Raw genomic sequence first — 144,179 nt, 5'->3', positions numbered from 1 at the left:
CCATGCCCCAGCATCACTTGCCTCTCTGTCACTTCCTCCTCAGCCAGTTCTTAAAGCCTGTTCTATGCCTAGGGTTTGAAGCCCATGCCACATCTCACTGAGAAACCAGAGCCAAGTGCGGACCATGCAACTTCCCATCCCACGAGCTCCATCTTGCTCTGTGTCTCCCCTGCTTTCCCCTTTATCATCAAAACTGCTGACTCTTAGGAGAAGCCTAGGTCTTATATACCCCATAGTAAAATCAGGGGTCATCACCCCACAATGTTAGTGTTTTAACACAAATAGAAAGGCACTATTTCCTGTGCTATCTAATGGGAATGTGAGTGGAGAATGGATAGAGATGTCGTGGGAGACACAATGGAATTTCTTCAACGGGAGCCTCTACCTTCTTCCTTGTGAGGCTACCACATATGCCCCAGACATGGACATCCCACCTACTTCATAGGTGAGAGACTTGTAGTAAGGGTCTTACAGTGGACTTTCCATGATGGATGTCATATGATCATGTGATACATGACCGTGTCTGAAGACAAGGGAGACAGGTATAGTGACAAACTGACCAATCCCCAGCATACATATTACCTGTCACCTCAAACACATTTTTATTGCTTTTGCTATGAGTTTGGGAGCCTACTTGGAACATTGCTGCTATGTACAAAGTAAATGAAAATAAAGTAAATATGTCTTCTTATTCTCAACAATTGCCTCCCTTACTTCCTGATAACAATATATGGGTATCTTTTCTTCTTTTTGAAGGAAGACGTAATAACCTCAAGAAGAAATGACAAATCAAAATTTATTAATGTCGTAATACCATCTGGGCATTTATGCATGCACAAAGAATGTTTCACTTTTTGATGGTTTTCACTGAAATTCAGCATCTTATGGAATTCCTGACTTCTTATTGTGTGCTAGATGTCATAGAGATCTTACTTGGTTTTGTCCCTCAATTGTCTCCAAGAAATTGACACAATCACTGGTCCCATTATTCTGAGTGATCAAAACAGTTTGTTGAAGGTCTGAGGATCACCTGCTCTTCTTGGTGTGTTGGGAGTCTTGGCTATATAGCATAACCATTCATGTAATTGTTACCACAAGATAGAACCAAAAGTTTTATAGTTACATAGTCAAAACTTCTTTTCTTACACTCCAATAAAGCTGGCTTTTCAAAGGGATTGGGAGGGAAATTTTTTATGTCATTTTTTTAAATTTTATTTTTCCCATCTTTTTAAAACTTTAGAATGTTTACTTTTTATCTAGCTGCACAAATAAAGGTTTTAAGTGTCATTAATTGTGTTATTTATCCATGGGGCCCTCTGTAACTACTTTGAAATATGACATTGAATGACATACCTCCAAGTAAAGGAATCAAAAATAAGCACAAACAGACCACAACCCCAAATTAATCTCTCCAATCTCATAAGCTAATTCCTTTGAACAAGTATTATGATGGCAGACCATTTCCTGTGAGTGGCTGTGGAGCAGAAGAAGAAGGGAAGGTCTTTAAAGAGGAAGTTCAGAGGTTAGAACATGTTGCATTCAATGTGCAGAGTCCTTGAGGTTACTTGTTACCTTAAAAAAGAAGAGGTTAATACTATGATCCTAGAACTCAGCAGGACAAAGTAGGGCTGGAGAGAGAGGATGTGGGTTGTGTAAGCTTGGAGGTTAAGACACACTAGATTTCACCTCATAAAGCTGTCATTTTTCTGCTTAGAACCTTTCCATTGTGTTTCACTGATATATAGATAAAGCATACAATCTCTCCCATTGACTTTCAAATCAGATACCATCTGTCTCAGAGTTCGGCTGTAAAGATGACCTGATTGGCACACAGGGAAGTGGTTTCTAAATGTGTATATCCCCACCACACCACCCTCACGGCCTTGTACTCAGGCGAGGAACCTGTTTTCTCGACAGAAGATACTGGAAGTGCTCTGGGAACTTTCCCATCACATTCACAACCTTTTACACAGGTACTTAGGAAACTTTGGATGAAATCGCTTATGCTGAACCAGGGAGGACTTGCTTTTGAGAATGGCATTGTCAAGAGTCTGTTTACCGATAATCATCTATCTGACTGCCATTGAAGCCAGGCTATGCTATTTTTCTTAATGTGCACAAGGGTTCTTTGATTGAATTTAACACTTGCATAAGGACTTTGGGATCGTGAAGTATATACATACTTAACCTCTGCTTCAGTCTGATATTTGAAGATATTTGACACAATACATTATTATCAGGTCCTCTGGGAAATGGTTGCTCTGCCTTTCTGTTTTTCTCTGTGGCAGTGAAATTCCCATAAACCAGTCCATTGTGTCTGCTACTACATTCCAGTGTGTAATGGGGAGGCTCACAGCATCTGAACACTGTGGTAGAAAACAGCTGCACACCATCCCCAATGGTTATGTGATGAGGACCTCAGAGAGCAACAACTTTTGCCCCCTTCATCAGAAGTGACTGTGTATGCTCATGAGAGACTTTTGTTGGCTGGTTGGTATTAGGGATTGTTAGAAGTTTTCCATAGAAAAATAGGAGTGGGGAGGGTCATCAGAGATCTCAAGAGCCCCTATACCTGGCTACATGAAATGACACATGGGATCTCATAGCCTAATAGAGCATGTAATTTGTGGAAGGTTGAGAGATAGGAAACCCTATCTATGCAGCTGCAAGGAAGTAGTTATCCACACTGTGATGAGGGTTTTTGAAGCTATGGCTGCTATGGGGTCTTCGTGGTCCCATAAATAGCTCCTCACACATGCCCTGTAAGGAATCCCAGTAAGCTCATTGGTTCACAAGGTGAGCATTGTCAAAATGGGACTTCAATCTGTCTTTCAGGGGTACCCAGACTGTGGGGACAAGTGCTCATCAGCTTCTCACCCCCAAAGAAAGAATTCATGGAAATATAGCCTGCTCCTTTCTCCTGGAGCAGCTAGCATGATGTGTTATTGTCTGTCTACAGCTAGATGGGTACGGAGAAATGCAGAACTGCCCCAAGTGTGTCTAAAGAAATGAAGAACCTGGGTTTCTATCAGCCATCATGGAAGATGAACTTGGAAGCTCATGGGGTTTTGCAGCGAGGACATTTGGTTATCACATCACAATGACCCAGATGGGAAGGCCATTTTACCACAGGAGATAAGTAAGGAGAATGGAACAGTTATATGGTTAAAAAAAAAAAAAAAAAAAAAAAAAAACAGTTGACAGAACTCATCAGTCCCAAGACAAAGAGAAAGAAAAGAAAGCTGGTATTTATGGGGTGACTGTGGTAGCTTCCCCTTCCTCAGGAGAAGCTGCTTGGAGACCTATCTGGGCTTTATGTTTCCCTTGACACATGAGCACGTTATCTTCGATGTCTCTCGTTTGCTTGTGTGACTTTGAACGGTTCTCTTTCTCTCCCTCCATCATGAGAATATCATGCATCAGCAATGTGAGAAGTATCACTGGTCATAAACTTCCTTGTACTTTAGGATTGAAGAAGCAATGACTACTTAAATGTCCAATGTCCACCATGGAAGTTCTAGCCTTCACTGGTGATTTCTGAAGGTGACAGGTGCTCCGGAGGTACAGGAGGCTGGTGAGCCACACCGTCTGCACAATGGAAAAGTTGAGCGCAGTCTCAGGCCCGTGGTACAGGGCGCCTCCTCGTGCCACGATGGCTCAGATCCCGCAGGTTCTGCATGGGCCACCATCAATACCCCCTCTCGGAGCCAGGAGCTTGTCCTCACTGAGGGGTTTCAAGAGGTGCTTTGATAAATATTATAACAAAATAAGCAATATGGGGAATGGTGACATCTTCAGTGACAGAAAGTAGGTATGTGCAAATAAAAAAAGTGGGGTTCCTAGAAAGAGAGAACTGAGCGAGAGGTTGGCACTTGGGCAGGTACTGAGAAGGCGGAGGCAGAAGCAGAAGGTAGCATGGCCTGAGTTTCTCAGGGGACATGCGGTGCATATGAAAAAGTAAATGCTCAGGAAGGGAGTAGAAGAAAGGAATATCAGGAGAGGTAGGGTAGAGCGAGCCGAATAAGAAATAAGGGAGATGAGAGGATCATGAATGGTAGTTTGGGCTGGAGAAATGGCTTAGTGGTTAAGGCATTTGCTTCCAAAGCCAAAGGATCCTGGTCTGATTCTCTAGGACCCATGTAAGCCAGATTCACAAGGTGGTGCATGCATCTGGAGTTCTTTTTCAGTGGCTGGAGGCCCTGTTGTGCCCATTCTCTCCCTCTTTCTCTGTCTGTCTGTCTCTGTCTCTCTGCCTCTTTCTCCCTCATAAATCAAGTACTCCTTTGTAAGCCATGCAAAAGGCTGAAGCATGGATTGTAAAGAACGAAATAAGCCATCTAAGGGGTAGATTTGATTTATGCCTTAAAGGGGCTATACAGAGTACAAGAACCAACCTACAAACAAATGTTAATCTGTAGTTATGAGGATGTCTCTAACTGGGTAAAATTCCCTTATCTTACACAAGCCACAGCCTGTGAACTTTGGGGATGGTTCTTTTACTTGTCAAGAACACATGGCTAAAATTCATTTTAACCAGACCATGCCCATTTCAGAAGTTTTAGCAGTGTTACTGTATTAGTTAGGGGTTCTCTAGAGGAACAGAATTGATAGAATGAATTGTATTCTAAAGGGGATTTATTTCATTAGCTTATGCAGTCCAAAATAGAAGTGTGTAGGCCTGACAGTCAAAGAACCTGGTAGCTACTGAGTCCATGTGGCTGAGTGCCACAGATGTCCCAATCCAGCACTGAAGGCCTGAAATGTCTTGGAACCACTGGTCTGTGGCCCATGCCAGTCTTCAGTCTGTGCTCATCTCCAGTCCTCACTGGTCTTCAGTTCATACTGGAAGGTAAAGGTGTTCATCACACCCTTGTCCTGGGGTGATGGCGTGAAAACTTTTAAGTCAAAAAATGTTTTTAATACATCTCAACTACCAAACCCTGTCCCTTTGCAGGGAAGTGAAGGCGTGTTTATGATGGTCAGAGTTGTGACATGCGTCTGCTATCAACATCATGAGTGATACCCATACCACACAACATTATTTCAGACACTGGCCTTGTCCAGTGTCCCCTGAGTACTTATTACTTTAAGCCACTGTGCAGCTGAAAAGTTATAAGTTGAAACCTTGTAAGTCAAGGACCACCTGCATCTGATAAAATAGAATATCTAGATTCACATTTAATGATGAATATGTAAAGAATTACTTAAGAACACGAATGCCTATATTCACAATGACCATAACGATAGGGAAATAATTAAGCAGAGTGAAGTGACCATGTTTACATAGGATGAAATTTGCAGCCTGGAATGTCACAGACTCCTTTCTGACTTATGAGCAAAGACCCGCGTGGATCAGCCATGCATGCACATTTCTGCATCCAGATAATTATAGCCAGAAGGGAAGTAAAATGAACTGGTGTATAGATCAGGCTTATAGGATGACGATTCTAGTGTAACTGGCATTTAACAAGAAAAAGGGCGAAAGAAAAAGCTAATGCCAGAGAGTTTGGTGGAAATCCAATCACGTGGGTCATGAAAGGAGGTTACATTTTTATTCTAAACTTAAGAAGCCATTATAAGGTTTCCTGAGGGAGGTTACACTTCTTGAATTTTTCAACTCACTGTTAGATGGAGAAATTAGAGAGAGTGAAGGGGGGTGGGTAAGAGGGGAGAGAAGAGATGTACTGGTAAATGCTCAGTGGTTCCAGGAATAAGATGAAGGGGATGGCTGGATGAAGAACATGTCCATGTTGAGGTGCCAGCTATGAGTCTTTGGATCCTCGGGCCACAGTTATCAGGAGGCATCCAGGCAACTATGGAAAGCAGGGTCTTGAGTGGCCGTGAACGCGACTATACATTACACACCATGGTGACAACTTCAGAGAGCAGTTTTCATTTATTCACTAGGAAATGGGTTTATAAGCAGCTGAGAGCTGGAAGAGGGTCCTAAGGGTATTGGTGGGTTCAAAGGTTGCTACCCAATGCCTAGGGACACTCATTCCAGCATGCTAGGAGGAGAGTTAGGTGATCCACATAGTGACTGGAAGAAAGTTCCAGGCAGAGGGGGCGTGTGAAAGCTGCTGTCCGAAACCATAGAAGGAGTTTCCTAGGCAACTGGCCAAAGGTTACAGGGCTCCAGGTGTACCAGGCTTGGAGAGGGAGTGGTCTCATGTAGCCTAGGGGGTCCTTAGTCATGCCTCACAGCTCAGGCCTGTCTCCTGAAGGCTGCAGCCTGTGCCTGGCAGTGCCTGACAGAGAAGGAGCCAGTGGTGCCTCTCTAGATGCTTTCATCAGTGCTGAGGCAACGTGTGACATCATCATTTTAGGTTACACATGTGTTTATGAGTCTTGGCTCACATTGGAAAGGCCACTGATTAGAACCTGGTTCTAGACTCTTGACAGAGCCACCCAATGTTGCAGAGTGGGTCAGCCTTGACATTTGGCGTGTTAGCTTTAGCTCATTGTTTGAGTGACATTCACTTATTACACTCATAGTTGGCAGATGTTGGGACCATTGATTCAGTCACTAAAGTGAGCAACTCCATGTTCAATTTCAAGAATAAAATGTTGGGGCTGGAGGCATGGCTTAATGGGTAAGGCACTTGCCTGCAAAGCCAAAGGAACCAGGTTCGACTCTCCAGGACCCACGTAAGCCAGATGCTCCAGGGGCACATGCATCTGGAGTTTGTTTGTAGTGACTACAGGCGCTGGTGTGTCCATTCTCTCTGTCTATTTTCTTCTCTGTCTCTCTTCTCTCTTGCCCTCTGCTTGTAAATAAGTAAATAATTTTTTTAAACAATAAAATGTTGGATGAGAGCCTTCAAGGACTAGCACAATTTATATGAAATAAAACATGTAAAATGTATTATAGATATGCATATGTGTATATAGACATCCACATGTATATGGTAAGACATGAAATGAAACTTCTCCCAGACCTGTTCTGAATCTGTTGTGGTAGAGATTGGTTTAGGCAAAGAGAGAGCGACAGCTAGAAAGAGAGCACAGGAAGGAATGTGGTATTTCCTATCACAGTACTTCACTTTGAGCTGAAAAGGTGCAAGAAAGCAGGGGGAATTTTGATGAGTCGCATGATAGCATTCTGGAAATAGCAGGGCACGTGTGACAATAGAATTAAGTCGGCTTATAAGTCCCACACGTGCCACTTTGACTCACTGCCTATGCTGCAGTCAAGAGGAATGCTTCAAAATTGTATTTAAAAATCTCATTATATTTCCTTTCATTTTCATGCATTCTTGTAATGAAATATTACTACCTAATACAGATGCGTGTCAAAATTCAAAAGAAAACATGTAAAAATAATTTCATTCAGAAGAAGTTTTGAGTGAAATTGACTAAGTTAATTTGATAGTTTTGCCCTCATCTTCAGTGAAGAAATTTTTCTTCACTTATTCATTTTTGGGGATACACAGAATACATCATAATTTGATAATATGTACCCCACATTACCCTCTATTTTCCCTCTCATTCCCAAAGTCCTCATTCTTTTCATCACTTACCAATGTCCTTGCCATACGAGAGAGTGGCTCTGTCTCCCCCAGCAACCATTCACTGGCAACAGGGATGATGATGACCACCCAAGACCCCCTTTCATATCAATCTATGAACCTTGAGAAATGCATGGCCCATTGTCCAGTGCAAGTTTGACTGCTTAGCTCCCCCTCAAAAAATGTGGGATTGAGATTCACCCAACATACCAATGCCAGCTTAGGAAGAGGGAGAGAGAGAGAGAACATTTATACACACTACTGTCTCTATTAAACAGGGTCCGCTTTCCAGTCAATAATTTTATTTTCCCATCTATTCTCAAAAGGACCCGCTACCCATAGTTGGCAAAGCAGTGGATTCTAGATGAAGCCTTGGCACTGTGGCCCCTGCTTTCACCTGGCCGTTTGCTGAAACTTACATTTGAAGATCTGTGTGAGACACATCATCCCCTACTCCTCCATGGAAACCAGTCAGAAATGCTGGCTATGTAATCGCCAGAGGTGGTTGCTGAGGGGGGTGGAGGTGCCTGCTGTGTGGGAGGGAAAGTTACAGACGAACGCGTTGTTTGAAAGTATGTAATGTGCCCATCGGCTGCAGCCATGAATAAATCACAGGATAGGGACAGAGGGCAGAAGATTCAGGAGTGCTAGTGTGGGGAAACAAAGTATGAATGCTGCCAAGGGAGCTAGCGTTCTCATTAGTAACTGAAACGTAATAAGCAGTTCACATAAATCTCCTAACATAGAAGGAGCTTTCAAGTGGGAAATCAGTGATTCTCCAGTCCACTCACGCTTGTCTTATGATCTATTAAGTGGTTTATGATACATGATAACTTCTTCTAAGTGTGAAGACCAAGCCAACTATATAAACAGATGACTTCAGGTTTGAATTTAAGATACAATGAAAAGCCCACATTTGAACTCAGGATCAATTTTTAAAATGAATTTGTAAAAGAGCATAAAAAAACATTTTCTATTATCCCTCATGTGTTTCACGATTAGGAGATTTTTAAAAATATAGGCTTCCAAAAAATATAAGGTCAGATAGAAGATGATATTATACAACCATTGTGAACTACCATGATACAATTTCAACATGATTTATGATATACTTTGTTTCACTCTCTTACAGTAAATATATATAATTTACAGGAATATATTATTGGTGTTTTGGATGTTTCTGAGAAAACACAGAAACCTGCTTAAGGGAGATAAAAGGTTACGGAGCTCCTTCAGACCAAAAATAAACACAATGCATCTAGAAGTGAAATTGGAAATGAAACTACTTGTTAAAATATAACCCAGCCAAAGAGATTTTTGTACAGTGTATCATTGTGTGAGACAGAGACTGAGTGGAGGATTTGTTGAGGCATACATCCTCTGGAAAGGCAGAATAGTTTCATCAAAGTCAAGCTCTGTGTGTCCTTCCTTTTCTGTGTCTGGTTTAACCTTTAACCTTCAGGATTAACTATGGGCATCTTGAGGAATCTGCATGATTATAGTAAGGGTGAAACTGAGAGATGATGGTCAGGGTGAGCCACAAGTAGGTTTGAGCTTTTTTTTTTCTTTTTTATTTCTGTGTGTGTGTATGTGTGTGCATGCGTGCCTGTAATGTCTTTTTCAGGAATTCTTTGTTGAAATTCCCAGAAAGAGCTGAGATGGATCTCTTAGATTTTTGCTCCTATCCATTTGATGTTAAGGAAAGCAGTTTGGATGTAATGGGGGCATTTCTCCCCTTGAGTCCAAACCAAAAATAAAGTTGCGACAGCTTATGAAGTTGGTAAAACCATGTAGGTGGGGGGACAAAAAGACCAAACTGAGGAGTTCCAGAGAGATCATGAAACAACATGATAAGAGAATAAATAGCATGCTGCACAGTCCAGGCCAGCTTATTAACGGGAGGACATGGAAGGAGTGTCCGGTCCTGAATGGACTAGGACAACCCCTACCTAACAGGTTAACCAAGAAAGCAAGGTGTTTTCTTCAGTGAGGGGTTGTCCTGTGGACAACACCAGTGAGGACGTACCTCTGAGCTCTTCTTTGTCCTAATGCATGGCTGTGCAAAGTCACTCAGGGATGAGATGTTGTGACCTAGAAAACTGAGTTTCCCTCTCTTACCTTGGGTTCCTCATGAACAGGGTTCCTCACTGCAAGATAAGCTCTTTTCCTGATATCTGTTCACGATTTACCCTGCTGATTTTTTGTTGGGGATTGTGTGAAGGTGGCTCAGAGGACAAAGCACTCAACCTCTAGCACGAATACCTTAATGCAGGCCCCCAGAAGTCATGAACAGTGGGTACCGTAAAGGGGACTTCTTCCCAGAGAGGAGAGAGAGACAGTGCACTCAGGCTAGCTAGGCTGGTGGACACAGTGGCAATCAAGAAAAGACCCCGCCTCAAACAAGGTGGAAGGCCAAGAATGACACACAAAGGTAGCCACTGACCTACACACGTGTCACATGACAGGCAAATGTTGTATCCACACTCACATTCAGGACAAGTAGACATGCAAGCACACTTGTAAAAAAAAAAAAAAAAAAAAAAAAAAAAAAAAACAATACTCTCTGTTCTCCTAAGGAAGGGCATTAACCTGGTCAGTGCTCCATGTTTAGGCTATCATTTTCTGAACTATCCATCACTCTGACTTGCCTGGGAAAGCCTGGAAAATTATAACTGCTGCAATGCCAGATCAATGCAAAGCAGGTAGGAGTTCATCCGTACTGGTTAGATTTACCTCAAGCTTGTAACATCACCTTTTCATTGTTAACAAATAACAAAGGAACAAAGTGTTCGCAGGAAGAATGCCTCTTGGGCTCTCTCCCCTCGGCATGGAAGTTGTTTTCCATACACATCTGTTCTCAAAAGCAACAATCAGGCATTCTATTGTTATTTTTAAATGCCATCATAATTTAGAAAATAATATCCGGCTCTAGAAGGTGTTTATTTAGAAAAAAAAAAAAAGTTAATTTATCTTGACTCTAGTTGCATCCAGTAGAGCTGAAACATAAAGCGAGTGACGAAAACCATATTTTCTTGTGTCTTGTAGCAGTTATGCAGAGGTCAGTAGCACACTCCCCTGAACCGGCTGCCAGATTTTACCCCATTGATACCAGTTTGAGTGATTGTTCAAGCATCACATTCCACCTTGATTTCGAAGACAGTGCCCTGAAGGTGTCTGCGTGCTGGAGGCTCCCCATGCTGAGGGACAAGGGGGACACGATGCAGGGCCAGTGGTCAGGCAGTTACCAGGTGGCATGGGTATGGCTGGACATTACCTTTAAGCAACCTGCCAACTACCGACCGGCCACTATTGTTACCAGCTACAACTTCCTCTTCAAACTGTTTGCCGCTTCCCCTTTCTGAATCAATGCCCCATTTCTTGTAAGTCACCTCTCCACTTCACATACAGCCTGTTTTGGATGGTTACTTTTCTATTAACATCTGTCTCTCTCTCTCTCTCTCTCTCTCTCTTTTTCCTAATGATTTTATAACTTTTTATCCCTATCAGCATTTTTAGCATTTTGTTGTGGGTTCTGAGGGAACATTATTGGATAATGTGATCTCTTTACCATGCACCTTCAAAAATTATCTGCATTTTTGTGTTAATGAACATTAATCTTTTTTTATGGTTGCCTCATGAATATCCTATTCAAAGGATCGTTTACCTTTTCTCTTACAGTATGTAAAATATTGTCTGGTTTCATTCCTTTTCTTCTTGTGCTTCTTAATTATTTTCTTTTTATTTTTTTCTTCATTAAGGAAAGAATGAATTTAACTTCTCCATGTTTTTAGTTTAGTTTGGTTTGCTATGTGACCTGAGGGTCAAATTTGAATTGTTTTTTTAAATTTTGTTTATTTTTATTTATTTATTTGAGAGCGACAGACAGAGAGAAAGAGAGAGAGCAGAGTGGGTGCACCAGGGCCTCCAGCCACTGCAAACGAACTCCAGACGTGTGCGCCCCCTCGTGCATCTGGCTAACATGGGTCCTAGAGAATCGAGCCTTGAATCGGGGTTCTTAGGTTTCACAGGCAAGTGCTTAACTACTAAGCGATCTCTCCAGCCCAAATTTGAATTTTTTTTTTTAAGTAGCTTTACTTTCAAAGTGAGTTTTTGGTCAATGTTTCATTTATTTGCATTATTGAGGCTCCTACAATTATGTATATTTTTATATAACAAGTTCTACTTTTGACATTCCTTCTATTCCAATGATCTATGTCCTCAGTCAAAATTATAGTTTGCTTTATGAGGAAATCACAAATAGTAAGTATTTTTTAGGAGACTGAGCTCAATTAATTTTCACTTATTTTTTCAAATTGTTTAATCACATTTTTTCCAGATAATTAGTGAATATTTTCAAGTTAATTTTTAAAAATAAGTTAATTGAAAATAGCTTGGATGATTGGATTTCATTTATATCTTCTGAACAGAAAATGTATTAAAATTTGGCATATAAACAAACAATCTAAGTTTATTTAACCAGGTGAAAAGATAAAATTAACTTAGGTGTGTCTCCTACAGTAAATTACTGAATACATCCTACTAAATTATCTTGAATGTGTGTTTGTTTATTCTTCCCATCTAAAAAACTTGGATGTAGTCTAACTTCTGTTTTTTTCTTTTTTTAATTTTAATTTTAATTTTAATTTTAATTTTAATTTTTTTTGTATTCTTTTGTACTTTTGCTCCATTTGAAGTTCTGGGAAGGAATCTGTGTCATTCTCCATGCAGACATTTCTTCATGTTCAAATGAATGCCATCAACTATTTCAAGAGAGAGCAAAGGAGAGTTTTACTATGAGGGTGAGGAAATTCAAAAGTCACTTCCCATTTGTTTTCCACAACACTGGTAGGGCTGCGTCAACAGTTCTTAGCAGTCATATGCTCTTTCAAAATTCAAAGTGTGAATGCTTTTGAAATTCTTTCGCTCCTCATGTAAGGAAAATAAAAAGAGACCTTTCCACTTTGTAGAGTCAAGGTCTGGACATTTCTACATGACTGCTGTGGGCCTCCCTTCTCCCACACAATCTGAATATGAGAAACGAGAGAGCTAAATTTAAAAGGTGGACTAGATTACATTCACACTTTAAGACTGTTCAGTTATTTAATATTATTAATAACTTCATAAAATTCTAAATAAAATGCCATGAATTTTTGGTGTTGGGTGTAAGATGGAACTTTTAAACCAGTGGAGGGAAGTTTTGAATGTGGAGAAGAAAACTGGATAGTGCTTGATCCTGTAAAGTTTTTAACACACTCAGAAAATAGCATCGGTATCATTTCCAGAATAAGACATATGGTAGGCTTCCTGTGTGCTAACTGCTTAGATGAACTCCAGATAATACATTGAGATAACATCATCGCCCACTTTTATGAATGAAGACACTGGATAATTGAAATGCTAGTGAGCTTTTTCTGATTTACTAAGCTTTGTAGCAGGTAAGGTGTGCCTACAAATCTTTCCTCAGAGCACAGAGTTCCGAGCATTATTCTATCTTGTTTCCTCTATGGTAGTAAACAAAAATAAGGTGTTAAAAATAGACAGGAGCATATATATCCATGCAACCCATCAGGTAAAACAATTGCATAGTGGCTGTAGTAAGGAAACATGCCTATGAACATACTTTATGATGGAAATAGTGACAAGAGCTAATGAAGTACTTCAATAGATCAGGGAAACAGAGATGAACATTAATCAGAACTTTAAGGTTACATGACTGTAAAGGTAATGGCTTCATTGCCTAAGATGAGGAAGTTGCAACTTCAATCTCTTGACCTTGACTTGCTCTTATGTAAATTTGTACTTACAGTGGGAATTCCAAATCAGAAGTCCCATTGGACAAGGATGGAGGACAGAGACAGAAGTAGATACATCTTAGAACTTTCCACCTCAAGATCAAAAGGTCAAATACACGAATATGCAAAGGTTAGTCCTTCAAGTGCAGCCTTGGAAAGTAAACGATGGAAAGCCAACGACCACATACTTCTGAGCAGCCTGAGGCAAGGAGGAGCTGGACATTGGCTCCGCTGTCTGAGTAGATCCATCCCCTCCTCATGCCAGGGTCTGCTATGGACAGTGATAAAAGGAAGAGTACCCCATCACTCTTGTTGCTTGTATGCAAGCTTGTCTTGGTAGCAAACTGTGTGCGTAGTACTGGATGACTGAATACTTGCCCTTCTTCCTCTCTAGGTAGGGCCTCTTCATCTCAATTCCTAAGTTTGTAGTCAGTGACGCATGTGTCAGTGCGACTGGAGCTAGAAAATGCACCAAAAATGTCTCTTTAATAACTTTCTTCCTGTTGATGCCTTTGAATCAATGTGCTGCATTTTTTGAGTACATAACTCTTTTAAGTATGCATGTATTTGTTTAAGAAAAAGGAACAGCCTCAGGATTGAGTGTAAGTTATTTATATTTCAGTTATATCACTGTCAACACATTAGATATTTTTATATTGTGGATATTTATTTATTTATTTATTCATTTTATTTTAGCAACTATTTTGAGATCTCCGTTCTCTGGTGAGGGAACTTACAAATATCAAGTATTAAAGGGCAACTTTTAGAGGAGGTGAGGTTATCCCATAAGTTATTCATGCTATTTTAAAGTACTGTTTTCTTCTACTATGTGAGAAAGTAGTGCTCCATTCTTCTGGAGGAGATATGCAGAGTTTCTTGAGGGGATCAGGCTATGCAGTGCTCAGAGTTATTCCATTATTGTCTAACACAACAGCACTCAGCTTCTGTCTTGCACTGAGTGACTACATGGTACAAAGCAGCAACTTGCCCATTTTCAGTGCAAAGACTATGGACCAAGGAACCTGTGCCAGCTAATGGCCACCATCCATCCATTTGTCCAATACAAGCCATGAGACACAGAACTGAACAATAACTACTTATTCACCTTTATCAAAGATTGCCACCGATGAGCTTATCAAGCTAAGTCAGCAATGCCTGTGCTTATCAGAAACATACCAGAGAAAATAGGCCTCTGTGCTTACCAGATGGCACAGCCCCCACGTCTCGATCATGGAAAAGAAGGTGCACCTAACGTTGAGCCCCTTGAGGCACCCACTGACCATTAGTGACTATGCCATCAGTGCAGCAGACAAGCGACACCTGAGAAAGTCTCCAGGGCTTGGTTACCTGCCTGCATGACACAGCCCCCTCAGAACTGCCCTCTGCCTGGGTCTTTGTCAAGCCTGTGCTTACAGAGGTGGGTGTCGGGGTTAAGTGAATCACCTGACGAGCTCCAGTGACTGTGCGCGTCTTTGTTGGCCCTCTGCCTTTGTCTTTTGGAAGACCTCTTTCAACCCTGTGACTGCTTGCTCCTGAGTGACTGCTGTTCTGTCACCTGTATGCTCCCATGGGAACTGTTAATGTGACCTCTCCATCATTCACATTAGCAAGGAAGAAATAAGTGGAGCAGGGCCTGTTGGCTCAGCTCTGCAGTTCCTGCTTACCTGAGACACTGACAGAGGTGAGTCACAAGTTACCTTACCTGGGCTGTACTCGGTGAATTCAAGACAGTCTAAGAAACTTAATAAGACATTTTCTTAAACAGAAATAAATAAATACAGGGCTGGGGATATATCTCAATGATAAAGCACTTATCTAGTCAGTACAAGGCCCTGAGTTGTTTGCTCTCTCTCTTTCACATTCATAAACACAAATGATGGACAATTGTCATTATTGCCATTATTAGTAATAATCAGATGGCTATAGTCACAATCAACAAATATAATCAAAGACACTCAGTGACTTATAGTTAACAAAGGTGATGTATTTTGCAAATGTGTTATTCAATAAATTGTGACTCTATGGAAACACATACACCTGTCTATGTTAATAGCTTAGCACACTTGTGACATTACTGTTCTTAGGAGACTTCTCAGCAACAAAGTTTACCCAGCACCATGAAATTCAAAGAGACATAAAAGGAAAGCAGAAAATAGTTGGAAATTATGCAATTTTGCGTCTTTCAAGTACAAACATATAAAATAAGGCAACAAAACAGAAATGAAGAAAATAAAATGTCTTTGTATCAAGGAATAATTTATAAAAGTTAGATATTAGAGATTGAATTAGAACATAGCCAGGCAAGTTGAGCTCTAAAATAAAATGCTGATTGAAAGAAAAAAAATGGTCATGATATGGTAAAAGTTATAAAAGGGGGGCTGGAGAGAGGCCACAGCAGTTACAAGGTGCTTACTTGCTTGCAAAGCCTGACAGCATGGTTCTATTTCCCAGTACCCATGGAAAGCCAGGTTTACAAAACGGCATATACATTTTGAGTTTGTTTGCAGTTGCAAAAAACCTAATGTGCTCATTCTCTCTCTCCTTCTTTCTTTTTATTAGAATTCCATAAAATAAGAAGTTAAAGAAGGAAAAATCAAACAAGCAGATGTTATTTTGTTTTTGGAAAAATACATAAACTATTTAAATAAACCACTGGAATCCGGACTGAGAAGATACATTTTAAATACATAGTGAGCAGTTTACTGGGACAAAAAAAAAAATACTGTTATAAGAAAAATAGGCAGAATGGTATGGACAGTATATTAAGTAGCAGACAGTTCTCACTGGGAGTATTTCTGATATATACTTCAAGATGTAACCAGCCCAATATTGGAGCCAAGAACCCTTAAAGGAAATTACCCTATTAATAAAACCAAAACCAAACCTGAAATTCCCCTTCATTTTAGAGCACTGCTTACTTATAAATCATCTTCATTTGCACAACCCTTATCTCATAGCAATTAATCTGAGGAAATATGCTGAGGAAACTAGGCTCATTAAAAATAATAGGAATTAAATAGTATGGATTCTTTTAGGCCAACGTGTCAAATCACATCACTGGGCTAGTAAGATGCTTTTCCTAAAACTCGGTTTCTAATGAGAAAGTGGCCTATGGTGCGGCAGGTTTGGAAGCTGCTGGTGATCACAGGTCAGGAGGTGACAGGCTTCTCTTTGTTCACGACATGGGTTTTCCTCAAACCATAAATAAAGTTTGGCCTTATTCCCCCATATCTTGACATATCTTTTCTTTCCAATGCAGCCTCCTCCTACTTCATTCTATTAAATAATTAAATTACAACCATGGAAGTAATCAAGGACCAGGCCACCTGTGGAATCTTTTAAATTTTCCAGTCTCTATGTGTCTAGGACATATGCAGATCAACATCTAAACCAAGATAAACCTTCTAGAGTCTCCTAAAATATTTAAATGCAAGTAAACCAAACTGTGGTGATAACTTCTGTATTTTTTAATGCCTCACCCTCCTTTCTCTAAGGCACTTGTATTACTTAATTTTTCTACCACAAACTTATTTTTCATCAACATGCATACTACCTTAACCTTTTTCCAACACATGCTGTGGAACGTACCATAAATATTCCTACTATTTCCTGCTGATTTCAAGGATGGTAAACTCAAGTCCCCTTCCTCTTGAAATGAGATGTTAGGTGTTCAGGGAAGTCTTTGAACCTTAACTCCTGGGTTCATGTCTACTTCTAAACAAAGACTGGGACAAAACAAGACTGAGAAGCATATTTATTAAATTATTATATTTATTGAGGGAAGTAGAATGAAGGGAAGGAAAATGGATATACCCACATAGTATGAAAACCCATGTGGTGGACCTGGAAGAAACCAAACAAAGAGAGAGAGAGAGAGAGTTAGACAGAAAAGAAAAGAAAGTCCAAAGAGCTCCCACCATGTAGAGATGAGGAGGGGATAAAGAGCCCTCATGGGAGGTAGGGATCAGGGGGTTCTCTCTTCATCTCAGACAAGGGGAAACTCATCAAGACTTGGAGGTTTATGAGTGATGAGTGGGCCTCCAAGAGAGCTTGCCCTCCCCTGCTAAACATTATGGTGGTAGGCCCTAGCTTCCAGCTCAGGTGAGTCAGAGAGACAGCTGATTGGTCATGACTTGGGGCTGTCTCAGGAAGATGATGCCATGACACCAAGTATTGTGGGCTAAACTTGACCAACGAGAATGTTAGGATTAAATCCTAGGCATGGCCTCCCTCCCAGGTGGGGCCCAGGTTGTTTGTGGAAAAATATCTAAGGAAGAGGTGAGAAGATATATCATACTTTGATCTCTAGCAAAGTGGATACTTTCAGGGGCCAAGTCTCCCTAGCTGCCTGAGAAAGCTATCTGAACCTCTCTCACTCCCACCATCTTCCCTTTGCCCTTGGGTTTCTGTAGAAATCATATGAGGTTCTCTGAAACTGTCTCTTGTGTCCTACGTATCTGAATTTGAAGCATGCCTTCCATTTACACTCAGTTTTGTTTTAACTTTTAGGTATTTTAAAACCACTGGCCAAGATCTTTCAGTACTCTAGCAGTCTGACAGGTACTGAAGAATCTAGACATTCAAGATTCGGATACCCACGATTCCCTGACACTTAATCTGTTGTGTTTAAGATGAAGTTATCTATATATATCTATATCCCTATCTATCTATCTATCTATCTATCTATCTATATATCTATCTATCTGTATCTTAGTTCACCAAAAATACTTTCCATGTATGTTTAGCAAAGGGGGAAATCATCAAAATTTTCCTTAATAAGAAATTGAGGGATAATACTTTTAAAACCAAATTTAATATATATAGTCCAATTCTCAAATGTATGTGCAAAATTACAATTACAAAGGCCTAACTAGCTTTGAGGCAGGTAAAAAAAGAAAAAAAGAAGGAAGGGGGAAATATCGTGAAGGAGGGTGGAGAGCGGAGCTTGTAGCTATTGTTGTGCTCTGCGGCTTCTCCATGTGTACTAAAGTCACCTGCTTGCCAACTCCAAGTGGAAATTAGTTTAGATTACAATTGGCATTTAGGTTTGGAGACAGAGGGAGAGAAGAAAGTCAGCGGTATGTGAGCGATGAAACTGTAAATTGTAACACACGGAAATCCCAAACCTCAAATGCTTTTGAAGCATGTTGTAAAATCCTGGAAAAACACATTCAGCATGTAACGGTCAAAATAATCCTGGAAGGTTAGTATGTAGACCCAAAGCCTCAGGAACCACGATGGGATTTTTCTGTTATTGTTAGACTAATACTTGAATGCAATTTCTGGCATGGAAGACTATACATGTGTTAAGGAAAAGAAAAAAAAAAGTGCTTCCTTTATTAGTTTTGCTTTTAAGGAAGAACAGAAAGTACTTGGAACTTTTTCTTTCTTTCCTTTTCTTCTCTTTTCTTTTTAAATTTTTTTTGTTCACTTTTATTTATGTATTTGAGAGTGACAGACACAGAAAGAAAGGCAGAGAGAGCAAGAGAAAGAGAGAGAAAGAGAGATATTGGGTGTGCCAGAGCCTCCAGACACTGTAAACAAACTCCCAGATGTGTGTGCCCCCCTGTGCATCAGGCTAACGTGGGTCCTGGGGAATTGAGCCTCAAACCAGGGTCCTTAGGCTTCACAGGCAAGTTCATCTCATTCACCAAAATCAAACTACCAGAAATCACTTCAAGCTTAAAAACCCCGCCCAAGGACCATGAAGGCACTGATTTGATGAATGTCTTCCAGTTAATCACCCATATAGGACTTCTTAAACATTGCTCTGATATCGAGTTCTGTCTCTGTGACTTGATGTTATAAAACCTGGAAGGTATATTTATAGCCCAGTCCACATGGACCTAAACAAAGTACAATTATTCCTTCAAAAACCGACCTCTGCATACAGATTAAAATGGACCACTTCCAAGACTTGTATGGTGAAGTGAACAGGGCCGCCGCTCGCTGCACACTCATTAGAGCCCTCTTGGACTCCGTTTGGGACAGTGCTAATTAGTGACATGTCTGGGTTTAAAAGTTGGACTCATAGCCTGATTCACAACATGGTAGCTGACACCATTGTTATAAAAGTAATTACCGCTATCAGAGATAGGGCTATTTTAAAAGAGGCTGGGAAGTAAAGAACCTTCAAGAAGCAAATGGAAGTCATCTCTTTATTGATGAGGCACATTCCCATGCAGAGAGGAATCTATGTGAGGTTGGCCATCTCTAGAGAGAAACCATTTTATTCTGTCCCATCTAAGGAAAATAAGGAAGCTCTTTAAGTTTGGTTTTCATTGGAAGTGAGGACCAACAGTAAAACTTCATGACTTAATTTTTATTTCCTTTCATAATACTTAAGTGAGCAAAGATTAGATATATCTTATTCCATGTATCCATCTGTCTTAATTAAAAGCAAATTGTTAGTTTTGTAAGTTTATAGATTATATATGGGCTTCTTTTTAACATTTTTTAACTATTGCTGTAGGCTCTTTGTACGTGTTAAAACTATTACCTCAGCCTCTTCATCAGAAAGACTACATTCCAATACTTGCTAAGGAGAACTGAGGCTCCTGTAGATCAAAATAATATCTTAATTTATTTGTACCATCCTCAAGATGTAAAAACATGCAATTTTGACTGGGGATATCTACTGAATAAAATATTTTAACCTAAAACATCTCTTTAGTTCCAAAAGAATTGATCACTTTACTCATAAGCACCATAAATACCAACCCCACAAGTGAACCAGGAGATAAGGTTGTCAATGAAAAGACACTGCAGATGTCTATTTGTTAATGTGGATAGGTGGGAGGCTTGTATTTTTCCAGTAACAGTTCCCCAGCCTTCTTGGGTAGAACCACCCTTCATGCTATAGAGCAATGGATTCACCTTCTTTCTGAATGAATTCCTTCAGCCCACTCAGTGTACTAGAACAGTCTCATATCAACATTCAAGATTCATTTGATTCCTTTTGAGAGTTTCTGGGGTTTGAGTTATTATTATTATTTTTTTCTCCCTAGCACAGCAGAGTAGCGCCATGGTTATAGCCAGCAGAGGGTCAGGAAGGACACAGACGATCACCTGTTCTCAGCCTTCCATGGACGCGGTCTCGAACAGAAAATGCAAAATGAAAGAGGAAAGACAGGTGAAGGTGAGGGGAACAAGAGGGAGAGGAACTAAAGTGAATTCGTGTGGGGGAGGGGGCGTCACACCTGCTGGATGAGCTGGACCTGTGGGCCTGTTGAGCCTGAAGGGGTTTAACATTCAGTTTATATGCTATTCAAATCCAGAAATATCTTCTCTGAATCTCTGCTCTGTAATAACTCTTGTGGAAGTTTCTTATATATGGAGAAGAGCAGACCATGGCTCAGTTTTGCCTCGATTCAAAAGCAGAAACTTTTAACATTTTATTCAGCAAAATGTCTAGCTATGCTTTACTGATAGATATTGAGCGTTTTAAAGTGGCTTACTTATTAGTTACTCTTACAACAGTGATTTGCAAACTTAATATGCATTTCCAATGATTAATATCTATTAAAATATGGAAAATCCTTCACCTCTGAGTCCCAAGTGGTAAGGCCAGTCATGTCCTTCTGTGGTGTAAACACACATGGGTTGCCTATTCTTCAGTAAATAACCTCCTACACAGAAGTGTGTTAACGATCCTAATTTAACTCCATGAGTAAAATATATATGCAAATAAATAAATAAGGCAGTGAAGTAAAGCGGGTTAAATAGGAAGCAGAGTGGCAAGCGGGAGGGGAAGAGGAAAGAAGGGGTACATACAGCTTCTTAATTAGCAGGTCTTGGTCAAGGGCTTGCATTCTGTACTCCAAAATAGCTTTTGGGTGCATGGAGGGAATATTAAGTAGGAAGAACTCAGCACAGCCTGTGAATTTCATTTCATTCCTTACATATATTAACACATATCTGGACTCTCAATCCGGAGCAAATGTTATCTCATGACACCTGCCACTCCTTTCACCTCTTATTTGTGAAAAAAAAAAAAAATGGTGTTGTTGTGTTAAACCAAGACTTTACTAATGCAGTAAGCTCAAATGCCCAGGGAGAGTAAGTGGTGCCCATATTGTCTGTGGGTAAGCAGGCCAGTGTTTCAATGCAGTCACTGACTCCTGGACTGGCCTTGCTATTTAATTTCCAGGATCCACTTCCACACTTTTAAGGACTCCTGAGTGCATTAGAAAGAAGGCAGCTAGCTCCTCCTGTGTAACTATGACTGGTCTGAGAGGTCAACAGACATCCATCTGCTCAGCAACCTCAGACACACTTCCTTGTCTCCAAAGTAACTTGCCTTGCATACTTGTAAATCATAGCATTGGCATATGCCCTCATTTGGTGTGAGAGAAACTGCCAGGAGTGTCTGATCCTCTTTTATTTTTAGCTTTCCATTTTCTTAATCCTGTCCCCCAGGCCTCTGCTCTTTCTGAGAGCTGAAAGAGTTTGGCCTCACTGAATATAGCCATTCGGATTAAATCTCACTCCCCCTTCTTAGCATATGCATGAGTCCCAGGAGGTCTGATGATTCTGTCCACATGGCAGGGAACATTACATCAGTTGCAGATCTAGCCCCTGCTGTTCATAGAGCCTAAAGTCCAAGTTCGTGGGTGTGTTTAGCCATTAAAGGATTTTACAATATGGAACAAAAAGAATGGAAACTCAATTGGCAGCAGAATTTAAGAGCTCTTCACACCACTTGAGCTAAATACCCCCATCTTGCAATAGAAAGCACTGAGTCCCGTTAATTAAAACCTTCACCTTTTCAATCTTAGATGCCATTGAATCCCAGAATATTTCTTTCCCAAAGGAATTAATTTTAATGGCTAGGGAGAAATAAAAGGCAACAAAAATCATGTTATTTCTAAGTTTTCTTTCTAATTAAGTTGTTATAAAGCAAAAAGGTACATTTCAAAATTAAATACTGGCTTTAGGAAAAAGTTTGAAGCATTCTTTCTAAGTTATGAGAACATGAGGTTGATCTGCACTGTATTTTGGGAGCATGGCCTAAATCCATTTCTAAGGCCTGCGGCCTCCAACACACTTTTATTCACTGACAACCTCCTTTCTGTTAGAACTCTCTTATGGGTTTGAAATGTATTCTATGTGCTTAGTGATCCTGAAGCAAACTTCCCTGATCGCCACTTTATGTAAACTATATGAAGTTTGAACCACCAATGAATCAAAATTCAATCCCGTTTTTATAAGTGTCTGGACACTTCCATCATTCATTTCAGTTAGAATCAATCACCTTTCTCAACATTTTGCCTCTATGATTTCCAATCATGTTGCTTTCCACCATGTCCTGGCTGTCACCTCTAGAAATGACCCTCTCATTCAGTTCTTATCTCCATTTCTCACATTTAAGAGTATTTTACAAAACGTATAACTTGTAAAAATTTTATTCATAAAAACAGAAAGTGCAGTCTCAGAAAGTTTTCAAAATGTAAACAAGTTTACCAGGGTTCTTCTTACTTTCATTTGTTGTCACATCACTGCAGCAATTAAGTCAGTCTTTATTAATAGTTTTCACTAAAACATCCACAAAGACATATGAAAAAATATGTAAAATTTAAATATGCCTTCATGCAAATTTGGAATTATGCCCACAGGTCATAAATTTATAACCTGTTTTACAAAACGCCAACATCCCAAAATAGCACATATTGATTCCCTACAGTAATCAATAGTAATATTGGAGGAGAGTAATTGGGTGAAAGTAAGAACAAGGGGCCCATTGTTGAAACCCTGTTGCTTAGACTCCAGCATGCAACAGCAGGTTGTGAAGTTAGTCTGGAAAGCATTGGAAATAAACTTATCAGTGCTTGTGGTGTGTGGAGTGCCATTTCTGAAAAGAGCTCAAGGCACTGCCCACGCAATTCCCATTGTCATCGTCAAAATAATGCCACTCATCCATGTCAGATCAACTCCCCACACATGTGTATCTTTGGAATTGCCTTAGGAACACAGAGGCTTTTCATCCTAATTACCAGAATCAATGTACATTTCAAAACTGTGCTGGAAAATTTTCATTCATCCTGTAACACATAAATGAGAAAGTTCTTAAGCTATGCACCTGTCAGGATTTACTTTGATGATAAAGAGATAAAAAACACAAAAGAATGTTTATATTTCTTTTCTTGTGCTTGATGAAGTAATAACAGTAGTTAGGCACTTATATTTATACTTCTAAAACAGTTCTTTTGATTTTTTTTGTCCAATTCCTTGTTTAATTTTGGACTATATGGAAATATCTGATAGCTTTTCTTTCTCTTTTTTTTTTTATTTTTTTATTTTTAGAGGTAAGATCTTTCTCTAACTCAGGCTGACCTGAAATTCACTATGTAGTCTCAGGGCAGCGTTGAACTCATGGCGATCCTCCTACCTCTTCCTCCTGAGTGTTGGGATTAAAGGTGTGAGGCTTCTGATAGCTATTCTTTAAGGACTCTACATTGAAAGAGTTCTACTTGTGGATGGGCACAATTGAAGCTCAACACAAAAATATTTTAAGACTTAATATACTTAGATAAAGCATCCTTGCCTTAGGACTCAGACAGCGGAAAAGGTGAATTAAAAATTCCTTCATTTTCTGGGCTCTAAGGTGGTTTGCTAAGACACCCCAGGCTTAAAGTGATTGAAATATGAAAATGAGAATGGGTAATCTCTTTCTGAATTTTAAAATCACCATTCATTTGTTCATTTGTACACCAATTTATTTATGAATTCTGTTAGTTATTAATACATTGAGAATTGTTGTGCAGTGGTTAACATGTTTCTATATTCCAGGTGGTTTTCTGGATCCAGTGGATTGTTGCAAACCTGAACAAACCCTTCCCACAAAAGACACAGGGTCATACAATGGCAAGGGGACATTTTGAAAGCTCTGAACATGTCATCTTGGAGAAGATGGCATTTTAACTGGTGACATGCCAAAGACAGTTATAGGCAGAAAGGAGGCAGAACACAATGGGCAAGACTGTAACTGTGGTTAAGGAGCAAGTCTCAGTTTCAGCAGACAGACGATCCACGAGGTGCAGCATTGGAGAAGATGATCACAGCACAAAGCGGCGCAGGGCCAGGCATGTTGGGGTGCATGGAGAGAGAAATGGAGGTAATTCCTGGCACCTGTATTCTTCTTTGTTTCCCCCATTCACTGGTGGCGCCTCACTCCCAACACTCCTTTCTACCTCAGCATGAAGTAGGAAACCAGGACACTGCCCGGCGTGAGCAGCAAGCATGTTCTTCTCCGTAACATTGCCTTCAGCATCATGTTGGCAGCCTGCAACCCACATGTGCACCAAACTGCAAGTATAAGCCATTTGTCTCCGTGAACTAGTTTTCTCCTTTCCTTAGTGACCTTTACTTGAGATCAGTTACAATTCACATGTGCTCTTATACAGATCTGGGCATCAGAACAGCACAAGGCCATTTTGTGAGCATGTACAGTAATAAAAACTGTGTCCTCTAACTTAACTTGTGGGGAGAAGCCCCCACTAATCATATTATGCCCATGCCTAACTGGATGCATATGTGATTACAATCAGAAGTATCACCAGAAGGAAGGTGTTAATAGAGAAAATGTTATATAACCCAAACTATCAGTCAAGCAGAATATCACATCAACTGTACTCCTGGTAATCAGTCTATTCCTGTCCAAGCATCAGGCTACCTCCCGGTGCTGGTAAATATCGAATACACTTTAATTAATCGGCCAATTTCAAGCCTTTACTATCACTTTGATCTTAAAAACAAACAAATTCTTGCTGCTTCATTGCAAGTGCCTTTCTTTAATTCTGTGAGCCAGATGTCGTGACCACGGAAGCCTCCAGGGTAAGTCCATGAGTACCAGGCAGAAAGCAGAAGTCCTGCCATCAAAGCTCTGGAAGGTGCAGGACAGCTGCTTGGCTATCTTGGTCATGGGATTCCAAAGGCTCCTCTCCTATCTAAGTCTGAGTGAAACAGGCGACACTAATAGCTTTTGTGTCTTTGAATCTTAAATGTTAACACCTTTGTACTAGATCACTGAGAAAAATCACTACTTGGGGCCTGGAGAAATGGGTTAGTGATTAAGGCGCTTACCTGTGAAGCCTAAGGACCCAGGTGTGATTCTCCAGTTTGCCAGATAAACACAGTGGCACCGAAATATGGATTTCATTTGCAGTGGCTAGAGGCAGTGGCACACTCATTCTCATTCACACTAAATGACTCTCTCTCTCTCTCAAATAAATAAATAAAATATATTAAAATCACCATTCATCTGAACAATGTAGACAAGCTCCTTTTTCAATTGTTAAGAATTTTCTAAGGGCCACTTGTTTCTTGGATTCTTTGCAACAAAGTCCTCAAACATAACAACTACTCTATCATATTTGTTTTATTGTGAATGTTGTCTCATAGCAATATTTTTGAAATATTTCTTATCTCAACAATACAGTTCACTGCTAACATGATGGAAAATGGTGCAGAAGGCTTTATAAGACACTGATGTGTAAACACAGAAGATTCAGTTTTCTGTCTCACACATCCTTTCTAAGATACCAGTATAATTGTCTTTGCATTTCTTAAAACTACAGTTAGAAAATATTGAAAACGAGAAAATCAATATTATTTATGAAATGTGAATTCTATCAAGTGGAGACATATTAATCTCTTATGGACATAAATTTGTAAATTCACCCCATCAGTTTCAGTTGTAACACGTGAGCCAGTTAAGCAGTTTATTGGTTCCCTCATTAACAAATTAGTTAAACAAATATTTGACGTACTTTCATTTTATACTTAAGAGCCATGATTTTGTGATAAAAATGTTGGCTAATAAAGGAAAGACATATTATTGCTTCCTTTGCATCCTTCTGTCTCCAGGATAGAAACAGAGTAATTGTCCATACACACCATTCTCCCACAGTGCTATGGTACAGTAAAGGTGGCAGACAGATTGTGTGTTTGCACTATTGTAAAAATAGTATGAAATCCAAACAGAATAAGCACAGAAATGAAGGTTATTGTAAAATCACAGGACACCTAATTCAAATCTACCAGGTGATATAATGTGCATCTTTGTCTATATCAAACAGTGAGTCAGCATTTTCATTGTCATTTATTGATAATTGGAATTTTTAGTTAAGTTAAATTTAATTCTCTGCAAAGTTATTGCAAAACTTTTCTAACTAAGTCAAATGGTATGTTCTTTTTTTAATAAAAATATTTATTTATTTCTAAGCAGAGAGAAAAACTGAATGGGCCTCTAGCCACTGCAAACGAACTCCAGGTACTGGGCTACTTAGTGCACCTGGCTTTACATGGGTCCTGCGCAATCTAACCAGTGTCACTCAGCTTCGAAGGAAAATACCTAAACTGCTGAGCCATTTCTCCAGCCTGACTGGTATGTTCTTAAGATGACAAATTCTGTTTGAAATAAAATAACTAAATTCTAAAATGCTAAACGAAGAGAGAATCAGAGAGAGAGAGACAGAAGAAAAAGAAGAAAAGGAAGAAGAAGAAGAAGAAGAAGAAGAAGAAGGAGAAGGAGAAGGAGAAGGAGAAGGAGAAGGAGAAGGAGAACAAACAGAAGGAGAAGGAGAAGAAGAAGAAGGAGGAGGAGGAAGAGGAGAAGAAAAAGAAAGAGGAGGAAGAAGAATAGGAGAAAGAGGAGGCAAGAAAGGAAGAATAGAAGAAACAATGACAGGAAAGAATGAATTGTTGTCCCATCATCCTATTTAATCCTCCTCCTCTTGGGGGCAGTGGTGGAGAAAAGAGGATGTCATGCCAGGAAGTATATTGAATTAGGAAAACAATCCTTTTATCCTTACCCCCTTTATATAATGAGCACCTGAATAATTGCTACCCTTATCTTATTCATTAAAGACAGACAATTTGTCATCTCTGTTTTCTCCACAACTTGCCACTTTGCTGGACCAAGCCCAACTTTCCATATGAGTCTTTTCTTAGATTAGTGATGAGAACATTTAATTACTGAACCATAACTACATTGGCATTGGCTATAGTATTTATAAATGCAGATTAAAATAATTAAATGTTAATTGCCTTATATTCTATTTGAACACTATAGAATACTTGGATTGTTCTCACTGATATGGGATTTTATGACTTAATATTCTAGCAGAATATTTCCTTTGAGTAAGTTTTTAAGGGGGTCATTTCTCTCCTTGTATCACTCAAAATAGCCTCAACAACTCCGTCCTTGAAGCTTCACAACTTTACATATGAACATACATATGCACATACACTGTGAATGCCTTCTTTAAATGCCCAGTTAGTGGCTAATGAAAGAAACAATCCCAAATGTGATGCTTCACATAAAGGAAATAATTGTACCCACAGATTAAAATATATATAATTCATCCTCATTGTCAGATTGAGAAACTTGATGAATTCTTCCCATTTTAATTTACAGGTTAAGATAACTGAAAACCCAACTAAAATATTTTACTTCTACAATAACTAAAATCAAAGTTAGGATTCTCAGTGATGGAAAGAAAAACACAATACATTTGTCTTATGACTACTATGCAACTAACCAAATGTAACAGCAAACTTAAAACATTTTTTTCAACTTGATTTTCAGATATGAACACCTATTTTTCACATCACGTAAATATAATAATATTCTACGCATATGATCCAGAAAAGAGAAAAGGACAAAAATATTTAAATCACCAACAGTTCTACTCAGGGTAAGTTATATCATACAGGAGTGTTTCATACCCATCTATGCATGGTGTTTTTGTTTCCTCTAAACGTTAATTTTGTAATGAATACAGTTTTCCTTTACGCAAAAAAAAAAAAAAAAAGTTAATCTTTAAAATCTGATCTGTGAGAAGCCAGTAGTGGTGGTGCATAAATGCCTTTAATCCCAGCATTCAGGAGGCAGAGGTAGGAGGATCACCATGAGTTTGAGGCCACCTTGAGACTCCACAGTGAATCCCAGGTCAGCCTGGGCTAGAGTGAGACCCTATCTCGAAAAATCAAAAAACAAAACAAAACAAAACAAAAAAAATCGGATCTGTGAGACCTGCACAGACTTTATCATTAAGGTGATTCCAAAATGAATTAAATGATTTGTCCTCATACTTACTTTGCTTGTAAATATCCACCCCTTAGTAATTATTTTTGTAATAATATTTTCTTAGCATTCCAGTTTGTGTTTATATCTATCTTTGAATGGGTTGCTATGTTTTGCTGTGATTTAATCTTCCATGTAAATTTATTTTGTCAAGTCTTGTTCCAAATTAAACATTTTAGTTAATTAAGACAATTCGGAATATTGTCTTGTCAAAAGATTTTGTGCTCCTACCTCCTGCCCAAAAGTCCAACATATGCCCTGCTTTAATGCCTATTATTTCTGACTGTTGAGTTGTCCCTTGAGCTCCTACAGAGGTGGTGAAAACTTACTCCCATGAAGGTCGCTGCCCAAGCACACTTCTGAGCAAATCCACACATACTTTTCTCTTTGAGGTATGTTTGACAATTCCCTTGTGTGTGCAAATGCACTAATGTCTTTAAGAACAACTATGGATACTATAGAAATTGTCCATGAGGCCTTGATATCCTGAGTTAATTGTTTACAGCTTCTGAATTATCACCATCTAGTGAGAGCTTATATCTTACCATAGAGCCAACATAAATTGTTATGTACATACGAAGTTCAGAGAACATCTTTAGTGACAGCACCTATGGAATAAGGTGTGTGTTGTTGACTATACTGATAGTGGCATCTGCAAATTAGCATTATCAAAGGGGAAAATAGTGATGGTGAGCAGACATAGACACAAGAGGTTTTCTCATCCCATGGTCCACACCACAATGCTCGATGGTATTAATGATAGAACCTTCCTGTCTCCTCAGTGGTTGGGTTTGGTTACACGATATAGGCGTGCTCTATTTTATTTTATTTTTAGGGCAGTTTCACTTGGCAGTCCATGCTGGCCTCAGCTTCCTGCCTGAGTCTTGTGCACTCTAAGTTTACAGTGTGCACACCGCTGATCATGGTCTAGTTTTAAGTGCGGGCTCCTACACTAACCAGTTCTGGCCTTCTCTACTGCATTTGGACCCCCAGGTGTTCTTGCCTGAGCTATGGATGTGATCATTTCTCCCGTCAGGGATTCTAAATTAGGCTAGGTCTGAAAAACAAAACAAATTGAGACAGATAGACAAAACCCATAATTAAAACTGAGAAAAAAAAATAATCATATTTGAACCTATTATGTGCCTCTCCTGACAAATAAGAGGAATTGCAAATTTTATAACCTTGACACAACTTTTTAACTTAAAAAAAATATTTGTACAAGTCTCACTGATTTTAGGCAAAAAAGAGGGTAAATAATGAGTAAATGTCATCAGGTGTTCCTCAATGTCCTCTACAATACTGGGTAGCTCTGTATGTAGTTGTTTACTCAGCAGTGACAGGCGCTCTGGTAAGCACTTAGTGAATTTGTAGTTATCATGTATTAAATGAAATGTCCTGATCTACACAGCTGCGTTCTGGGGCAACCTTTGTTAGCCAAATGCATTTTCTGTAAGAAAATGATGCTGGAAGCAAAGTTTAAATAGAACAAAAAATGGTGTGGTAATATATTTCAATATTTTCTCTACATATTTATTTATAATTGAATTAATATGCTACAAAGTTTTACTGTGGTCACAAGGAATGCCCCCGGTGCCTGAATTTTCCAATATCAATGTCCCCAAGTATCAGAAGGGTAATGCCAAAGGTCAAAATAAATTGAAAATAGACCAGGGAAAAAAAAGAAAAAGGCCAAGAGACAAGTCTCCAGTGAGGATCTGCCCAAGGATTCTCCTGATGTGATAAACTGGGAAAGAAAGCCTCAATGATTTGTATGTAGTAGAATTTAAGAGTTCTGGTTGAGGATTGCTAAATGGTTAGCAGTTCTTGCTTTCAAAGTCTATAGGCCAGGTCAATTCCCCAGTACCCATGTAAAGTCAGATGCACAAATTGGCACATGCATCTGGAGTTAATTTTCAATGGCAAGAATAGCTGATGGATGTGCCCATTCTTTCTCTCTCTCTCTCTCCCTCTCTCTCTCTCTCTCTCTCTCTCTCTCTCTCTCTCTCTCTCTCTCTCTTTCTCTGTGTGTGTGTGTGTATGTATGTATTTGTGTGTTGGTTTCTGTGTTCACAAATAAATAGATACAAATATTTAAAAGGAGTTAACTATAGCAATTGATACACATGGCTATCTTTTCTATGACTATCGAACTTGAAAACTGGTAAGCTGTATAGAATGCCAATAAACAACAAAAGATCAAATAGAAGAAATCCTTAGACCAGACAATTCTTTGGAAGTCTCTGAGCCTATTTTAGTGATAAGCAAAGTTGTTTTATTATAAGTCAAAGACATATAAATATATTTTAAGAATGTAACTAAGAAAAGAAAAACAACATGTTGGTTAATAAATCGATTCTTTAAAAACAGGTTTTATTTATTTATTTTCAGAGAGAGAGATGAATGAGTGTATCAGTCCTCCAGCTGCTGCAAGTGAACCTCAGGTGCATGGGTACTGGGACCCGACCTGGCTTGTTGGGCACTGTAGGCACGTGACTTAAATACTAATAACTCCCCATAACTCAATGTTTAAAGATTGAATTTAAAAAAATAATTTTATTTTCTTATTAAGAACATACTTTGTATGAATACATCATGTGTTGGTATCATCTCTCCCCTTCTCCCTGCCCCCATTCCGTTGGGTGTCTTTTTGTTAGATAATCTTAATATGATGAGATTTATTTTACTTTTCATTGTCACTTGACTTTGCTGAGGGAAATGCAGTGATAACCATGCCTCATGCTTGGAGGAGGCTTTCAGTGAGAGTAAAGCCCACCTCAAATCACTCCCTACTATCCTAATTCCTCTCTCCTTGGTGGCTCCATCAGATTCTTGGCATCCTGCTGATGGGTACTTACCTGCTTTCTTACTTCTTGCCTCTTGTCTGTGGCAATCAGTTTGTGAAACATTTCAGTAGATATTCCTCTTCATTTCCACATTTCTCTTGATCTTTGAAGATTCAGCTATTCTCAGTATTATTTGATTTCTATGTGTGGATTTGAGCCTATCACTAATAACCCCTTATGAGCATGGAAATGAAGCTCTACCTTTTACCTTGTTTCGACCTCCCTGTGCTATCTAGTACAAGATTTTCTAAATGCATAAACTCCACAATACTTCTGAAGGATGCCCATACAAGGTAGAAGTCTTCTGGTCTTCTAATACCATCTATCTATCTATCTATCTATCTATCTGTCTGTCTGTCTGTCTGTCTGTCTATCTATCTATCTACTTACCTATAATCTATCATCTATCTCTATACATGTATTTAAATATATATATATATGTATATATATATATATATATATATATATATATATATATATGGCAGAATGTTCCAGAACAAACATGCTTAATGCTTTACTTCTTTGCTTGTTTTCATTCTGGTTACTTCCTGAAAGAATTTGTTTACTCAGCATATGCAAGTTGGTTCTGAGACTAGAGCTTTCCTGGGGCCTTATTTAATTTAATATAATATCATTATAAAATTAAAAATTATGCCAGGTGTGGTGGTGGTGGTGCAGGCTTTAATCTAAGCACTTAGGAAGCAGAAGTAGGGGGATCACTTAGTTTGAGGCCACTCTGAGACTACATAGTGAATTCCAGGTCAGCCTGAGTTAGACTAAGACTCTACCTTGAAAAAAAATTAAAATCTATGAATTATTTTAATTTCAAAAAATGTCCTCACTTTTCAATCTACATGCCAAGTGTGAGTTACGGCAACTGGGAGCAAGCTCAGCTGAAGCCTGTTAGGTATGTGCTTGGAGACAATAGGTATGAATGGTAAACTTGAGACCTATAGGTCCAAATGTGTGGCTTGACTGACATTTTGACAACTGTTCCTGATTTATAATGTAAAAAATATAGTGAATTTTTATATTGCAATCGTGCGTTGAATGTACTTTCCTATTTTGGCTTATGAAGAAATATCTATTAAAATATTTCATAAAAATGAAATTATGAAATTTAGACCAGGGAAATGAATGAATAGAACTACATGGTAAGACCCTATTGCTGAAGACACCACATACTTGGGCTTCAGGTCTCTGAGAAATCAAGACGGAGCTGCCTGGAGACCTCTGCCCTGTTGACTTGTTGTCTAGATGCTGGAAAGACCTAGGCAGCCCGTTGGGGGAGAAAAGTCATCAATAGTCTAAATCGTAAGTAAATATTCTAATAAATAATCTAAATTGTGGACTCTGAAAGAGTAACAGCTGGCTAGACATGCCAAATCTGACAACTGGATCAGTGGTGGAATGTCCCTACAGGAGAATCTGACTGCTCTCTCTTTGGATTATAGGCCTAGGAGGGAATGCATGCTTGTCCTTGAAAACCTAGTAAGCCTGTGGCTGGGGAGGTCATAAGCCCTAGGGGGGAAACTGCTACTGTTGTGTGGCTAAAGGGATATATTATATCCACCAAGATGCCCTGCAAATACTTACACTTATGTCTACATAGCAATGCTGTTCTCACTTTAGGATAGAGAAGCTTCTCTTCAGGTGGTGATGACCACTGGGAAGAATCAAAATTCACTAAAGTGCTGAGCAGAAGTCACAGTGGAGTGTGAATTCCTAAATGAGACATCATTATCACACAATCCCAGGCTCAGGGAACATTGCAGAAGAAATGGTGGAAATAAAGTAAGAGCCAAAGGAAGGAGGGTATTGGCTTGAAATAATAGACACAATGTGGTCACGGGTTTCATCACATTACAGTAACTAATGATACCTAAACAAGACATGCATAATAGTAGAAAAAAATATGACATCAGAATAGAATAGAGACTACTTGGAAAGAAGAAGCGATTCCATGGATGAGGGAACTTGAGAGAAAAAAAGGTTGAGTGTAGTGGGATGGGATTATCACCAAGGTAGTTTACAATTAAATAAAAGCTAAAGTTGATTGACAAACCTAGGAGCCCAGATTAATCACATTGTGACAATCATATCATGAATTGATATCACTTCAGCACTGCACATACTATGAAGAAATTTGATAGCACCCTCCTGCCTCAAGAAGCATAGTACAAATTTATATTATAGTACTAAATAGCAAGTACAACATTTTGAATCAATGAAGAAGAAAATTCAAATAGAACACAAGTAGTTTACAGTTGACTAGATAATGACTTGATTAATACATTAACAACACATTATTTTGCAAGATGTTCATTAATTACTTGCAAAGTGAATATGCTATTGAACACTGATATTCTTAGAGTTGTACATCCACAACAGACATTAAAATGTGATTTAATTTATACCTTGAGCAAAGTTCCTTTGATAGAGAAACAATCTGTATATTAAGGTTATGACAAAACTTTCATCATGTCAAAATCTTTAGAATTATTGTGTAATTTTTTTTAATTAATTATGTATTTATTTGAGAGCGACAGACACAGAGAGAAAGACAGATAGAGGGAGAGAGAGAGAATGGGCGTGCCAGGGCTTCCAGCCTCTGCAAACGAACTCCAGACTCGTGAGCCCCCTTGTGCATCTGGCTAACGTGGGACCTGGGGAACCGAGCCTCGAACCGGGGTCCTTAGGCTTCACAGGCAAGCGCTTAACCGCTAAGCCATCTCTCCAGCCCAATTGTGTAATTTTTAAGGTTAAAATTATTGTCTGAAATATTGGAAAAGCTATCTCAGAAAATTCAATAGCTCCGCAATTTGTGTATCAGTAGTTCATTTCAGTTTCATAAGCTATAGACTTGGGCAATCGGCAATGTGTCAATGATTATTTTCTCCAAAAGTAGGACAGAAGTATCGGAAATGAGACAAGAATAATAAACATGATCAATATTATTATTGGGTATTTTAGTTGAAATTCCCCATTATGGAAGAAAGAAAGCAATTATAAACAACAACAACAAAAAAATCAGAACAGGGTCCAGATGGGTCTGATTAACTTCTGTTCAGTGAGTTACTCTGCCCATAGAGTCTACTAAGTATACTTTAGGGGATCTATTATTCTTTGATAAACAGTAACAAATCTGTGATTGATTGTAATGATTTCAGCAAACTATAGTATGCTTTCTGCAGAATACTGCTAATAGAATTCAAGTTTAACTTATTTTTGTCTATATTCTTAACATACTGCATTTCCTTTTTATTCCTTTTTGGGTGTATCTATACGTATGCATGCACATGTGTGCACTTGTGTACACGTGCGCTCATGTGTACAGGCCAAAAATTGAGGTTGAGATTCTCTTCAATCACTTCTCATCATATGTTGTAAGGCAAGTTTTGTCTTTGAACCTAGAGTTCACTGATTCCATTAGTCAGCAAGCCCAAGGGTTCTCTTGTCTCTGTCTCACATCAAATTCTATTTTTAAATCATTGCATGCATGGTCTATCATATCCTCTTTGTGTACGCAACACTCTGTCATCACTTCAACCTGTCTTCTTACAGATAAGGATGGCTCTTGGATGGCTGGCTCCTCTAGGACTCAGCATACACTGAATTGTCTCATCAGGACCTTTCCCACAAATTTCTATAGACTTGCTTTTCCAGAGGCTTGCTTGCTTATCTACAATCTGGGATAAGTGACTTGCTATTGTCTAACTCACCTGGCCAGGATCAGCTTCCAGGAACGTGAGCTGAGTAGCCCCAGTCTCCTTTAAGAAAAATTGCATGTTTGTTTTGAGACTCTTGCTTTTGCCCTCTGAAATGAAGTCTTAATTTTTAAACAAAACACCAGGTTCTTCACTTTCTATGTAGGCCTTAGAATTATGTATTCAATCCTGGAAATGTTGTTCTTAAAATTTGAATATAATCATATAATGGGAGGGATTATCAGAACCCTAAAATACCATTTCTTACATCATCCTCTTAAAACAGTGAAATACAAAAACACGTGGAATAGGCAAATGATACATTTATGAGGCATATTTAAGACCCTATGAAGAAAATCACCTCCATTTCAAAGTTGTTCATGGACTTTCAATTTCAGGCTGTTACCAGGAAATACTTTCTCTGTGTGTGTGGGGGGGGAGGGGGAGGAGAATCACATTTGATAATAGAAAAGCTTCTTTTTTTCTTCCTCAGTCCACTTTCTATGTGATAATTAAGACCTAGTTCTGTGAGGTATCCATTGTACATAATCAATGAATTTCCCTCTTATGCATGCAGAATGGTACCATTATGCAGTATCCTTGGGAGAATTCAGAAAGTAATCACTCAGATAATTTCTCATTGTACGTTCAATCCAGGAAGTTGGTTAAGGCACTGCGGAAAGTGACTGGGAGAAGAAGACATATCCAAAACCACAAGGTAAATGTTTTTAATGAAGACCCTTCACAGCTGGGGAGTGCGGCTGTCACGGCAGCTGGGATCACCTGCTCTCAGGGCATGCACACTTATTTCATGGGCTTCACAGAGAGGGCACCTCAAGGTGGCCTCCCTCAGAAGCACAGTCCTATTCTGGCTCTTCTTAATGGGACAGTCTGAGTCACCTGCTCCTGGTTATGTTTCAAGAAGAGCTGGAGAATCAAGAGCCTGGTCTGTTGTCTGCTTTAGAAAAGCAGGCACCATGAAGTAGGAAAAGCTGTGTTGTCCAAATCTCTCTTTCATCCCCCCCCCTCCAAATGTACATGATATCATGGATGATGAAGGAAGAATGCAATAACATTAAAAAAAATCAAAATACTAGAGGGACTTGTTGGTGGGAAGAATAATTCAGTGGAAGGAATATGGGAAATGGGGACAAAGAGAGTGATGATAGATGACTATAATCAAAACACAACATGTGCATATACACGCAATATTTATTTAAAAATACCAAAAAAGAATAAAAAGATATTATTTTATTTGATAATACAAATTGATAAGTTTAGAAATAAGTTTTTTTTAATGCACAGTAGTAAAGGAATAACTTTTTATTGTACCACTTCTTTTGCTTTTTCTTTATTTTGTTTATTTTAGAGAGAAAGAGTGAGACAGAGAGAGAGAGAGAATGGGTGCTCCAGGCCTTCCACCACTGCAAACAAACTCTAGACACGTGCTCCCTCTTGTGTATCTAGATTAAGTGAATACTGGGGAATTGAACCTGGGTCCTGAGGCTGCACAGGCAAACGCCTTAACCACTAATTCATCTCTGCAGCCAGCCTTTTTTTTTTTTTTTTTTTTTTTTTTTTTTTGAGATAGAGTCTCTCTCTAGCCCAGGCTGACCTGGAATTCACTATGTAGTCTCAGGCTGATCCTTCTACCTCTACCTCCCAAGTGCTGGGATTAAAGGCATGCATTACCATACATGGCTTAAATATATATATATAAAATTTATTTATTTATTTAAGATGAAATACAGAAATAGGCAGGTAGAGAATGGGTGTGCCAGGGCCTTTAGCTACTCAAACTCCAGATGTGTGTGCCTCCTTTTGCATCTGGCTTATATGGGTCAAACTCCAGATGTGTGTGCCTCCTTGTGCTTCTGGTTTATATGGGTCCTGGGGAGTTGAACCTGGGTCCGTTGGTTTTGCAGGCAAGTGACTTAACCACTAAGCCATCTCTCCAGCCCAAGGAATAACTTTTTAGTATAACACATTTTAACTGAGGATAACCTTACAGGAAACATTAGGCAACAGGCTTGTCACCACCCGGGGTAGGTTGTGGAACTTACATCTGCTGCTCTAGGAAAAAAGATACGATTTCACACCTTATATTTTAGTCTCCAGCCCCTAACAGTGATGTGAATATTAGACACAAAGTGTCAATAAAGGCATCCCACTTGCTGCCAACCCCCACCTCCCTACTTGAACTCAGGCCAGTAGGCTAATGCTGACCCCGCCCACTGCCACCAGAGACCTTCACCCGCCACTGCCCCTCCGAGCATGGACCCAGGCCAGCAGGCTACTGTTTCCCCCTCCCTAGGTTCTCCTACTACAGGGGACCTCCACACCTCCCTGCTTGTCACCTTACCCACAACAGTCCCATATACCCACTCTGCCTTGTCATAGGACCCAGCAGTCCCATCCACCCCCTGGTACAGGGTCCCAAGGACCCTGCTGTCCCACACCTTCAACCTTTAGCATCACAGAACCACCACACATTCCCATCTTCCCCCCTTCTGCAAACCAGCTGCAAACACCAGTCTGCTTTGTCTCATTCCCTACCACCCCAGGTCCCCTCTGGCCACCTGACTACACAATACCATACCAGAACAAGAAGCCTCTTCAGTAGGTCCCTGGGCCCCACCAGAGCATCAGGGGCTCCTTCCTTCTGAGCAGGCAGGCCACATTGCCACCAGAAGCCTAGTGGAAGCAAACATAAAAGGGGTAATCACTGAAGACACTTCAAGGTAGAATACAGCATCCTCTTAAATTAAATAAGACTCCTACACTGTGATGGGCAGACCACAGTGCAAAAGGAATAACATGAAAAATCAAATGCAAGTAAATCCAAAAAGGTTGCCCAGTCCCACAGTGGATGTCTCTAATCAAAACAAAGAAGATACAATAGGATCAGGACCCAAAATAAAGATACACACTATGCAACCCTGACCATAACTTGCAGAAAAGCAACAAAGGGCAGATATTTATATGAATGCTGTCCTTGCTAAATTAGATTAGAAAGATCCAGCAAGGGTTCCAGAGACAGTTAAATGATCTGAGGGAGAGAAGAAAATAAAATGGACCTCAATAACCAGCTGGCTAAGCTCAATGAAGACGTAAAGAAATGCAAGGATGATGGGCTGGAGAGATGGCTTAGCAGTTAAGCACTTGCCTGTGAAGCCTCAGGACAGCAGTTCGAGGCTTGACTCCCCAGGGCCCACGTTAGCCAGATGCACAAGGGGGCACATGTGTCTGGAGTTCGTTTGCAGTGACTGGAAGCTCTGGCGTGCCCATTCTCTCTCTCTCCCTCTGCCTCTTTCTCCTTCTCTCTCTCTCTCTCTCTCTCTCTCTCTCTCTCTCTCTCTCTCTCTCTGTTGCTCTCAAATAAATGAATAAAATATTTAAAAAAAGGAAATGCAAGGATGAATTCTAAGAAGCATTGAGAAAGTCAGAAAATGATGTGAAATGGGAACTCAACAGAGGGATGGAAACTATTAGACTGACCTTAATGTTCTACAGCTTCTCTCTCTCTTTCTCTCTTCTCTCTAACTCTTGTGTATTAGTTATCTTTTTCTTCCTTCTCTTAGTGGGCACTGACCTGTAACTCCCAGTTCTAGCAGGTGGCTATCATCCACAATGAGCTTTTGATCAGAGAGACTTACAAGGTTTCCTAAAAGAAGACAGATTTTTGTCAGAGTACTTGATGACCCACCAAATGTTAGTGGTAAGACCCTACTGCTGAAGACACTATATGCAGTTGACATGTAAAATATAATGACATGGCTGGAAGCTGGAAGAGAGTCAGTCCCCAGACAGTCAGTGTGTCTAGTGCCAGAAGGTGCTACATGGGCGACTGGAGGAAAATGACCAATATCTATCTAAGCAACCCATGGTCTAACCTACTTAGTAGCAAATAACCTGTTGTGAGGCTCACACAAGTCCAATAGTGGTGCACAGCATTGGTGGGAAACCAACTGCTCTTGATTTGTCTAACTGATCCCCTCAGCAGAATAGGAACCATAGCTAGAGCTGGAAAACAAGTCAGAACCATATCCAAACATGAGCCTTCTCTCCATTATCAAGCTACCACCAATTGTGGGCTACAAGAGGGCCCACACATATTAAATTCTCTATAAAAATAAAGGTTATCCCATTTGTCTGGTGCTAACTTTACTGTCTGTTGGAGAATATGCTTTTCTTTTTCAGACAGACACATATCCTAAGGAGAGAACCACCCCATCATACTTCAAAAGGGCCCCAGATGAAACTAAGAGATTTTCTTGGTGAACTGGGTACCAGCACAAGGGGAAAGGAGATGGACAGAGAGAAAAACTCCCACCAAATCAGATATCCAGAGACCCAGAGGCCCCCAAAACCTCACCACTGAAGCAGACCAAAAATGAACCCAACATGGCTCAGGGAAATTTTGCAGAAGAGAGGGCAGAAAGAATGTCAGAGACACATTTTGAGTCAGGATACACAGAGACATTTCTCCTACCCATAACTGTTTGATAACTCCACAATTCATGACCCATATACCTCAACAAAGAGGGCGTAGGACATGGATGAGCCTAACAATGGTATCAACTTGACTGTATCCACTGAGTACAAAACTATTTAATAAAAACTAATTAATTAATTTAAAACAGCAGGAGAAAATACAAAGCTAATTGAACAAGCCCAGAACTCTATAGAAGCTCTCTAGAATAGAGTCAGTCATGTGAAGGAAAGAAACTCAGTGCTGGAAGACAAGACAGGAAAAACAGTTCATGAGTTCAAAAGTTCCCTCTCTCTCTATATATATTCATGAATATTCATATATATATATATATATATATATATATATATATATATATAGAGAGAGAGAGAGAGAGAGAGAGAGAGAGAGAGAGAGAGAGAGAGACACCAAGGAGGGAGAGTGATGGAGCAATCCAACCAGCTTGCCTCAATAGGCAAGAGTAGGGGTTGCCACTAGAGCACATCTACATTCACATAACACAGAGTGCATTTTACACACACACACGCACACACACACACACACACACACACACACACACACACACACACAACAATAAAGACAATAAAAAAGTCCCTTGGACTTTATGTGCAGACTCTGACCAACTTTAAAATTTCCTTGTAAGTTTTGGGACACAGGAAGAAGGAATGTAGAATGTACAATAGCTGCTGTCATGCCAGAAGCTGATTTCTATCCTGAGCTTTCTGAAGACTTTTTCTATTAGGTATGAATAGATCGTAGGTGTTACTATTTTTTTTTTTAATTAAACCCTATTTCCATCCTTACTAGTTTTCCATATTGGTTCACCATGATACTGCATTGAGATATTGTCTCTGGCCGACTCCATTCCTATTTTGGGAGGATGACTTTCTCTGAGTCCAACAGAGGTAGAATAAGGATCACCACCCCTGTACCCTCTTCATCTCTTTGATATTATTTTACTTATTTATTGCATACATGCACTCATGCCTCTTTATATAGTAAAGGTCACTGTGGAATCCTTTCATATTCATGCTCCAGTGGCATTTTCATGAATTTTCTGATAGAATCTAAGACTTGCTCATGGACCTGTTCCTTCAGTGATTCTTCTGGAGTGAATTCAAATAAAATATTTCAGTTCCTGCCTTTTCCAGGATTGGACTCCTCAGCTCACAGGCCCAGATGTCTGTTATCGTGTGATGTTTGTCTTGTGTTTGAATCTTGCCAATCTTTCAAATCTTTCAAGAATATTTTTTTTTCTTTTGAAATAAGCATTTGTAAGTTTTTTTTTTTTCTTTTTTTCTATTAATGCTGGTTTACTTAGGAGTGGTAATTGTACATGATGTTCTCAGAGGATTTTTATTTGTTTGCTTTTGGAGCTACCCTATAATGTTATTTAAATGACTGAAAATAATTTCTCAACATAATGGCCATATTGTTATTTGTAAAATATATTGTGATTGACATGGAGTGCTTAGAGATTAAGGATATAGATTTTGTGTACAATGTATAGCCATACACGGCATATGATCACATAATATCCTTTTACTAAAATGTTAAAAAGATAAGGGGGACTTTGAGTCAGATAGAAAGGAGTATGTGTTGCAGCTGAAGAGTAAAATCAAATGTTTACTCCTATAACACTTGCCTATTGCTCTAAGAGAAAAGGGAATATTTCTTATTTGAAATTGAAATCTTGAGCAAGCATAATACACACATATATCTATCTATATACATATATATGCGTATATATTAATAAATATGTACAGTGCCTTAATGAAATTGATCTGATGTCTTTTCTGTAATCATGAGGATTTACTGTGGATGTTTGTCACACATCCAGACTTCATTCTCCACAAACTCGATAAACCACTGTGCTGGCTTCCATGATTCTAGGGTCATTTTATCAATCCTGAATCTTGCTGCCAGATCCCTGTTCCCTGAAGCCGCTTTGACCCTGTTGGGCCACATTCAATGCTTTCTCATCATCCTCAGACACATTCTCCGCTTCAAATCCATGGCTTGGCTTCATGCTGCACATCAATCTTGGGGGTTATTTGTTGCATGAAACGTGAAGGCACTTAAGAAAATCCATGCAAAGTGAGCACACGAGTGTGCTTGCTCTGAGATCTCCCTCTTTATGGATTCAGATCCAAATCCCCATGTGTGATATGGTTGAGCTCAGATGCCACTGGAGCACACAACAAGGGCCCTCACTCTGAAATATCCCTGTTGTGGATTCAGATATAAACCCCCTGCTTAACATGAATGAGCTCATATGAAGCTGGTGATCAGGATTTTGTGTGCCTGTCTTCTTCTATCTCCGCCCTACATACCCCCCTCTTGCCCCAGGGCAGAGTCTGATCTCCATCAGCTAAGGGTTCTCAACAACAAGCCTTGGATATGCATAGCCTCAGGCCAAGTGTAATTGGGTTTGGCACCCCATGGAGAAGTGACAAATTTTGGGGGGGGGTGGTAGTGTGCTTTTCTTGTCATACTTGCTGATGGAACTTCTATAAACAGATCTGTATTTCTATATGCTAAAATAATTAAAATAAAAAGAAACATGAGCATCTACCACATTAGAAGTGGATAATCCAACACAATTTGCTAGGCACTTGGTCCTTTATTCACTGGAATCTTCCTTAATGGAGAAAATGTGTGAGGCCTTATTCCTTGTGTTTACTCCTGATTTTAAAGTCATAAGAAACAATCTACACCTTATTATTATTATTTTTTTTTGAATCATTGCTAGGGATCTGGCTATGTAATGGCCAACTGAGCAAGGTATGTACTTTAATAACTAAACAAATGGGTCAAAAAATAGTATCATCTAGAATTGCTCAACTTTACAGTTCTGTGTTCTCACAAATTGTTCTGTGTCCTAGATAATCATGACACACAAAAATATGGTATATGAACATAAATTCTCTTAATCTCTTCAGTTTTCTTAGGCAGATGTTGCATTGCTGTGACAAAATACATCTCAGAAACAACTTCTGCATTTATTCTGGGTCATGACTTCAGATATGTTAGTCAATATAGTCCATAGTCAAATGGAACAAAAATTGGAGCGGTGTGGTAGGGCAAAGTAAATCCCCACATGGCAGCCATGGAGAGAGAGAGAGGGAAAGAAGAGAGAGAAAGAAGGAATATGTTCATTCTGCCTCAGCTCCTCTTTTCCTCTCTTAACCATAATTCTTTTAATTGATATTAAAAATAAATTTTGGAAAGAGAGAAGTGGATCAATGGGTACATGTGTTTGCCCCAAAAGCAGAATGTGCTTCATTTGATCCCTGACATCCATGTGAAATGCTGGTGAGGCTACTCACGTCTGCAAAACTAGTCCTTTTGGGATCAGAGACAAGGCGATTGCTGAGGGTTGCTCGTCAGGTGATATGACCAAAAATGCAATTCCTGATTCAGTGAATGACTCTGTATTGAGGAAATAAAGTGGGTGCATATAGAGAACATACTCTGTCCCCAGAATGCACAACATGGAGCAAAGATACCTGCATACATATCCACACACACTCACATGTATGCATACTATGTATATGTGTGTATATATATGTGTATATATATATGGTAAAAAGATAGCATGCTTTAATAAACTCTCAGTTTTCTACAAATGGGCTTATTGGGTGGAGTACCCTGAAAGAGTTCGGGATCTGCTTTGCTGCTGTGGTGACAGTATCCTTCTTTTGGTCCGTTTCTAGTGTTTTTATTCCCTTTGTGGACTTCAGATCTTTTCTTCCATCTCTTTCTGGAATAAGGTCTAGTCTCTTCATTTTGTCTCTTTCCTTTGCCAGCCTTCAAAGAGGAGTCTGACCTAGAAGTCAGACAATCCGTAGCTAACCATTTTACCAGGAAGTCCTCTATGTTCTTTTTAACAGTGTTAACTTGCTCCTCAGCTTTGGGTGGTCCATATTTCAGAGCAGAAATCATAGGTGAACTTCAATTACATGTCCTTGAAATGTTTTTAACACAAACACTCTGGTTTACACAGTTACGATTTGCAGGCCAAATTTGGTTAAGCTAGATCACATACATTTAGAAAAAACTAGGTTTACTTCTGCGTTATCTGTAGCTATTACTTGTAAGTGTATTAAATATAAAACCCAAGAAACAGAATATGATGTCATAAACATATATTCACCAGTCTATAACCGCAGCAATCATTTCTTCTCATGGTGCAGCGTAAAGGTTGCCTTTTTGTTGCTGGGACAAAACACCCGGCCACAAGGCGCTGAGCGGGACAAGCGGCTCATCTCATCTTTCAGTTACAAGCAAAGCTCCATCATGGCAAGAACAGACAGCACGACTTCACTTCCTGTCACATCATCTAGGCAGCAGTAGTCTAAGGACTGAGCTTATAGCTGGACTACTAAACCTCAAGATTGGACTGTAGTGACACATCTCCTCCAGCAAGGAGCCACCTTCACCTCCCAAAGACGCCCATAGTTGGGAATTGAGCATTAGGTTTATCACAATCATGAGTGGCTGTGGGGATATTTTACACTGGAACCACCACAAGCATTTACTACTTTGTAGGGTTGTGCAAGTTGCATGCCATGGAGAACACATTTCACAATTACAATTACGTAAAGGTACTAGTACTTTACACCTGGTGTGGCTCATATAGTAGCCACAGGATCCAGCATTTCGGTGGGAGGATCTCGTTCTTCAGAATTCTAATGTGAGTCAGCTTCACAGTAAGCAACTGAGCAGTAACCGGTGGTGCTACATCCATTGGAACACTGTAGATTTTTTTTTTTCTTTATTAGCTATGTACATGCTCAGTGTGCAAACAGCTATGTTGGTACCATTGCTAGCCTCCTTCCTGTCCTCCCCCTTCCAGAGGGACCCTCCTCGTTTGGGATTATGGGCCATGCATTGTGGGGTTAGCCATCAGTTATGGTGAAGAGGCAATGTCTCTGTGCATGATGTCCCAACGTGTGGCTCTAACAATCTTTCTGCCCCTCTTCTGTAAATTTCCCTGAGCCATGATGGGTCCGTTTTAGGTCTACTTCAGGGCACTGTTGATTTTGAGAATGTTTACATTTCATCACATATAAATGAAAATACAATGGTTAATTTGAACCCATTACTGATTTTGACTACAATTAATCTAGAAACTATTATAGCAAAGCCGTCATTTGTTTGATAAATTCAAATAAAGAAAGAACATTTTTAAATAGTTTAAGCTGTCTCCATCCTATTGTTCAAATTCATAAATTGAACTTAATGGCTCACAGGGCCAATACAGATTTTTATGTACTTATTATATAATACCCTTTTTATTAGTTTAGGGGAATTTCTTGGTGCAGAAAGGTCTTTTGAAACCTAATTTCAAATAATTGCAGACTTCCAGAGAACAAGTGACTCATAGAGTTTGCTTGTCTTGGTTTAGTTTAGACTAATTTGGAATGGTGAGGTACTTGTATAATATTATGATTTTCTAAGATTTTCTACTTCCAATGAGTAATGAAGTTAAAAAGTCTATTTTCAAAACTGAAGACATATATCTAACTTCATTTAAACATCTGCTGGCCAATATGGCATTCCAAGTTTGATTTTGTTGCTTAATGAATTTGTTTTTTTCTCACTTCCACCTGGGTAGATAGAAGATAGATAGATGTCTCAGTCCATCTATGCAATTTTAGTGGTCAAAGGAGGGGAATGTAGTGAGAAGGAGAAACTAAAACCATCCCCATTCACCTGTTTTGATTTCTTTAACTCTCCAGTTACAAATTTTCTCAGGTCACCTATAGGTATATATTAGTAAATATCCAACAAGAACTTGGAAAAGTACTTGATCACCCACATTAAAGGAAAACCTATTAAATCTCACAGGTGCAATGAGAATCATAAACACAACACAGATTTTTCCATAACAGTTATCAAACATTAGTGATCACACAAACCTGATCTTCTTACAAGAAATAATTCAAATCAGCAAGGCTCTCTGAGGCTCTTTGTGTTTCTTTCTTCCTCCCTTTCTCCCTTCCCTCCCTCCTTTCTTTCTGTCTTCTTCCTTCGTTTCTCTCTCTTTCACTCAATCTCTTCTTGTTTTTCTTCTCTTATCCTTTTGTTTTCTTTCTCCTAAAGTTTAAACAATCATTCACATGAGAAGTGATAGTTGACTGCTTGCAAGTAGCAGGGGCCGAGCTCTGTGGCAGCATGGTGTGAGCAGGTGTGCCAGCTAGTCTGGGCTGTCTCTACATTACTGTAAATACCGGAGAGAAAAAGATGCCAAGTATAGAAATGATTGTGAAAATGCAGGAAACTTTGAGTATTTTTTTCTTATCAACAAGGATATATTTGAATGATGGCTATCTACAAAATCTAGTATAGGGCTGGAGAGATGGCTTAGCGGTTAAGCGCTTGCCTGTGAAGCCTAAGGACCCCGGTTCGAGGCTCGGTTCCCCAGGTCCCACGTTAGCCAGATGCACAAGGGGGCGCACGTGTCTGGAGTTCGTTTGCAGAGGCTGGAAGCCCCGGCGCACCCATTCTCTCTCTCTCCCTCTATCTGTCTTTCTCTCTGAGTCTGTTGCTCTCAAATAAAAAAATAAAAAAAATAAAAAAATAAAAAAAATCTAGTATATTAGAATGAAGAGAAGTTCAGTGATTTGTTTGTATAATGATGGAGAAATGTTCATATACTTGCCGTTAAATGGAACTAAAAATTTCTATAACTGTGAGACATACACAATTATTACCCAAAATAGCATTAGTAAACTTTGCTTAAATCCTTAATCTAGGCTAAACTCCTTTTTTTTTTTTTTCTTTCAGAAAAAAGAAATCTCAAAATGGTAGAAAATGAGAGCCTTAGTAGGTTTTCTCCAGAAATCTGCCAAACTAAAGTAACTGTCAGTAATGTCTTATGGTGCTCAGTGGAGCACACTCAGGATTTTCATAACACATGAGGCATGTGTGTTTCTCAGATATTGTAAACACCCAAATGGTTGTGACTGCAGCACACGCAGTCCCCAATCAGAACTTTATTCAACTTTAAGTTAAACCATTTGGTTTGTTTTCACTTTTGATTTGGGTTTTAATCTAACTGGACCACTCCCTTCATTTTATTGCACTGCCCTTAATGTCTGGTATTTTGACCTTCCGACAAACCTCAAAAGTGCCCCAGCAGAGAAGACATGCCAAGACTCTCAATCACTTGCCAGAATGTCATCAGCTTCCCACTGATTTCAGTTCTTGACCATGGATCTCAGAGCAGCCCATAAATACATATATATATATATATATATACATGAATATACTGTTCAAAATGTAATATACCTTTCTTTAAAGTAAAATGCATGAGTCAAGTTTAAAGCACGTGAGGTCTTTGAGTCAGGAAATTAATTTTCTTTTGTTGTATCAAAACCACACACACAAAACTGACAGAGATTTCTTGTGAATTACTAATGGGGTTTAAACCTAACAAGGCTTTATTTGTTCAAGAGTCATATCCCCGGTCTGGTTGCTCAAAAAGCAAATTATCAGAACATGTCCTCTGCAGCTGCTGACAGCCAAGGACACGCATGGCAGTTTCAAGGGGCCTTGAGAGCTCTGGCACAGCTGCAAGCTAGGCTGGCCCAGCGCACTGGGGAAGCCATGGTGGCACCTTGACCCCGTGGTAATTGAGGTTATGAAAAGGCTCTTGTTCTCAGAGCTGGCGGATGGACATCTTTTCCCAGTGGGACCCTGACACAGGGCAATCCCCCCCCACCCGCCCTGAACCACTGAGCTGCCCAGCACCTGGGCCAGGGGCTGCCTGAGGAGGGGTCTCTAAACCAACGCTGAAGAGAGGGTGCTGGAGTGCCCGGCAGACCCATGCTGGCGGTGGTGGGTCCAGCACATCATTTGATGCGTGTTCTTTTAACTCTTCATGCAGAAAAAAATTTAGTGGCAGAATGGAAACCTCCTACTGCTTTCTCACCTGTGCCATGTGGGATGTGGGAACACTTCTTACTGTTTTTTTTTTTTTTTTTTTTTTTGTGGTTGTTGTTGTTTTTTGCCATTCCTGGGACAGCAGGGCATCCCATGCTGGAATCGCCAGAATCTGCTGCAAGAAGAGATCCATGCGACAAGCCCCGCTTAGTGTCAGGCAGGGAGTGATGCAGATCGAGTGTAAGGAATTCCACCACATCGCCTATCACGGCCAGAACCCTTGCCCATGGTTGGAACTAAATTAATAGAAATTACTAGGAATGAAAATTACCAGCAGCTAAGTGTGTCAGAAAGGTCAGAAATGAACTTGTGTGTTTGGCTTTAAGGGTAAGATCAAATGTGCATACAGATAGCATGGATGGGGCTATTTGATTTGATTTTCTGTAAATGAAGACATAGTATTTTTCATGCTACTTTTTACATTTAAAATGGGAATGAGAGGTGGCCAGGAAAATAGCTGAGACTGTGACAACCTTACCTCAAAGCATGAGGACCTGAGTTCAATACCCAGAAGCCATATTAACATATTTTTTGAAAAACTGGGTATGGTATTTTCTTGCTTTTAAACTCATTGCTAGGGAAACAGAGACAGGGGGACCCCAAAGGCTCACCAGACTACCAAACTGTGGGCTGACTCCAGAATGTATGACCCATATACCTCAACAAGGAGGGGCCAGGAGGAGGGGTAGGTCATGGATGAGCCTAATAATGGTACCAACTTGACTGTATTCGCTGAGTACAAAACTAATTAATGAATAATAATAAAAATAATAAAAACATTTTAAAGCAGTGCAAAACCTTTAAAAAAAAGTATCAAAGGATGTGTATGAGAAATTTCACCTGAAATTGTCCTCTGGGCTTAAACATGTACACTCATACCTGCATACGCATGCACAACTACACACAAGAATAACATTAACTGTGTGTGTGTGTGTGTGTGTGTGTGTGTGTGATAAAACTGTGTGAGTGGCTTCTTTATTCACTCACATGACACATGATGCTTCTGTTATGGTGCAGACACAGTGAGCAGGGATGTTCTGACAGCCTGGGGATGACAGAGCTGACCTGCAGAGCTCATTTCCTGTGCACATGCAAGTGTAATGTTGCTCAGGAAAGATCATCTCCTATTTTCCGAAGATCTGCGAAGTTAACGCCATTATTAAAGGATTGAGGGATGAGGGGGGTAAGGAATTATTTTCTAGCTACTTTCTCCATAATATTTTAGTTGTTTATTTGTATTTATTAAATTATTAACTTTTAAGATTTTCTTTCTATATTCTTTAACGCTTGCTTAAAATTATCTTTTTGTGAGCCTTATTAAAGCTATCTTTTGAAAGTATATTCTTTCAAGTGCATGGAAATTTAGTCATTACTTAGATAATGTTTATTACATTTTTTTCTGAATTCATATAATTTATATTTGGTCCTAATTTTAGGGCAGTTTTCTTTAGTTTTAAAATTTGTAACTGAAGGTTTGTGGCTGGAGTCCAGCAGTGAAGTTCTTATCTGGCATATGTGAGGCCCTGCATTGGATTCCCAGTGCTACAAGAAATATGGTCAAGAATTTATAATTCAAGGAGGTTTTTCAAGCTCTCAAATAATAATTTTAGTGCTTTCTTCACTTGTTGCATGTCACCATCCTCTTCTACTAATGACAGTTTCTCTGGGGCCAGGATTTCTTCATGTGATGAAATGGTACAATTTATTCATTATTTGCAATAATTCCATATTAATTTATGTTTTCTTTTTAAAAATATTTTATTTATTTATTTCAGAGGGAGACGATACATATAGATAGAGATAGACAGCTAAATATGGGCATGCCAGGACTTCCAGCCTCTGCAAATGAACTCCAGGCACATGTGACACCATGTAAATCTAGTTTATATGGGTACTGAGGAATCAAACCTGTGCCCTTGGGCTTCCTAGGCAAGCACCTTAACTACAAAGCCATCTCTCCAGCACACAGAATGTTCCTTGAAACTAAATCATCGTGAATCCATTCCCTTAGACTGTTCTCAGATCTCTCAGGAAGCTCTTACACACACACACACACACACACACACACACACACACACACACATATACACACATATATATATATTGCATTGCTAGAACACGTATGTCTTGATCTTTAAGGGGTCATATATCATGCTCATGTGCCTGTATGTGATATGTATATAGCTTAAATTGATGCACATATACAGTTTTCATTTGAGTATGTAAGAGGATAGAGGTGCAAATACTGGAGTGAAAAAGAGAATAGAACTTACCAACAACTTGTAGATGATCATCATTTGCTTCTTTTTCAGATGGATGCAGGTCGTGAGGAGAAAGAATCAGCCCATTGCACCTCACCGTGGCCCCTGATGAAACCATAGAGTAATTTGGGAAATGAGAGTGTTGTTTTCTTGATGGAGCTGGTACCTGCACAAGGGTGAAGGAGATAGACACAGAGAACACCCAACTCCTACCAAACCAGAGATCCAGAGACACAAGACTCCCAAGACCTCATCACTGAAGTAGACCTAAAATGAACCCAACATGGCTCAGGGAAATTCACAGAAGAGGGGGCAGAAAGATTGTTAGAGCCACAAGTTGGGATATTATGCACAGAGACATTGTCTCTTCCTCACAACTGTTGGCTTCTCCCACAATGTGCCACCTATAACCCACAAGGAGGAGGGTCCCTCTGGAGGGGGAAGGGCAGGGAGGAGGCTAATGATGGTACCAACATGGCTGTTTTCACACTGAGTATGTGCATCTCTAATCAAGAAAAAATAAAAAGTAAAAAAGAAACATTCCAGGGCTGGAGAGATGGCTTAGCGGTTAAGCGCTTGCCTGTGAAGCCTAAGGACCCTGGTTCGAGGCTTGGTTCCCCAGGTCCCACGTTAGTCAGATGCACAAGGGGGTGCATCTGGAGTTCGTTTGCAGAGTCTGGAAGCCCTGGCGCGCCCATTCTCTCTCTCTCCCTCTATCTGTCTTTCTCTCTGTGTCTGTCTCTCTCAAATAAATAAATAAAATAAAAATAAAAATAAAAAAAGAAACATTCCAAATACCTTACCATTATTTTACTTGAACATAAAGTCTAAGAATCCTTCCCTTGTTTTATTGGCATTAACCCTGCTAGATGTCCTATTTAAAGTTACTGATAGCAATTACGTATAAAAGATAAAACAGTGGATGAAGTGGCCCAAAAGTATACATACTGCTAACATTTTGTCACCAATAATTGTCCCATTAATATGAGTTTCTCTTCACATGCCGATGACCATGCACCATTGAACAACATAACTTTACCTCATTAAAAACAAAACAAAACAAAACAACAAAAACCACTGTGTTGTTTTCTTCTCCAGTATTTTTGCTTCTGCTGGACAAACAGCAGTAATTAGGTCAAGAGTACGGTAAGTGGACACTACATTAAATATTCATTTTTTTCCTCTATGTAATAACATACAGAGCCTACTGTTATTTTGAGGATCAATATTTATTTTATTTATAAAAATTCCAAGACATCACACTGCACTTTTTTTTTTTTTTTAAAGCTCATTGTGTTGTCTGCTATGCCACAGAAGTAGATAGGTTAGTTGGTCTCAATAAATTCATGGTGTTACTGGAATGCTCTCAAAAACAAGTTGTTTCTACAGACCCATTCATACCATTACTGGGCATCTACCCTAAAACCTTCAAACCAAAAGCCAGAGACATTTGCTCAACCATGTTTGTAGCGGCTCAATTCATAATAGCTAAAAGCTAGAATCAACCCAGATGCCCATCACTAGAAGAATGGATAACAAAGATGTGGTATGTCTACACAATGGAATTCTATACAGCAGTAAGAAAAAACTACATAAAGAAATTTGAGGAAAAATGGTTGAACCTGGAACAGATCATTCTCAGCAAACTTACCCAATCACATAAAAAAAATCAACACATAGTCTCACTCATCTACAACACCTAACCTGAATCTACCCAAGATACCTTACATACCCAGCAAGCACCTCATGGACTAGATAATAAGATGGATGGGAGGGTGGGGAGGGCATCGAAGGGGTGGAAAACAGTAATCTGGACCCAAACGGCAATGGTACCATAAAATTCTACTTCCTAAAAGTCAGAACAAATGGCTGAACCTTCACTAGACCCTTACAGGAAACACCTGAACCACAAGACACTGGATAGGGTAGGATCAAGACTAACCTAAATCTCCTACATCTTCCCACCCTCCCTTTCCCCCTCTCCCCTCTATCTCTCTCCTCTCTAACTCTTGTATATTAGTTATGTTTTTCCTCAGTTTCTTAGTGGACACTGACCTGTAACCCCCACTTCCAGCTTGGGCCTACCATCCACAATGAGCTTTTGATCAGAGAAACCTACAAGGTTTCCCAAAACAATGACAGACTTCTGTCAGAGTACTTGATGACCCACCAAAGGCCAGTGGTAAGACCCTATTGCTGAAGACTCCATATGCAGCTGACACATAAAATGGAATGACATGGCTGGAAGCCAGGAGAGAGTCAGTCCCCAGACAGTCAGCGTGTCTAGTGCCAGAAGGTGCTACATAGGCGACTGGGGGAAATGACCAAGATCTGTCCAAGCAAAGCATTGTTTAACCTAATTAGCAACAAATAACCTGATGTGATGTCCACACAAGTGCAATAGTGGTACACAGCCATGGTGAGGAACCAACTACTCTTGATTTGGCTAACTGATCCACTCAGTGGTACTAGACCCATAGCTGGAGCTGGGAAACAAGTCAGAAACATACCCAAACACAAGCCCACTCTACAATATCAAGCTACCATCAATCACAGGGTATAAGAGAGCCTACACCTATCATACTGTCTATCAAAAAAGTGTTATCTCAATTTTCCGGGTGCTAACTTACTCTCCGTTGGAGAATCTGCTTCTCTTTTCCAGATAGATGCAGATCCTAAGAAGAGAGCTGCCCCAACATACCTCAAAAGGGGCCCAACTGAAACTAAGGACAACTGGCGAAACAAGCAAGGGTGATGTTTTCCTGTGAACTGGATACCAGCACAAGGGGGAAGGAGACCAACACAGAGAAGAATCAATGCCTACCAAATCAGAGAGCCAGAGCCTCAGAGGCCCCCAACACCTCATCACTGAAGCAGACCAAAAATGAACCCAACATGGCTCAGGGAAATTTTGCGGAAGAGGGGGCGGAAAGAATGTCAGAGTCACATGTTGGGTCATGATTTGCAGAGACATTTATCATACCAATAACTGGGGGCTAACTCCACAATGCAAGACCCATTTTCATCAACAAGGAGGGTCCAATGGTAGGGGGTAGATCACAGATGAGCCTAAACAATGGTACCAAACTGCCTGTATTTACTGAAAAGAAAACTAATAAATTAAATTAAAAAAAAAAAAAGTTAAAGCTATCAGCAGCAGCACAGGTCACTTCTCATCTAGCATTAAAAAGATTTTCTTTTAGATAAGTATGTTTACATATTAAAAAAAATAAGTTGTTTCTAAATTGTATAATTAACAAAACAATTTTACTTAGGCAACAAGTGTTGGATGTAAATGTTTCTATTTTTTTTTTTTTCTCTCATAAGTAAAAATGAAAGTGGAGGATCTTCAACTTTCTCAGCCTCTGTGGTCAAATCACTCACCAGGAAACTAATGCCATCTTGCAAAGACCGTCTAGGATAATTCTTCAGACATATTGCCATGTGCAACTGGAACTGTTTCCAACTGCAGCTAGTCCCATTGAAAGTACAGCCTAACAAAATACAGCAGGATTTAAAGGGCAGTTTTTCTGTGCTTGAGTTCGGTGTGGTTTTCTTGAGAAGGGAAAAATGAACATTTTTTTTTTTTTTGAGTTGAGAAAAGCAAAAAACAATGTACAACCTAGCGCCTACTCTAATTTCTGTCACCTTGCATGTGACGTCAGGTGCACATGCTTCTGCATGAAGTTTCTGAACTTTCCTGGCTTACAGGAGATCTAGTGGCAGGTAAACTAGCTATGAGAGACATAGCGGTTCTGTGGTACCTTCATAATAGAACAAGATATTTACATGTGATAGTCTTAAAAGTTAACATATCAATAACTTTTTTGTTTTTAATTCCGTGCGTCCACTTGTACTGATAGTTCTTATCTGACAACTCAGTTTCAGTTTCAGACAGACTGACAATTACATTGTGTCCCATTCTCACCAGGGAAAGTCACATGGCTAAGAAGCCAGGTTACGATGCCAGAAGCTGAAGTGAAACTCAGCCTTGGCCCACAGTGACATGATGACGCTGCTGTGGTGACCCCTTGAGGAGGGCCCATACTGACCCAGTGTTTCCTCATATCTACATCTTGTCCCCATGGGGATATTGGATTAGGGAATGCCACATTTTGTTGATTCTTTTATAAAGCACTATGACTGTTGACAGGCAAGACACCTACCAGATACTACAGGCTAAGGGACCTACTCACACTATTCTCCAATCTTTAAGACGTGACTTACATAAAACTCTTTTGGAAATAATGTCACCACTTGACTCACATTCTCTGTTTGTACATGTCAGTTATCTCCACATTATTGATCCTTGGAAACAACAAATAGAATGCCATCCTATTAACATTTTTATATCCTTTCTGCTTGTATATTATTTTGCTTAGCTGTAACCAAACAGTGGAAGTTGGTGGGTGACTCAGAAGCAGTTTGCAAATGCCATGGTATGTAGAACCAGTGCATTAAGGTTCTAGTTTTACAGCTGAAGATAGACCCCCCACACTTTTCTTTTGACATGTGATAGCTTGTCTATTCTTATCACCCTATTAAGAAAAGCAAGCTGTAATGGCTGTTTTGAATCTTACCCAAGTATCAGCTATTCACAAATTCATTGTTGAGCCTAATTCTGAAACTGCCAAGTGGAATGTTGCTGGGATTATTTCCTGCTTCAACTGTACCATAAAAGCAGCAAGAAACTTGTGCCCTAAATGACAACAATTATTTGAATTTATAACCAGTTGCTTATAGTATTAACTTTCAACTTTTAACAATGCTAAAATTAATTTCTGCTTATTCTGAGTATGATAGTGCTTTCATATAATATAATAGTAATTTCACAATTTTCACTTCTAAAATTAATTTCATGTTTTTTTTTTTTTTCTTTTACAATTGTTTCCCTCTCCTGCACAGAATAAGGGTAGAGAGTTAGAAAGTTAGCCTGGAACCAGGAGAGCACACACCATGTAATAACAAGATGCCTTAAAATGACAAAGAAATTGAAACTTCCAAACAAAAATAGAATTTATTGAATTATTGATCAAGGAAATGTTTTTTTTCCTATTATGCTGATGTTTACTAAAAATGATTTTAAATGAAATAAGCCAACAAGTTGATGAAAAGGTTAGCTAGAATTATTTGTGAACAAAGTTGATTTTTAAGAATCACTTGTTATGTTTGACTATGAGAACAGTATATGTGGACGGACTTTTCTCTATGCTAAAAACTGATAAGTCAGACCTTTAGTGTACAGGGAAGTGAAATATTAATTTCCTGGCAGCTGACTCAAAGGAGAAGATAGTTGTAGCACTTCATAAATTACCCAGGGCTACCTTTTCTCTGGTGTTAAAAGCAGAAGCCATTTCACGTCCAGTATATTTATACAAACATATTAGCCTTGTCTGCATATGTGAAATGATTAAGCTTTACTGTTGCACTGGAGTCAAATGTAACTAAGGCCTACACTTTTTTTATTTTTTCTTTGTGAAAAGCTTCCTTTGAAGGAAGCCATGGGAGTGCCACTGCAGAAAAGCACAGTGTTGGAGAAACAGGAGGAGTAAGTACCCTGGCTTGACCTGGCTGTTGCATTAAAACGTTTCCTTGTTTGGTTTGTGGATGTCACAAGTCTGAAGTTGGCCTTGCAAGGCACTGGCAAGGAGCTCGTGAGGAGGAGTTCCCCTTGGACTCTCTACAGAAGAATCTTTGCTTTGAATTTTTCAGAGTTTTGGAAGCCACTCACGTGTCTCAGTCTTCTGGGCTCCTGTTCTCCATCTTTGAAATCAGAAATGCCCCACCCCGTATTTCTCAAGCCTCCCCTTTCCACTTATGGATTCTTGGGGTTACACTGAATTCAGTTGGATAAGTAAAAGTTAATCATCTTTCTATGTTAAAACTCTTGATTTTATTTATAATCCTAATTTTGAAAATGCCTTGAAGTCTCATACTAGGTTACCCAATCTGTGCACAGGTTCTGGAGATATTAGGGTTCTTGTGAATCCTAAGAATAACAGGGGGTGCTCTGCAGCACCATGGTGACCTTGAAGGTACCACTGAGTTTTAGGAAACATCATGTCAGTTTTGAGTTCCATTTTGGCTAGGAGGATGTGAGCAAGGAGTCTCCAGGGAGATAAAAGGAGGTTCCTGACACTGATGTTGGGTGTCAAAGTAATTGGAATAATGGACTGCCTTGCATCCATGAAGGCAAGCTTGGTAGACCTTGCCTTGTCCCTCCAGTTTCTTGGGGGAGGAACTCCTGCAGAAGTGGTCATGGAAGCCAGCCTGGCCTAGGGCTGGTGTGTAATAAGAAACTTGCTTTCGGTCATGAGTAATCCCTGAGTCTCTGGGAGTCAGAGTGTGAGTCATGAGCACATATTTTCCTAATGTATTTTGAAGTGACAGGGATATAATCTACTACTTATCATGAGTTTAGATTTTATAGAAACTTATAGTTCCATGCATTGATCTTCCACTAATGGCACCTTCTAAAATAATTCCATTTTCTAAAATTAACTCTGATGTTGCTTGTTTTGTTTTTAGCTACTTCAGAAACTTTCTTCTTGAATCTATCATCCCCAATTATTGAGTTTCAGATGCTAGGGCTATTGAGTGGAGACTCGTGAGGAAAATGGAAGCACAGGTCTGCGTTGAGAAGTAAAAGCATGTCTCTTCCTATCCCAATTGCTTTATTTGAGGGGAGGGGAGATGTCTCTGCTGTGAGGTACCCAGAATGAATTGCTCTTCTGTAGCTAGGTAACAAAAGAAACAAAGAACCAGCATGGAATCTTCTGAGATTATTAGAGGCAGAGTTGCCATATAAACCAGTGGTTCCACTCAGAGGTGTATGCCTCAGAGATATGATAACAGACACCACAGAGAGTTGCTTGCGAGTGTTATGCATTGTAGCCAAAAGTCACGACCAACTCAAATATCTTTCCACAAGAAATAGATAATTAATCTAGCTTGCACCTACACAAAAGTGCTATTTATCCATATTAAGGCGCAAAGTTGTGCAAAATCCTGAACCGTGATGAACATCAAAACCTCAAGATAAGTCGGGTGTGGTGGTGCACGCCTTTAATCCCAGCACTCGGGAGGCAGAGGTAGGAGGATTGCTGTGAATTCAAGGCCACCCCGAGACTACATAATGAATTCCAGGTCAGCCTGGGATACAGTGAGACCCTACCTAGAAAACCTTAAAAAGACAAACAAACAAACAAACAAACAAACAAAAAAACTCAAGATGAGTCTTAGGAGCCAGTCACAGGACACATATGCTGATTCAATTCCCATGAGACTTTGAGAAGACAAGAAGTAGATCAGTAGACTTAGACCTGGAAGAGGGATAAGAAGGGTGGTTAGTAAGTGATGAGAATTTTCTAATCTGGGTTATGAAAATGTTCAAAAATTGACTGTGTTCATTGAATGGATGAACTCATCACTATACAAGTTAATATTCCAAGGCTATAATTTATATACAAATTTATAAATCCTGGAAAACTTTAAATGAAAATATTAACATGGGTTTGCTTGAATAATAATATTATATATCTCTTAATTTCTACCCCACAACATTTTTTCAGGGTATACCTTCAAACTTTTTCTATATGCATGTGATTCTTTCTTGGTTATAAAAAATAAATCATTCTTAATTTTTTTGGGGGGTGGATTGAGGTAGAGTCTCACTCTAGTCCAGGCTGACCTGGAATTACACTATGGAGTCTCCAGGTGTCCTCGAACTCATGGCAATCCTCCTACCTCTGCCTCCCAAGTGCTGCTATTAAAGGTGTGCACCACCACACATGGCTTCATTCTTAAAATTTTACTTTCCATATTTGATTGCATTCTGTTCAAGTGCCTCATGCCTCTTATTAAATAAGATCTGATATAGACTGAATCTAACATTTCACTGAAAATAAAGAAAAGCAAGCATGGTTTCTATCAACACAAGTAGTAAAGAGTAGAGGTTATGATTCTACTGCCATGAGCTACGTGAGATCTATGTGGAGTGTGCTCTTGAGAGAAACCTGCACTACCCACCTCTGCTACCTGCGGCAGGTCGGAGTATCTTACACAGTTCTACATGAAGCTCTAGCCTAGATCTGACATTCCAGTATTTATCGAAGAATGTATGCAGACACTTCTTGTGAGGAAATGCAGAGGATTAGGCTTCACAGACATTCTTGGGCAGATTTTCTTGTTTTTCTCTGCTATAGTTAAACAGAAAAGGAGGCTCAGTTAGATGGAGCCAGCACTTGAGTACTGGCTTTCCACACCCTGTGATGTGATGAAAAATGATTTTGGGACTGAGTGTTCCAAGAGTAAGATTTCTCTCATCCGGTGGTTTTGAATATCACTTGAAGATCAAATAAAATTTTGGGCAGATTCCCATGACACTGAGATTTTATATGTTGGAAAAGGGAAAATAATAGTAATTTCACAAAGCTCAACTTATTGTAAACATGATGAATGCATAATTTCCCTGAAGGAAATATTTCATCTCAGATACTGACATTATATTATTACAAAGAACAGTGATCTTTTAATGAATCCTTCATTCTTATGGACAGTTTGCTTCCTGTCGCAAACTATAGAGATATCCTAAGTATACAAAATTATAATTATATTGATATAATCTTAGCATTACATCAATGGACTCTTATGAAAGTTAATTAGTTTTGTAAATACAGAAGTATCTAAAATTAGTCTTAGCTTCTAAAGCTATATTGAGTAATAAGGAAAAAGTAAAATTTTCAGTATCACTCCTGGCAATTTTCAAAATAAGCCACATACATCAATAAGCAGTTGTGGGCTGTCCACAGCATAGCCACACCACGGAGGACATAGAGATAATTAAACTTTATCTCTTGCATTTCAGAGAAGTAGACATGCATAACAAACCCAATAGTGCATGGCTTTCATATACGCAGAAAATACAGTACTAAGTTGCAGGTCATATGAGGTTTTATTTGTTGTTGTTGTTGTAAATTTATTGAACAGATTATTATAGGAACATCCTGTAATTTGGTCCTTGTCTGATTACATTATTCTCTTTTGCCTCTTTTTTCTCTGATGTCATTCCTTAAGATCTATTAGGGAGAAATTCATCTGTCCAAGCACATTTAAGAAGTGAGTGAACTGCTTACCAAGCAGGTATGAGCACCCGAATTTCGATAACCAGAACCCACATGAAGCCAGATGGATGTTGCAACACGAGAGTCTGCCATCCCAGCAAGCCCAAGCCAACAAGACAGGTGGAGACAGAGAAACTGCCTGTTGATAGTGACCAACCGGGACAATGAGAGACCCTGTCTCAAAGGAAGTTAAAGTCAACAGGTGAATGCCTGAGGTTGTCCTCTGATCTCCCCATGTGAGCCATGCTATATGTGTGCCCGCACTCACACACATACATGAACTTGCACGCACACCCCACATGCAAACCAATAAAGTAGACCAAAGCAAGCCATGCTCATTTTGGGGGACCATTTCAGGAGGTCATGTCCCATCCAGCAGTGAAGGCATGCTCCTGAAGCAGCAGACATCACTGTCAGTCAGCCTAAGCTACCACTTTAACATCCTTCACATTTTGGTAATGATGCTGAATGAAGAAGCAATTTCTCCACTGGAGGAAATACTGGTACTAGAGAGTTATGGTTTGTGTGAAAAACTAACAGTATATTAACAAAATATAAATAATTAGTGAAATTGATTTTCTTGACATTTTAAAAGAGGACATTGCAAGTTCACTCATTGTAATAAATAACCTTTACATAAATTCTTTTCCTCATCTTTGTCCATCTTTTCATTGATTCTATTGGTACAGGGCTCAAAAAATCAACACCTTTAATGAACATAGATTTGCTGCTGTTTTCAGAACCCCTGAGGAAATTTTAATTCTTCTGGGAATAGTTAATGGTTTGATAACCAGATGGGGTGGTGCAGGTAGATCCCAGGAAAGTTACATTCATATACAAGCAAGACACACACACAGATTTGACCTGTATAAAATGTGCTTATAAAATCAAGCTGTTACTTTTCTATTTTGTAAGAGTGTTGACTAAATGCCATTCACTCACTCGCCATAAGGAAGGTCAACTGTGTCCAAACATCCTTTGAGTCCCTCACCATCACCACCACAGCTCTTGCTTTGTCTTTTGAAGCAATTTCTTCAAATAGTTCTATCTCAATCCGCAATGACCCCTGACCAGCTAATCTGAAAGATCCATCTTAAGCCAAAACTAACATTCACATCTATTTGGCCCTTTCCCTCCTATCCAAAATTCTTGCCAAAACCTATTGAGTAAGCTGGGGCTTTCCCCTGTTACAAAAGGTAATAAAATACTCTATCTTCTCAACAGGATACTTTTGTGATATTAAGGACCTGATTTTTCAATAAAACTTTTGTTGTTGTTGTTGCTTTAATGCTAGCCCAATGGCAGAGATGCAGAAGCAAGAAAATGTATATTGTAATGAAAAATAATCGTTTAAAAAGTAAGGTTACACTAAGCTGAAAATTAATAATAGAACAATGATAGATCTAGACTTGTACATACACAAAGGGCATTTTAAGAAAACAAATGTCCTTAGGAAATGTAGCCACTGAATGGAAAGAAATGCTACTGACGTGGTAACCATGAGACTTTTGCCCATAATATTTACCTTCGGGAATCTATGTGTTGCCTACTATTAGACAAGGAATTGCTCAAACATTGAGAACACTCATTTAATCCTGACAACAGCCCCGTGAATGTTTTCTAGTACTGTTCTCATCTTACAGGGAGTCACAGAGAGGATGTATAGCTCCAAGTAAAACTTCATCAAGCATTCCACACCTGGCATGGCTTCCCTGCCCTGTAAATATCACTTGCTTAGTTCAGCTACAAAGAACTTAATGCACTTCTAGAGTTTGTCTAAACTTCTAAGCACCCATCCCTTTAAAAGGCCTTTCCAGCTTTACTGACTTGCAATGTGCAATAGCACTAACAGGAGGCTGTAGAGATGGATCAATGGTTAAAGACACTTGCTTTTAAAAATCTAATGCCTAATACTCAATTACCCATGAACAGTTGGATGCAGCAAATGCTGAATTCATCTGGAATTCTTTTTAATTTTTTTGTTATTTTTATTTATTTATTTGAGAGCGACAGACAAAGTGAGAAAGAGGCAGAGAGAGAGAGGGAGAGAGAATGGGCGTGCCAGGGGCTCCAGCCACTGCAAACGAACTCCAGATGTGTGCGCCCCACCCGTTTGTCCATCTGGCTAACGTGGGTCCTGGGGAGTTGAGCCCCCAAGAGGGGTCCTTAGGCTTCACAGGCAGGCACTTAACCACTAAGCCATCTCTCCATCCCATCATCTGGAATTCTTTTACAGCCCCATTCTCTCTCTCTCTCCCTCTCAAATAAATAATTATTTAAACAATCTAGCAGTAATATATAATGGCTGCCCCTTTGTATGTGTATTATCATTACTGGACAATGTTTTCTCCTTTCCACTTGTCTGATATTCAACATTCTAAAAATAAATCATTTAATTTATTGAGATGCTAACTAATATTTCCTATTACTTTAGAATATAGATCCTAAAACATCCGTGAAGCCTCTAGGTCCAGGTTTCATTCCACCATACCCTCACCACCAAATGTGCACGGTAGCCCGTGTGTGTGGGGTTCATTTCCAGTGACTGGGGGCCCTGGCACACCTACTCTCTCTATGTAGCTGCTAACTCCAAGCTCTATGTCTCATAAATAAATAAGTAAAGTAAATAAAGTAAAATCAGGGTGTGCTAGTTCCATTTTCTTCTGAGCAGTTTATCAGTTTCACGAACCAGGTTTCCATGTGTCTGCTTAACTGGCTTGAGGAGGTCAAAGTTGGTCGCAATGGGGCTGGAGAGTTGAAATGAAAGACCCACCCTGGAAGACGAGGCGCTGCAGACCCTGGAGCATCTTCACCTGATTTCCCTCTGCACCTTCTTCCACTCACTATGAAAGCTCATTTGCATATCTCAGTTCCCCAGCATAGCTTCTATCAGAGGACAGTAGCCTCCTCACCCCATCCCAAGGCACTAGTTTTTGAGAACAAATTGATTTTCCTTCCCATCAACTTTGATGCTAAAGTATTGCTCCTGCACAGTGAGCAGATGGACTTTCTTCCTAGGAGAGGAAAAAGAAAATTAAAAAAACCCAGATTTCTCTAGTAAACAATGTTTTTCCTAACTGAAGCTCTCTCTCGGACCTTGATGTGGAGCTGCAGTATGGAGAGCCTTCTCCTTGGGTGGCTACTCTTCCTGAAAAGCCTTTCAATTTAGTTTAATTTGTATTTCTCTCTATAGAAGCCTCTGGTAGCTTATATCTTGTGTTCATGAACTAGACCAAAAAGACTTTAATCACATCTATTTTTTTCTAAGTTTTGTTACTTGGAGCTTTAATATCTGAAAATACTGTTAACCGGCCGTATTGTCCCCTCTCCCCTGACCCTGTTGTGCTTTGAGTTCTCCTCATTGAAACATCGATAATCGCTGTGGAGATATGACATGGCAGTTCTTTTTACCATATTAGAGAATATATGAGAAAAATAGATCTGAGCTTATTTCTACATGAGAGAGCCATGGGCATTATCTACTATGTGGACAATCCAACTCACTTGCTCCACCTTATTTAATCAGTGACTGCGAATGGATCTTGGTGTTCATATATATATACGGTTGTTGTTGTAGGCATCTATTCTTGCCTTGACAAATTAATTTAACTCTAGTATATTTTCTGCCTACTTGAGGTTATGTATGTGTGCACAGGTATATTCTATGTTCATGTGTGGGCAGTTGCCTATTTGTATGAGTGTACATCCATATATGTGTGGATGTGTGCAGAGGCAAGGAGACAGCATTTAGAATGGTCCCTCAGGTATGCTGTAAGTTTTTTCTTGAGACCAGATTCCTCACTGGCCTGAAGTTCACAGATTAGGCTACAGTGGAGGGCAGAGAGCTCCAGAGATTCCCTGGTTTCTGCCCCCTCAGCACTAAGTTCACAGGCACATGCCTCCATGTTTACCTTTAACATGGGAATCTGAACTCAGGACCTAATGTGTATGTAGCAAGAGATTCACCCACTGAACTGTCTTCTCAGCCTTTTGTTGTTAATATTGAAAAAATAGTATATCTTTTATTAAAATAACACCAAATGACCCTGTGTAATGTAATTTATGTTGAGAACATTGTAGCTACAAAACATCAGTTTTAAAATGCTTCCTTCACGACATAATGACTGACATCAGAAATGTCCCTTTGTATACAAAATTCTATGGAAATTAAGTCTTAACTGCAATTCCTTGGCCCCTCTTTCTTCTGACATATCATCATACACTGTACCAAAGATGCAAATGTGGTCTGCCCTGGTCAGATATATTTAAGGAAATTATCTGGCTTCTCTAACAATTGATGCAGTTCAGGGAAAAGAGTCACCCTTAATGAAATTGAGTTGATACATTTTATACCTAATGGTTTATTTCATGGCTGAAATAAAACAGAAAGGATTAAACTAGTTTATGTGAGTTGAAAATTCAGTTTTGGAGAAACTTTCATCCTTGGAGATAGACTAAATGATATCATCCTCAATAGGAGTAAGGGGGGACACCTGAAATGAAGGGCTTTCTAGAGGGTGGGATGAAGCCTAGCCTTATTATTTTTGTTTTTTCTTGTCTCTAGCTTATAACTCCCAGTGCCATAAATCAGCTGCTACCCATAATAAGCTGTTGATCAAAGAGACCTTTAAGATTCCCCAAAACAAGACAGGTTTCTCTCAAAGCACTTGATTACCAACCTGTGGCAAAAGATAACACACTATTTCTGAACACACCAGAAGCTCCTGACACAGAGCATTAAGAGACCTGGCTGGAATCGGGGCTGGCCAGTCTCCACATCGCCAGTCCAGTGCTGGAAATCACCACCTGAGCTCTCCTGGGGAAAAGTGGCCAGCAGCAGTCAGAGCAACCCGAGGTCTAAGCTCTCGGAAGCAAACACCCTGACAGGATGTACTTTGTAATTTCAAATCAGGAATACCCTAGTTCACAGTTTCATCTGCCAGTAGTTGAGTGGCCCATGGAGTCTGCTGGGATTATAGATCCCTTCCCCATTTTGGTAAGTTTTAACATCACAAATATAACTGGGGCTTTTTAAAATATAGTCACAATTGTATGCTGAAATATAATCATTATTTTCATTTTATAGAGTTATCTTATATCACTTTTCTTTGTCAAAATTTAAATCAAGTTACATTTTGACATATTTGTTAACTTATCTATGTTGAGGTATTTACTAGGAAATGTAAAAGTAAATTATCTTAATAAATCTTGGTATATATAACACTGTCTTTGTACATCATGTACATGGAAAACATATGAATCCTCTGGAATTCAAGAATTTCATTCCAAATCAAGTATTGTATCTCAGCTTCCTAGATATGTGAACATTGACTTCATTTCATCCTATTATGCCTTATAATCCCTTCATCTATTACCCTATACAGAAAGCTCCAATGTTGGAGACTTTGCTGAGGTACTTGACGACCTAATGACAAACAGTGACCAGTGACCAATATGCTTACATGTAAACTGTTAAACTAAGGAGTAGTGCTTCATTCACAATACTTGTTTTTCCTTTGTTTTTCTTCTTTTTTATTTTTATTTTTTTGGGGGGGATTTTTGGGATAGGGTCTCACTCTAGCCAAGCTGACCTGGAGTTTACTATGGAGTCTCAGGGTGGCCTCAAACTCAGGGCAATCCTCCTACCTCTGCCACCTGAGCGCTGGGATTAAAGGCGTGCGCCACCACACCTGGCAGTCTTCCCATTTTTATGTTTGACAACTACTGAACCCTTGTTTTAATGTAATGCTTTCTTTTTTTGGTCTTTCCTGCTATTTAAAGGATTATCTGACATTTCATAGGAAAAGCATATGCAAACAGAGAATATCTTGCAAGTAATACTCAGCCACACAATCTTGGGTAAGCTTCTTATACTTCTAAATCCTCAATTTCTGTTTTTTGAAAAAAAAATAGGGATAAAATACCCATTAGTGAAACTTGTAGAACAAATTAGAAAGAGACCTCACATGGTGCCTGCATAGCCTATGTACTTAAATGTTATTAGAGCTAAAATGCTGAGAAACTGATGGCGGCCACACCATCTACCATTCACTGTTGTTTAGTTATGCCAAGTTATTCAAATTAGTATCATTTAGCTCTATCGAAATAAGAGATTTTACATCTATACTAAGCATCTTACTGACTTTCTATATAGAGTTAGGAAACCTTTTTAGGTGTCATTTGACAAAAGAAATATGAGCTTCATTATTGCAGGCAGGTTCACATTGCTGGTTGAAATCACCCAACACAGAGCAGCTTGTGGGAGGGGGGAAGATTTATTTTGGCTTACAGGTTTCAGAGGAAGGTCCACAATGGCAGGGGAAAATGATGGAATGAGCAGAGGGTGGATACCACCCTCTGGCCCACATAAGGTGGACAACAGGAACAGGAGAATGTGCCAAACACTGGCAAGGGGAAACTGACTATAACACCCGTAAGCCTACCCCCAACAATACACTCATACAGGAGGCTTTAATTCACAATTGCCATCAGCTGGGGAACCTAAACTCCAGAACACCTAAGTTTATGTGGGACACCTGAATCAAACCACCACATTCTAACCCTGGCCCCCATAAACTGATATCCATACATGATATAAAGTACAATGAATTCAGTATGACTTTAAGAATCCCATAGTTTTTTTTTTAATTTTATTTATTTATTTATTTATTTGAGAGTGACAGACACAGAGATAAAGACAGATAGAGTGAGAGAGACAGAGAATGGGTGCGCCAGGGCTTCCAGCCTCTGCAAACGAACTCCAGACGTGTGCATCTGGCTAACATGGGACCTGGGGAACTGAGCCTTGAACCGGGGTCCTTAGGCTTTACAGGCAAGCGCTTAACTGCTAAGCCAGCTCTCCAGCCCCCCATAGTTTTTTTTCAATCCTACTGATTTTCAAACATCCATAATCCAAGATCTTTTAAAATATTTACTTATTTATTTATTGAAACACGAGAGAGAAAGAGGGAGAGAGAGAAAGAGAGAGAGAGAGAAAGAGAGAGAGAGAGAGAATGGGTGTGCTAGGGCCCCCAGCCACTGGAAACAAACTCCAGACACATGCACCATCTTGTGATGTTTAATTGCATGAAGAATTCTATCTTGTTCCATAAGATAATGAAGGAAAATACTATTGTACATTCTGAGGCACTAAGCACCCAAACTGTGGCTAGATTCAAAGAATGTATCCCGGTGTCTCCTTGTAATATTTGCCACCCTTTCAACTCAATATGAGGCCCAGATTTTCCACACTCTTCCTCTCGTTCTCCAGTGCTCAAGCAGATCATGTGCTGCCCGAGTGCTGGGGATTGAGGCAAGTGAGCAGTGTACAGAAAGCACCTAGGAAAATCAAGCTCCACTGAGAACAATGTGTAAGGAAGGTACTGAGATCCTGGTATTCTGGGTAGATTCACTCCTTCCATATCACCAGGTTGACACAAGGTCAGAAGGGGTATTACAGGAGGCTGAAAAAAGAGAAATTGAACTGTGATTATCATTATAAGTAGCTTTAACAAATCTTAATCTTCTGCTGGCTAGCTTTTTTTTGTAGGACTAGGAACTAAATTATTACTGTTATATAGTTTAAACTGTATCCACTTGAAAAGACTTTATGAGTTTGGGGAGAAAAAAATGGAAGACTTCTGGAATATTTTTAGTAGCAGATAAAGCCAAATAATTGAACAGCATGTATGTGTGTGTGTGTTTGTGTGTGTGTGTGTGTGTGTGTGTGTGTGTGTGCATAGATAGCAGAAATGGCAAGATGTGTGTACGCTATATATGTGTATATGTATGTACAGGTACACATGTATATGTTTAACATATCTGTAAGTCTTCTAGGCAGGCAGACATTTCAATACCAATTGCAAGTAATACGTTTCTCAAAATATATGGAAAAATACTTCCCAAGTGGAATATTCCATTTAGAGCCGACCTAGGTTGGGAGCTGGACTTTTACAATGGGTGTTACAATGCACCCTACAGGCAAATTGCGCTGCCAGCCTCCCACTGATGCCCATGCCATTCTCTGCCTACAGTTTCCTTCTGATACCTAAGCTGTGCTCTGCCCACAGTTGCTATCCCATGGCACATCCAGACCCACCCCTGGGCAGATGCTCCAACAAAAATAAATGGATGAATAATTTTCAGAGGGAGGGTGTGTACATTGCCTTGACTAATAGCAGCTATGTTAGCATCTTAAAATTTATTCAGGATCCACCTTAGCCTATGTACCTAGACTTCAAATCAGTTGGATCATTGAAGTGACTAGATCTACACTACAAAGATTCCATGAGTATGTTTTTTTTTTTTTTTTTTTTTTCAAGGAAGGGTCTCTTTCTAGCCCAGGCTGATCTCACTATGTACTCTCAAGGTGGTCTCAAACTTACAGTGATCCCCCTACCTCTGCCTCAATGAGTACAGTACTTGAGTTAAAGGCATGCCCTGAGATGCCCAGGTCTACGGATGTTCTTTTATGTTCCCATACTCTAATAGCTATTGTCTCAATCTGAGAAGTGCCCTGGCTCCTCTGAGAATATAGCCTGGGCAGCATGACACCTGGAAGGCTTTAACATCCTAATTGTTCTTGTCATCCTGACACTTAAAAGCATATTTTCAGCAGAAAACAGAGTAATAATGAAATGGAAGAAGTTCTCTTATTAAGCAAGATTTTTGTACCTTTTGCAAAAAGGTATGTATATGCAGGTTGACCACTGGCTGGGATAAAGACCTCAAAAGAAGACGCCTTGAGATGATCTCATTCGGTTTTTGTCACAATATGTACAGACATGTGTGTATTCCAAGAGCCCACATAGCATATTTGCATGCATATGGGTTGTCCTCTAGTGGCAAACAGCATTTGGAAATCGAAACTTGAATTAATGAGCAAAATAAGAGAAGGAAGAGCTATCTCTTCAACTGATCTAGGTATTTCCTGAAGAATATGACATCTAAAATCATTCATATTTTGACTTAAGTAGGATCTTTCATGAGTGCGATTTCCAGTTCCGTTAGGTTGAGTCTCCATACTACACTCAACAATATTGACTGAATAGAAAACATGATTGATTTGTAGGTTTACAATACCTAGTGCATTCCAGGACTTTTAAAACCAGACTTGCAAAACAATCCAAACCTCTACAATACTTCACGGTTATAGGAAATATCCATCAGCATGTTTCTGAAAAGCTATGTGAGTAGGGTCTAAGTGAGAACTTATGATTATCATGATGCCCTAATACGGTTATCCTTCTGAACTAACTCGTGATCTCACTATGCTCTTAGACCCAGAGGAAACAGAGTGACTATGCCCCTATTTTTTGTTTTATAATTTTTTGGCTCACTGAGTACAACTTGTGCAAACTTTCATTATGTGTTCATGCCCCTTCACTCTACCATGCTGTGAGGGAAGAGAGCTCTTTATGTGAGGATGTCATTCAGAATGCAAGAGCCTGGCTTCCCCCTCTCATTAACAATCAACAGAAGGGAATATGTAGGGGATAAGAAAGTTGCTTTTGAAATGCTTGTTTCTCAAACCACCCCGAAAAGGAAATCTCCAATTACAGCACTGTAGTCCACACACAGGACAGTGAAATGTCTCCACTGGCTTTCCTTCCTGTGATCTCATGACTTACCGTGTCCCCGTCACGGCCTCTGGCGGATCCTGCCCCAAGCCTCACAGGCACTGTGCAGCATGTTGCTCCTGACCAAACACACAAGGTGAGCAATGCAATGGATTTCAACTGTTTCTGTTGTTTCCCATCCAAAAGAATAACTTGTGCTAGAATAACTTCATGAAATGAGAGTTCATTGTCAGTCAAGACTAATCTAAAGGTGCAAGGAAAGGAGAAATTTCATAGATACTATTACGGATTTGCTTTCCATTTTAAATAAACAGTCAGTTCCAAATTATAGTTGTTTACTTCTACTTACAAAACCCAGTTTCAGAATATTGAATATCTCAGCTGGGTACATGGCTCCCAATGTAAGAATGCTTACTGCTTAAGCACAAGGGCCTAAGATTTCTGAATTTGATTCCATGCCCCCTACATAAACAGCATTGTATAGCCACACATGTCTATAAACCTAGTCTATAAATGTAGGAGACAGAGAAAGAATTGCCTGGGCTTGCTTGGTTACTGAAAATGCCAGCTCTAGCTTCAGTGAGAGGTTCTGTCTAAATCAAACATCTTGGGGCTGGAGAGATGCCTTAGTGGCTAAGGTGCTTGCCTGAGAAGCCAAAGGACCTTGGTTCAATTTCCAAGGACCCACATAAGCCATATGCACAAGGTGGCACATATATCTGGAGTTTGTTTACAGTGGCTGAAGACCCTGGCATGTCCATTCTCTCTCTTTATCTCTCTGCCTGTCACTTTCTCTCTCTGTGTGTCTAATAAATTAATAAAATAAAATAAAAAAGTGGGTGAACAAGAAATGAAGATACCCAATGTAATCCATTGGCCTCGTGGCACAAGGGTTTCCAAGTCACACACCTCTGACATGGTTACATGCCCCCCAGTATATGTATTCATGGAATATAAAAAATAATGTGATAAAAACTTATAAAGATGCCAGAATCTGAAGATGCTGCTAAGGGCTTATGTAACCCAGTGCTGAACTTGAGATGTCTGAATTGGTTGATTTCCCTGCACTGTCAACAGCAACATAACTCTTGACACACATCTTTATTCACTCCTGACCCATGTTGGTCCTTGGAACCAACCCTCTGCAATCAATGTGTTCTTGAGGAAAAGAGGCACACTGCATCTTCATATAGAATCCAGTGCCCTGGTTGACATAATCCTCCCAGTGAATGCTGCCTTCTTGTAAATGTAAATCAACTAGTCCAAGAAGGAAAGTTGGAAAGTAGTCTGAGTGTTTTCCACAGGTTACATTTGCCCAGCAGATTATCTGTAGCAGCATTAATCACCTTCACTGCCTTTTCATAGTTGTTTGGAAGGAAAGGGAGCAATAAAACCTTTTATTTCCTTGAATACTTATTTTCCTCACCAGTAGTTGCAAGCCTTTTACAATAATATCGAATTGATGATCTCATGTGAGTACAGCAATATTTAACATGTCTATATTACTGTGTTGGCTAAACCTCAGATCATATATCATGTACAGGAAGAACCAATATTTGGAACATCTCATTTACATGTTGAGTGACATCAAATGATTCTCAATTATTTTTGCAGCTCATTTCTGATTGCTGAAATGTTTAAGTATTTAAATGAACATGAATCAGACTTGTGAAATAGTTTCTCATTGCTTGTGTTTTAACCAAAGCATGTTCAGTTACAGGAAAAGAGATGGAGAGAGATGTAATGGGGGGAAAGTACGTTCAGAAAGCCTATTTCAAATGACAGGCCAACCTTTGAGCCAGAACCCTGTATTCAAGTCTCAGTTGGGCTCACCAAGTCAGGTGAAGAGGTGATCCGCAGACGTTACCAAGGCACAGAAACACAAACCATGGATGTGACGTTAAACCATCCATCCCCTGATGAAACATGGTGAAGAATACTCTAAAAAGTTCCTGAAAACCAAGCTTTGTGGCTCATGTGTATCATCCCAGGACTCAGGTGGTAGAGATTAGTCAAGAGAATGAGGCTGCACAGGGAGGTGACGGCCAGTCAGGGCTCACATGAGACCCTGCTGCAAAATACAGCACACACAAAGGTTCCAATATGAGGACAGAATCTGTCATTTCACTTGAAGCACAAAGGAATTTCCAGAACTTACTGTAATGGATCTCCACTTGATAAGGGCAGGCCCATGTTTCTTTCTTTAGACAGTATCCCTGCCCCTCACCACTTTCCCTCACCAGGAGACTCTAAAGCTCACTGGATTTACATAAATGGGGAGTCATGAGATCATTCAATTACGTTAAAGGCTACTGCTAAGGCATACAATTACAATGCTGAATTATTATAGGCAATAACATGTTTCATGAATCCACATGGTTCAATGTATGCCAAGCAGTTAACATTTAAGGAAGACTTTACAACTTGAGTTACGTAAACTTTTTGAGGACACACATTCCTCCCTATGTTTCTAGAAGTTTTCTGAGTACTACAAATTTAGTCTGATTAGTTTTAGTATAATCTATGACAATATTGAGAAAATTGTATTAAAATTCAAATTTAAATTTAAATTATGCCATATCATTAATGGTTTTAGCAGCATGTAAAGATGGCAGATGGTGATGATCTAGTGTTCAAGTCATCAGAAAACAGATACGAGAATGGAACAGGTGTGGCAGCACACAGAGCAAATGCGTCCTGTATGTAAAGACTGTCTGAAGGGGAAAAAGAGAGAAATAGGGAACATTGTATATATTGTTTGTCTATGTGCCCATATATTAACTACATGAATGTTGATAAAACATTTATAGGCCATAATAGTGTAGACAAAAGATCAGTTTTTAGTTAGTTTATTTGGTACATAAATGTAAGGTGGTTATAAATTAAGTATAATGAGTTGCCCTTAGCTTTGTTTAAAATTAAAATGAAGTCATGCCTTGCAAGGCAGAAATTCAGAAACACTTATGAGGAGGGAAGTGAAATAGTGAAAGCAGTTAAGACAGGAAGTGGTGGCTGGGTAAAGAGCCCTTGGCCCGCAGCCCATTTGTCTTACAGCAGCTCTCTCCACTGAAACCTCCATGGAAAGTTGGGAATTAAAGAAAGGGCCTTCTGAATCAAATAATTGAATCTGTCTTAGGAAGGGTACAAGGATTAGTTATTTAATGAAGAGCTACACTCCTTTGTTCTCTCAAATTTGGCTGGTGGCATGGTTGTTTTGCCAGTTAATTGTCCCTACAGAGCACTCAGTCCCTCCTCTGGTAAGTAAAGAAAATTCTATGTGCCTTCTGTTTATCCAAAGGAATAGCAGTTGTATGTTTATTTAATTGGAATGAGCACATCTTCCTGTTTAAAGTAATGGCATTTCAGGTGCACTTACTCACGTCTTGCCAAAGAAAAATGCAAATAGTAAAAAAGAAAAAAAAAAAACATAGAGAGAATTTTGTTCAATTAGAGAAAACCTTCTCCTTTGAAACAAAGTATGCTGGCAACCATGGATCGCTCAGTAGCCCTGGTGGAATGGAGTCCACCTTAGTGTCCGTTTTCCATATTTCTCCCTCTGGATGCTTACGCGAGTGTGAGTAGATGCCCGTGTGCGAACGTAATGAAGAGGGAAGAAAAGCGATGTGAGAGTGACAGGGTGGGGCAGGCAGAAAGCACATGCACGTTAGAGCAAAAGCAAAGACAAGAGGGAGGGAGGAACAGAGTAGATGGAGCCAGGCGGGGTGGGGGGGTACTGTGAGGTAGCAGACACTGGCAGAGATGAAGCCAGAGACGTTGGGAGACATAAGCACACATTCATGCTCACACACACACAGGTATGGGGAAGAGTTACAAGTAGAATTTTGAACATAGCAAAGGCCTAAAGTATGGTTGCAAAATGTAGACATCCCAGCAGTGAACACTCAAAAACTCTTAGGAGCACACCTCCAGCTAGCACAGTGAAGGTTTCGATTATGAACCAAGGTGCTGTAAACACTTGCCACACAAGAAGGAAGCCATGGGACTCATTCTTAGCTACTTACTTCAACTGCACATAGGGACTAACTATTCTGTAATGACATTACCTCCCTCTCCCTTCAATGACAGTCATGAAGGAAGCCTCTATCTCCCTTCTTCTCCATGATTTGACTTCCAGAACTCCACAATTCCCTCATCAAAATGTCCAATACCACTTTCTAGCAGGGCCCTGGATCCAAGCTCAAGGAGCAACTAGATTTCACTGCATGTGAGTATCTGGTGCTGAGCAATCAAGAGGAAGTAGGCACGTGTGTACCTTTCTGGACCGCACTGTCCACACACCCACTTGATTCAGAGGACAGGACAAAATTGGGACAAGCAAGAATGATGGACAGATTGCTATGTAGAGGTTATTTTTACTTTATGAGAAAAATCTCATGAATCTCTAAATGTTAAATTTGAACTTGGATTTCCTTTGGGGATTCCTTTGGGTAAAATGAATGGACAGAGGGCCTGGTCACATAAGGCATAAATTTATAGTATGTACATGTATTGTATGTGACCTTTAATTTCTCCTCTTACCCTACACTGGCAAATGCCTGTGGTGGGGTTTGATCTGAAAGCCTTTAATACAATGAAATCCCAAACGTCACCCCTGACCAGTGAGTTGAAAGTCTTTCAAGTTGAGAAAGGTTTGGCTTATAATGATGCCAACCTGTCTACTGGTTTCTACCCACTCACTGATGAGTGGGAAAAGTCACAAAACAGGTTCACTTTAGTAGCCTGGCATTTGCACTTGAATACATGTACATTTCTTTAAGAACAACTCAGTGACCAATTGAAACCAATCATTTCTTACACTGTGGAAATGAAAAGCTTGACATGAAATAGGAAATTCTATTTAATTTGAACACTGTCTTCTTAATTTAATTTCATAATAGAAGACAGTACTTTAAAACAAAAGACGCCCACACTAAATCAACTCTTTTATTGTTCTGTAAAAGCCACCGTTCTATTGTGGGAAAATAAAAATCACATTACTTCTTAGCAAGTGAGAATCCTAAGGTGGATAAAGAGGGCATTATCTGGATGCCTAATTAATTTCAAAAACTATTATTTAGAAAACTGTTCTCATGTGAGGCCTCACTGTCTCAAGTTGAGAAATCATGGCATTGCAAGATTGGCGATTGTGATAGGAGGGTGGGAATGCCATCAAAGGTAACGTGTATGGCTCCAGAAGTGCAATGCCCAGCTACGTCTGGATCAGCTGCTTCAAAGGGAAAGGAAGCAAAAAGTATCGCGCTGTAGCTCTTCCAAAACACTGACACTGAGAAAGGAATGTTTCAGGTAACTGATTTATCAATTACAGGTTTATGCTGTTTTTGGAATCTAACCTTCCTTAACCGGGCTATTTGTATTTGGAAGTCCTTCGGATTCATTTTATGTTCACTGACCAACTGCAAATATGATAATAAACATGTCTTTGAAATGTGCTTACAGTCACTGGTCGGGAGAAGCCAAGACCCTCTCACAGAAAATACGAGACCAGGTGTCATTTAGCTCTCTCCTTCTCTAATTTGTATGAAATAAGTTGGGTGAGGTAATATGACTTCTATTAAAATATCAATTTCCTAGTGGGCATTATCATCCATTAATATGTCTGTGCCACCCTGACCTGATGAACAATACTGAAGATCCTTGTGACTCCCCTCCTGAAGATGCTGTGTGGTCAGAGTGGACTCTTCTGGTCAATGTAAAACATTGAGCTAGCATTTAGGAGTTGATATGCTATGGGCCTAGAAATCCACATCTCCAGTGAAATCAGCCTCCCAATCTCCCAAACCAGCCATGTGATTCATTAGCATTCAATTCACACTGAGGCCGACATATCAACCTACAATTCCTGATCACTCTGAAAATCATCTCACCTACACTACTCCCTGTGGCATGTTTCTGGTGTCACGTGTTCTGCTGTAACCCCCTGGAGTATTGCAGCCACGATTTGGAGCAAGGCTGAGGCATGAAAACTTACACAAGGGGACATCAACTTGTCTTACATTGCTCTTGTAAAATTCGCAGCATGGAAAGTTCTTCCTATGTTCATAGGTAAAAATTCAGAAAAAAATCCTCATGACTTTTCTGATCATAAGTACTTGGCAAAGATGTCTTTCCATAAATTTAGAAACTATGTAAACATTTCAAAATGTTCCTTAATTGTCCATTCTCTTGAACTGGTACAAGGATTCCTAGATTTTAAAAATATTTTATTTTTATTTATTTACTTGACAGAGAAAGAGGGAGAAGGAGAGAAAGAGAGAGGGAAAGAGAAAGAAAAAGAAAGAGAGTGAGAGGCAGAGAGGGAGAGAAAGAATGAGCGGGTCAGGGCTTCCAATCACTGCAAACAAACTCCAGATGATTGCACTCCCTTGAGCTTATGGCTAATGTGGGTCCTGGGGAATCAAACCTGAGTCCTGTGGGTTTGCAGGCAAAAGTCTTAACCACTAAGCCATCCCTCCATCCCAAGGATTTCTATTTTTAACATTGAACTTGCATTATCTTTCCAAATATTGGATGGGTCACATACTGCCTGAAAAGAAGCAGTGTTTGGTTTTCTTATTCATAATGCCCATCTTCCTCACTAAGTATTATTTATTTATATATGAATGGAACATTACTAAAGAATTCAAATGGTATTAAATTATTGGCTGGCCAGGTCAGATGAACTCATTGGTGCAATTCATAGCATAGTACTTATGGTGTAATCTTCTGCATTCTTGTTGAGTGTGAAGCCCGCTCCACCACAGACCAGTACTCACACTGAGCACGATAAGTCTGGTCAAAAGTTTGCTCAAGAGTTGGATGTTCTAGGTCCTGGTTCAGAGGCTATTTGTTTTTTTTTTTTTTGGTAAAGGTACATTATAATGCTGTTAAATTGCCATCTAAATATTTGTGTTATATGTACAGATTCATGCTGCTGTCAACTCTGCTCAGAGTTACAGCAGGCAGTTAGTTGTTCCTTGTGAAATTGCCAAGAAAAAGTTACTGCTGAGTGTTCAACCCTAAATGAAACATCTCTAACCCCCTAACCTCCACACTCAAATAACATTCATGAAGGATAGGTACAAAAATATAGCTGAGACAGAAGAAAAGGTGTAGCTACTGGTAAGTTTAAGGAGTCAAATTTTATAAATAACTCCTTCCTCCTAGGTGTGAAACTGAACCCAAATCAAAGTCAATCATTGGTTCCCCTCACCTCTGCAAAACAGTGTATGAAAGTGGAAGGTATATTACTTACTATTTGCAAAAAAGAGATCAGTAGTGGTTGGAGAAGAATATCAATTTATCCTCTATCTCTCATCAATTTATCAACAATCTATTTTCTAGATATATACAAATCTATCAACCATATATTATATATGATTTATTTACTTATCATCTATCTCTAGGTAAACATATATGCATCTATCTATATATTAATCTATCTATCTATCTGACTATCTATCTATGTATCTTCTATTTACCTCTCTATCAGCTAGAGAGTCTGTGGTAGAAACTGTGGCAGATACATGTATCCTGATAGCATCGGCTTAGATTGTTTTATATGTGATGAAACAGATCAATTTGTACTCACAACATAAGTGATATAGTTTGGTGTACAAAAAGATGTCTGGACAACTCTATACACGATGGATTCTGTGAAGGTAGGGCAAAGTATGGACCGTGATGAAGATGTGAATGACATTAAGCATGTTATAATGCAACTGCCAAGATCCATTTGTGAGTGATCTGGAACGCTGTGGTATAGCAGGCTAGTCGTGGGTGAATGTCAGAGCTAAAGGCAGTTCAGTTGGTCAAGGATTCTGAAGCTAAGTGGTTGTGTAAATCTTGCTGTGGCCCATTCAGAGGACAGAGTGGTTAGTGTCAGTGGACCAGGGGTAGATTTAGTAGCGGTAGTGGTTTGAGTCAGGTGTCTTCCATAAACGCAGGTGTTCTGAATGCTAGCTGGTGGATATTTGGGAATTAGCGCCTCCTGGAGGCAGTGTAATGTTGGGGGTGGGCTTATGGGTGTTACAGCCAGTGTCCCCTGGCCAGTGTTTGGCACACTCTCCTGTTCTTGTTGTCCACCTTATGGGGGCCAGGGGGTGATGCTCAGACTTTGCACATGCCATCATCAAATTGCCCCTGCCATTGTGGAGCTTCCCCTCAAGTCTCTAAGCCAAAATAAACAGGGTTTTTTTTTTTTTTTTGTTGTTGTTGTTGTTCTTGTTTTGTTTTGTTTTATTTTTTCCCCCCACAAGCTGCTCTTGGTTGGGTGATTTCTACCAGCAAGGCATACCTGACTGCAACAGAAGCCTAAGTCATTTCTCTGCGGTTTCAGTGGAAACATTGTGGTTTCAAGTGTCTTAGACCTAATCCAATGTCTGACATAAGATGTTCTCTGCAAAGGATCATGCAAAAGCAATACTGTTCTACAAAGATTTCAGAAGATAAATATCATGCTGGAAGGTCACATATTTCATAAGATATATTACTCAAGCACATATATTTTATTCACTTGTCCCCAATTGAAGGTGTGTTATTCTCAAGAGTTTTACTTTTGGGCTGGAGAGATGGCTTAGCGGTTAAGCGCTTGCCTGTGAAGCCTAAGGACCCTGGTTCAAGGCTCGGTTCCCCAGGTCCCACGTTAGCCAGATGCACAAGGGGGCGCATGCATCTGGAGTTCGTTTGCAGAGGCTGGAAGCCCTGGCGCGCCCATTCTCTCTCTCTCTTTCCCTTTATCTGTCTTTCTCTCTGTGTCTGTCTCTCTCAAATTAAAAAAAAAAAAAAAAGAGTTTTACTTTTGAAGTGAATATCAATTAATTAAAATATGTCCCAACACTGAACAGAAAATTAAAACCATGTGACTAGAATATTAATGTGGGTGCTACATATTTGATGGTAGTTTTATTTATTCATTCATTTATTTATTTTTATATTTTCTCAGCATGTTTGTTCCATCCTTTGTGAAATCCTGGCAGTTAAAACACAAAATTCTGGAAGGGAAGGATGAGTGGGTACTTTGATATGAGAAGTGCTTTTGAAATGGGTGTTTAAGGTTTCTGAGAAGTTATTTGCAGGAGTAGATTGGATAACATAGTGACATACAACTCCAAAGTGGCTGCAATAGCAGCTTCCTTTCTTGCTTCCAGTGGCAGGGAGGCACTTATGATAATCACTTTACAAGTGGTAAATTCACTCTGTTGGAAGCCCAAGATTGATTTCCACTTCACCCCACCCTGAGCATTTTATATTTATGTCATTATATCATGTCTTTAATATCTTTTAGTTATGATACAAATGAACAAAGGTGATTATTTTTGTGTTCTGAATTGTAACATGAAACCATTTCATTCATACAATTAACATATGATGGTTAGAGAGTCCAAAAAAAAATTAATGTAATGTATATCTTGAAAAAATAGAAATTAACAGACTTAGTCTATCATCAAATGAACTTGACAGTTTTGATGATATTATGTGTAAATGTCTGCCCAGTATGTAATAACCATATATTAAGTATTTGTTGAATAAATAAATGAAGGCTGAAACATATGTGCCCATTAATTAGAGACAATCCCCTACTGCTATAAGAAGAAGCTTGTCTGCAGTAGCAAAAGAAAATTTCTGTTGAAGACCACAGTGTCTATCACTTGTGCTCTCTCTCTCTCTCTGTATCTCTTTTTACTTGATGATTTCGTACTGCCTCCCATGTGTTCAGTGCCTATTTAATATTTGGTGAATATCTTGTGTTTGCGACTTGGCAATGCAAGCCATGTGGCAGTAGTAAAAGACAGACCTAAGGAGCAATTTTGGCAGTAGCATTTTAGAAATTAGGCAAAAGTTTAGTTCTAATTGTAAGGCTCATGAGAACTGTAATCTCTAGAAATAGAAGTCATCCAACATCTGGAAGTGAACAGAGTTTAAAGGGTTTGGGAATGGTGCTATGATTGCCATGTTCTGGTCAACACACCTGCACACACACTCACTATTTAAGCTTACGCCAGATCAGAGGCTCACTCTGTATAACTTCTTTGACATGAATGCTTTGTAAAACATGTATTTTTCCTATAATTTGCCTTGGCTACATACAATATTTTAGCTCCTTAAACAGAGCATACTTTATATCTGTGAGTAAACCCTGAAACCTCTTCTTTGCAGATGGCATAACATTTTTTTTTAACAAAATATGTGCAAAGGATAGCTGTTGGAACCAGTGTTCTCTTTGAGGGCTACTGTCAAAACTGGATACAATGAATCAGAAAGAGTAAAGCAAATATGAATGTGTTAGAGAAGCATTGATCCTACCAGAAATGGAGCCATAAAGAGGTGAGAGGGGTTTTCAGACATGTAGACAACATTCTGTCAGCTGCATTTCCCTGGGCTGGGGAGCTCGAGCCCAGGCGAAGGGTAGAAGCGGAAAGTCAGAGACATCAATAGAACTACTAACAGTCAGGACACACAAGGACACAAAAATTTAGTGGTGTGTCAAAGTGGCATTAAGAAGTTGATACTCAAATGTCAGTGAATGAGGGAGTGGATATACAAGAATGATAAATCAATAGTTTCTCCCTTAATGTATTAACGAAATTTTAAAACTACAGTGGAGAAGAACCTAAGTAGATAATCAACAAATTTGGTCTATTTCTTCATTTGTTAGGCTGCCAATATCCCTGGAAATTGGTAATCATGTACTGATACAGTGCTACCATTTTAACCATTAGTTCTGCAGAACTGTATGTTTGGTTAGGTGTGTATAAAATGTTCGTACCATCAACATTCGTAATTTTTAAATGTGAGAGCTATATAAATATACATAAACAAATAATATAAATGAAGTGAACATGCTCATACAATACTCACACTATTACACAAACACAATGAAATTAGCCATTATAAGGAATTATCTCAGAGGCTGAATTCTCAAGGGAAAGAAAGCAAAAAAAAAAAAAAATTATCTATTGTGTGATATAAAAATGTAATGTTTCTTATCATACATGTAGTATCATACATGTTCATATAGTTGGAATTAATGGTTATTTAATACATTTATGTGGGCATGATAGACCACAACTATTTTTCTAAAATTTCTGAGGATGAGCTGGAGTGATTGCAATAAGTTCAAGGCCAAATGGGCTACATAGTAAGTTCTTGGCTAACCTGAGATGTGGACTGAGACATTATTTCATTAACTATAAACAAAATAAAAGCCTTATCGGAGCTGGAGGGATGGCTTCATGGTAAAGGTGTTTGCCTGCAAAACCAAAGGATCCGGACTTGATTCCCCAGGACCCACCTTAGCCAGATGCACAAGGTGGCGCATGCATCTGGAGTTCGTTTGCAGTAGCTGGAGGCCCTGGTGCACCCATTATCTCACTCTTTCTCTCTCTTTCTCTGTCACATAAATAAATAAAAATATATAGATATATTTTTTCTCAATTTTTATTAACGTTTTCCATGATTATAAAAAATTCCACATGGTAATATCCTCCCTCCCCCCAAAATACATTTTTCTTAAAACAAGGCTTATCGTACAAAGTTAGTTGTGAGTACACTGGTATCCTTGGGGAGCTTGCTCTGACTGGGGAGATATGAAGTTGATGGCATAATGACAAGGACGTCTCCCTTGATTCGGTCCTTATACGATGAGTAGTGACCCTTCAATTTGATCATGTCACTCTCATGTGGTTGGTGGACTTGGCTATATTGATGTTAAGCTGTTGAATATAAGCTTAAAGTGCATTAGGGGAAATTTCTCTTGAGCAATAGAATGAAACAGGAGAGCAGCATTGTACTACAGCTTTCCCCTCTTTCTCAATGTTCATATTTCAAGATAACCTGGTTGTGAGCTACTATTGTACAGATGAGAGTTTACACAAGATGTGGGATAAGTACCAGGTGGCTTTGCTTTAGTGTGACACATATACATACAGTGGATGTGCTTGCATGGATGTGGAATTGGAATTGAAATAAAAATCAAGCCACACTAAGATTCTACCTTCCCTTGCTTAGAAACTACAGGCATGAGAAAGGTTAGTGTAGGGTAATTTGTAAAAGACTCATAAGGAGATAGCAATACAAATAATCTAACATATTTTAATAAAATGAGTTAAAATAGAATTATTTGGATATTAAAAGACTAAGAATTGAGGTTAGAGCAATGTTTCTGTGGTTAAAGGAATTTACTGATAAAGCCTGCTGGCTCAGTTACACATACAAAAAAATGGTACAAGGATTTAGTATTTATTTACAGTATCAAAAGACCCTGACATGACAACCATATAAACAATTTAAAATATAGTTATTTAAATGCTCAAGAAACTTGACAACCTTAAGGCCAGGAAAAGGTGAATTTCAGAGCTGGATATCATTTCCATAGATTTCCAGGTGGAAATGGGGACACGTCTTTGGGTGCCAACATTGTGGAGAGAGTCAAACCAGGCAAGCAGTGTCTGAAGTTTGGCTAAACGACCACCACTGAACTAAGGGCTAGCTCTCGGTGTTAGATATGAGTATACTGGTGATTGGTGAATGTAGGTTCTAACCAGGAAGGCATAAGATGGGGTATAGTTAAAAACATTATGAAAATGACAAAAGTAAAAGATAGTATAAAAGTAAAGAAAAACCTCAAGCAACGTGTGCTCTATAATTATTTAAGAAAGATCATATTGCTCTAAAATCAAGAAATAGAAGCAGCCATAGAGAAAGAAAGAAGTATTAAATCCTAACTAATGTGGGGGACTTTGGAATTATGTTGCTGAAAAGTAGGAACATGTTTTCCGCCAGTTGACTGGAGGGAGCACTCATCCTAGAAGTTACTCCTCAACTGAGAAATAACATGGAGACTTGTGTGCCTTAATATCAGATTCTGGTAGAATTTTACAGGAAGAAATATGGCAATTATGCCAGAATGGCTACAACATATAAGAAGAGTAGATTACATATGCAAATATACTTGATGATAAGATGTGGAATCTCTGTCATGAGATGCTGAAACATAGGGTTTTCAAAACTAGTAATCAAATGCCAACCTTGTATACTGATGTACTTTTCCTCAAATTATATTTTATACTAACTTATGAAGGACTTTCTTAAGAAGCTGTAAAAGTGCAGAAAATAAAGCTAGAACTCAATCTATTTTTTTTAATTCATGTGATAAAATGAGTTATAGATATAGCTACTCACAATGTAAAGTGGTAAACAAGTGATAAATTAGTTATATAATCCAGACATTAAAAATAGGAAAAGTGTCATGGAGAGGTTGTTCAATTAAGGAGTTCTTCATGTGAAATGTTTCATGTGTCTTCTTGAAAATCAGTTGTAAATTTAATGAGAAAGACAGACTTAGATTTTCTAGACACAAAGCTATGCATGTAGGCATCCATCAATGCATGAAAAAAATCAGAATGTGACACAACAATATTAGTTGCCAACTTGGAACATTTTCTATTATTGGTAGTAAGGGACTAGTAAAAGTTCAACCAGCCCGCACACACACATGTATTCAGGATGGACTATTTCCTGTACAAAAGCACTGGGAAGCTCACCTTTGGAAAGGAATTTGGCAACCATATTGGTGAATTCAGAAAATCTGCCAAATTCTGAGAAAGTGGCAAAGATGCAGAAAATGCTCATAGTTACAGTGGAAATGGGAAGATATCTAGGAAAGACATTTTGATTATGGGAGGCTCAAATATAAGCATTTTCAATAAATACTATTGGTTTACATGTGAGACCAAAACAACTCAGAAGCACCCATAACTATCATTGGAATAAATGATGTTATAGTTAATAATCATTGTCAACTTGATAGCATCTAGAGACTTGCCAAGAGTCCAGGTAAGTTTGTGAGAGATTTTATTTTGAGGTAGGGTCTCAACTTGAGCCCATGCTGACCTGGCACTCTCCCTGTAGTCCATAGTGCCTGGAATGTTTGTGAGATATGTTATAGAATAGGTTAATTGAGGTGGGAAGACTGACCTTAAATGTGGATAGAACTGGTCTGAGAACTGGAGTAGGGGAAGAGAATGGAAGCTGAGCGCCAGCATCCATATCTGTTTCCTGATTTGTTGCTGTGTGGCTGGCTGCCTCATGTTCCTGCTTCTCTGAGTTAGTTCCCCACCATGGTGGACTCCATCCTCCAACTGTGAACAAAAGAGACCCCTCCCTTACTCTTGTTCCTATTGCCAGGTATTTTTAAATAGCAATGATAAAAGGAACTAATATATCGAAGGAAGCGGTGCACCATTTAGGGTAAAATGGCTCGGAGAGAATTACCATAATCTGTGGTTGGTATAGCACTTAGCTTAGTTGAAAGGTATGGAGTAGATTTTTCAGGAATGGTACTCTTGTAAGACATGGAAAAAACAGACCATGTGCTAATACAAAAAGACTAGAAAAAATTATAATAACTAGAGTGGAAAGCAGCACACTCTTTTGAGCATTCTTATTGTGAAGTTGTTGTGAAGTTTAGGATAAACTTCAGCTGTGAGAAAGGAGGCCACAGTAAAGACAAGCTCCTGTCCCAGGAAGCAGACCCATGTGCCAGAGGTATATTAAAAACCGTGTACAGCACCATGAGATGTTGGTGTGAAGGGCATATGTGCAGAAAAAGCATTTTATTCTAAGAAATAGAATTTTATCAATTTTCTTCTAAATTCAGGAAGGTAATTAGAGGTATATCTGTTGAAAAAGGGTTACATTCTATTTCTTTTTTTATTTTGTTGTGACTTAACTATTAAATAGTAAAGTTAGAAAATTGCTATTTTCCTGAATTAGCACAAATTTTATTGTGAGGAGGCTTAAAAGTTTTTTTTTTTTTCTTTTCATATGTTATGGTTGTTTTTTTCATAATGACAGGAACTGATTTTCCTTTAAACAGTATGCATTACTTATCATGTAATACAACAAAAATACAATAACAAGTACAATAAGTGTACAATTATTATAGATTTTGTAATTACTTTTAGTAGTGTAGCAATGCAATTTGAACTTAGTTGAAAGGCAGTAAATTCAATGTGCTTTGCTGTGCTGCAAATTTCATTATGAGTAAAGTTGAAACCAATCTTCATCCCAGAGTGACTGTGCCAGGAGTTTCAAATGCACTTGGGAAAAACCTTCTGGAAGATGGAAATCAAACAACTAGGAGGTCCCCTAGCACTTATAGGGATGTGGTATAAAACTATGCTGCCTACAGAATATAACAGTAATGAATTATAACATAACAAGATTGAAATGTAAATGCATGGGAGAGATCATTGTCTTCAGAGACACCTTGGAAATCATTATAACATACTTCTGAGTATGTCTAGTGTTTCTAGAGACAGTTGCATGAGAAGGGAGACCTGGATGAGTGTTGGATTCTCCTTCCACTATCTAGAGACCCACAGAAGAGATGAAGAGGAAGCCATCAGCACATGTAAGCTAGTTTCCCTGGCACATACACGTTTCCTTTTTCAGTGGTCCCTCATTGTTAAAAAAAAAAAAAAAAAATCAATTGATCTCCAAGTTAGGTAGTGTATCCATAAATGAATTAAAAATCCATTTGGAGGATAGAACTATCGTGATTCATTCACGTCTCAGAGTCCCCTCTTTGAACTCTGCTGTATTAAAGACCAAGCCTTCAACAGGTAACTTTATTTTTATTTTTATTTTTTTGAGGCAAGCCCAACAGACTGGCCTTTAAAAAAATTACTGATAACTTCCATAATTGTAAACAATATCCCATGGTAATTCCCTCCCTCACCCACAACTTTCTCCTTTGAAACTCCACTATCCATCATATCCCCAACCCTCTCAATAAGTCTTTTACTGTAATGTCATGATCTTTTCCTCCTATTATAATGGCCTTGTGTAGGTAGTGCCAGGCACTGCGAGGTCATGGAGATCCAGGCCATTTGTGTCTGGAGGAGCATATTGTAACGAGTCCTACCCTTCCTTTGGCTCTTACATTCTTTCTGCTATCTCTTCCATAATGGGCCCTGAGCCACGGAAGGTATGATTGAGATATTTCAGTGCTGAGCACTCCTCTGTCACTTCTTCTCAGCACCATGGTGCCTTCTGAGTCATCCCAATGTCACTGCCATCTGAAAGCAGAAGTTTTTCTAGCCAAAAGTGAGAGTAGCATTAATATATGGGTATGGGCATCAAGAGAAGTGCTTACTGGGCAGTTTGCTGAGCATGGTATATACATTTTGTCAGATAACGGCCGATGTTACACTACTAGGGCTCATGACTACCCCCATTGTAAATTTTCAGTATCAGGGAGGTATTCCCTCCTACAGAGCGGGCTTCCGGTCCAATTAGAGGGCAGTTTGTTTCCACCATAACAGACATGACACTTTTGCACCTGTTGCCTCATTTGGCCTGGCTGGCCAAGTATAAGTATTACAGTGTCCACTGTTGGGCATCTTCACTGCTGATGTCTCTCTCTCTCTCCTATTGAACTGCATGTATAGTGGCTTTCTGTAGTTTTCTGTCAGCTGGTCTACATGGAGGAGGTTATTAGCTCAGTTCCAGCAGGATTTCTCAGTGACCTTGCAGCCCAAGTATGTGGAGTCTTCAGCAATAGGGTCTTACCATCCATTCATGGTGGAAACCAGGGACTCAGCAATGGCCTGTAATGTTTTCGGGGCATCAGGGACCTCCCTGGCCAACAACACACTGGAAGGTATCCCATCCCTGGCACTGAAAATTTTCTAATATCTATGGCTGCTGTGTGTTCCATTGTCCCAAAAAAATAGGTTTCCATATGACTTATTTATATCCTCTTAGATTTCAATTAGTCCTCCCTCAACCTTTCCTTTACTCAGTCTCTTCCCCTGACTTCACATAGGCCTTTTCACACCCATTAACCTGTTCTTCTACTTACATATACACAATACCATCCTATTAAGTTCCCCCTCCTTCCCTTTCCTTTTATATCTCCTTTCTAGCTTACTGGCCTCTGCTACTGAGTTTTCTTGCTACTCACACAGAAGTCCAGTCATTTATAGCTAAGATCCACACATGAGAGAGAACATGTGACATTTGGCTTTTTGGACCTGAGTTACCTCACTTAATACAATCCTTTCATGTGTGTGGGGGGGAGGGGGGCAACATAGAGAGAGAATTAAAACTGGAATGCCAGGGCCTCCAGCTCTTGCAATCGAACTCCAGATGATTGTGCCATCTTGTGCACACATTTGGTCTTGCACATTTATGTCACATTGTGCATCCTGCTTATGTGAGACCTGGAGAGTTGAACCTAACTCCCTAGGCTTCACAGACAAGTGCCTTAACCTCTAAGCCATTCATCCAACCCTCAACAGGTAACACTGGAGGGTAACTAAAGTTCTAAACCATAACACCATATACATGCTTTAATGAAAATAAATGCACCATGCAATACCACAAAAATATGCAATGTTAGGAATATATATATATGTAAAGTAAAAATATATACTTATATTTATAATATATATGTATATAATAAAAGATGCTATATGTGTATCAATTATATATATTACTTATTGATTGATATATTTGTGATTAACTTTTCAGGTTTGTGATAACATTTGTCACTTTAGTATAAAAATCATATTTTCTAAATGAAAAAGTTAAGACACAAAAACTATATAAACCCAAAAGCTAAGAGCTGGAATCAATCTAGATGTCCATTACTACAAGAATGGATAATGAAGATGTGATATATCTACACAATGGAAATCTACGCAGCAGTAAGAAAAAAAAAACAACACAATGAAATTTTAAGACACATGGTTGAACCTGAACCAGATCATTGTCAATGAACTTACCTAATCACAGAAAGATAATTGCTACATAGTCTCACTCATCTACACCAGCTAACCTGAATCTATCCAAGATGCCAACATACTCAGCAATCATCCCGAGGACCAGACAATAGGGTGGATGGGAAGGAAGGGGAGGGCAAGGGAGGGCATGAGGGACACAAATATAGATCCAAACATCAATGGTTCCATGAAATTCTGCATCCATAAGATATTCCAAATGGTTGAACTTTCACCAGGGCCTTAGAGGGAACACCTGATTAACAAGGTACTGGAGAGGGTATGATGAAGAATGACCTTAATCTTCTACAGCTTCTCTCTCTCTCTCTCTCTCTCTCTAACTCTTTTATATTAGTTATCTTTTTCTTCCTTCTCTTAGTGGGCATTGACCTATAGCTCCCAGTTCTAGCAGGTGGCTATCATCCACAGTGAGCTTTTGATCAGAGAGACATACAAGGTTTCCTAAAAGAAGACAGATTTCTGTCAGAGTACTTGATGACCCACCAAAGGTTAGTGGTAAGACCTTACTGGTGAAGACACAATATGTGGTTGACAAGTAACATGGACTGACATGGCTGGAAGCTGGAATAGAGTCAGTCCCCAGATAGTCAGCACATCTAGTGCCAGAAGGTGCTACATGAACAACTGGGGGAAAATGACCAATATTTGTCCAAGCAACTCATGGTCTAACCTACTTAGCAGCAAATAACCTTCCATGATGCTCACACAAGTGCAATAGTGGTGCACAGCCATGGTGGGAAACCAACTGCTCTTGATTTGGCTAACTGATCCACTCAGTGGAATGGGACCCATAGCTGGAGCTGAGAAACAAGTCAGAATGATATTCAAAAATGAGCCTGCTCTCCATTATCAAGCTACCACCAATCATTGGCTACAAGAGGGCCTATACCTACTAAATTCTCTCTAATAAAAATAAGGGTTATCCCATCTGTCTGGTGCTAACTTTACTCTCCATTGGAGAATCTGCTTCTCTTTTACAGATAGATGCAGATCTTGATAACCACCCCATCATACTTCAAAAGGGCCCCAGTTGAAACTAAGAATAAGTGGCAAAACAAGCAAGGGTGCTGTTTTCTCGGTAAACCAGATACCAGCATAAGGGTGAAGGAGATCAACACAGAGAATAATCAACTTCTACCAAATCAGAGATCCAGAGACACAGACACTCCCAAGACCTCATCACTGAAGCAGAGCTAAAATGAACCCAACATGGCTAAAGGAAATTTTGCGGAAGAGGGGGCAGAAAGAATATCAGAGCCACAAGGCAGGTCATGATATGCAGAGACATTTCCTTCTACCCATAACTGAGGGCTAACCCCATAATGCATGACCTCAAAAAAGGAGGGGCCGGGGAGAGGGGGGAGGACATGGAGAGGCTATTAATGGTACCAACTTGACTATTCAATGAGTATAAAACTAATTAATAAAAAATAATTCAATAATTCAATAAACCTAGAAGAAAACTCTGTGATACAATATAGTCTTAACAGTTATACAAATACTGGAGCTGGAAAGTAATTTATAATACAAGTAACAAATGCATGGGATAGATGAATAGCTGTATTAAATTGTTAAGAATAACACAAAGTGGATCAATTGACAATCATGCCTATAACTAAAATACAAATATGTACTTATAGTTAATTACTAAAAGTTCTCATTCATATTGAATGCTACTGAGATTAAACTGTCCACCATTGCTTGGAATTTAGAGTTATCCTTATATATATTTTAAGAAATTTGAGGAATTCCTTATTGAAAATCCAGGAGTAACATGTGCAGGCTATGAACTTGGAAAATTCATCTTTCAATGTGCCTTGGGAAAATATCCCTATGTGGGTGCAAAAGAATTGATACAAAATCATTTGTCTTGGAGCCTTAAAAATAATTAGAATGAAATAATGACAGGGAAATATGGTGCATAGATCCATACAGAGACAGCAACCGATTATAAGTATTGCCACCTAAAAACATGAGGGTTATATTGGTGAAGAAAATTTTAAACATAGGAAATGACAGAATAATTTGGTAGAATAATGCCTATCGATGAGAAAAACTATGAGATAAGAGAATTAGGCAGTATTCAGAGAGTTGAGAAATTTGAGAACTGAAATTCTAATAGTGTTAGAATGCTGTCCTTGGGAAGTTTGTAAGCAATAATCAAAACCTGTTGATACTAGAGAGATTGAGTGTGGCAGGTAAATGAGTAAGTGAGTTCATGGGCCTGGTCCCCATCTGTTGCTTAAGGCCAAACCCAGAGGCCAGTGTGGCTTAGCTTGTGAGACCAGAGACAGGATGTGGGAGTCACTCTGAGGCAGTTAAAGGAATGTCAGTCAGGAAGTTGATCTTGTTGGCTATTACACATGTTCCCTGAGGAGGATGAGACATAATTGGAAAATGATAAACAGCAATGAGTCAGGTCCATTATGTAGCACAATATCTTAATGTTGGCCTGGACATGAATCTAAGGGGGCAATGTGGAAGTAAAAAGCTACTCTAATCATCAATGTTGGTAGAGAAAATGATCAGGTTGGGATGGCAGCCATGTTTCTGGAGAAGTGGTCCATTTTAGAGGCAGAGCCAAGATCATCTAAGGACTAAGGATAGACGCCATTCTGTGGCCAGAACAAGATCTGTGCAATCACTGTACATGGAGAAAAATCAGTTTACATAGCCAGCAAAGACAGGCTGTTACTGCACATGTGCAAAGGGCTTGGAGGGACAAATAACCAACCACAGGTGCCTTAAGCAGGGAAAGGAATGCAGACTTTCAATGTCACGCACATTACTCCTGATGTATTTTGACAGAATGTGTTTTAAAATAGCATGATCATGTAGTGTTCCGTTTTATCTCCACTTATCCATGAAATTCATTTTTCTAATTCTTAATCGGCAAAAGAAAAGCACAGTGACTTGAGTGTTGTTCTTGCTTGAAGGTTCAGAGAGGGAAACCAGAGGTCTGTTTTTGACCCAGGAAATCTGAGGTTATCAAAACTGCTCATGGACTTGCCCCAGTAGGTGTCACGGTTTGCTCAAGGGAAGAGGGAGAGACTGGACACATAAATTACATCACTTTCGGGGTCATCTAACTGTGAGATCACTGAAGGAGTGACTCTTTAAAGAGCAAAGGGAAGCAAGGTTAATCTCAGAGGTACCCAAATATGTGAAGTTGTGCAAATGAAGGGGAAAGAGCAGAGTATGTTGGGAAGAAAGGCCAGTGAACATTAAAGATGTAAGCTCACATAGAAGGGGTCTGCAAGAGGGCCTAGCCTCACACTTACATGGTGACCCATGTCTCATTTAAAGGATGTTTGAAAGTACCAATTTAAAACTCACTCAGGTGAAGTGTGAATGGATTGTGACCTTTTAGAAAATTATGAGACTTAGAACTGGGCCATGAAAATTCTCTCTGTGTATGATTGTGCCATTTTTAACAGATACCTATCTTGTGTTTCTACTTGTAAAATCAGAATAATGAAAATCAGAACAGAATCTTTTGAACTTTAATGATATGAGCTGGTAGAACATAACAATTTTTTTTTAAGATTAAATAAATCTAAGTGAGTAGAGGTTAAATTTTGTCATAGAAAATTGAATTTGTAAAGAATTGGAATAAGCAGGTGGCAGTGTTAAGTGGGTATACTATGATTCATTTCTCTACGAGCTGTCATCTTAGCATTACAAATGTATATTAAAAGAGACGCCATCCACTGAACACAATCAAATGTAAACAAGAAGAAAATTAATATTTCCCACAAAGAGTATCCTTAGAAATATATACATATTATTTATTTGTTTATTGGGGTGGGATTCAAGGTAGCATGTCACTTTAGTGAAGCCTCAAGGTAGCCACAAACTCACTAACTTACAGTGATCCTCCTACCTCTACCTCCTCAGTGCTCATATTAAAGGTGTGCGTCACCATGCCCAGTAAAATAAGTACATATTTACAATGATTCTAACAAGGGCTTATGACCCTGGCCACTCAGGTCTGGCAACCTCCTTCGTTAATTGCACTGCGCATGCTTTAAACACAGAAATGTGTCCTTTATAAAAGTTGGAGCCGGGCGTGCTGGCGCACGCCTTTAATCCCAGCACTCGGGAGGCAGAGGTAGGAGGATTGCCATGAGTTCGAGGCCACCCTGAGATTCCATAGTGAATTCCAGGTCAGCCTGGGCTAGAGTGAGACCCTACCTCAGAAAACCAAAAAAAAAAAAAAAAAAAGTAAAAGTTGGACTGATGGCCAGTCCTAAAATCTCAGCATTCAAGAGCCTAAGGCAGGGGCTGGAGAGATGGCTTAGCGGTTAAGCGCTTGCCTGTGAAGCCTGAGGACCCCGGTTCGAGGCTCAACTCCCCAGGACCCACGTTAGCCAGATGCACAAGGGGGCGCATGCATCTGGAGTTCGTTTGCAGTGGCTGGAGGCTCTGGCGCGCCCATTCTCTCTTTCTCTGTCTATTTGCCTCTCTCTCTCTGTCACTCTCAAATAAATAAATAAAAATAAACAAAACAAAACAAAACAAACAAACAAACAAAAAAAAGAGCCTAAGGCAGAAGTTTTACTCTGAATTCAAGGCTTACTACCCCAGCTGGAGAACTGGAGCTCCATTCGCAGACCGCGTGTAGAAACAAGGATCCAGTGTGGGCTTCTGTAATCCCAGAATAAGGACGCTGGAAGTGAGATGGGAGGCCAGGCCAGGAGCATTTCCAAGAAGCACACGGCGAGCCCAACCAAAGGCAGGGAAGAGCCCTGGGAGAGAACCGTGTCCCCAAAGAGGAAGACAGGCAAAGACCACCCTGAAAGCTGCTGGTGGCCACCATGTTTGCTGTAGCACGTGTGTCTGTATGCATGGATCCACATCCATGACGCCCCCCAGCCACATACACTTGAATGTGCATGCACACACTCTACATGTGATCACATTAGAGTTGGAAGTGCGGGATTTGAATATTTGTATTTTAGAAACTGCAGGGCCATACACAAATCCCGTATACATTGTTTCTTTAAACTTTTCCCTTTAGCAAAAAAAAAAAAAAAAAAAAGTTTTAATTTCCATCAGATCAACATCTACCTATAATATTTTGATATCCGACCACCTAAGGTGTTGATGAAGAGTCATTTACATTTATATATCATTAATTTGATGTACCAGTGGTGGCCATGAACTCTAAGAGGACACGATTCAGACTGGGGTTATTGCTTAAGGGAAGAGTGCAGGCTCAGCATCCTAAGAAACGAGGCTCAGGCTCAGATACTATTAACAGAAACAACAACAGCAAAAGAAAATCAGCGGAAGGTTGTAAAGCAGAGTTCCTAATGTCTTCAAGGGTTTCTCTGAAAGTTCCAAATTTGGCACAGTAGTTACAACTGGCTTCAAAGTCCTTATGTAGAATTACTGTAATTGCATTCTGGATATTGTGACCCTTGAACCAAAAGATTTCAATTTAACATGATTCTATAATTGCTAGCCAAAGGCATACACCTAATGTTGGATGTCACTTGCCTAAGTTGTTTTTTTTTTTTTTTTTTTTTTTTTTTTGACAGACAGGAGAGAGAGATAAAGAGAGAGGAAGAATTAGTGTGCCAGGGCCTTCAGCCACCACAAATGAATGCAAGACAGTTGTGCCCTCTTGTGCACGTGTGTGACATTGTGTGCTTGGTTCACTGTGTGTCTGGCTTACATGGCATGTGGAAATTAAGACATGAGTTCTTAGGCCTCACAGGCAAGCACCTTAACTGATAAGCCCCCACTTATCTGATTTTTAAAATCACATTCATCCTCTGATATAGCATGTCTCATCAATTTAAATATTTGAATAAAATGAAAATAATTATCATAGGAGGAGTCTGGGGTTATTTGAATGAGTAATAAGATGGAAAATAAAGATATCTCCTTGCAGGGATTAAATATGCAAAGTTCTGTAAGCTGTTGACCTTGAATGTACTGGTTCACTTGTTTAAAGAAGAAAATCACCAGTTGCCCTTTATACCAAGTTGTATTTACAATCAGTTTCTTATACTTTCCAAATACAGCAGTGCAGTGAACAATAACCAAGTGTCCCACTAACTTAATTTATGCCCATTATACTCTAACTTTATATTAGAAAGTGACTAAGAGTTTCACAATAAAAAATAATATGCACCTTATGTGTGACATTGGTAAAACTCTAATGCAATGTCTTCTTCTTTTATATTTTTTAACATTTTATTTTATTTATTTATTAGAGAGAGGCAGATATATAGAGAGAATGGGCACACCAGAGCCTCTAGCCATTGTAAACAAACTGCAGAATTCCAGACAGAGGCGCCACCTTGTGCATCTGGTTTACATGGGTACTGGGAATCAAACATAGGTCCTTAGGTTTTGAAGGAAGGTAAATTAACCATTAAACCATCTCTCCAGGCTTCAAATCTTTTACATTTATTATTTATATTGAATTATTAAGAACATATGCTGTATAGATCTACCCTGTGTCGGTTCCTTCGTTTTCCTCATCCCTGTGACGCTCTGTTGGGGATGCTCCTCAGTGGGGTTGCAGGATTCTGCATGTAGCAAACGTTCTTTCTAACTGTACTAGAAATGGGAAAAGTTAAAAAAAAAATAATTTTCTGTATTACAACTATAGAAACAGTATATTGATTAACATTGTTGTATATGTAGTTTAATGATGCAGAATATTTGATTTTGCTTATTCATGTGAAAAACATTACTTCTACTGCTTTTGCTCTTATGTATTTTCATTATAATATAATCAGAAAATTACAAATTTAACTATTCAATTATGTTTACTTTATAATTTTGCTGATGCCATAGCCTGTATTATTTCAGTACTAACATAAACTTCCAGAACAGTTTACATATTCTATTAGACTTTACCCATTAAAATAAACCTATTTAAACTAAGATGATATTTGCAAAACATTTTATTTATTTAAAATAATAAATAAATGCATTTATTGTTTGTAAGAGTTATTTTCCTATTTTCTCATCTTTTAAAATATTTTATTTTTATTTATTTATTTATTTAAGACAGAGAAAGGGAGAGAGTAATGATAGAGACACAGAGAGAGAGAGAAAAAATGGGTGTACCATGGCCTCCAGCCCACTGCAAATGAATTACAGATACATGTGCAATCTTGTGCATCTGGCTTATGTGAGCCTTGGCAAATCACATTTGGATTCGTTGGCTTTGCAGACAAGTGTCTTAACTGCTAAGCCATCCCCACTAGACTCCTATTTTCTTATCTAAGGAAGAAAACAAAATATAGCTATATTTTACCAAACTTTTTATTAATTATTTCAAATATAGTAACAGTTATTTTTATTAAAATGGTACCCACAAACCTAGTGTTAATATTAATTTATTATTTTGCCTTCATTCTAAGTAAAATAATCTAAAACTTACTATTTTCTTTTTTCTTCAAGAATATATTTTATCCATTAGTCTAATCTGGCCCTAGCACATGCAGTTATTGAAATGCAATTTTTTTTCTTGAAAGTCAATTCTACTGATACATAATTTATACACAATTAAAGCATATGGATATTTTCATGGATTTTTGACAAGTGTATATATAAGAACCATCATCACAATTGGGGATGAGTTTTTCTTTTCTTTAATACTACTTGTTTTCCAAATAATAATTATTGGGTCTCCTATCTTCCTGGTGATAATGTAGAATAAAGCTAAACAAAATTGTCTACCTGTTTTCCCTTTTCTTTCATTTTTGGCTTTACTTCATTAATATATATAGTTGGACATCCTGTTGGAACAGGCAACCAAAAGTTGAATTTGGAATTAGATAGCTCCAATGCAAACATTCACATCATCACAGACTAATTCAAGGTTTTTTTTTAGAGGGGGGTGCGGGGCTGGTCAGAGGACAGAGAATATTTTCTCTTCAGAACTAACAATAGAATTAAAAGGAAAGATAGACTGGAGCTAGCTACATACGATTGGTATATACATGTTCTGCATTTGAACTCAACGTGTTTAACCCCTTAAGGGAAAGCAAGGAATGAAGCTCACGTGAGTGGTGTGCTTGGGGTAGACTCCAGGCCTAAGATGCAGCTTGTCAGCAGGGCGCTTAGAGAACACGGGAGGCTGTGAAAATAAGTAGGGTCTTTATGGGAGGACAATGGGAGTTTCTAAGTAGAATTGTCTGACAATTTGCAATTTGACTTTTAAGAAGATAACTGGCAGGCTGGAGAGATGGCTTAGTGGTTAAGCGCTTGCCTGTGACGCCTAAGGACCCCAGTTCAAGGTTCGATTCTCCAGGACCCATGTTAGCCAGATGCACAAGGGGGCGCACGTGTCTGGAGTTTGTTTGCAGTGGCTGGAAGCCCTGGCACACCCATTCTCTCTCTCTCTATCTACCTCTTTCTCTCTCTGTCACTCTCCAATAAATAAAGAAGAACAAAAAAGACAGCAGAGGATGGTCAGAGAAGGGCACTGGCAAACTGATTACTTGCAGTATGTTACTTGGCTGTGGACACATTACTGTCTTCATAAAAAAAAAAAAATGGTCACATACTGGCATAACATATGCATGGTGCTTTTTTTAAATTTCTGTGGCCCTGGTTTGCCTAGAGCTCACTTTTATTTTTTTATATATTACTTATTTGATAGGAAAGAGAGAGAGAGAGAGAGAGAGAGAAAGAGAGAGAGAGAGAGGGAGAGAGGGAATGGCATACTAGGGCCACTGTAAACAAACTCCATACACATGCACCACCTTATACGCCTGGCTTAGGTAGGTCCTGGAGAATCAAACTGGGATCCTTGGGCTTTGCAAAACAAATGCCTTAATCACTAAGTCATCTCTCCAGCCCCAAGAACTCACTTTAATACCCAGGATGGCCTTAAACTCTTGACAGTCTTCCTGCCTAATCTTCACAAGTGCTGGGAATATAGGATGGATCTCTGTGTACAGTAGTGTGTGTGTGTGTGTGTGTGTGTGTGTGTGTGTGTGTGTATGGGAAGGTTCTTTTCTGGAGATTAAATCTTCAAAAAAAAAAATAAAACTGAGAGATCTATGAGAAAAAGAGAAATAAATCCCCAGGTATATATGAGATTGCAGAAGGGAAAATTAGAGTGTGAAAAAAATAGCTGTAGAGGAAGATTGATTGCCGTAGATGAATTATTGGGCAGCTAGAAGAACAAGATCTTCCAGAGACAATAGATTAATAGTCAAACAATTAAAAAGAATGTCAGTAATTCCCATTCTGCATTCCCTGATTGGTCTGTTAAACATTGTTCTCTCCAAGCAATTTCTCTTATTAAATGTCTCCAATCATTATTAATTTTATACTATATCATGATTTTTGGAAACTTGCAGTTTCAAAAAAAATCATTATTTAAGGGCTGGAGAGATAGTTAACAGTTAAGCACTTGCCTGTGAAGCCTAAGGACCCGGTTTGAGGTTCGATTCCCCAGGACCCAAGTTAGTCAGATGCACAAGGGGGCGCACGTGTCTGGAGTTCGTTTGCAGAGGCTGGAAGCCCTGGCGCGCCCATTCTCTCTGTCTCTCTCTCTCTCTCTCTCTCTCTCTCTCTCCCTCTTTCTCTCTGTAGCTCTCAAATAAATAAATAAAAATAAAATAAATTTAAAAAATCATTATTTAACATTAATGGAAAGTTTGTATTGCTTTCTTAATGATTTTATTTTTATTGTTTTCCTGTCTAACACTAAAATGTGTCTTTCGGGCTGGAGAGATGGCTTAGCGGTTAAGCGCTTGCCTGTGAAGCCTAAGGACCCCGGTTCGAGGCTCGGTTCCCCAGGTCCCACGTTAGCCAGATGCACAAGGGGGCGCACGTGTCTGCAGTTCGTTTGCAGAGGCTGGAAGCCCTGGCGTGCCCATTCTCTCCCTCTCCCTCTCTCTGTCCTTCTCTCTGTGTCTGTCGCTCTCAAATAAATAAATAAAAATTTAAAAAAAAATTACAATATTAAAATGTGTCTTTCCTTAAGTCATGTGTGTTTTGTGCTGCCTCATTATACTCTCTACAGTATTCTCTTTAGTTTTCCAAATGCTTCTCAGAAGTCCTTGTTCAAATCCCAGTCCTTCCATAAAGTTCTATGAAGCTATTCTCAGACTTCTGTCTTCTCCTAAGACCAATAAAATTTTAGTGTATTTTTTAATCGCGAAACCAACAGTCACTCATATGTGTTGTTCCCTCACAGCTTCATGAATATTTATCAGTTCTTTCAGGCAAATTTTAAGCACCCTGTCTCCTATTTTTCTTTTGGATTGCAGAGAACATTTAGCAAAATGTTACCCAAAGGAAACTTGCTCTACTAGGCTAGAAAAATGTTGACATAGAAATTTCTTGCACCAAATTTCACAGGATACCCTCAATCCCATGGTGCTCCTCATCCAAGAGCTTTTCCTCTTGTCTACTATGTCAAAAGTTTTACTCAGAATTCTGTTGCTTCCATACATGACTTCTCTGTGGATGAGTTTTAATATCTAATGGATAGGGGAGCAGCCACCTTTTCCCTGGCTTGGCAAACATATCCTACCAAAAGAGCGTAAGGAAAGGGTTTATTTTTGCTTGCAATTACAAGGGTGGCATTTCTTCATAGTGGAGAAAGAATGACATGATCAGAGGCTGGAAATGGCATCCTGTATAGCAGCAAAAGAAAAGTAGTCCTGTGCCGGATGCTTAAGAACACCCAGTAGGACCACACTTATGAATCTCAAGGTCTGCCTTAGTGACTCACCCCTCCAGCAAGGCTCCATCTCCCATATCCCATCTCCTGAAAGGCTTACAAGCTGCGAACTGACTATGAGGTAAAAATCAGACACACATGTCTGTAGAGGAACGTTTTTCATCCATACCAACACAGGCCGATAAGAAAAGAAAAAAAAAAAAAAAAAGAACTTCATGTTGCTAGTGCATAGCAATTCTTTGTTGGGGGTAGGACATGATGAAATGGATGCTTCCCTTTAATTTGTTTATGGTTAAAGTAAATATTTCCAGTTCAGGAGGAACTAACCAACTGCCAAAGCTTGTGTTGATGTCACAGCACAAAGGCTTGGGCAACTTTCTTTTCTGTCATCTTATCATCTCTGCATCCCTTTGAATTTGCAGGTAGATAACAGATGAGGTAAACAAGAAAAAGGTTGCTGAGTCCTTTATTCGTTACTTTTTTCTTTTGTTATTCGAGGTAGAGTCTCATTCTAGCCTAAACTGGCCTTGAATTTCCTATGTAGTCTCAGGGTAGCCTCAAACTGATGGTGATCCTTCAACTTCTGCATCTTGAGTGCTGGGATTAAAGGAGAGTAGCCTCAAACTGATGGTGATCCTTCAACTTCTGCATCTTGAGTGCTGGGATTAAAGGAGAGTACCCCCATGCCCAGCTTGTTGCCTCCTTTTAACAAAGATTCATGAGACCATATTTAGGTCCACCTAGGGGCTACAGGTAAACTGTCCTTCCCATGCAATGTGCTTGTCTCAGTCAAATCTGCAATCACATTTTTTTTTTTTTCGCAATGTGGTAACATTTAATATTCCAGGGAGTAGGAACTGATGTTTTTTGACACGTTGCCACCTTTGTCTTTCTATACTGTTCCCTCTCAGATGACTGCAAAAGCTTATTTTGAAATTTTAAAAAAGGGTAGACATGCCTATTCTTTGAAATCTATTTTTAAATTTTAACATTACTTGCTAGACACAAGGTTTAGAAAGTGAACATATAAAAATACCTATAGAAAAGTTTATAATTCACAGTTGCTTTGTAATAATTTTCAATAGGTGATAAATGCTATACTTACTAAGAGCTGACATTAGATGAATAAAATCTCTATCATCATATGAAAATGGGATCATCACCCGTCAGTGAGAAATGACGGATTAAAAGAATAACAGGAGACAGGTGTAATGATGTGGACCTATCATCCCTTTATTGGAATTGGGAGGCTGAAGAACACTCATGATATGTTTGAGGTGAGCCTAAGAAATTCATAGAGACCCTGTATCCAAATTAAAAGCCAAGCTATGGGCTGTAAAGATGGCTTAGTGGTTAAGTGCTTGCCGTGAAGCCTAAGGACCCTGGTTCGGGGCTCGATTCCCCAGGACCCACATTAGCCAGATGCACAAGGGGGCGCACGCGTCTGGAGTTCGTTTGCAGTGGCTGGAGGCCCTGGGGCGCCCATTCTCTCTCTATCTGTCTCTATATCTCTCTGCATGTCGCTCTCAAATAACTAAATAAAAATGAACAACAACAAAAATAAAATGAAATAAAATAAAATCCAAGTTATAATGGCTAGAATGCAGTTCAGTGTTAGTGTACAGAACTAAACATATTCAAATCCATGAGTTTGATTCTGAGGAAAAAGAAAAAAGGGGGAAAAAAGATGCCAAGAGGGGAAGGAGGAAGATGAAAGCAGAAATGAAGAAAGAAGGAAGAGGAAAATGCTAAACAACTGTTATAAAATGATATTTTTTTAATTTTAATATATTTACCTAAGAAAAAAAATACCAGAATTCCAAGAAAAGATACCTAATCACACATTAGAAATACCAATGGTGGGCTGGAGAGATGGTTTAGTGGTTAAGCACTTGCCTGTAAAGCCTAAGGATCCCGGTTCAAGGCTCTGTTCCGTGGAACCCACGTTAGCCAGATGCACAAGGGGGTGCACATGTCTGGAGTTCATTTGCAGTGGCTGGAAGCCCTGGCACACCCATTCTCTTTGTCTACCTGCCTATTTCTGTATCTCTCCCTCTCAAATAAATAAATAAAAATAAAATATTAAAAAAGAAAGAGCAATGTTATACTAAAGAAAATTAACCACAATTTTTTAGAAATAAAAATTGAAATTATTTGTTTATGACAGCCACAGTTTTTCTTCAAAATAATTTTTGAAGAATAGAATCTTTGCTTAAATGTTATTTTTATTGTCTGAAAGTGTTGTATTTATTTCTTTGTTATACTTAATTTGTAAATATGAAAAGCCAACAGAAGTTGTTAGCACACTGTTTTGGACCAAACAATTTGGTTTCTTTATTGTATCATTCATTCATTTTTTTCCCATGAGATTTACCTCATGTAAACTTTATTTTCTCTCAATTATATATTTCAATATATTTTATATATTAAGTAAGAATGGTGCAGATAAAAATATTTCATTAAAATATTTTCCTTGTTGAGTCTATTCTAGCTTGAATTGTGCATTGTAGCTCTGTGTTAATTGGATGTGAAAATGCTGAGTTAGAGGTAAATAACAAGTACTTAAGACCCTGATTGTTGAACGAACACTAGTGGTAGATGGCTTCTGATATGGGTCTAGAGAAAGGAGAGATGACCATGATTTAATATCACGAAGGCTGTTTCCTGAATGTGGGAAGACAATTTCCACTCTTTGTGCTTTTCAGGGACATGTGACCTGTCATATGAATACAGAAAGGAGGTAGGGAAAGATGTGAGAGAAATTGTCCTGATGCCTGACCAAGTGAGGTCTTTCTTTCCAGGTATGGATGTTGGAGCTGATCTCATTTGGCATACCTTGGGCCCCAAGCTCATCACCCATACATCAGGGTTATTTATTTTGTCAAAGTAGAGTGCTTTACCATGAACAACTCAGCTCTTGTTACATAGAAAATGTCTTATCATCTCATAGAAGTGATTAAACATGATGTTGTATAAGCAGCATCATATCCAAAGTTCACTCTAGTCAAACGCTTTACATTTTCATGTATGTTTGTTCATGAGAACAGTTCCCAAGAGGCATTGACATGTTTGACAAGGAAAAGGCAGAAAGTAAGGAATACTTGATTACCTGAGGAAAGCAGCAGGTCTTAAATACGGGGCAGAAAATAAAAAAGAAAAGACTTATGCAAGTGATGGAGAGTTTGTCTTCTTCACTATGTACATTCCGTATGACTCAAAGCATCTTGGTGATTTTTTTTTGCATAATTTGAAGAAGTTGGTTCTTACCTTCTTCACAGTTGACTTTACTACAGGGTTAGAGCACTTCTCTTAGGTAAGGGAATATCATAAAATACACAGGCCCTGGGGTGGGGAAAAGAGAACTCTAGGTGGCATTCCCCGTGTTCAGCCCTCGCTCATCCGCCCCAGGGTCCTCACACCTGTGGCGAATCAACCTTCCCAGACTCACATTTCTTGGGTTGACTTATACATTGTCATAATAACATGTATATGTAATAACATAATAATTCTGTGTGAAGGAGGTTTTATTCTAGAATATTTTACAATGTAATAAATACAGTTATTTTTTAGTAGCAGTACAATTATACCCTAGAATTTGTTTGGTATCAGTCACCCTTTTTGGTTTCGATAAGTGAAACACTTTTCTGAGAACTTCCATTTCAACTAAAGAGTATGGATTCAGTAAAGATGCTAATGTCAGTAAAGGTGACAATGTGTAAACAGTGATTCCAAGAAGAAAGCTATGGCTCAATCATGGGCATTATATATGTGATAAATCGAGTTAACGCCTCCCACTGTTTCCATATATGCTAGGTTTGTTCAAGTCACCATCTCTCAATGAGCAGTATGTCAACACTGACATCCTTCTTTTAACAGAGAAGTTACAAAGATCTTTAAAAGTAGGCCAATGTGATTTCCCTGTTTAATGCCCCCCATGGCTTCAAATCACACTGAATATAAAGATCTATTCAATATCATCTCTTAATAGAATAAAAAGAGAGGGCTTCTCAATACCTCTCTTACAACATCACCCTTCCAGTGGGCTGCTCTCCTTACACTGTGGAAGTGACAAGGATCCTGACTTAAGTCCCAGGATGAGGGACCCTCATCTGTCTAGAAAAACCCTCTAATATTAATCCTTTTTTTACATGAGACTATGGAAAAAGACGTCAACTCTGTTATTTTTTCTATCAATATAATCTTATAGTGTTCTTTCTTAGCCTTTCACACACATATCTGACATCAGGGTGTATGTTACAAATGGAAACAACTCTTTGTTGCTGTTTCCTCCATTACTATAGAAACAACAACAAAAAAAGCTAACACTAGGGCTACATAGATGGCTGGGTAGTTAAGGCGCTTGCCTATGAAGCCTAGGACACAGGTTCAATTCCCGCTTAAGCCAAATGCACATTGTGGCACATGCATCTGGAGTTCATTTGCAGTGGCTGGAGGCCCTGATGTGCCCATTCTGTCTTTTTTCTTTTTGTGCCTTTACTCTGGCATATATATATATATATATATATATATATATATATGGCAGATAGTTATGGATGGCCAGTTTTTCCAGCACCACGGAGAGCACCCGTTCCATTTTCTTGGTAAGCAGTTATTGAACGGTAAAGAGAAGAGTTGGTTTTTCATACCCATATGAGCCTCTTCTTTTCTATTGTTCTTTTTTCATTTTTACACATTGCCTCTAATGGATGTTTAAAAGTGAATAAAATAAACTGGCCGCATACAATCTTAGAACTCAGGGAGCATGTGCCATCTGCTATGATAAGGTTGTCCTCGTTCTACATTTTCCATTTATATACACATCCAATTAATTGCATGACAAGGTGGATAGATGGAAGTTGCCAGCTGTCTCGTAGCTTTGCAGTCTCCTGACATTGGCATTGAAAAATAAGACATACTCCTCTGTTTCTATCAACAAACGGTTTTTGAGAAGTAGTTTTTAATTAGTTTGTAAATTGTGGCAATTTTACAGTTTTTATTTTAACAGTGTAAGTGCTGATTTATTCTTCATGTTATGAAATCATCTACTATTAAATTAACTAGAAGTTATACTCCTTTTATGTTCAATAAAGAGCTATACTTGGATTTTTGAAAAGAATGCTTGTAATTTTGTGACAATACTAACATATGAAAATCATACAGAATATGTTTAATGCAACTACATTGCCCCAATATTTTGTCCTGTAAAATTAATTTTATACTTATCATTCTAGAAATGTAAATGCTTCTTTTAGACAATATTTGTGCAATCAATCTGTTTAAAGAACAAATAAAGTCAGATGTGGTAGAAGAGACCGTTGCCTATTTTTTTTTTTTTAAAAAAAGACTGAGGCTTGGTTGATGACTTAGTGGCTAAGGCACTTGCTTACAAAGTCTAAGTACTCAAGTTTGACTCCAATGGCTGTGTTACCCAGATACACAGGTGATGTATGCATTTTAAGTCCATTTACAGTGGCTTCTGGCCCTGGCTAGTAGCCCACACTTTCTCTACACACCCCTCTCACACCCCTACAGCTGTGCTTGAAGGGACAAGTCACGAACAAATAATCTCATGAGATATACCACATGAAGCCAAAGTACCAATCTGTCCTTAATGCATCAGATACACCACATGAAGCCAACGTGCCAATCTGTCCTTGATGCATGTATGTGATAACTCCTCTTTGTTTTCACGGGGTCTATTATTCAATCTAGAATCTCTTTTTTTTTTTTTTTTTTTTATTTTTCGAGGTAGGGTCTCACTCTAGCCCAGGCTGACCTTGAATTCACTATGGAGTCTCACAATCTAGAATCTTGATCAGTATGAACTCTATTGAGAATATCTTTCAAAGTTTTTTGTTCATTTACCATAAAATACTGTAAGTTAGTAGCTATATATTGTTTTTACCAGCACTGACCTTTCAATATATAAAAATTCTTTTAAAATGTAAAATGAGCACTATTGAGTGAAGAACAAAATGGAACAAAATCATCATCCAGCACTTTTACTCTATGTAGTGTGCACTTTTCTGTTTGTTCGTTTGTTTGAGCTATTGTCTGACTCTAGCTCCAGCTGGCCTGGAATTCACTCTGTCGTCTCAGGGTGGCCATGGACTAGTGGTGATCCTGCTATCTCCGCCTCTCGAGTGCCGAGATTAAAGGTTTGCTCCACCACACACGACAAGCATATGCATATTTAACATGCTACGTGTCTTGTCATGAATAAGCCAGAGAAGCAGGTAAGCAATAGTAAAGCTAGTTTTCTACACCGATTCAAATGTTCTTTGTTTTTTCTTCTACTAACTCTCTTTTCCTCTTCTCATGATCACTTGTAAACCCAATGCAGTCACCATGTATCTCAACTTGTAAACTTTTGTCATTAATTTATTTACTGCTTCTAACTCCCTCCTTGTCTATTTTCAATATATTTTTTTCTTACTCTAAGTAACAATACCTACAAAACCCTGTGTACACAGATGCTACTTTACATATTATCTTGATTTGATAATTTGGACTTTCTCAAAGATAATTTTCCTGCAACCTTATTAGAGAGAAAGATCATGTGCACTATTTCATAAGGAGTTAGATCTCATCGTACTAGTCTACGTGAAATGATCTTCACATATATAAAGTAATCTAAAAGTTTAACTTCTGTCACACTTGAGAAACAAATCACTACCTATTCTCTTTGGTTTCCCTGATAAACTGTTTCAAATACTGTAAATTGTACTGTGTGATGTTAAGTTCTAGGATATAGAGGGGAGATAGGAACAGTTCCAGAAAACAGTTTTCCTTCTTATTATTTCTCTAATAACTCAACTTCATGCAAAATAAAAAAAGAACATTTAAATATTTTGGGAAACGCAACTCCCCAAATTAATAGAAAGGATATTTTATTCATAGACTTCTGTACATTAAGCCCTATTTTTTTTATTCCTAAACTTATTAAAAAGCAAATTTTACTGATGTTATAGAAATTATGTTAAAGCAACTAATTGAATAATGCATCTTTCTATGCTTTATAGATATTTTGATACAAGTCCCTTTTGTTCAATGCAACCTGGTTAAGCCATATACCACTTAGTGCACTAAATCACTTCCTTTTAGAATAAAATTATCCTGAATACATTTGCTGATACATTATTTGCCAGGGCATTTTAATGGATAAAGGGGATTGATATTGAAATATGCTCCATACCTACAGAGGAAACAGTTGTCAATGGGTCTCATCATATTATGAATACAATGTGCATGTAACTTTGTCATTACTGTGGTCTCATCGTATTATGAATACAGTGTACCTACAATTTCTTCATGACCATAAGGTGAGAAATCATGAAGCAAACACATCATATCCTCCAAATAGCAAGGGTCAGATCTCAGTGTTGATTGAATTACTCCCTAGAGATTTACCAGTGATCACTCTGTCTCTAATGTTTTAATGTGAAAAATGAAGCAGGCTCCTCTGTCTCTCATCTCCATTTCAGCTTTGCACACTGCCTTCTCATTCCTAACAGTATCTGTTTCCACTTGGAAAGCTGTCCATTGTCATCCTCTTAAGGATGTGTAAATGAAGCTTCCCTTCACCAAGCCTCCTGCCAAGGGGAATTCTTTTCTTTTGCAATATGTTCAGCCTTTGGCCTTCCACAATATGCTCAGTTCCTTCACGGAATAATTTTTACAAGTCCTTTTATGTTCAATTGCATACAGTTTGTATTTAACATTCATGCATTTAATAAAATGCCTCTCAAGTCAGCCACTAAAGAGAGAGGCCCTGGTAAGGTGGAATGCTGCCTGTAACCCATCGACGCTAATGGAACCGGCAGCATCTGCAAGTCGTGTCCAAGGTCTTATTTTAGGAGGTGCATGTTTATGTAAATTTTGTTTTATGCACTGGGAACACATGACTGGCTGGCATTGTTAGCAGCTTTTCTTTCTTTCTTCTGACGCATCTGTGTACAACCTAAACACATGACACTGTGGAATTTTTATTTCTCCATTTCTTATAGTTAGTCAGGTCTGACGAGTATTTTGGCTGACAACATACCAACAGAAACTATACCCACAAGTCAAGAATGTGTCCTCAGGAGCCGCAGGGCAGAGATAGGGTGTTCTACCTTGTATAAAGTGTTTTGCTTGCCTTCACTTCTGTGGAGTCTTAATACTGGTCAGAATTCTTTATGGGGATACTTCCTAATCAACTTTTAAAAAGGATGTGGCTCAATTTCCTGAAGATATTCTTTCTCTTTAAAACAGCGGATCTTAATTCATCTAAGACTAACAATTCACATTGCTGTCCACATTATTCAAATGAGTCATCTTGTGCCTGGGAATAGTCTCTTCTCTTTCTTCTCATATGTGTATGTGGGTTTGCATGTGGGCACTCAAGGGTGTGTGTGACAGTGCATAGGGGTGTGTATACATGTGTAGTCCAGAAGTTAGCTTTGGGTGTCTTCCTTGATCGCCTTCTCCTTCATTTACTCAGGCAGGATTTAGAAGTTGTCCCCAGAGCTTGCCAATTCAGATAGTCTATCTACTGAACAACCCTCAGAGAGCCACCATCTTGACTTCCAGAGTGCTGAATAACAGGCAGACGACCACGCTGGTCAGGGTTACTGTGGCCTTTAGGGATCTAAACTCAAGTCGTCACACATGTGAAACAAGCATTTTTTCTGTTGAGAAATCTCCCTATCTACCCACCCCACCTGGTTTTTTAACAAAGAAATTAAGAACATTCATCTTGAATTGTTCCATAAATTGTTAAGAAATTTAAAGTGAGACAGTTGAGAAGTGACTGTGTCGTCCTCTATAACCTCACAGTTGATCTCACTCAGACCCAGGTATACTGACACGACTTTTGCCCTTGTTCCTGAGCATGGTCAGTTTCTGAGTCTTTACAAGCAGCCTCATTTAGGAAATCATCGTTTTTTAGGACTTTAAAAGTAAAAGCATGCCATCTACTATGTTCCTAAGCCAAATCCCTTCTCTCACTCTCTTATGGGAAGGCCCACTGAGTCCAAGTAGTTCCCTGTATTTGCTTTTTAGGAAGACCTACAAACACAATCCCCACTCATTCTGCAGTGACCCACACTCAATGTCTATGAAATTCCATTTTTCAATTTTATGAACTCTAAGGACCCAGATGCTTTAAAAATCCCACCCAATTGCTCACCACCAAGAGATGAATTCCCTTCTAAATTCCTTGGTGTCTACATTTCTAAGGAAATAATTCAATAGTTACCTACCTCCTAATAGAACTTTCTTAGGTACATCCAAGATGCTCAAATATGTGGATAGAGAAAGGAGGCAGAAACTATCGATATCTCCCTAGGGTTTCCATGGTAATTGTATGAGATACAAAGCAGACAAAATAAGCTGGCCATAGAAAAGAAACACGAGTCCTCTCTTCCCATGAATAAATTTTCATTCTCCAAGGTACTGCAGGTTATCCCTACTAAATGGATGAAATAATTGTCTTAAAATCATTCCATTCTCATTGTGTTATAACCATACAGAAAAACAGTTTAATTTGTTTTCTTATTTTAACTTTTCCTTATCCCTCTTTATAATCTTATAAGCGTAGCTTTTGTGAGAAAACAATCCTTTATATTTCCTGCACGTTCATTACTTAAAGATGCATTTTCACATGCTCATCTTGGTAGAGGACTGAGTTTTATTTTATTTTTTTTTTTTGTTCATTTTTTATTTATTTATTTGAGAGCGACAGACACAGAGAGAAAGACAGATAGAGGGAGAGGGAGAGAATGGGCGCACCAGGGCTTCCAGCCCCTGCAAACGAACTCCAGACGCGTGCGCCCCCTTGTGCATCTGGCTAACGTGGGACCTGGGGAACCGAGCCTCGAACCGGGGTCCTTAGGCTTCACAGGCAAGCGCTTAACCACTAAGCCATCTCTCCAGCCCAAGAGGACTGAGTTTTAATCATAAACTGTGACTCTGAACAAAAGTATGGATAACTGAGACTCTTAAGACTATGTTATATTATTCTTTATTTTATGTCTTTGTATTGCTTGTCTTCCAGTTATATGTCATAGGAATTCTTTATTCATTTCAACCAATTGCTAGATACTTCTAGTATGCTAAGCTGTTTTCATATTCAGTCATATTATTGGAGTCTTAAGTAAAATCCATCTAACAATGATGTTGTTTTGCATTTTTTATCTACTTGTGTTCCCAGATGTCTCTTGAGAAACTGGGGTGTCTGGAGAGATACCTTGAATTTTCCTAAATTTGTTGTTTAGTACAAAAATATCACCTTAATCTTTGCATATTTGTCTTTCAAAATAATAAAAAAGAAATTATTCCTAGTTTTTATTTCTATGATGCATATTTTCTAATGACAATGTAAATTATAATTTGTGACATTTTTTTCTTGAGCAATAGAGAAAAATGTTGCAATATATTTGCTAAAACTTAATTTAACATAGGTTTTCAGAAAGGATACATTCAGGATAAAAAATGTTTTTCATGTGCATTGCATGGGGTACAAAAGTGTATATATATATGTGTGTTAATATATGTTAATATGTAAGAACATATATATTTGCAGATTCACTTATGTGTGTGTCTGTGTGTATGTGTAGAGGGTACAAGTTGATGTGAGGTATTTTCCTCAATTGCTCTTCCACTCATTTTTTTTCTTAAGACAGAGTTCCTCAATGGATCCAGTAATCAACAAACTACTAGATAGTCACCTAGGCTGGAATCACAGTGATCATCCTGTCTCTGCCTCTCCAGTGCTGGGATCACAGGTGTATGCCAATTTACTCTGTGATACATATCACTAAACCCGACATCAGTTAAATTTTTTTTTTCAGTCATTAAAGAACATAAGCTTTCAGAATTGTTAAATCAGGAGCAACCCAAGCTGATTTGAAAAATGAAAACTGTTTTACAAAGCAAATGAGAGCAACACAATGAAGCACTTTAGCTTTCTCCCAGATAATAATGTTTTCATGAGCATAAGTTGTTTTTTTTTTTAAGCTTGAGTATAATATTATGAGTGTTTGATAAGAAACCTATGGGAAGGAAACATTGTAAAACCCATTGCTGGAGAAAGGAAATTGAATTGTAGGAGGACAAAACCATCGAGGTGGATTCCACAAAGTAGCCAGGTCCAATAACAGAAGTCAACACTCGGCTGAGCAGGGCATGGAGAGCGAAGGAAGTTTCAGAAATAACGAGGAAGTCCAGTGTCTGATTAAGCATGCAGGAAGAGACAGAAAGAGAGAAAAGTGAAGGCCATGCTTCTTGAGGTAGAAATCAAAAATACCCATGATAATATTTTATTTTTAAAACATTTGTCTTCATATAATTATGTTTTTAAAAAGTAGGAGCTCTACTGCTGCTGTGGGACAGCTGGCATCCTGCAGGCATGGTAAATGAGTAGGCCTTGGCTCGCAGTTCACCAGCTCGTGTTTGCCTGATTCCTGGTCCCCCTGCACAAGTGAGTGTGTGTATGCAGCTGGGTAAGCTTGAGCTCCAGTTCCATGGCTCCTGGTTCACCTTCCTCTGGTGTGGGGTTGTTCCTGGCTCCCCTGCTGCTGGTGTGGGGTGACTGAGACCCTACATGTGTATGTATTAAGAGTAAGTCCTGGATTCCTATTACCTGCTGTTGTGCATAGGGGACCACTGCATCCTCACACATGTTGTTGATGCAGGATGTGGGGGTCCCCCCAGGATTTATGAGCACTAAGTTTTGGGTTCTGTCCTATCTTTAATACATAGGTAATAGAGAGAGAAAGCCTTCTCACTGGGAACAGGTAGCCACAGCACAAGAGCTTTCTGGGGTCAGGGATCTACCAGGGAAAGCCTGCTAGCAGGTGCTAAGTAGACACAGGTGACCCCATGTCCATCCAGCTTTGGCTATCTGCTCTGAATGGTGCCAAGCCACACCTCTGTCTGACTCCACATTCCCACATTCCTGCCCTGTCACCTCTACAGACGGACACCTCCACACCAGCCACTTCCATGGACTCCCCATCAGGCTTAGCCTGTGGAGCCCTTCTACTTCTTCCCCTGCTTTACACATCACCCACCCCTTGGCACTTTGCTCCTGCCCCTGTCCTAGAGGAAGCATCAGACAAGCCCAGGGGCATATCAGTGAGCCTCCACAACCTGCTCATCTGGGAACAGAGGGAGAGAGCAGAAAGTGCTACTGCTTCTGAGCACCATGGGTAAGGCATAGCTGTGACCTTTGGCTGAAGATTTTCTGGATCTTCAAACGAGCTCTTGTATCAGCCGGTAGCCCAGAGTTGCTAGTGCACTTGCAAACTCCACACCCTGTACATCTCTGATTAGAGTCCCATCTGGCTTCCGTCTACTTCAAACCTAAAACAGAACCATCGCTGAAGATCCTACATGGGAAATGCTTGCTTCATCCCTAATACAATAATACAATAAAACCTTTACAGTGAAGATGGTAGATCCCAATGCAAAAAAAAAAAGAAAGAAAGAAAGAAAGAAAGAAAGGAAAGAAAAAGAGGCTGAGAGATCTCCAACAAGGTTATCTAGTGTCACAATATTAGCCTTCAATGAAAATATACAAAAAAAAAAAAAAACTACAGAACTTGAAATCCCAAAATGAAATAATCAGAAGTTATTATATAAATTCTATGAGATCCTGACCTAGCTAGAACTAGAAGCAAAACCAGTAATCACATAAATAAAATGCACACACCTTTTGTCACTAGGCTTAACTTAATTGAGGTAAACTTGAGATAACTCAGAAGAGAGATGGATGAATTGAAAGTGAGTCAACAAATACAGGACCTTAAAACCAGCTGGTTAACCTTAATGAAGACATGATCAAATGTAAAAATGAATCCCAGGAAGCATCAAAAAAATAAAATTTCAACCTTAAATTGGACCTCAATAAAGATATGGACATGGTGTAGAAAAAAAAAAAAAAACAAGAGAAAAAACAAAAATAGAGATTTTAAAAGCCTCTAGAAGCCTTTACTAACAGAATCAATCATGTGGAAGACAAAACCCTTAATCTGGAAGACAAGATAGAAGAAACTGACTAGGTGTTCAAATATATTCATAAGTTCAAAAAATCATATGAACAGAATATCAGGGAATTGTTGGATAATCTAAAATGGCCAACATCCAGATAATGAGTGTACTTGAAGTGAAAGAAATGCAGGCCAGAGGCATAGAGAACTTATTCAACAAAATTATTGAAACAAACTTTTGAAATCTCACAAAAGAGAAGTCCATCCAGATACAAGAAGCTAACAGAACACCAAAATGAACAGGGACAGAGAAGAAATTTGCCAAGGCACATCATAGTTACAACTCTAAACAATGAAAACAAAGATTGTTAAAAGTACCAATAGAGAAACAACTCACTGCACACAAAGGCAATTCCACAAGAGTTAACTCAAATTTTTCAGTGGAAACCATGAGAGCCAGAAGGGCTTAGAATTGAGTATTTCAAAGACTAAAAAATTATGGCTCGGACACAAACTACTACACCCAGGAAATTCAACAATCACTTAACCATTGGGATCTCTAGAAGCTCAAAAGCTTTTGTACAGGCAACATATAATAAACAGAGCCAGTAGACTACCCAGGGACTGGGACAAAATATTCACCAGCTATATCACTGACAAACAAACTGAAAAACAGAAAAAAAAAAAAAAAAATGAAACAATCCAAGCCAAAAAAAATGGGGTCAAGAACTGAATAGGAAATTCTCAATGGAAGAAATGCAAATGTCCCACAATCCTCTATGAGGAGGGAGGAGGATCCCTTCAGAGGGGGAGGACAGGCATAAGGCTAACAATGGTACTGGCATAGCTATTTATCCACTGAGTATGTGCATAACTAATAAAAGTATGTTTAGAAAGAACTACAAATAGATACTACTCACTTAAAAAAATCTCAACATTCTTGGGCTGGAGAGATGGCTTAGCGGTTAAGCACTTGCCTGTGAAGCCTAAGGACCCCGGTTCGAGGCTCGGTTCCCCAGGACCCACGTTAGCCAGATACACAAGGGGATGCACGCGTCTGGAGTTCGTTTGCAGAGGCTGGAAGCCCTGGCGTGCCCATTCTCTCTCTCTCCCTCTATCTGTCTTTCTCTCTCTGTCTGTCGCTCTCAAATAAATAAATAAATAAATAATTTAAAAAAAATGTCAAAAAATCTCAACATTCTATCAGGGCAGTGCAAATTAAAATAACTATGAGATTCCACCTTACACCAAAAAGAATGGAAATCATTAAAAATAAATAAATAAATAAATAAAAAAGATCAAATGGCAACAAACGTTGGCAAGGTGTGGGGGAAGAGGAACCCTCATTCACTGCTGGAGGGTGTGCAAGTTTGTAAAACCACTGTAGAAATCAATATGGAGAGTCCTGAAGAAAGATGAAAATAGAGCTACTAACTGCCGCTGCTATCTCTCTATTGAGCATCTACCCTAAAAGCTCCACTCTTCATTGCAGAGTTATGTGCTCAGCCATGTTTATAGTTGCTCATTTCACAGTAGCTCAAAACTGGAATAAAGACAGTTGCCCATGGGTTTACTATTGGATAGTGAAGTAGACATACAGACTCAAAGATACAACCTTCCATAGGAGCATGGTGGAGTCGTTGGATAAAAAGGACTCTAGGAAGGGTGGGATGAAGCCCAACCCTAAAATATTTGGATCTGGCTTGTAATCCCAGTACAAGAGATTGGTTACAACCCACTTGGTCTGTTGATCAAGAGAATTACAAGATCCCCAAAACAAGACAGGTTTCTGGCAAAACATTTTATTATCCACCTAAGGTTAAAAAAAAAAAAAAAAAAAAAAAAAAGTAAGACACTAAGGCTGAAGACACTACATGATTCCAAGAACTTTCAGATAGACAGCTGGGATCTGAAAGTAAGCCAGTTTCCAGATGGTGTGCTGATAACACATGATGCTGGAAAGTACGACATGAGCTGCTGATGGAAAATGGTCATGTTGAACGCTACCTAGCAGGGACACCGCTATGCGAATGCACCCAGCCTGATAAGATGTGCACACCTTTGAAACAGTGGCATACAGTTTAGTTGGGTAACCAATGGTTCTCTGCCTCTCTGATTGGCTAAGAGAGCTGTTCATTGGAAAGGAACCCATAAATGGAAATGGAAACATAGTCAAACTCTTATGATGACTAGCAAGATGTTCGCACTAGTCTTTGGCTAAAAGAATGCTCATACCCATCAAATTCTCTCTTAGCCAGCTGTATAAGGTAGTGCCTGTGCCTAGAGTTTGCAGGAAGTGGCTACAGGCCCTGGCACACCCACTCTTCCCCCTTTCTACTAAATAAACAAAAATAAAAAAAATATGAAACTTAAAAAAATGTCTTAATTAACAATGTTTATCCTAGTAAACCTATGTTGGCTTTATTCTACATTCAAGTATCTATTTTTCTCTTTCAGAAGGCAGCAAGGTCCAAGGAGATACACCAGCCCTCACACCTCAGCCAGACCTCAGGTGAAACCACAGAGGAACTGGTGAGATGAGCAAGAGCGCCGCTCCCCTGGCCAGCCTGTCAAACCAGAGTTGGGGTTTAGAGAGACGGAAACTGAGGTTACTCAAATTGTACCAGAGCAGAAATCCAGAAGCTGCCGAGAGAACTTGAAAGTAGACTTAAACACACCCATCGTGACTCAGAGGATTCTGCAGAAGAGGGAGTGGAAAGATTATAAGAGCCACAAAATGAAAAGGAATGTCTAGTTGCATTCTATCCCTCCATGCCCCCTTGCAGTGACTGAATACTGCTCTCACATCTCCTAACCCACAACCCCAGGACAAATACCAGTGACCCCACTGAGAAGGGCCCTCAGTACAATGAGGACAGAGAGGAGGGAAATGATGGTACCAACACATGATGTGCCCTTCCTGGGATCATAGGGAAGCAGGATGGAACCAGTTTGCAGTTTGCACCCCCCCCCCCAAGTTTCTCAGATGTCACCAAGCCAAGGTGGCTTTGGTCTGGAACGTTGGGTTCTAGAGCATCAGAACATGGACCCCCTATGATTTCAGGCATCCAGAGTGCAGTGTTCTATCCAAGTTGCCCAACTAAACATGCACTGCATCTATTTTTCAAGTTGGATACTTTTGTCTGTTTATACCTCTGGAGAATTAATGTGGGGACTTCACACTATAATCACACCTTGACTATCTGTTCCCTTTGGCTAATCAATGGATTCTGTGCATCTATAACTCATTGTTTTTGATTATTGCAATAATTTTCAAGTGTAAATCATTTGTGCTCTTAAAATCCTCTAGATTTTGATGTGTACTCTCAGTATCAATTTGACAATTAGAGTGTTAGATTTGTATAGAAAATAAATACAATGATTTATTTATGTATCTTTCCGTATGTTTTTCAGATAAGGAATACTATATAATCATGTTTCCCAACTTTATTATGGGCACTACTTTGTTTTTTATATTTTATATATTTTATTTATGTAGCTAGGAGAGAGAGAGAGAGAAAGAGAGAAAGAAATGTGTGCACCAGGGCTTCTATCCACTGAAAACACATTCCAGATGTATTAGCCACCTTGTGCAGCTGCCTTAAATGGAAACTGAGGAATGGAACCTGGATCTTCAGATTTTACAGGCAAACTTCTTAACCACTAATCCATCTATCCAGCATAGCACAATATTTTAAAGCTATTAAAACCAAGAGATAAACAAATTATCTATCTAATAACTTTGGATTATGATTTCATTATATCCCTACATGCCTGTGTGCTGCTGTTAAATATTAACTGATCAATTAGAGGAATGTGCTAAGAACAATACAAATTATGATATAAACCAGGAACAATATTCTGAAATTTTAATTTATCAATTGTGAGTGCACTTATGTGTTTTTAAAATGCTCAGAAATGATCTAATCAGCTAGGTAGTCTCTAAGCACAAGTGCAGAGTTAAATGTTTACCAAAACCACATTGTTTCAGTGTCTTTCATGTGCACAATTTTTGTCTTCCAAAGACATTTATTAAGTCTGAAACTAAAGTAGGTTTCTAAAGTAACACTAGAGATGAAAAGGGTTTAAATGGACCACCAAGTAATATCTTTAAAATCTTTGATCTGAACAGCTCAATATCTCTGTGTTCTTCCATTCCCAAACTGCACAGAGCTGTCAGGAAGGATCAACTCAGGAGTCCGGTGTCATGCTTCTGACCTGGGTGCTGATGAGATGTTATCAGGGTACAGAGATTCAATTTCTCTCTCTCTTCTTTTTTTTTTTTTTTGTATTGTAAGTGGGAAATGTATTACAAAGTCTTCAAGTGTAAGCAATGCTTAAAAAAAAATAATAAAACATGTGAAAAAGAGTTTCTAGGTATTTTTTCACTCTGATCAAATTTTATAGCTTTCCCTTGAGAACCAAATATAAGCATTCTGATCAATGAAAAAGTACTAAGAAGATAAGAATCATTTGGTTTCCCAAAGCTACGCTATTCAGATTAAAAACTGGCTTCTAACATGTAGGCACAACATCTCTTTACTGGAAATTGAGCAAAAATATTGGTATCTTTGTGTCTCACATGTCGGTCTCATGATAATGAACCTGCGTATATATTTTAGGGGGCTTGTTTATTCTAATTCATTCGAAAAGTTGATGGAATCTTTTAATTGAATTTTTAAAATTTTTCTTTCATTTTATCCAAAAGCCTTTATATTAAGGCTTCAAGTTTATACCTGTCACACTACCTATTTCTTTACTACTAAATCAACTTTTTGTTTCACTATAAGGGACCTATGATGTTGAATCTATAAAGAAAGGGCTCATAATTCAGCATATTATCTTAGGTTTAATTATATGAACCATAAAATATCTTTGAAGGGATTTCTCTGAAGAAAGGTTAGTCTGTGATAGATGTATGACCTTTTAGTGGCATGATGAGGAATGCATTAACTTCAGGTAAAGAACCTAATAACATGCATTGGACTAGATAGTTGAGAAGAGGCTTCTAAAATCATATTGACCCGTCGCAGTGTTAGGGGATCATTCTCATCAGGATTCATGTGAATTTCTTATTTATTCTTGTTTTTTATTCTTGTAAACTTCTACATTCTATTTTTTAAACTGTCTTTGTCTGTGTTTTCCAGACATATCCATCCTCTCTTCCATCCCTGCCTTATGTGTGACCATACAATAAAACTTATCACATGTCCTGCATTTTTCTTGCCTTCTGTACTATATAATTCAGAGATTTTTATCTACTCAGTCTTGGCAATACATGAACATTTCAAATTCCTACATTATAATTCTTTCTTTCTTGATCTTTTGTAATGGACTTCAAATGAGCCCATCTGTTCCAAGTACTTCCAACTCCAATTCATTCTTAACATTGCTGCCAGGAAGCATTTTTTTTTTTCTTTATTCCACCTCACACATTATTGTCTCATTTCCCTACATGAAAAGCAGTTATCTTGTCCTCAAGGTCCATTCTCCATCTGTCAATAATATTCACTTCAATGGATGCAGATATGAAGCAACCTGTCTAGTCATATCAGAAATCATCCACTTCCATAACATGTCAAGCTATCCTTATGTCCCTATGCTCAAACATTTGTGATAGGATAATACTATTTTGCCTCTTTCAACCTATAAAATGCTTCTTCACAGGGATTTTGGAAAGGCATCATTTGAGAGAGAGAGAGTCACACAGAGTATGGGAACACCAGAGCTTCCTGTCGTTGCATATGAATTTAAGATACATGTAGAACTTTGTGAATCTGGCTTTAGGTAAGTACTTGAGAACTGAACCCAGGCCTTCAAGCTTAAAAGCAAGGATTTTAAGCACTGGCAAATCCTTCCAGCCCTGGAGGTGCTTCTTCTTATAATTGAAGTGACTACTGAGAAAACTGAAACTTTGTCAGGGCTGAAATTACATGACTGTAGTGATCTCTGTGCAATGCGAGGCATTTCTATCACACCTTGAAGGCTCAGGGGGACTAGAAGGAGAGGGGAAGAAAGCAAAATAAGAACCAGATGACAGGAAGGTGTGTTGTGGAATACCCTCTTCCAAATACAACATACCTTTTATCTTCAAAGCCATACAATGGCTTTCATAAGTTGCACAAGACCAGTCCAATATAGGACCCAATAATATTCTGTCACGATGGACAGAGGTTAAGAAAAAAGAAATCAAAGTGTATGAAGGACTAATTAGTAGGGAAAATGTATTATTTCAGTGAAAGTTGGTCAGAGGAAAGGAATAAGAGAACATACTGAGAGGGGCTATAACATGATATGCATTTATGAATAGTGTCAATAAAATGTTGAAAACAATTGTTATAGCCACTGACGGAGGTGGGTGAGAGAGTTGAGTTCAACGCTAACCTGTATTAGTCAGAGTTCTCTAGAGAAACAGAACTGAGAGAATGAATTGGTATTAAAAGGGGAATTTATTGTATTAATTTATGGCAGTCCCAATAAAAGCTGTCTGCAGGCATGAGAGCCAAGGAACTCAGTAGCTGCTCGGTCCGTGTGGCTGGATTCCTCAGCAGTCCTAATCCAGCACTGAAAGCCTGGAAGCTTCCTGGACTTCAGTCCATGGTGTAACACTATGGAAACTTGGTTCCAGTGCTGACTAAGGATGTCAGAACAGGAAAGATGCACAAAGAAATAAAGGCCCTCACTAGCAAGTAACACAGGCAGTCAGGTAGGAAAAGGAAGGCTGTTTCCTCTCAGTTTCATCTTCAGTCAATCCGTCCTGGAAGCAACCTCAGAGAACCACCCAAGAGAAATGTCTGTGGATTCCTAATCGGATCAAACTGACCACAGAACGAAACCACCCCATCACCTGAGTTGCCCTGAGTGCTCTTTTCTCCACACCCTGCTGTGTACACTTCCTTCCAGACCTCCCATTGCTCAGAGGTCATTACTCCTGAACTGGGCAAGGTCCACCGACCTACTTGGGATCACAGCTGGATGATCTGAATCCAAATGCCACGTCCTTTCCGCACTGCTGGGTTCCAAGCATACGGCACTAATATCTAAAACCCTAAGTAGTTATCAAGAGCACAGATGCCTTATTTTGGCATAACTACACAGAAAGACTGGAAATTCAGGCCTGTTTGTCATCATCTTGATGGAAAAGGGTTAAAAGAAATACCAGAGGCCTTAATTCCTCATTTCTCCACCAGAAAGCAATAGCTGGACTTTGAATTACCTTGAAGGCAGGGAAACTCATTTGATGTTTGCTGAAGTTTATTCTGCTAGCCGTGAAGCATTTTAGTATGACTGCTAAACCACTCTGGGAGTGAGCAATCCCACATCCTCCCATTATGTAAAACACATTTCAGATAACACCAGAGTTCTTGTCTCTTTTCTCTAGCCATTATCTTCTTTTCCCCCTTGACATGACTGAGGTGGCATGTGGAATCACAGAATTTTAGTGCAGAGCATGTTCCCAATTTTTGTACATAGCACTACAAAATATTAAGAATATTTGGTAAGATTCTGTACCCGGTAATTGAACCATGCCAGGGTTGTAAGTGCCCCTCAGAGCCAGGTGTCTGGCGAGGCTGTTCTGTAATGCATCATGGTGAGGCAGGAACTACAATAGAAGAGAGGGGACAGAAGGATGTAGGGGCTGACTATGGTCACAGAATCATTTGGGAACACATGGAACTTCTGTCCACAGCTGAAGCCTCAATCAAGGCTCATGAATTAATGTCCAATGGAATCCGGCTTCTATTCACTTCAGCAGTGTAATGCCACCCAAACAATGAAAATTGCTTTTTAAATTCACCAGACATCTTATAAACAGTTTCTTTTTAGAAACAATGAAATGTTCCATTGTCTCATCTCCAAATAACAAAGAAGAAATGGATAAACAAACATATTTTCTGCCTTTTGTAGAGTTTGCTGGGACTTTTGTATCTCTATTAATAAAACCGCAGTGAAAATCAAAAAGTCCATGAATACTGGGTTTGGATGGAAGACACTGATCAGCTGCCAGGGGGTCAGGGGTCTGGCCATAATTATGGTGAAGCTGTGTGGGGGTTCGGAGAAGGATAGTGTGGGTATGGGCCAGTTACAAGTGAAAAGTTCCCCATGCCTGTGTATGGTACCTGTATCAGTTATTAAGTACATGCCCCATCATTTAGTTGCCTGATAAGCTGAAATTTCAACCCCTCCAGCCTGGACCGTAAAGCTATTACTTTACTTTGGGTTGCAGGTAATATAAATGGAAAATAAGATGAAATCCATGAGATAGTAATAGACTTTCTTTGATTTTTTAGGGAGGCTCATGTATGGCCACATCTTTTATTAGGTCTACATTTTTTTAAAGTATTTATTTTTATTTATTTGCAAGCAGAAAGAGAGAGAGAGAGAGAAGATAGACAGACAGAAGGAGAATGGACACATCAGGACCTGTGGTCACTGCAAATGTACTCCAGACGCATGTGCCCCTTGTGCAGCTGGCTTACATGGGACCTGGGGAATCAAACCTGGGTCCTCTGGTTTTGCAGGCAAATGCCTTTACTGCTTAGCCATATCTCCAGCACTGCCTTTACATTTTTTGTACTTCCATTACCTATCATCTATGTATTTATCTATCATATATCTGCCTATCATGCATCTACCTATCATCTTCCTTTATCTGTAGGGAGGCAGAGAGCCAACAGCATTGTAAATCACATGTAGCTTTCAACCAGTTTCAATGATAATGGGCTTGTGACACTTCTGTTTCAGGTCTGCCCCCTCCCAGCCCCAGGTGTTTTGTGAAATTCCCAGAGACCTAATCTTGTTTTAGATGGAGTTGATGCGATGTATCGGCTGAGATCCAGGAGAGAGATTTCTGGAAATGAGAGTAGATGTTGGCAAACACTGGAAACAGGTCAATGCAGCTGAGAATTTGGAAAGGTCGAAGACCATAGAACGCCTGGCAGACCTGACGATAGCTGTGGCCGAGCATGTCTGATGGAGACCCCTTGGGAAGACCGAACCTGAACCAAATTAGTGGTGGAAAATGTCAGTGTGCCACCAGCAATTCCAACAGTGACTATTCCGCAAATAACCTTGACGGTAAAGAAGAATTAAACCTCACATGCCGTCAGTTGCTCAAGGACAGTGTTTCCCATCACCAGAGAGCATCAGGGATGACTGAATGCATGGAAGCTGACTTGTAGAGACTGAGATTGCCTAATGTCTTCACACAAGCACACGCACATACATACACACGTGCACATACCCCTTCCAACATCTGACATCTGCTTGTACTAGAGGTCTTAATTTGTGCCCCTGAAATACTTTGAACATGCTGAACTTTTTTTAAAATTTATTTTATTTATTTGTGTGTGAGAGAGGGAGAGAAATAGCAAAGAGATATATATAGACAAAATGGGAACTCCAGGACCTCCAGCCACTGCAAATGAACTCCAGATGCATGTGCCCCCTTGTGCATCTGGCTTCTGTGGGTCCTGGGGAATCGAACTTGGGTCCTTAGGCTTTTCAGGCACACACCTTAACTGCTAAGCCATCTCTATTTCTGACACAAATATGAGTGTTACACTGCAGGAAACACTTGACCATGTAAAAAAATGACCAGGGGAACCAGGTGTGATGGTGCAGGTCTTTAATCCCAGCTCTTGGGAGGCAGAGTTAGAAGAATCACTGTGAATTTGAGGCCAACACAAGGCTACAGAGTGAATTCCAGGTCAGTCTGAGCTACAGTGACACCCTACCCCAAAACTATCAATAAATAATAAAATAAAATGACCAGGGGAAATGAGCTATGAGGTTGCTTCAATGATGAAAGTCCTTATGAACCTTAACATCTCAGCATCACTATCCTGTCATATTGCATCAGAATTTATGTGGAGATTAAGGACACATGCATCTTCAAAGCAGTTAAGTATACAAGGTTCTAGGAACAGAAACAGGATTGAAACTAGATCCTTGAAATCCCAGTATTGATTAACTTAATCACCTGTATTTTCAACCGTGGGTTGGAGACAAAATGCATGGATGGAGAAATGGGTGTCCTACTAAGGTACATTCGACTAGCAAGTGTAAGTAATGGATAAATGTCTTAGAATTGAATTTGAAATATCAACATTGTTCATAAAGCTAGAAGCTACTTTCAAAATCACTAAAACATTATGATCTTACATATGAGGTGATTAAAATTTTAGCAATACAATAATTAATTGGGAAGTAGAGTTTATAGGATGGATCCCAAAATGAATCATTAGCACATTTAAGCCTGGTAATAAAAAATAATAGACATGTACAATGGAAATGTAATTCAGACTGTTACTATAGCACCTTGATAGTTCTTGTTTTGTATGAAATCTACTGCAAAATGTTGCCCCATTATAAATTCAGTGCATACTTTTAAAAGTCAATGGATAAAAACTAAGATGAAATAGTGATCAATTATAGTGGCATTTTACAATATTGATCTTCTAAGGCAATAGTGGCATGACTTTTATGGGGTAATCAGCTGTGTGATTGGATGAGAAGCATGTTCCAAATGAGGGGATTCATGTCTGACAATGAAAACCAGGTCACGAGTTCACAGCTGAGGAAGAGTCAGACCTTCTGGAAGAACCCACAATTGATATGCTGCTAAAATATATTGTTAAACTGACTCTTATGTATTTGCCTAAATGTCCAAATATCAGTTGTGAGCTCAATCTGAGTCACAAAAAAAAATTCTTTTTAAAAAATTTTCCAGTGGGAAATTTTAAAGAAGAGGATCCTAATTTCATAGTGGGTCAATTAGTGACAATTAATTGCTATTGAATGCTTGGATGTGCGCACGACATTAACAAGAAACCCTCCAGGGATCAGGCAGCATCATGGAAGATGGGATGGGAAGAATGTGAGAGAGATGGGGAGGAATGCTGTGGCGCTGTGGTGTAAAGGCATTGCAAGTCCACTGCACTCATGAATTCGCATGTGGTTATCTGCACAAAACCTGAAGATGATGGGTCAGTCAACATTTGTATAGGTAGGAGAGAGACTTGGAGGTCTTTCCCATTCCTGTGGAGCTAAAGACAGTCAATGATCTTCAAGAAAGGGGAAGTCACCATCTTGCACAGCACTGACCCTGTGACCAAGCAAGAAGTAAGAGTGCACTTGGCCTTGGGCGGGAAGTTGGGTGATGTGGGGTATGCCGGATCACGAGTATGCAAAATTTCAAATAATGAAAAACATAAAATAAAATGAACAAACAAACAAAAATGTCATTTTCACTGAGAGCAGTATTTCTGGTAAAAAGCTTAAAGAAGGATTTAGATGCATCCAAATCTCAACTGTAAAGCTTCTATTTTTATTTTTTTGGAAAAAAAAAATGAAGCATGATAAAAATGAATAACTTAAGACAAAACAATGAGCATATTAGTTTTGTACTTTTCAATTTGTCATGAATCACTGCTCTATTTAAAAAAAATACGAGAATCATGGTGACATGGTGTACAATTAAACCCTACTGCAAATAAGTGCACTTTATTTTGACTCTTTAAATTCCTTTAAAATTTAATTAGCTTATAAATTAATAAATATTATTAAACTCTATTTTAGTTGGTTCAAAATTAAGATAATGCCATAGTAACATTGCTCTTATGTCATATTTTTTCTTATGAATATCATCTGTTTTTTAGTTGAGCACTATAAAAACATAACCTAATGTGAGCACACAGTCTGGTACTGATCACTAAACAGTGTTGGGTCTCATTAGAAGAATGCTAAGGGCAATGATCCCAAATACATATACACACTGGTTTGCTCTAACTTATGGTCTCATACAGGTTACTGTTGATGGTCAGGAATTTCACTAGTAAAAATATAGTGCCTGATTACGAGATGCTCTTTTGGAGCTGAGTCAAATGAAGGTTCATGTAAACACTGAAGGAGCTCCAGAATGTATGTTCACAAGTGAAAATGCATCACCTGCAGCTACATATACCCAACTTCAAGAAAAGATTCTCTGGACACCTAAAGGTACATTGCATGGGATAATTCTGCCCCCCCCCAAAAAAAATTCTGAAATTCTGTAATACAGCACACCTGTACCATGACTGAAATCTGCCTTACTCCCATGAAATATGAACAATGCTCAGAGTGGAGCCAGACGGCTCAGCAGGAACCCATACTGCCGTCACAGTGATTTTATTCTGTTTTATGTGCTTTGCTGGACTCCATTCGGAAAGTGTATGAGATTTGTTTTATATTCTGAAAACCTTTTACCAATAGGACTTCCATGGCAAGAAGCATTTCTATCAACATGCTGGTGACTTTCCTTCATATTGCAAGTCAATGTCAAGTAGCCAGAGACCTGGCTTACCCACGCACCCAGGAGGTGATTGGCAATGCAGCCCTCTCAAAATTTGCTCTTATGTTCTTAAACAGCATCCTCTGTGAGGTTATCAAGAGTAACCTAACAGAAGCAAATTACATTCACTGCAGTGCTTCATTTTTTTTAAACATGGAGAGTATTGATTGGGAGGCTATAAAGATAATGGAAGGAAGATTGGTCTTCTCCATGAGTGCAGATCTTTTATTTGCAAGGAATAAATGTGCTCTAGCCCTGAGATTCTCCCCACATGCTCAACTGTGCCATTTCTGGCTTCCATTCTCTCTTGCTTTAGGACATAACATATTTTCAGAAGAAAGAAGAGGAAGAAGGACTGAAAGAAGCAAGAAGAACATGAGGGGAGAGTTTAGAAAAGATGAATGAAGTTGAATACATTTTTATCAGGTTTCAACAGTATAAAATTCTCTTGTCACTGATTTTAGTTTAGAGTGGATTAACCTGTGAGGACATACAAAGGGTTACATTATTTAAATCATCAGCAGGATATTGTTATGATAAGGTCCTGTGATCTGGACCCAGAGGCTAATTCCACAGTGAGACTATTGAAATATGAAGTTAATTGTAGTATACAACTTCTCAACATCAATTCCACTAATGTGACTCTCACAAGTTATTTTTTAGTTAAGGTATTTTACTGTCTTACCTCAATTAGGACAAAAAGGACCTTATCATAACAAGAATTTCTTATGTGATTATTTTATTAAATAAAGGGATGAATGAAATCTGTAACCTCTATATCTATTTTAAATACCAAATATAAAAGATATATCTGTTAATGAGCTTTATTATTTTTAAAATTATGTTTCCTAATCTTTGATTCCAACATCCCTTGAAAATAAAGTCTTTGTAGGAGAGGCTGAGAGACTGCTGTATCATGAAACTATTCCCTTTCTGTGTTACGCTCCACTTCTGAATTATCAGGACTATAATGCATTTTTGGATGTCCAATGTAGAACCATAGAGCCCATGGGAAACATTAGCCTAGATAAAACAAGTTTTAATGTTTTTTGTAGATTTATGAAATAAAGATCTTTTTTTCTAAGATAAAATAAAGTTTTGGTAAAATAAAAGGTGTTTTCTGAAATGAAAGCTGACTACTGCAATATAATAAGCAATCCTCACATTTATTTAGCCTTTCACTTATAGAATGTATGCAAAAGCACAATAGTTTAATACTGTATCATATAACTAGACAGGATTTTGCAATAATACAGTCGGATTAGCTTGGAGCACTGAGCACTCTGGCTTTCTGTAGCATTTCTTATCCTGTGTTGATTGAATAAGACTTCAAAGATGTGCAATAGATCCAAAGGTGTATATATATGTAAGAATCCTGACACACTCAAGTGTTTGCAACATCTTATTCCAGTTGAAACCTGATAAAGATACCATCGAAGAATTGGGTATGTATAATAAAACAACACATTACCCTGCACCCATTTCTTCATATTCACCTCACAATTACCTGGTTGCTTTGCTCTGACTCTGCTCAAAGGTGAGAGTATGTCTTTCTGATGCCCTTTGTCCCACCTGTTGCAGAAACAACTGTTGCATCTGGCTAGAGTAGAGGGCAATGTGGGGGGGAAGGAGCCCAAGGCATCAACTGATCTCCCTTCTTCACTCTTGAATGAAGCAGGAGCCAGCAACCTTCTTTCCTAATTCAAGTGAAAAGAGCTATTTTCAAAGAAGTCCCACAACATTTATAACTGGGAATGTTTCTCCTTATTTATTTTCAACAATACAGGGTCAAATTACTTTCTAGATATTGAATTCATATTGCTTTTGGATAATTTTATATATGGATTTCAAGTCACAAATTGGATTCACACAGCTACTGAAACATGGAAATAATAAAAAGCAAGGTTTGGAAAAAAATATTACTATTTTAATATTTCTTAGGCATGATTCCACTATGTGGCCCATTTTCATCTCAAGTCTCTCTCTCTCTCTCTCTCTCTCTCTCTCTCTCTCTCTCTCTATATATATATATATATATATATATATATATATATATATATATATATATATGAAAGTCCCATGGACACATTCTGCTATGTCTTCATGGTTAGTTCAGTAAACAAAATCAAAATAAATTGTGATAATTCCTCTAGACATTACGATCTTCCAAACCCAAACAAAACTTCACAGTCATGTTTGCTGCTCTTATTTTGTATCTCTATGTTTTTGTTTCATTTTTGTATTTTTCCCTAGTGCTGGGCAGTTATTTCTTTGGATAACCATCTGAATTAGCAGTGGCTTGCACTTAAGGTCCGGCCGACCTCAAAATACGTATCTGTGGATGCACAGTCCCCCTTGGTCCTGCCAGTAGAGCACTGCTGGATGCGAGTTGGCATTGACTATTACAGGACTTCACAGAGCCCTGCTGCTCATCCCCGGTGGATCTGGAGGGACAAGTACATGTAAGGGAATCATTTTACCAAAGTAACCAGATTGTAGACATTTTACTTTTTGTTCCTTCTCTTTATCCTTTCCTTGCTCTCCGAAGCTCACAAGCTAACTTGAAATGTGTTCATGGAGCATGGATGAATTTTAATGTTAAACAAGGTAATATTGTTCTCATTCTGAGCATCTATCATGGTAACTTCATACTCAGAATTCTCTACCTACTAGGTGATCAATCATGACTTATTTCTAAGTCACTAGGCTGATGTGTGTAGTTGTGGTAAAAGTTTCATACACATTATCAATTCATTATTATCATTTTAGAGACAGGACAAAATGAAAGCCATTTTCTAGGTGGGGTATCAAGAGGCTATCACTGATTTCCAAAGTCTGTAATTGATGAAGTTAGCATCCAATTTGATTTGCTTAAAAGAAATGCTCTTTGGGGGTTAGGAAATGTCTTAGTGGATAAGGTGCTTGCCAGAAAATCCAAATGATCCAGGTTTGATTTCCCAGTACCCACATAAAGCCCAATGCACAAGGTGGCACATGTGACTAGAATGTGTTTGCAATGCCTAGAGGCCTCAGTGTGCCCATTCTCTATCTCTTTCTCTCTATCTCTCTCTTTCATAAGTAAAAATAATAATAATAATAATAAAATATTTAAAAGAGGGCCTGGAGAGATGGCTTGGTGGTTAAGGCACTTGGTTGCAAAGCCAAAGGATCCTGGTTCGATACTCCAGGACCTATGTAAAACAGATACACAAAGGGGGTGCATGTATCTGGAATCTGTTTGCACTGGCTGGAAGCCCTGGAGTGCCCATTCTCTCTCTCTCTCTCTCTCTCTCTCTCTCTCTCTCTCTCTTCCCTTTTCTCTCTCTCAAATAAGTAAATACTTTTTTAAAAAAAAATTAAAAAGAAAGAAATATCAAGTGGGAAAGACTTGAGGAACAGTGGGTGTGGCCCGAGCAGCAATGGGAGAGGCTGTAGAGGTGGAAAGCTAAAGTCAGAGGGCAGTTCTCAATAGCAGTGGGGAGGGCTAAAGAGGAAGGTGGTGGAGAGCCTCAAAAAATAAAGAAATCCATTTTATTTTCTTTTTCATAAATATAAACAGCCTCAACCATAAATCAAAAATCATTAATTTTTATTCTAATAATAAATACTAACTATTATATACTTTAAAGTTATGCTTTCACTAGTATCTGGTGTTTTAGGTGACACGAAAAATCATCAACATATTTCTGTCTTCATATAAGTTAAATTATTTTGTAATAAAATGACAAATAAAGAAAAATGTGAGAGCTGGGAGTATTTTTCAATGATAGAGCATCTGTGTAGAACAAGTCTGGATTTTATCCCCAGCATGCACACACACACACATGTGTGTGCACACACATACCTCCCACACACACACACACTTTATAACTGCTATGGGAAAATCAATAAAGGAGGGTGTTGGTGTCCAGGAGTGGTGTCATTTGATGCTAGACACCTGACTATGTGGCTTTGGTGCCGATTTTCAAGAGGAATGTGGAAGGGTTTGAAATCTTCACCTAAGGGATGCCTTGCAGTGCTGTAAGTACAGCTTGATGTATTCTGGCCAGAGATGAAAGACCTGAATTCAGTAAGAACTATGGACTCTGAGGTTTGGCTTATGCTGGTGAGAAAGAACTTCACCTGCACTGGACTAGAAGCAGTTTGTGTGAGAGCCTTGCTGTTTTGCCTGTGTCCTGAGAAGTTGTACAGGATTGCATTGTGTAGAAATGGACTGGTGTGAGCACAGGGATATCACACAGAAATGAAATCTTGCCTGTTCAGCTGTAATTATATGAGAGATTATACAACCTTTGAGAATGGGCCAGTTGATCCGCACTTGGGAAACACAAAAAATGCAGACTTTTCAAGGGGCTTTAAGTGCTCAAATATTGCCTTGTTTTGCAAAGTCTGCCTCCCCCACCCCAGATTAACAAATTGGCACCCTACCTCGTATTATGGAGTAAAAGAAATGCAGGACAGTGTCATTAAATTTGCAACATGGTCTTGTGTTTGGGAAATGGCCATAGGCAGGGTGAAGCAGGATTGCCTGAACAGATACCCGTTGGAGCCATTAGGATGAGCTGTTTGTTGCAGTGGAGACCCAGTAGAGATGCCTGGACCATGAGATTGTTGCTAAGGAAAGCAGCCAGCACTGGATGAAGTGTTCCAGGACTGTGAGTAGCCTATTTGAGGAGTGAAATTGTAACTCCAGAGACTTGTTCCTGGTTATAATTATTAGACTTGGAGATTGGTTACTGGATAGAGTTGTCAGACTTGGAGGTACAGAATTTGAAGTTTGTCTTTGTTGTTTTAAATCTTGTATTTGTTGAATATTTCTTTGCTATGCCAACGTGATATTTTTCTTTGGGAATGTTTATTCTGTGCCATTATGGCTCTTTTGATTTGTTTTTGGTATTATGACTCAGAAATGGCCTGGATATCCATCACCTTATAGTGCCTGACACTACCTACACAAGATCATCATAATGGGAGAAAAAGATGGCGGCATCAAAATATAAAAGAGACTGACTGAGCGGGTGAGGTGATGTAATGGAGAGTGGAGCTTCAATGGAGAAAGTGGGGGAGGAAAGGAATTATCATGGGTTATTGTCTACAATTATGGAAGTTGTCAATAAAACATATATTAATTAAAAAATTAAAAGAAATAAAAAGACTTTGGACTATGGGGATGTTTGAACATCATTGGGAATGACAAAACTATGGGACCTTTTAAACTTGGACTCAATATGTTGTATTTTACATCATGTATGGTTATCAGTTTATGGGGTCCAGGGGCAGAATGTGGTGGTTTGAATCAGGTGCTCCCATAAACTTAGGTGTTCTGAATGCTAGGTTTCATACTGATAGAGATTTTGGAATTACTACCTCCTGGATGCAGTCAATTATTGGAGGCAATCTTATGGGTATTATAGCCAGTGTCCACATGCCAGTGTTTGGCATAGTCTCCTATTGCTGTTGTCCACCTGATGTTGGCCAGGGGGTGATGTCCACCCTCTGCTCATGCCATCATTTCCCCCTGCCATCATGGAGCTTCCTCTCGATCTATAAGCCAAAGTAAACCTTTTTTCCACAAGCTTCTCTTGGTTGGGTGATTCCTGTCAGTAAAGCAGTCCTGACTGCAATGGAGGGGTGTGTTTCATGCGTTGCTGTATGTGGTGCATGACTGAGATGGCGAGGCTATAATGGAAGATGGACACTAAGCAGGGTCAGAACTGAGCTATCGTTGCAAAGCCAGCACTTTTTGTTTTGTGAATAACACGATAAATGTGTTTAATCGTACAAATGCAGGTGGTCTGCTTGCAGAGCAGCAAAAAGATGGGTTTAATGTAAACCTGTTTCAGTGAAACTGTAGAAGGAGATGGAATCCAAGATCTGCAGAAAACAATTGCAATGCTCTGTAAAAGAAAATATATTTATTTGAGAGTGACAGACAGAGAGAGAAAGAGGCAGACAGAAGAGACAGAATGGGCACGTCAGGGCCTCAAGCCACTGCAAACCAATTCCAGTCATGTGCGCCCACTTGTGCATCTGGCTAACGTGGGTCCTGGGGAATGGAGCTTCGAACTGGGGTCCTTAGGTTTCACAGGCAAGTGCTTAAGCCCTGCAATGGCCTTTGCTTTTACAATAAGTAAGCTGAGAAGCTCCTGGGAGTGTTGACACATAGGTTGCATATGTTATGTTGAATATGTTGAAAGAATATGTTGCATGGCATGGTGGTTATTGTTGGAAACTAGCTCCTTGAAACTTTGAAATATGACAAAAGAAGCAGGATGATGTTTCAATAACCTGTCAAAAATAAAATATATATTCCTAGACAAGCAAGAGGAAAGGAACCAAGTAAATAAAAAAAATGAAATAAAACCCCAGGAAAGACATTATTAAACAAAGGGACAGTCCCTAGAAGGCTACTATTCAGACAGTGTAACATCAGGCAGAATTATTCCAATATGAAGAGTGCGACAGTGGTCCAGTGAAGCCAACAGTGAAGAGAAGAAGGAAGAAGGGAATCTACCTGAGGACTCAAGGACGTCTCCAGGGGACCAAGTCGCTGAAACTGGAGAACTCGCCCTTTTATTGCAAAGATCTAGACCTTTTGGTGCTTAGACTTATGGTATCATTCTTGAGGGCTTTTGTGTTCATGCAGTATGTTCTAGAGAGAGAAAGAGGGAGGGAGGAAGAGACGGAGGGAGGGAGGGAAGGAGGGAGGGCACGCGCACCTGTTCTAGACAGTGAGTTGGTGGTGGAGCATTAGAGTGTAACATTTAATGGCCAATAAAATTGTGTGTTTTCTTTCATCTTCCGCCCCAGTGAGTGAGATCAGACTGTGCCCTGCTCTAGCTTACTCTTCATTGTACAAACAGTGGTGTTGCAGCCTGGCCCGTGCCATAGGCAACTACTTTTTAAGAAGCACGTGTTTCCACTTTCATTGCAACTGCAGAAGCGGAACTGCACTGCCACTCCCTTTGCATGTAGGCCCATCCCGGCCTGCCCGGCACCACCCGTGAGACAGGGATTGATCAACACGCAGTGCCTCAAGGAAGTAGATACAAAACAGAGAATTATAAAAGAGAGTAGAGGCCTATGATCACACAGCCCAATGAAAACCATATAAGAGGACTGGAGAGATGGCTTAGCGGTGAAGCGCTTGTCTGTGAAGCCTAAAGACCCCAGTTTGAGGCTCAATTCCCCAATAAGCAATCCCCATGTAAGCCAGGTGCATAAGGTGGAACATGCATCTGGAGTTAGTTTGCAGTGGCTGGAGGGCCTACCATGCCATTCTCTCTCTGTCTGCCACTGTCAAATAAAGTTTAAAACAATTAAAAAATATATAAGAAAAAAAAAAAAAAAACAGGCCAGTGAACTGATCAAAACCATCAGACTGAGGAAAGGGGACAGGACTTTCACATGGACCTTATGAAGCAGAGGACATATGACACTGGGATGGCAACAACCCTCAAGGTCTGTCATGTGATGCACTGGTGTGTCCTCAAGGGAACAGCAGACCCAGAACTGCCGACACTCCAGGGCTTGAACGAGACTCTGACTGGCCGATCACATAGTGTACTTTACCTTCTGTCCTTTTATCTTCCAGGCTCATTGCTGTTTCTCATCTCCAAGCTTTCACAGCCCTGAACCTCACTTAACCCTGGGGATGAGCTCAATCCTAAGAACAATTTTTTTTTTTTTCTGGTAACAGAACAAAAAGTCATAAATTCAAACATGTTTCAAAATATGTCAAACAGGCAGGTCATAGCCAAGTGGGGAAAGCTCTGCCACTGACCTCAGATGCTCTCTGATGACGTTCTTAGCTTTCAGGGTGGCGTGTAATAGGGGGCTTTGCTTATTCTAAAAGATTTACCTAACAGTCACAGGATGTTAAGCTGCACACAGAAGGGGGTGATCTATGTGTCATTGCGGGTGTAACAAAGTAAAATACTGAATCAAGCTAACGTGGCTGCACATGGGCGACATCCCAACCTCTCTCAGTGGAGTCGTAAACAGAGGATCAGCCTTGCGGGGGCCACTGCTTTCTGGGACTGTAGTTTACAACAACAGTGACTGACTTTACAGCTCTATCTGCCTCTGCATCCTGTCAAGCCTCCTTGAACTCCATGAACTCTGTTGTGGCCTCCAACACTTTAGAAACCATTCTTTAAACTATGTATGTATATATATGTGTATGTGTGTGTGTGTGTGTGTGTGTGTGTACGGGTATGGGTATGTGTATGTGCATATATATGCACATATATAAACATATACATATATATATATATATATACACTTATCTTCCAGGCTCATTGCTGTTTCTCATCTCCAAGCCTTCACAGCTCTGAACCTCACTTAACCCTGGGGATGAGCTCAATCCTAAGAACAATTTTTTTTTTTTCTGGTAACAGAACAAAAAGTCATAAATTCAAACATGTTTCAAAATATGTCATATATACAGCATATATATATATATATATATACACATATACACATATATAAACATATACACATATATAAAGAACATATAGATATCACTACTGTGTGATTGGTAATATGAGATTTGAGTTAGTATTTATTATTTAAATTCAGATAGAAATAAAAGAGACTGTGTTTGGCAAGGGTCAGCAACCATGAGAGACTGGAAAATTTCAGCCAACAGAAGGAAAATTGCTTGAAGACTTTTTTTATTATTTAAGAAGTTCTGACATTGTGGAAAAACCCAATCACATCTGGGTGTTGCACCCACAGTATGCTCATGACTTTTGGTGTCTTGCATGACTGTAGTACATAGAGCATCTTACTGCTTTGCAACAAGAAACTGAATATCAGTGGGAAGTAACTTCCTATTCTTTCATCTATGAGTCATATTCAACTGCTCCATCCCTCAGATGAATGACTGAATAGTTCAACACAGAAACCACTCACCTAAACTGAGTGATGCACTTAATGGAAAGAAATAGAGATCCCTCCATTAGGGAGCAATGTTGAGAGAAGGGAGCTCAACATAGATGAAAGCTACAATCTGTGCCTCACGATTTAAAAGGCTACAGCCTTTACAGTGAAATTTCTTACAAACTCTGCAGTGGTCTGAGCTTTGGGACAAATTTATACACTAAGCCTTCAGACAGTGTCCTATGAATATTAAGAGCATAAATAGTACTAGGTAATGCAAGAATTCAGCAAACCAGGAAGCTGGGGTATATCAACACAGCATTGCAAACATACCCAGGCCTCCACACTCAGCTCTGTTTCTTCTGGAGTCAGACTCCTGTCTGGGTGATTTTTCTCCTTCTACTTCCTATCTACCTAGTTGCTGGATCTGACATGGCAAGATGAGAAGATGAAAGATTCATATCAGTTTAGAAATCTCTAGATGAAAAGTCCTATAAAGCATATATTTATATATTTCCACCAAAACACTATGATTTGGACTTATGGATAATAATCTAGAGACTCAATTTCTTATACACACACACACACACACACACACACACACACACACTGGTGGTGAATCTTTAGAAATGTATTTTTCTCCAATTAATAATACCTTGTTGTTTCTTGTTAACTTTAGAATTTTGAATATTTATTTTGGAAAGAACTTCCTTTGCTCTTTTCAGAATAGCTTTCTTGTAAAAGGAAAAATAAGGCATAACAGGTCAGCCTAAAAGTATCTTTAAATGCACATATAAAATTACTGACTCCTTTTAATAGAGGATATTTCCACAATTGAATTTATGCCTTTAATACATGTAAGTTTATCAGTTCAGGTATTTGAAATAAACTTAAATTTGCCTTAGTGCATTTAATAGTAATAAAAATAAGTATAAAATTGGAGTTCTGTAATGAAAGGTCTAATTCACTCAGTGCAGATTACAAATTTTGTTAACTTTAAACTTGTTTTTGTTTTTGTTTTTCAAGGTAGGGTCTCACTCTAGCCCAGGTAACCTAGAATTCACTATGTAGTCTCAGAGTGGTTTCGAACTCATGGCGCTCCTCCTACCTCTGCCTCCTGAGTGCTGGAATTAAAGGTGTGTGCCACCACGCCTGGCTGGGATCTTGTTATTTTGTTGTTGTTGTTGTGGTATCAGATAAGCATAGGAATTTAATTTTATTCTATTCCAAACCATTCCCACTATGACTTTGACAGCTCACTCAGCATTGAGCTATTAAAATTGTCCTTTTCCTATGAAATGCTTTCTTTTCCTCTGAGAGATGGTTTCACATTACTCATGTTAATCAGTTTTACATAGTGTAAATCTATTGTAGCTTTTTTATTTTTTATAACACATATGGGTTTAGTATGCTCAACAATTTAATCTCAGATATGAGAAAATATTTGGGGAAAATACTTCTTCATATACACCCAGCCAAACACCTGGCATAAATCAGGGTCTCAAATGTCACACATGAATTTAATATATATGCAGTATTTATCAAATTATAAGTGTTCAGTTCAGATTGGGTAGACACAGGGATCCAAATCAAATTGTAGTGTCTGAGAGGCTGAGTTGGTAAGGCATACTGAGTGGTCACTGGAGAAGTCACATCTCTGACCTGCTCTGAGCATGGCACTACGTGTGCAAAGAAGACACATATAATTCTTCCTGGAGAGAGCCAGAGACTTGTAAAGAGTACTTTGAAATCCTGGTTTTGCATTGATTATTTTGGTATCCCTTGATAAGTTAGAGTTTCAATGTCTTAGCTTCTTCCAATTTATATCAATGCCAAAACGTTCATGATGTCAATTTTTTTAACTTTTTAAAAATTTATTATATTTATGAGAGAGAGAGAAAGAAAGAGAGAGAGAGAGAGAGAGAGAGAGAGACAGAGAGAGACAGAGAGAGAGACAGAGAGCAAATGGGAATGCCAGGGTCTTCAGCCACTGCAAACCAATTCCAGACACATGTACCACATTGGGCTTCTGGTTTATGTTGGTCCTGGAGAAATAAACCTGGGCCCACTGGCTTTGCAGGCAAGTTCCTTAACCACTCAGGCATCTCTCTAGTCAGATGTCATTTATTTTTTTAAAGAGGGATAGATCTTGTTAAATATTTTATCATTAAAAATAGTAAATATTGCTTTTTCTAGCAATTTAGCAACTATTATGTACCACAAAGATTAAATAATACCAATGAGAAAGAAATGTTAAAAGCAGATTGTGAAATCATTTTTGCATATCATTCATTCTTTCTTTCATCTATTATCTTTTCTTCTTATAACACTTGTTCTATTAATTTCATGATAGGCTAAGTGAATATTGGAATAAATACATCTGTATTTCCCTTTGCATGACTACATTTCATTCAATCTGAAAAAGAATTCTGAGGATTAATACTATTATGATTTCCCATCCCCACCAAATGGTCAGTATTTTACTCTTGCAATAATAAATATAGAAATATTATTTGGTAATTATGAATATCAAAACATATTAATTATTTTAACTTAGTTAAATATAAATTACCCTTGTGATCTCTGAAGGTTACTCACTTGGGACTTCTCCAAAAATGGAATCTATAAGCTCACCATCCACAAGCAAAAATGAAATTCATAAATGTTAAGCAAGTATGATATACCACAAGCCATTTACTACTTTTTTGCATATTTATGCTATAAAGGACAAAAATTTTAAGTTCAGAGATAAACTTCATCATGATCAGCTGCATTCAAATATCATAGAGGAAGCATTATTTGGCCATAGTAAAAATTTTAGATCTGTAAAATATTGTTTTTTCTTCCATCATGAATTCAATCTCTCCACTATCCCTCCCTCCCTCCCACTCTCTCTCTCTCTCTAACTTCTGTGTTTTTTTTTTTATTTCATTATTAAAATGGAAACAAAATTACACCTCCTTCCATGTCCTTCATACTACTTTTACATTAGGCATGTGCTTTTAGATATCCACTAATAATGTTTTGTGTGTGTTCGAATGTCACAGGTATTGCGGATTTCTATAATCTATATTTCAGTTTTAGATTATACTTTGATAATTTATATTACACATTTAGTAATTTCTTGGTAAGATTAATCTGTGTCTTTTTTAGTTCATGCCCTGCCTAAAGTTATTTATTTCATAGTACTGACTTCCTTCTTTAGTTTAAGCAGGATTTGCATGCCCAGACATAATTTTTGGTTACAGGGCCTTTTCTTGGGCTTGTAGATAGATTGACATTGAGCACTGGGTACTTAAGGCGTCTCTTTTCCCCACAGGACAACCAGATGTCTTTTCTTGGAAGATGAGAAGAACTTCAGTGTTTGGCACATGGGGTCAATGCATTCATATTCCATTTATGGAGTCTCAAAGAAATGTATAAATACAACAATGCAAGAATAATTTCTTTTCTAAATACAAAACCAGGAAAGCAAGTGTAATACTTCATAGCACTCCCTCTTTTAAATTGATTATTTTCTACACAACTAAGTATACATGTAACAAAATTATAAACAAAATACATGACCACCTTTCTGCTTGTTTCATATCCTTTTTTTTTTTTTTTCAGGAAGGCTATCACATAAACCTCAATGTAATATGTAAATTATCATCTAAGAATATGTCTAACAATCATGGCACACGGATAAACACCTACCCTTTAAAAGATGACCAGGACAACAAAATACGTACAGTTTACTCTGCAACAATCCATACGTGTGTATACAATATAATGATTCAGAAAACAATTGTAGTAAAAGTACAGTATAGTGCCCAACTATAAAAATGTATTCACAAAGATGAAAGTAATGAATAAATGTGATGTGAAATAGAAACAGAAAGTATTTGAACGGAGCTACGGGACCAGCAAGCGTGACAGCAGATTCACAGGAGATAGAAAAGGACAGGGAGGGCAGCTGTTGAGCAAAGAACAAAAGGTAACGTGTGAAAATGCAATAAGAAAACCATTACTTTGTATGCTAACCAAATTCATATAAACAGACAAAAACTAAATAAATGCATCCACAATCAACCCTTTGATTACATTTTCACAACCATTATCACTTTGTGTGTTAGAAACTAGAAGTGCCCCTGAAAAGCCAGAGACTGTCGATCTCTACCTATAGCTACATATTTTCCTGTTAAGATCCCAGTAATTCTAAAACCATACATTAGAGTTTCTGGACTGTTCCCTCTTACAAGCCACCACAAAAGGGGACACACTGGACCTAAGTTTTCCTGGCCATCGTTTATTGTTTCAAAACATCTTTGCTTGTTGCTGCCATGACACGTCGATACCTCGACATCTCCTCTTCACATCCCCAGAACTCCTCTTTCTGCCTACAGAGGTCCAACCTCTATAGGTGCTGTGGTTCCCGTTCTATACTCACACTTCTGCCTACAGAGATCCAGCACATTCTTACGACTGACTGTGATGGGTGCCCTTTTGGATTCTGCATTCCTCACTTTTCTTCTTGGTCAGACAAATCCATTACTGTTCTCCCCGCTAAGGACTCAACAGCGCTTCACTGTTTTGCCTCCCATGCTTTGACCCCATAATGGTATCATCCTATCAGTGTTTCATGGTCTTATTTTGTATTGAAACACTACTGTGAACTCATTGAAACTGAAACTCAAAAAATGTTTTCATTATCACATTTTATTTCCTTTTCTATAAGCTGCTGTTGATTTCATTGTGTTTTTTTGTTTTGTTTTGTTTTGTTTTGTTGTTCAAGGTATGATCTCACTCTAGCCCAGGCTGACCTGGAATCCACTATGTAATCTCAGGGTAGTCTCAAATCCAAGGTGATCCTCCTACCTCTGCCTCCCGAGTGCTGGGATTAAAGGCATGTGCCACCACATCTGGCCTATCATTTCATTATAATTTTTATGGAGGTATAATTTAATAATAAAGTTGCGGGGATGGAGAGAAGGCTTAGGAATTGCCCGAAAAGTCAAAAGAGCCAGGTTTGAGTCTCCCATGCCCATATAATACAGAAGCACAATGTGGCACATGAACCTGGACTTCTGTTTAACATTGATGTTTCGTCTTTTGGCTGGTGGCTGGGAGGTGCTGTGTTCCTCTGAGGGTGACCTTGAGTTTATGTAGAAAGCTTTGCGTTCAGATTACTACTGGGAAGAACACAGGCTATAGTGCCTTATGGACAACAAATAAATAAATAAATAATAAAGCTTCTTCATTAAGTAGATGTTTTCTAGAAAAAAATGCAGCACAAATGCACACTTTGAAGGTTAAAGACCAGTCAGAAGTATACCACTATAGTTAAAGTTGGTATGTCCAGATTGATAAATGCTAATTTTTTTTATTTATTTATTTGAGAGCGACAGACACAGAGAGAAAGACAGATAGAGGGAGAGAGAGAGAATGGGCGCCCCAGGGCTTCCAGCCTCTGCACACGAACTCCAGACACGTGCGCCCCCTTGTGCATCTGGCTAACGTGGGACCTGGGGAACCAAGCCTCGAACCAGGGTCCTTAGGCTTCACAGGCAAGCGCTTAACCGCTAAGCCATCTCTCCAGCCCTGATAAATGCTAATTTTTAAGGTCAGCAAGAAAAGGGGGGCATCTTGAATACGTTAAGGGAATTATTAAGAATTCACTAAGAGAAGATTTCAGAAATGTGAGGCGGGGGGGGGGAATCATGCATGTCTGGACAGTCTGAAGATCATCTTTCAGAATTTGGTTTGAGGACTACTTAAATGATCTCCTACAGAAAATTATTGATATGAGACAGACTGTAGAAAGACTTTACATTAAAGTTTGGTTTATGCATCAGAAGGCAGAATGTTGACTGACCCTCTGTACAAAATATCTTCACTTATGCTTTTCTAGGATTGAAATTTAGCCAGTATGCACTGTTAGCTCAACATAGCTACTTGATGGGATTTAAAATCATCATGGAAAAAAAAACAATCTCTGCACATGTATGTAAGGGATTGCTGCCCTTACATTATTTGAGCTGAGATTACACAAGCTCAGTGAGGGTGGCATCACTGCATGGGCTAACCGTCTGAGATTGGACAGAAAAGTGGAGAACGCTTCTGAGCACCAGCTTTCATTGCTCTCTGCTTGCTGCATGTTCAACATACAACACATCAAGCTTAACACTCCAGGTGATAAAGAATTTAATAAACATTCTAAAACGTATCATACAGCCTAGTTCCTGTTGACTTGAAGGTTATTCCATTCATAGTTATTCATGTATGATAAATACTACCAAAAGGAAGCATGCCTTTCTCCCAAGTGTACTTTAGTGAAATCTGGACAACAACTGACAAAGTATCCCATCTCAGAAGTCACTCACAATAAAGTATGTGCTAACTTCTGATCACTATGTGATGGCGAAAGGTGTTGTCAAGTCCTCAGGTAGCTATCATTGCTCTGTGGTTCTCTGCTATAAGCAGCGATGGTATTTAACAATCAACTAGTGACACCATGTCCTTCTCATTTTCTTGGGCATATTTGTGTTATCTAATTGGCTGACCTTACAAGATACTGTATAAGATAGAACCTTTGATGTGTCCCTTTAAAAGATTCCTAAGTGATTCTGATGTTTTCTCCTCGGAATTTATAAAAGGAAACCAACCAAAAAATAATAATAATTACCAGTTTTTTGGGGAAGCCATGTTTTGAACTTGTTATGAAGGATTGTAAATACGGTTGATTTAGTTTCAAAGATGAAAGCATGTGATTTTATTTCACGTAATAAAAGACTACATAGAGGGGAAGAAGTGGGAATGGATCATGAATTCGATAAAATTGTACATTCTTCTTCTTCACTATTATTTAATGTACAATTTTTGCTTGTTTTGCTGTGTGTGACAATGATGATACTTATATGTCACTTGTCACTGCACACATGGAGATTCCATATTCCATACTGTTCTCGAATTTATTACCTACATTTATGATATTTATGGTGTTGAGAGACATGTGCTTCAGTTTTCATTGTTACTTTTCTGCAGAAATGATCCTTTTGTGAGATCCTCATCTGTGATAGTTAAGGTGTTGTCAACTTGATCTGTTTAGTAATCCACAGGCTGCTTCTAGGAAGGATCAACTAAAGGAGGAGGTCTTTCTCCCAGGGTGAGCCCTTCCCCCAGAGTGGGCGGTCCCGCTCAGAGAGGGACTTGATATAAGGAAGCTCTGGGTAGAAGAGTTCCCTTTTTTCCTTCCTTCCTTCCACTTGGCTGCCGGAGCTGCTCCCTACCTTCTAGCGTGGATTGAAGACCAGTACGGACTAAAGACCAACATCAACTGAAGACCCACGTGGATCGAAACCCAGCGGCTCCTCAGGAAGCCTCCAGGCTTTCCGGCTCCTCAGGAGGCCTCCAGGCTTTGCCTCCAGGCTTTCCGGCACCATCTGCAGTGCCGGGTCGGGACTGCTGAGGCATCTGGCCACGTGGACTGAGCAGCTACCAGGTTCGGTGATTCTCAGGCCTGCAACTGCTATTGGACTACTGTAAGCTAATCCAATAAATTCCCTTTATAAAATAATTCATTCTAGTAATTCTGTTCCTCTAGAGAACCCTGACTAATACATCATCCCATGGTTTTGATGTAGAGATATAATGCCTCAAGATAACACAAAAGTACATATAAAAGTTTACAACTAAGTGTTGGGCGTAATGGTGGAGTAATTCCCTGATGTCTATGTGAAGCCCTGTGTCAATCCTTAGAACCAAGTGAGCAAGGAAATAAAGATAAATAAACAATATATATACTATACCAAGTGTACTTCCTATGAAAGACGGGATATTGTTGTAGAAGAATATGACTCATACAAAACAAAGTGTGCATCCACAGGCATGTTTCATGGTCCTATCCTGTTAATGTTACTCATGTTGATCTCACATTGTAAGCAGCATCTCCATGGGAGAAAAGGGCAGGAGAGAGTGGAGATTGAAAGGCCTCCTTTGCAGAGACACTACCAAACAATTAAGGGTGATTTTGTCTGAATGCTTATGTAGGAAACTTGCAAAATATCAGAAAACAAAGGAAGCCTTAGGAAGAGTTTCAAAGACAGAGTATTTACTTCTTGGCCCTACTGACATCATGTTTCCCTTCTAAGGGGACCTTGCTCCTTTCCAATCAAGGCCTTGTACTTTGGCTGGCTCTATACCACCTAGACACAACTGCATTTTAAGTGTAAGCCTCCAAAGGCCAGTCATCTTTGACTAAGTAAAACTGGTGTATGAGGATTTAAGAACATAAGAGCAAGGGCAGACCAGCTGAAGTACCTAAAATGATCTGGGCCCACCCACTCTCAGGTGAATGTGGGCACATGACTGGTACCAGCAGCAGTCTACCTCATCTGTTTCACATCCACATTTATGATGCTCAATATTAAGAATAAATGTGATTTTTATAGATTTGAGTCAGATCTCATAAATGCAAGCCTGTGCATTTAGAACATTATTAGTAAGGGAAACATTTCAGAGAAGTATTATGGTTACTATAGCTGCCCTGGGAGTGCTTTTTGGGTATCTGGGAAAACTGTTCAGGGGTTAAAGGCGCTTACTTACAAAGGCTGGCATTCCAACTTCAGTTTCCTAGACCCCCGCATAAAGCTGGATGCAAACATTGGCAAAAAATGTGTGGCATTCATCTGCATGGGCAAGAAGGACTGCTATACCTCCATGCATAATTAATTAATTGACTAATTAATTAAACACAGGTCAGGCCTAGCAAAGTCTAACTGATGAAGTTCTGGAAACATATTTTATTCTTCATTTAGCAAAAGAATGAAGAGTGAGGAAACGGGAATGTTGATGTATGCCTGCAATTGTAGCACAGGTAGACTGAGTCAAGAGAATCACAAAAACCAGGAGCTCCAGTGGCGGTACTTATATGGCAGTACATGCAGAGAATCACAAAAACCAAACCGGCCTACAGCAGTCACCCTGAGATACACAGTGAGCCTCTGTTTCATAATGAAAACAAAGCAAAGGGTTACATGGTTAATAGAGTAATAAGATTTAGCAAGTCATACTGGGATGGAATTTCAGGGGATAGCTCTGCTGAGCCTAGGACTTTGGGGCTGTTGTGTTTGATGCTTTTATAATGGGATGAAGAAAATCGGAAAGACATGATGAATCTTTTAACTTCAAAGAGCACAGTAGGAGCACTATAAGTTTGCCTCTCAATCTGTGATCCTCAGTCTAAGATTTACCCAAGAGTCATTAACTTCACTCAGAGATTACAATGGATTATCCATGGTCTCTCCTGTGTAGACATAGAGAGCCTACTTTTCCTGTCCAACTTTTCTGCAGATAAACTGAGCTCCTGCCTCTGGTGAGTTTGATGTGCTTCTCTGATGAAATGGACTAGGAGAAACACTCAAAATGGCATGCCCACCAGCCACGGAGCTGCATAGTTCTTCCTTTCCATATTTCTTCCTCATGGTTTCTGAAGACATTTCATTTCCCTTTCTTATGAGAGTCTCAGTAGTAAACTTGGATTCCCTTCAGCCACCTCTAGACTTACCTTTTATTTATAGTGGATAAAGAAATAGGTAGGGACACTATTGGTGACAAATGACCACTCTTGCGTCCACTTTTGCCATGGAGATTTACAATATGAATTTGCTTCTGATGGCTAGTTTAGGGTGTATGTGAAACTGCCTACATCATCATTTTCGCATGTGCTTGTGAACCTCATCACTGCAATCACCCTCTCGTTATCAAAGTGAGTGTCAGGGACCCTTTCCTTAGAAAGAAGTGACACTATTCCCTGTATAGCACTCTGATTGTCAAGGTTACCCAAAACAAACTTATTGCAATATTACAGGCACTCTCCTATGCAGCTCTACAGAGAATATACAGCTGAATGAATTGTCTGATGACCTTTTGAAACACAGACACACAATACCACCTGATAAGTCTGATCATACTTCTAACAGTACAAAAAGTAATGCTGATGGGTATGCGTAAATATTCAGCATATACACACACATATCAAGATTCATTTTATTCTTGTGATGATAGGATTTCCATTATATGAAATTTGACTGCTAATATATATCTTACACTAAAATCCTGCCACCTTAACTATAGCATTGAATATGCATTTGACTATAAATGCACATGTGCAATCAAATTCTTACAGTCTGCCAATGAGAAATAGAAATCTTTCAGAATTTAAAATAAGTTGCCTGTCGCTTTGTGCTGCACTTAAACCTGTGTCTTTGTCCTTGGCCCTGAGGTTGTGCTATCCCCTTTGCTCATCAGGCTTGGCGCACGCCTGAGGGAGGCAGGCATCATTCTGTATCATTGGGAGTCTATAGAATTTTCTCACATCGGAACCACTCAGAAAGGATTAAATGCTGCCATAAATTCCACACCCTACTGTGACTTTTCTTTGTCACCTTGAGGGTGAGCAAGCTAAGAGATAAAGGGGAGAGGCATTACGCTGATTAAGATATTTTTGACAAAGATGAGGGCTAGTCACTACTGTGATGACATGAAGCATGCAAAACTCTGCCAAAGCCCACTGTAGAGAAGCTGTTTGGCTGGTTCTGAATAAGTTCCCTGGCCTGCTTTGAACAGGCTCCATGACCAGACACCGAGAGAAGTCTACAGAAGCTGTTGGTCACAGACATCAGCAGACAAGCACACACACCTCCTGTTCAAATGAGAGGAGCGTCACCCTGTCACTAAAGCCTGGCTGAAGCTGGAGAGCCACGGCATTCATGAGCAGTCTAGCCAGCATTTTGGTTCCAGGATTCAGTTTGTGAAACACTGAGAATAGGTTCTGGCTTTTCCTTTTGCATAATCCGAGCTCAATGCATGTGAGACAAAAGCGTATATGTTAAACTGTTTGTGGTATATTGTTGAGTAATCGAAAATAAACATTGTACATGACCTCTCTGCTCACTTCACATATTACTTTTTGGTTTTTTTTTCTTATTCTAAATGGGTACAATTTTATTGTAATAATTTCATGGTGTTGTGTATCAGTTAGAAATTCACTTAATACAAAACAGCACTTTATGCACTGGAATTATGATATGCATATAACAGGTATTTCTTTTTTTAATTAAGCAGAAACTTTGTATGGACACATTGTGTGTTAGCATCATTTCCTTCCCCCCTGTCCACTGAGGAAGAAGGATGGAAAATTTGTAAGAGCCACAGGGCGGTAGGGAACACCCAAAGGCATTGCTTCTCCCACAGTGACGGGCTGCTGCTTTCACAGCTCATAACCCATAACTTCATGGTGAATCCTCTCCATTACACTGAAGAGGGTGAGGGTGGTCTTTCTTTTTTCTTCCCGCAATTAAAAAAAATAGATGTGGGCTGGAGAGATGGCTTAGCAGTTAAGCGCTTGCCTGTGAAGTCTAAGGACCCCGGTTCGAGGCTCGGTTCCCCAGGTCCCACGTTAGCCAGATGCACAAGGGGGGCGCACGCGTCTGGAGTTCATTTGCAAAGGCTGGAAGCCCTGGCGCGCCCATTCTCTCTCTCTCTCTCTCTCTCTCTCCCTTTATTTGTCTTTCTCTCTGTGTCTGTGCTCTCAAATTAAAAAAAAAAAAATCTTTAAAAAAAAATAGATGTATAGTGTTAAGAGATATAGTGGATAGGATGAAGAAAATTTAAGATGCTCAACTACTTTTGTCCAAGCAAATGTCTCTCAAAGTGGACTATTTTTCTTGTTCAAATCAGAAAAGCTTTTTCCTTTCATATAGTGGCATTAAGTGTTTTTTTAAATTATTTTTTGTAGAAAAAAAATCATTGTAGAGCTCTTTAAGTCCTCATTTTGTTTTAGTTTAATTTCTTACTCAGAAATTAAATGGACAAGAAGATTCTTTGGACACATAAGCACCCCACTCTACTGTGAAAGGAATTTTCATCCGTGAGTAGTAGAGGGAAGAAGGCCACAAAAATAAGAACCAAACAAGAAGAAAACATTAAGTGCAGTGTTGAATGCTGTAGGTGCCCAGGTGAGATTAATTTTATTTCTACCACCTTGAAGTGAAAGGAAGACTGGCTAATGTATGACTTCTCTATCAGACTTCTCACGGCGACATCTGCATCACGGTGATAGCATTGCGCAGATGGAATATGTGTCTTGGGAGCACTGAACTATATCATCTGGGGCTGATTGAGTTTGAAATGGAATTAAGAAAATGCAGTACTTTTCCTTATGTGGTAATTAGAAATAATTTATCCATAGCTATTAAAAATACACAATGAAATCACATCTTTTAATTGCTAACTATTTTACTGAATATATGTTAAGTATTTCAAAAGTGTTGCCTGTTCTTCCAATATATTTCATGAGTAAAAATGAGATAATTACTAAAAATCACCCTGGAGAATATTTTGCAGGGCATTTTGATTTGGGGGGCTTTCTGTGTTTTGCTATTGAGGCGCACATCTGTAGAGGAAAACAGAAGGAAATCACTATCTTGGTATTACTTCTGAATGTTGTGAGCAGTTTAAATCAATGTTTACCATCCTGGCCTGCTCAATTTATTCTGGGGGTGAGGGGAGTAACTTTCCCATCTGAGAAGCTTCAGAAGTAAACCTTCATATTCTAGGTCTTTTGGGAACAAGTGAAGAGTCTTGATAAGATTATTTTCGGACCCCTTCCAACTTGTAGGTAGATAATAAATAAATTGTTTCGATAAGGGTCTCAGGTTAGCATAGTTTATTCTCTGTATTGAACACTGTGTTTAGAAAACATGGAAGAGGCAATTCCAGAACTGTAGAATTACTTATTTAAACAGTATACACATGTTTTGAAGACATATGAACAATGTTCTTTGTATTTCAAACATTTTTTCCACTTACTCAATGACTCCCTTTGTGATTATTGAGATTTTATTTCTGGAGACAACATAAAGAGACATTAGCATTCTAGGGATTTCAGGAATCCCCCAGAATTCCAGAGGCTACATATTGAAGAGTACCAAATAAACCTTGATTTTTAAGAGTTTAGGGGAATTTAATTGAAAATCATTCTAACATTCTAACACTTCTTGAAAGACTCACCTAAACATTAATTGTAATATTCTTAATTCACTGTAAAAATAATTATAATTATATAAATTTGCTATTTAATATTTTTTCAAATTTAGTAAGTATTTTACTTCTCCCAGTGATCATATAAAGTAAGTAATATTGT

The sequence above is a fragment of the Jaculus jaculus genome, chromosome 3, assembly GCF_020740685.1.
Source record: "Jaculus jaculus isolate mJacJac1 chromosome 3, mJacJac1.mat.Y.cur, whole genome shotgun sequence".
NCBI classification, from domain to species: Eukaryota; Metazoa; Chordata; class Mammalia; order Rodentia; family Dipodidae; genus Jaculus; species Jaculus jaculus.
Note: the sequence above shows the minus strand (reverse complement) of the source record.